Source organism: Thermobia domestica, chromosome 9 (assembly GCF_964235325.1).
Source record: "Thermobia domestica chromosome 9, izTheDome1.hap1.1, whole genome shotgun sequence".
NCBI classification, from domain to species: domain Eukaryota; kingdom Metazoa; phylum Arthropoda; class Insecta; order Zygentoma; family Lepismatidae; genus Thermobia; species Thermobia domestica.
The window spans coordinates 98197826-98319721 of NC_137462.1; the positions used below are offsets into that span (position 1 = coordinate 98197826).

General features: G+C 35.8%; 1 protein-coding gene across 1 annotated transcript; it reads right to left on the reverse strand.

The window, feature by feature from the left end:
• Positions 1-53969: 53969 nt before the first annotated feature.
• On the reverse strand, positions 53970-119280 carry LOC145694874 (multicopper oxidase 3-like). The gene is made up of 11 exons (XM_081771581.1): positions 119122-119280; positions 97155-97332; positions 93336-93456; positions 78908-79118; positions 78333-78553; positions 73939-74143; positions 69845-70029; positions 61406-61598; positions 57933-58148; positions 54971-55195; positions 53970-54316 (listed from the first exon to the last, which is right to left on the reverse strand). The coding sequence occupies exons 1-11, from the start codon at positions 119198-119200 to the stop codon at positions 54174-54176; spliced, it is 1977 nt and encodes a 658-aa protein (XP_081627707.1). The 5' UTR covers positions 119201-119280; the 3' UTR covers positions 53970-54173.
• Positions 119281-121896: the final 2616 nt, after the last annotated feature.

Consider the following 121896-nt stretch of genomic DNA (forward strand, 5'->3'; position numbering starts at 1 on the left):
AATAGACATAATATTGCACTTGATTAATATGAAATTAATTACAATGATAAATTATAGCCGCTTCCGTAGTAAATATTATTGTTTAATTTCTCTTAAACTATCAAAAGCTTATAGTCTTAAACTGACAGTTGCAATATAAACTCAAGGTTGTACATTTTGGCACAATTATTAAAACAAAAGATAATTAAGTCTTATTTTGTGTACACTTCCAAATTTTAATATCGTTAATTAAGCCGTTAGAAAATGTTTGCTTGATAAACAATTTAAGCTTTTAAATCATTACAACAAATCTAATTTCTTTTTTTAGCCATTTCAGAAGGTCAATTAAATACAATGTCCTTCAATTTAAAGTAAGTACCAGCCTTTGTTAATAGATGTAGTATTGCCTATTAAGAGAGTAGGAACAACAATCCAAAAGTGTACAGTAAAAAAAAAAAAAAAAAAAAAAAAAAAAAAAAAAAAAAAGTTAAAACAATTACAAAAATATAACGCGAATCGGTAAAGAAAGAATGCAAAACTATTTATTTCTATGATTCTGAGTAGTATGAGTGTCACTGTTTGGAGTACATTGGTCATTATGATATATCGATTGATTCGTCGCTGCGCTTCGAAGAACCGCTATGTGATATTTTTTGTCGAAAATGAGCTATGCCGTGCAATAAACCTAAAAGCTGCTAGACAGCGTCCCTTATAATGTTATAAGTGAATATTCAATTGTTTCACCACAACAATGAAAAAATAATAGAGAGTTTCAAGTTCTAATCACGTACGTATTGATTCTATATGTGCTTATAAAGGCGCAAAAGATAAACCGACCTGTGCTACGTAAACACAAAAATAGTAATATAGTATTGTGGAAGCATGCTACAACAATGTCCAGTGCATAATATACGCAGAACCAACTTTATTATATTTTCAAGTGTTCCTGTGCATATTTGGCAAAATTTTACGAGTGGAATGCTTTTTGCTTCTCCTGAAAAGTTGTGGTTTTAACGCATAGCGGTTCTTCGAGGCGCACCGACGATGTCTTGTTTTGGGGCAAAGATTTTGCTAATAAATGTAAAATTTAGTTCTAAACTCTGTATTCTATCTATTTTGATAAAACTTTCAGTAGCATTATATTGTAATGGTACAGTTTTTATTTCCCGACGTTTGATTGCCAGTCACCACATGCAATATACTAGGTACAGGGGTGTAAGAGATGCTCCCTTGTGAGTGCCCAAGTGTCGACCTCACTTGCTCGTAGTGTACCCTGAAAACTTCATTCATTTTAAGTGCATTTTAATGCAGGCTAACGAGGATCTGACGACTGGTGACACCAGGATAAACATGTTATAATGAGATGGGTCGTGGGCAGGGACGGATTTATGGAGGATGCAAAGGTGCACGTGCAACCTCCCTCCCTTGTTTTAAATATACACTACCTAAAGTGAGAAGCTAGCAGTGAAAACAGCAACACTTTCCGAAAATTTATGCTGTCAAGTTTCCGTTTGGGCTTAAAACAAAGGGAAGTTTTGCAAAATCAATAGTTTAAGTCAATTTTTTAAAAGTTGAAAGAAAAAGATTCACCGAGAGCATACACTTAGAATTTCCAGGACATTTCCTCAGATACCTAAAGGCATTTAAAAAAAAAAAAAAATCCAATTCAATTCAAATGGACTGGTAGTTATTGGTGCACCCACCCACCTCAGAAAATCCTGGATCCGACCCTGGTCGTGGTGCTGTTTCTTGGGTATGTTTTATGACACTCCGTGTTTGTGCAGTTGTGTTTCTCGTAGCGGGGATCACTGGTGTCGATGCTGACGTCCCTATTCAAACTTAATAAAAATGCAGCAAAAATAAATAACAGTAAAAGATTATTATTTTCTATTCTGACTTCTTGTTCTCAATATTAGTGGTATTTCTTGTTACCGTTATCTCTTTTTTGTTTATTGTTATTGCTCAATATTTATTGTTATTGTTCTTCACTTATATTTATTATTGTACCTTTTTTTTTATTTTGCAGCAGTTTCGTAACCTTTCGATGTATTTTATTTTTATTAACCATACGGTAATGAATCGTGATATACGATAATTTAAGAGGCCTCATCACTGCGAAATTAAAATACCACTAATTTTACAGTAATTATGTGATAGCTTCAAATAGAAAAAAGATAATCGAAAATTGGAACAAGACCTCCCTAGACAATATTATATTTCGTGAGATACCTTTATCAAGACTCGCTTATCTGCGTTCGATTTCCAGCCATTTAGAAAATCGGTATTTATTTTCGCGTTTCTAAATAACTGCAAACGCAAAGTTACTAGGTGACTAGTGATAACTCTACCTCATGCAAAATAACGTCGTCTAGGGATGTCTTGATTCACTTTTCGATTATCTTTTATCTATTTGAAGATATCACATAATTACTGTAGAATTAGCGGTATTTTAATTTCGTAGTGATAGGGACTCTTAAGCCTTAATACTACATACGATAATGCCCTTATGACAAAAGGTGAACGGTAATTTTAGAACCGACACTTTTTATTGTTGCTATTTTTGAATGTGCAAATAGATTGTAGATGAACATTAAATGATTATAAAACACACACACTGAAGGTTTTTAATAGTCATTCCCGCCAAAATAAATCAATAACAATTTGAGAATTGTGAAATGTCAACCCTGCATTCATCCTTTAAGAGGCCTCATCCTGGCGAAATTAAAATACCGCTAATTTTACAGTAATTTTGTGATATCTTCAAATAGATAAAAGATAATCGAAATGTGGAACAAGAGCGCCCTAGACAATATTATTTTACATGAGATACCGTTATCACGACTCACTTATCTGCTTTCGATTTCGAGCCATTTTGAAAATCGGCATTTATTTTCGCGTTTCTAGAGGGCTGAAAACGGAAAGGCACTAGGCGACTTGTGATAACGGTACCTCACGCAAAATACTATTGTCTAGGGCGCTCTTGTTCCACATTTCGATTATCTTTTATCTATTTGAAGATATCACAAAATTACTGTAAAATTAGCGGTATTTTAATTTCTCCGGGATGAGGGAAGTGGAAATATTGTTGTTGTTCAGAGTAGTGTTAATAAGGATTTAAAAACAAATGGAGAAGACAGTGACGCTTATTTGGAGTTCGAAACTGAAGATTAATAGATAAGTTTATTATATATGTATATTATTGCTATTATTAATAGTATTATACTTGTTTCTATCATGTGCATAACGAATATATGATAATTTTTGTAATATACGAAAATTTTAATGACAAAAATCGAAAAGTTTGTTCCTTGAGGTTGGCAACTTACAAGGGAACATTCCGATTTGGTGAATTTAATTGCTGAAAATGATTGCTAGCACTGGATTCAACACCAAAAGAAACAGAGACAAAGAGGTTGTGTAGTGGCAGACCGTATACAGGGTGGGAGATAAGTGAGGGCAAAGTGCGAAGATAGAAAATGTCTAGAAATGCCATGTTAATTTTGAAACGAGTAGAGGGATTGCGGTCAAATGGAATCCATGTAGAGTTCCCCTGAATAGACGTAATAATGTGAATCATGGGGTAGATCTGAAAAGCCGCCATGTTGAAATTAGCACAAGAAGAATATACAGGAAAGGAGTCATGTGACATATGGCTCTTGACTCACACCGTCTATTGTAATCAATAGTGGCCAATACAGTTTGCAACCGCTATGGAATTTAAGAATGGTTGTGTACTTGATACAAAAATGAGGACAACAATATGCACATCTGAAAAACGATAAAAATGGACAATCGGGCTCGTCACAGCTGTCGCCGGTATTGAAATTCAAATAGTAGTCGACAGGAGTCATGAATGCGCCAGATGCTGTTTTCAAATATCCAGTTTTGTAGAAAGCATATCTGATCATAACTTGGAACCTTAGTGTTGTAAACTGGAAGTGGGTGAACGATTGGAAGTTAATAAAATTGTCCCGTTGTCATATTTGGAAGTCAGATGACAGGAAAACGGTGTCTGTTATACAAGTATTTTACGAAATTCGTATACGTACGGAAGAACACATCCATCGGTTGTACGAGTGACGTGCAAACATCAGAGATAAGGAGTCGGTAAGTTCAACATTGTCCGGTTTCTACAACAACTCTTCATCTTTATTGGTTCTCCATGAATCAGCAAGGAGCAGCAGTTTTATCTGTGTATAGAAGGCCCGAAAGCTTCAGTCATGAACTCTTTCAAGTTGTCCTTGGTCATATTTGCACTTTTACCAGCATATGAACGAATATTGGGTGGATTGGAACGCTTGTTTACAGGAAAGTGATCTCATTCATGTTTGTGGTTGTTCCTAATTCACGTCACATTTACGACAGTCATAGCGTGGAACACCTCCTGTTGCAGAGGTCTCAGACTGTATTGGCCACTATTGATTTCAATAGACGGTGTGCGTCAAGAGCCGTGTGTCACATGATTTCTTTCCCGTATATTCTTGCGCTAATTCCAACATGGCGGCTTTTCAGATATCCCCCATGATTTACATTATGCCTATTCAGTGGAGTTCTACATGCATTTCTAGACATTTTCTACGTTTTATCTTCGCACTTCGCCCTCACTTATCTCCCACCCTGTATACGGTCTGTCATTAAACATCATCTTTTTCTCTGTTTCTTTTGCTGCTGAATCCAGTGCTAGCAATCATTTTCAGCAATTGATTTAACCAAATCGGAATATTCCGTTGTCAGTTTTTAACATGTATTTTCGGTAGTCTATGTTTCGAGTGGACGAATTGATCGAAACGGAGACAAGTTGCGCCGCTGCTGACATTCCTATTAAACCTTACCTAATCAAGCAATATAGGTACAGATATCACTGTGACGCACAGAATTCTTCAGTTTCGCTTTCTCATGGTTAATATAACATATTCTGCGTTCTCGTGCCCTTACCTTGGATTACTGTCAATAATAGTCATATTAAAAAAATATGTACTGTATATTGGTTTACGATTAAAAAAAGAATAAGTATACTATAAATAAATTAACACAAAGTGTTTTAGGGTACTCAAGGACAAAAGTTATTAATACTAATGGCCAATATAAAGTACTAGATAGTTCACGCATCGTTGCCGTCCATGCATGACATAATAGACAAGTGATCAATAAATGAAATTAAAAAAAAAACAATATAATAAAATACATGTGAAAAATCTTCATATAATTTTAACCTCCGCACAAATATACTAATTATTAGCAGAAATGCTTGTTCTTTGCACGGGAAGAAAAACATATATGGAAAATATTTGAAGAACAGGCCTATATATACTTTTTTGTGTGTGTTGTGGTTTCAAGATATCTGTTGCTGCAAGTTCAATATTACTGGATTCAAGTACGTGAATTTCTCAAGCTATGGACAATGTGTACCAAGGAATATGGTACCTACAGTTGTCTTAAATTTCCTAGTCATCTTTTCTTCCTTCCAGTGGAGTTACTTTTCCGAGAGTGATTTGCCTACTATGAAGTAATTGCGTATAGGGACGAAACACGTTAGCAAAAAGCAGTGGCGTATTTAGAATTTTGTTTCGGGGGGAGCTATGGCAACACGTGAATAAGTACTTATATTTTTTCCTTTTCACTCTTTAAAACCCAAACAGACAAGGGCACCATTCGGGAAGCAAGGGGAAAGGGGCAATTGTTCACTTGAGTTTGAGAATTAAATATGTTTTAATGGATTGTCTACTCATATACTAGGCAAAATTGTGAAACTTTATGTTGATAGAGGATCTTATCCCCCAGGCAAATCTTAAATGACGCTCCTGCAAACACGTGTTGAATATTTCTAATCTCATTTCAACTTAACTGATTTCATTTTAAATGGAAAAAAAATTTAAAAAATGGAAATATTAAGTTTTATTTGTGTACGTTTTTAAACAAAAGGAAATGTTGAGACAAGTTGAAGCTGAAATATACTGATTGCAGTTTTAATGGCAAGAATTGCAGACTGTTGAATCCTATGTGATATGATACACACAAAAATTTAGCAGTGAATCTAACCTTTTATTCTATTCATAGCAAAAAAAAAAAAAAAAAAGGAACTATCCTCTTGGCCTCCTAATTTCCCGGACTGCTTGTGCTCCCCCCTCCACTTGATTTTCCTTAATTCAAACATTTCCCTATCTTTATAACTAAACGGTGTAAATATTCCTTTGCTATAATAACTAAAGTCCCATTATGTTGATATCCGTGTAACTTCGTGTGGAACACCAGTTTCGCGTATCAACTCCTCTTAGTTTTGATGTTACTGACGACGGTCGACTTGAATCACAATTAACAATAGTCGAAAGGGGTGTTAGGAGAAACAAATGAAAGTAACAACTAAGGAAAAGAAACAGAAGCGTAGAATGGACGAAAGAAAGGGAAAAAAAGAACGCAGTACTTACATGGAATGAAATTTGACAAATACAGTATTGTTTCTGAACAAAGAACATAAGAAAATGGAAAATCAATGAAATTCTTAGAAATGATAAGAAGGATTATTGTTGCACGTTGAATGCAAAAAACTAACAAAGGACCCCGCACTTTTCTTATGGAAAGTGGCTTTCGGCTAATGTTGAAACTTCGCTGGTTGATAGTTCTTAACATGTGGATCAAAAGTCTCAATGGGCACAAAGACCGAAATCCACTCCTTCCCCCAAAAAACCGCCTCCAAGTAGCTGGGGGGGATTGAACTGATTTCAGCATGTAAAACAATTTGTTGTTTTAATCAACTCAACAAGGACCCCAAACAACCACATGTTAGACTATCAAACTACCCCACTTGACACCGCCCTTTTCCCCCTACATTCCCCCCCCCCGCGAATTACCTTACGGATGTTCCATATTACTGTAGTTTATAGTTGCGCGTATGTGTTGAAATACCTACAGTTTTGGTCTCACAGACGATATAACGGGTTTCACGTATCACTGATTACGAATCTGAGGTGAGAGTTCTAGAATTCAAGATGGATGATTAATATGGCGGATCAAAGACACGAAACTCCTGAATGTAGCCACAAATAGCTGTTTACTAGGGTATTTTGGGTCGTTGGTTACGAATCTGAGGTCAAAATTCTTGAATTCAAGATTGCAGATCCAATATGGTGGATAAAAACGTCGAAGCCACAAATCGTAGTAGACTAGAGTGTTTTTAGATCGCTGTTTAAGTACGCAACATTCCTTGATACTTCAGCCACCATGTAGAATTATTCTTCACCCTTGCCCTTTACCAAAACCCACCACAGATATCTTAATGCTGAACGGTGTTAAAAGAATTCATCAATTATCTGTTCATTATTTTCATCATTTCGGTTTGCAGCATCTAATGTGGTACTTAGCAATGAGTCATCGGGATATCTAATATTCTGTAAATGTCGTGCATGGCCTAAATACCACAAGACACTTGCAACGTGCGCACATGTACCTAATGTACGAGCACCGCTTTGACATGTACAGTAGTAACCTTGAATAACATTTTGATCATAATCCTGGTCATTGTGTTAGTAGACAGAGGATACCGCAATGCAATTCCTTTACTGGAATATTTAGGAATTGATCAGAGAATGCCCGCACTCCTACTACCACGTGGAAGACAACTATCAACAGAAGAAGCGAATACTTCTCGACTAGTTACTAAAAGTCGATGGATACTCGAGGCAAGAAACGGGCATCTAAGATCTGTTTTTAAGTTTCTAGCACAGACGTTGAATCTGCAACATGCAAAGAAACTGAATATTTTCTATCGCATAGCTGGAGCTATTTTGAACAGATACTATCCCGTTATTTTCATGCATGATGCAACCATTGAATTAGCTAGAGAAATGAGAAATAGGTCAATCATGCCGAACGTTGTTAAAGCAAGAGCGGAGGTAGATAATCTTATTAGAAGGAACGGTCAATGGGTACCGCTGAATGATCAAGGCCTAATTGATTTATCTGTATTTAACTTAAACTACTTACGAGATTTAAGTGTAGGCACATTTCAAGTAGGTCTCTCATTCTCTTACGTCCAAGATAAACTAATACGAGATAAGGATGAGCAATTCCAGCTTGACGAAAACGTAACTGAACCGGAATTCCTGCGCATACGTCTCTACTCAAGGTTCCGCAACGCAACTAAGCATCAAGTTTTCATAGCATATGTAGCCAATGATGAAGATGACCAGGATTATGATCAAAATGTTATTCAAGGTTACTACTGTACATGTCAAAGCGGTGCTCGTACATTAGGTACATGTGCGCACGTTGCAAGTGTCTTGTGGTATTTAGGCCATGCACGACATTTACAGAATATTAGATATCCCGATGACTCATTGCTAAGTACCACATTAGATGCTGCAAACCGAAATGATGAAAATAATGAACAGATAATTGATGAATACTTTTAACACCGTTCAGCATTAAGATATCTGTGGTGGGTTTTGGTAAAGGGCAAGGGTGCAGAATAATTCTACATGGTGGCTGAAGTATCAAGGAATGTTGCGTACTTAAACAGCGATCTAAAAACACTCTAGTCTACTACGATTTGTGGCTTCGACGTTTTTATCCACCATATTGGATCTGCAATCTTGAATTCAAGAATTTTGACCTCAGATTCGTAACCAACGACCCAAAATACCCTAGTAAACAGCTATTTGTGGCTACATTCAGGAGTTTCGTGTTTTTGATCCGCCATATTAATCATCCATCTTGAATTCTAGAACTCTCACCTCAGATTCGTAATCAGCGATACGTGAAACTCATTATATCGTCGGTGAGACCAAAACTGTAGGTATTTCAACACATACGCGCAACTATAAACTAAAGTAATATGGAACATCCGTAAGGTAATTCGCGGGGGGGGGGGGAATGTAGGGGCAAAGGGCGGTGTCAAGTGGGGTAGTTTGATAGTCTAACATGTGGTTGTTTGGGGTCCTTGTTGAGTTGATTAAAACAACAAATTGTTTTACATGCTGAAATCAGTTCAATCCCCCCCCCCAGCTACTTGGAGGCGGTTTTTTGGGGGGAAGGAGTGGATTTCGGTCTTTGTGCCCATTGAGACTTTTGATCCACGTGTTAAGAACTATCAACCAGCGAAGTTTCAACAACATTAACCGAAAACCACTTTCCATAAGAAAAGTGCGGGGTCCTTTATTTGGGATGGGGTGGGCTTGAGCCCGATATTCCCACTAAATACTTCACTGGTGAGAAGGAATTGTTTGTTTTTCGTATGTAATTCGGCGTAAGAACTACTTTTCATGCTGGATATAAGTACAAATGACCCGGAGAAGCTACAATATATTAAAGACGTCTGTCCACTGTTTCTGCAGTTAAATAATTTTGATTTATTATACAATATACAGTTCTTTTCTAGAATTAAGTTTTATTAATGAATAGAGCAATGGTTGTACCAACAGTTACTTTGAATGTAATCATTACTCTTTGTTGTAATGATGTTATAAATATATCACGTTCTGAAACATGTTTTGCTTAGTATCAAATTCATTGCATGTTCTTCCAGCAAATAATCTGATAAAACTGCTACCTATTATGTCCCTTGTTATTGTAGTTACTTTATGGAGCAAAAATTCCTATTCTAATGAGGAATCAGATAATGATTTCTCTATAGTACATTTTTTTGTTTCTTAACAAATCAATTAGTCGTTGCAAACAACTGGTTATCGTTAGATTTATTGTCCCTAGATATTTCCTAGTAAAGATTACCAAGGGACAAAATTGCTCTGGTACTTCTCATTAAAAATTGCTGCAATACCCTTGTAACTTTTACAATATGAAGCTGAAATATGTAATCAGCAGGATAGGATTTAGGGGGGGGGGGAGTGCGCCGGTGCACGTGCACCCACCTTCGTTTTAAATATACACTGTCTAAAATGAGAAGCTAACAGTGAATATAGCAAAACTTTCCGAAACTTTCTGCCAGAAAGCAGAGCTTTGCAAAAGCAATAGTTTAAGTCGATTTTCTGAAAGTTGAAGAAAAAGGATTTACCAAATAGCTTTTGGGAAGTACGGAAGGAAACAGAAGCCAGGAGGAGAGAAGAACATTTTTTTCCTACTCATCACTTGCGACCCTCTTTAAAATACTCCCCCTATCCGTTCTATGTATCAGCGTTCTCAGGGGTAAAGAATATAAAGTTTCAGTGAGATTGGTAGTTATTGATGCACCCCCATTCAAAAAAATCCTGGATCCGACCCTGGTAATCAGGATCATATTCATCTATCCTCGAACAATAATATATCCATTTCATTAAAGCAAAATATAAGAAGTGTTCTTGGGTTCAGCATCTTCCCTACGTACACTCACGTCCAAAATTATTGTCGCATGTCTATAAATGTGTTGTTGTAGGAATATAATTTGATAACGAATTCGTCCAGTATTTCTTATAATGTTAGTATATGTATAATCGGCAAAGACTTGTATGTGGCAAATTTCATGTCAAAAGAGCAGTAAATAAGAACAATAACTCGAAAATAAATATTTCTTGTCCTTTTAGCAACATTTTGTTTTACTCATTCTAATTCGATATTTATAATTTATTTGCTATGAAATTTACCACAAATATACATTTCCCGATCATACACATAGTATCAGTATTAAAAGAACCCTGCAAAATCATTATCAAATTATATTCTTACAAGAAGACAGATATGGATATGCAACAATCATTTTGGACATGAGTGTACGTCTTCACACAATTACTCCCCAAATAGCTTTTTCTGAATGCCTAGATCGAGTCAAATCGTTTCCATATAGTCTGGAAAGGCGGATTCACCCAACATATGTAAAGCTTATTTGATTATGATCACTCTAAAATAAATTATTCAGAGACGCTCATAAAGGCTTTTTCAAGGTTGAGATAAAGTAAAATCGCTTATTGAATAATTCGGATGATTTCCTTCAATGCATGGAAATGGTTACCCAAAATTCTTATTCCTCCCTAAACGAATTTTTGAAAAATTTTTCTTAAATGCTATATTTTTAAAGTTTCAAAACGTAGTCAAATCAACTTCTCTAATCGAGTATTCATATTATTCTTGTAATTCCGACTGGTAATTCATATGCATTTCCCATAGTTTGCTCAGCCGGATGTAGATTTACTGCAACTATTGGAACGAAATTCCTACTTGATTGACTAAGGAAGGTAGAATCTTGCCTTGTAATATTTTTCTGTAATGTATTTTCCTATTTCATATCTTGTTCTACTCTGCTTTTTTTTCTTCAATTGGAATGAACGTAAGTAAATTCCTATATTCTTCAAATATAAGTCAAATTGAGTTTTTTTTTTCGTTCTCTAGTCCCCCCCCATTTTTCAATTTTTGATTACTCTACACTTCTGGTAGCGAATATTGCTAATAATTCATTTTAGAAACTATTCACTGATCACTGATTGCCAGGGCGTCGTTTCAGATTTCGCTGAGGGGGGGGGGGGGCAAGAGCACAAACAACATAAGACTTTTACGTTTTATGCTAGCATATTAGTACACAATGGATTAAAGTATATATATATTCCTCAAACTCTTGGGGGGACAATTTCCCCCTCCTGTCTCCCCTAAATGACGCCCCTGTTGATTACATTCACTAATCAGTGACATAATGAACAAGAGTATTAGGTTTCTTGCAGCATCATTTTAATGAAAGTGAATCTGCCGACTGCAAAACAATTCAATTATATATGTTCATTTCCTTCATACAGGTAACAAGTTACTTTTCTTTTTTTTTTTCTTTTTTTTTTTTTTTATGAGGAAGTTGCAGTCTTAAATGTTTCCAAGTAGTAAGTGTTGATTCAGGCAATATGGTTGCATCTCGATTGACTAAAGGTGATTCCAAAGAATAACTCGAGCAGAAAAGAATTGATCTTCGAAAGTATAAAAGGTGTCTTAATTCAGCGTTAACATCTGTCCATTCTCTCCTCTTCTTTTAGAAAAAGAAAAAACACATTCAATACACTTTCACTTTAGCGCCAATGAAATCGTACTGAATACATCAATACGTGAAAATAGCTGGACGCTGGACACTTCACTAAACACGAGTATCTTGTTGCTAGTTTTTTTCCTTATTTATTTGATTTTTTTTTTTTTTTAAGTAGCTTTATTGGTGTAAAGTTGAAATTCTTCGTTGTTTGCTGAGCAAGTCACGCAAAAGTAGTGTCTGTTCTTGTATGGTGCTGCATGCTTTTGTAAAACAAAATTCCAGCGAGTAACATTTCAAATTGATTTTCACTTAGTTAGCAAATCTTTCGTTATGCATTCTACAAATAACTTAATTTCTGCACTCAGTGACAAACTGTCAGTCTGGGAATAAAGAACAAACTGCATATTCTTACAAGATGAAAAAGAGAAAAATGTTCACTTAAAAGTAAAAAATCTGAAATACTGTACGTTAGAAATGGATTAGGACTAGGAACCAGATTCCTGGGCTTTCGGCGTCTATGGGTATGTAAGCCCGTGATACATATGAGAGATTACGTCCCTCAGTAATTAAACTACCCGAGGAAAGGGGAGGAAGAGGCCTGGTGTGAGTGAGGAAAAAGCCAGGAAAACCTTACTCAGGATGGCTGCCCTGAAAAAGCTTTTTACACTTTGTAGACCAAGTGTCCCCACCAGTAATCGAACCTGGAACCATTCGCAGCAGTACGTTAGTAATGGGTTTTAAGTGTAGAAATAATTCATATGTCGATATTCCGCACAAACTTGCCCTATCGAACTGATTGGTTCCTGATTCTGTTGTAGTGCAGTAAGAATTTTGTCATCCCTTTTCAGCATCAAGGCTATGTGAGACATGGAATCAGAACCATTGCATGTGTGTTCAACGCTGTCCAACCAGTGGGACGTACTGCAAATGTTAGCAGGAAGGCTACCATACAGTTATTATTTATTTATGCAATCTGAACGAAATTGTTTCGGCTATTTTTGTGAACAAGTGTCGACACAAAACATACCTTTGTAACTAAACTAGCGTTTCTTGATCTTACAGAAATAAAATTATGTAGTATGTAGAATAAGTAAAGGCACGGTGGCTCAGTAGTAGAGCGCTGAGTATCTGGTTCAAAGAGTTTCTGGTTCTATACCAGGTCAAGTGGTTTCTGGTAGACAACATTGAATCCGTAAGTTTTCTTAGGTTTCTCTCGTGTTCTTCCATACTCTTATTTAAACAATTCTTTCACAATCATACACTTCAATCAATCATCCATTTCTTTCAGCCATACGTGAAATGTTCAAATACAGTAGAAATGTTATTTCGTTTTTCATTTTGTACAGTTACTATGGAACTCAAAATAAAATATGTGTAACTGGTTATATAATACATGAGTTAGATCTTTCTCATGTCTATTTGACTAGTGAATGCACTTTTAGTGTACGAGACCCGGTTCGATTCCCGGTGGGAGTTCATGTGGTTCCGATCTCACGTTAAACTGTAAATCCACGTCTCATATAGCCTCGGTGCTAAAAAGGAGCCTAACTTCAATTGAATCCAATCTATTACATGAGGTAGTCCGTAAGTTTAATCAGTTACAGCTCGCACTATGAGTATCTATGGAAATAATTTGTTATTCCTTTTCTTCGAAGTAAAGTTTCCTCCCAATGATTACATAGGTCTCAACGCCATAGGATGTTTAGGTTGGGAAATACTCGGAAAATGAATATTACATGCCTCCTTCAAAACAGGCATGCAATTTTTGTTGTCTCAACCATTGTGTTAACTGTAATTGTCGTAGAGACAAATTGTGCTCCTCATAAATGAAGATTCCATAATAAATGTCCATGTCCTCAGGCTTGTATACAGGTAGGTAGGAAATTTCCGGTTTAGATTGTAATTTGCTGGAAATTTGGAAATTCCCTCATGTTTCCCGGAATATGTGTCCTACGTCATTACTACTTAATGTAGCTTGTAAGTAGCAACACAACTAGGCTACTTGTCGCCAGGGGCAAGAAATCGCCTTAGTCCCCCCCCCCCCGCCAATCAACCAAACCAAAACGCTCGCCGACTACACACTATATTGACATCACACAGTAATTCTCCTATTCCATTTTTTCTTCAAGTGGTAAAGATTGATTTCAAAATTGGAGACATAATTTATTTTTTAGTACAAGATAAAACACCAAACTAATTAGTACTTGATTGCCAAATAATCTGAGAGTAGCATGGTTGACATATTCTTATAGTCTTATCATAAAAACTACAAATTACAATTTTTTTGGAATTATATCAGGATGTGCATATGTGTGGAATGAATTAACAGCCTGTTGCTTTAGAACAGAATATTTAATGATGACGAACAGTCAAGTTGTTGCCTCCAGTATTATAGGAGACATTTTGCAAGTCTTTTAAATCGATGTAAGTTAAATGAAAACACAAAAAAAGCTGGAACTAAAATTTAACTTTGCTGGCTCTTTTGGCTGCATTTTTTTTTTTTTTTTTTTTTTTTTTTTATATACAATGTCCTCAAAAGGTAGCTAACTTATGCTCTACGGATAAGATCCTAAGGTTTGTGAGTCGTTGTTGTCCTGTTAAGTTTCTGAGATTTTTTTTAAAAGGATCTTTAGTTTGCTAAAACTCCTTTCCTTGCGTTATAGTAAAAATAAATATTTGCTCAGTTTTGCGCGCACCCAATTTGGCGTCCAGGGCACAAGCCCTGTTTCCCCCTCCTTTCGTTACGTTACTGTTGAAAGTTTGCATTATTACTAATAGACTATAGTGAAATGCGATCCATGACCTTCCGATATAAAGACAGCACAATTGTAAAAACATGAATAAATAGAATTGTATTAGATTTTTTTTTTTATCAGTACATTTCAGATGGATTTCTTCTCTTCTCTTCTTCTTTTCTTTGTACAACTTTTGTGTTCTATCGTACTATCTATTTGCTCTGAAGCTTGAATAGTTAATTATCAGTATTGTATTGTTTGATTTTTTGAAAGAAAAATCCTTTAGGCAGAACAAACAAGGGTAAAGCTAATAAACCGCGACAAATTTGCAAAAGATCAGATTTTTGCAACCATCGTCCCATAATGCAGTAATCTGTTTTCAGTCAATGGACATGAATCCGTTTAGTCTTTTTTTAAAAATTTTTTGTATTAGTATATTTTATTTTAGTCTTTTTTTTATTATTTTTTTGACGTAATCCAAGGTTAATAGTAAGTGTAACATCGTGGGAAATCTCTCTGTTTATATCTAGGAAACTTCCATATGAGTTACTGTGATGTTGCCTTTGGTACTTGGTACTGAATAAATACTGTATATCGGCAGGTGACACTGTACACAAAATCTAAGACACTTATAATAATAATAATAATAATAATAATAATAATAATAATAATAATAATAATAATAATAATAATAATAATAATAATAATAATAATAATAATAATAATAATAATAATATTATTATTATTATTATTATTATTATTATTATTATTAGTAGTAGTAGTAGTAGTAGTAACAGTAGTAGTGGCATAAATTGTTTAATTGAACAAATCGTTTTAAAGATCAAGCACTTTTAATACCCATAATCACGTAAATTACAAATCTTGATACGCATGTATCAGATGATCATGAAAACATATTTTGTAATCACGTCTATTAAAATCTTTAGCAGTACAAACGCGTTAAAACTGAATGAAAGAAGGGAAAGAGGTAGTTTCGAAGGAATCATCCATCCAGGCACGTAGCCAAGAGGGGTGTCCAGGGAGTCCGGACCCCCTTCGAAACCAGAAATGTAAAAAATTAATTAAGGATGAAACAAAAAGAAACGATAAAAAGAAGAATAAGTGATAAAATAAAAAAAAGCTACAGCAAGCGTTTGGTTGCTCTTTCTTATGAGGAGTTTTGTATTACTTGTAATACATCGTGGCGAATGAGCGGGATATCCAGGAAACGTCAGAGGACTTGAAATTTATAGAAAAGTTACGGAATTCTCAGAATTTCTGCTACTAATCAGGGAAATTTTAAGCTTTCGAAATTATAGTGCCGTTCTGTAACAGTGTGGACATTTTTTATCATAATTTTTCGTCATCGCTTGTCTGCAGTATGAAACATGTTATTTCAGAAACAGTTTTCTACTGTTCCTTTAACCTATCATTTGGAACAAACAGTAGTTGACGGAATAATGAAACCAAAAAAGTTATGTGGAATGAAAGTTCTGCTAACATTTGATTCAGCAGAGAAAGAAACGCAGATATTGTAAAACATTTTACAAGACATTATTGAGTTGAGTTGATTTTGAGTTTAACGTCCCGTTCAGCAGCGAGGCTATATGAAACGTGGACCTACTGATTAACGTGGAATCCGAACCACATGAGCTCCCGCCGGGAATCGAACCCGGGTCTCCCACGCCAAAGGCGCGTACGCTAACCGCTTAGCCACGAAGGGGCTCAAGACATTATTGAATATGTACTTTTTATAATATTTGAGGACATAATGAAAGGAAAATTGTTATACAGTATTTGAATGAACAAAAGAAGGAACGTAAATATTGTAAAATCTTTTTCAATACTTTTTTCTTCTTTTCCTCGAGATTTCTCCATAGTTTGTAACTAAAGTACTTACTAACATGTCCTCATTTTATTATCCTAACAAAACAATATATCGTCGCTGCGCCTCGTAGAGCCGCTATGTGACATTTTTGTCGAAAATGAGTTATGCCGTGCAAATAACCCTGAAAGCTGTCAGGCAGCTTCCCTTATAATATGATAAGTGAATATTCAATTGTTTCGCCACAACAAGAAAAAATAATAGATTGAAATTAAGGGCTTTAGGTTCTCATCACGTACGTATTGATTAATGTATACAAATCCTCTATGTGCTTATAAAGGCGCAAAAGGTAAACCCGACATGTGCTACCTAAACACAAAAATAGTAACATAATATTGTTGAAGGAAGCTACAACAGTGTCCAGTGCATATGCGCAGAAACAATTTTATTATATTTTTCAAGTGTTTCCGTATATATTTGGCAAAATTTTTAGTTTGGAATGTTTTGTTCTTCTCCTGAAAAGTTGTGGTTTTAACACATAGCGGTTCTTCAAGGCGCAGTGACGGTATATTGCCAGTAAAATATTTTAGATTGATCGAGCTCCTGGTGTGATAACTACAGTGTTTCATGTCAAGCCCCCCCCCCGATTACAAAATCCTGGCTAAACGAACCAATATATGTTGGGAGTAAAATAGTTTAGATTGATCGAGTCCTAGTGTGATGACCACAGTTTGATGTCACGGATCCCCCCCCTTTACGAAATCCTGGCTACGTACCTGATCCATCTTGTTAGTGAACTCTTCTTTCCATGTTATTGAATATATCTTCTCGTACACTGGATTTATTGCACCATATACAGTTGCGCAAATCTATCTTCAACATGGGGGGGGGGAGATTTGAGACTTATTCTGGAGGGAACATCAATTTCATCTTATCTCGTTAAGAGAGTCAATTCGTTGACAACTTAATGGGTAACGGTGACTTTAAGGGTGGATATCTATATCCCATTCATGTAAAATAATTTTTGAACTATTGTTTTTTCAGAAGAATAAGGATTATCTTTTGACTTACAAAGATAGTGGAAAAGAAAGTCAAATCCATCGCATTTTGTACATTTTGAGAAGGGTAAAAGTGAGGGGGAACCCGTGGTATGCCGTACCCTCACCTTCAAAAATATACATGGCGTCCCAACACTTCTCAAAAATTTACAATGGGAAAAGATAGGCAGGGGGATGGCGTGACTTCATGCAGCTACCTACCATCCTATCTTTTTTAATTTCCTTGAGATCAGGGATAGAAATGGATCTGAAATTTTAAGGTAATAAATTGTGAAAGCGTAGCTCTACAGCATAGAATGGTGACCGTAGACTGACTAGACTAAAGTTGACCGTTCACTAGACTGAAAGTTCGTAGTAGGAGCCTGTTAAATGGAGAGGCGAAACTTAGATGGCGCACACTAATAGAGGAGAAAATAAGTGAATCATTCAAAGAAAGTATTGAAACATATTAGGAGTAAACCTGCAAGAAAATAATGTGCAAAAATGGAGCATAAACAATAAGACCACACTGATAGCTGCAGAGAAGACTTTGGGAAGAATTTAGGGAAAGAATCTCCCTACAGAAAAAGAGACGTGGTGGAGAAACCAGGAAGTGCTAGAAACTATTAACGCGAAGAAAGAAGCAAAGAAATAGTAAAATGTTTCTGAGACAGAAGAAAATAAATGTAGCTTCAAGGTGGCTAATAAGGCAGCAAAGAGGACAATGGGCTAGTAGCTAAAGCAAAAGCGCAATCCTGGCGTGAAATGTATAACGAACTTGAAACATCAGGTAGGGTGAAGAAACTATACTGGTTAGCAAATACGTAAGACAAGACAACAAAGGATATTACGTGTGTTATACAAATGAAAGACCACCAAGGATTAGTGCTTACCAATGAGGACACGATCAATGAGAGACGGGACAGTTACTTCGAAAAGCTTTTAAATGAAAAAAAAAAAAAAAAAAAACAAAGTAAGAAAGTTTTCATCGATGGAACTCCAAATCTAGGAGAAACACCAAAAACAAACCGGGAAGTAAATAGAACAATAAGGAAATGAAGAAAAGAAAAGCAATAGACCTAGATCGCATGCCAGTAGAAGTATGACAGAGTTTGAGGCCAGAAGGTATACATATCGTATATCTGATGCAGAATATTTATGAACAGGAAGAAAATGCCAAATCAATGGTGGAATAGTGTTGTACTCAATTTTAATGAGAAGGGATATGTACAGGACGGTTGAAACCACAGAAGAATCAAACCATCACATACGATTTGGGAGAAAGCTATAGATGGACGGGACGGAACATCAATAGGAGAGGAACAATTTGGTTTTATGCGGAGAAACAGTAAAAGTGGATACAATTTGAAGAAACACAAAGGATTGCATGTGATCTTAATTGATTTGGAAAAGATCTATGATAGAGTACCACGTCAGAAAGTATCGAGATGTCTAAAGAAGAAAGGAGTGCCGAAGAAATACGTAAATATAATACAAGATATGTGTGTGTGTGTGTGTGTGTGTGTCCAGAAGAAACGACCCATGTAAGAAGCAATGTGGTGTGTGGGATTAACACGCCAAATCCCTGTTTAGATTTGATCATATCAAGACAGCCTTAAGTCTACCTCTTCAACATTGCCGTGGATATTATAACCCAAGAAGTGAGGGATGAAGTATGATGTTTCTTCAGATGCAAGTATGCCTCTCTGATGTATGATGTTTGGCGACTACATTGCGCTATGCAATACAAACAGGGAAGAAGTTGAAACGAAAATAAAGAGTTGGGGAAAGTCTTTAGAAGATAGAGACCAAAAAAATATTAGAAAGGAAACTAAGTATTTCGAGTTTAACAGAGAAGGAAATGAGGGAGTGAGGCTACAAGAAGTAAGATTGACTGAAATGAAGAATTACAATCATTTAGGCTCACTTGTTGGCTAGAATGGGGATCTGCATAAGAAACTGACAAACAGAATGCACGAGAAACGACAACATTGAAACAAATTATATGGCGTTCTGTGTGACCGGAAAATCACGATAAAGGATGAAAGGATGATTTACAGAACAGTCATTAGGCCAGGAATGATTTACAGAGCAGACGTATGACAAGTAAAGAAAACACAGGAGGAAAAAAGATTGAATGTTACCAAAATGAGAATGCTGCTGTGGATGTGAGGGATAACAAGGAGAGACAGAGTGAGGAATGAGAGAATAAAAGGAACAACCAAAGTTGTAGAGATCTAAGAAAGATCTCAGAAGATCTAAAAAAGAAGACTGCAGTAATATGCCTGCATACTGAGAGGACAAACGACTATGTGTCAGAAGAGTGACGGCAGTGGCAGTGGATAGGAAGAGTGATAGAGGGCAACCTAGAAGGAAATGGATGGACATGGTTAGAAATGGCTTCAGGGAGAAAGATCTAACAAGAAAATTCAGGGACAGGACTATGGAGAAAACTAATCAGAAATATAGACCTCATAAGTGGCAAAGAACAGAGAGAACGAAGAAGGTTGTATAATGTTATATTCAGAGAAGTAGTATCAACTTTCAAAATCTGATTGACTACATTAAAACCTATGTTAATGGCTGCAGTTTACCATTATTTCTCTTATTTTTGTCGGTTAAGGCCTGTATTATCATTAAAACTTTTTAAAAGATAATAAGTTTTTTCTTTAATTGGCTAAAAACTTATCAATTTGCTTAAATTCTGGAAATCTTTTTTTTTTTTTTTTTTTTTTTTTTGCAAATAAATATGTATGATGAAATTTAAGGAGGTTCCAGATTTAAAAAAAAAATAACTCTTGGGTTCAATGAATTAGTGAAAGAAATTCATTAAAAAAATCACCTATGCATCCATTTCTATTGATACAATATCAGGAGACTTTTACAGAGCCTTAAAAACAGGCAAATATTGCTATTTCTGTTATCTTTTGTAATCATATGATATCTGCTTGCCAGTTTCATGTTGAAATGAAGTATCAAGTGAAAAGACAGATACTAAAATAAGAAAGTGTTCTGTACTTGTAATTTCATTCATTTACATGAGAAATATATTGATAATCATTTGTGCTTCACGGAAGTTCTACAAGTTTGAAGGACAGGGCTCAACACTTATTCATTATGAAGTATTTACCGTATTACAACAAACACTTTCTCATTATAGCCAAACGTATTTAATGTCATTTAATTATGATAAGTACAAATAAGTTTTTTTTTTTTTTTTTTTTTTTTTTTTTGTAGACTAACATCAAACGAGAGAAAAAAAACGTCAATAATGCAAGAACTAACCATGAATTATTATATTTGCTTTAGGTGTCATATCGATCGTCACACAAGGATCTGACATACTTTTCTTATAAAGTCTATTTCATACACCTTTCGCCAGCTTTTCTGGTCTAACATATGCTCCGCCTTGATGAAAGGGAGCTTGAAGGTTTGGTCACCTTAATACCCGTGACAAAAACAACGTATTCTCATGTGAAAGTTTTTAGTTTTTTCTTCTTCTTCTTCAAAAGTAGTGCGTGGGGGCGCCCATTCAAAATAAAGAGATTTCCGAGTGGTTTTCTGTTTGAAATTCTCTGGTCATTTCTTTCTCTTTCATCAAGAGCATAACCTTAATTTGTTAACCAAACGTAATAAAATATTATTTAAGTAAAATGATTGTGCTTCCGGTATTATTTAGTATGAGTCGTAAACAGTGTGCTAACTTGACATTATTTAATGCCAAGACATTATATTATGAATGGATTAAGAGTAAATTGTTAAATATGTAAATTTTAACTTTAGAAATGAGTTTATCCTAATTCGCTCTAGTAGGCGTTTTATATGCAAACTAATATTTTTTGCTCTTCACTGATGTGATTCCACAAGGGAAAGGAAGGAAGGGGTGATTTTGGCGTTTCTTTGTCTCATAGACTCGATGCTAACCAAAAGAGAACGGAAAATTTTTACAGGGTGTCAGGTTTTTTTTTCTAAGCAGCAATATGCAACGAGCACTGAAGTAAGACAAAATATTTCGCCATTAAAATATTTTCCCACATGAATCTCGAGAAGAACTTGTCCGCGGTGGTAGAGCGTTCACTTCTGGTGCGTAGGGTCCCTGGTTCGATCCCCGATGGACAAACACCGTGTGTGGGTTTTTTCGGGGTTCTTCCGTTTCCTTTCACTTCCTTCTTTCCATCATTTCACTCATCTTTCATCATCACCGTCTCCTTTAGCCCAACCGGCATAACAGTGGGACGTAAAATTCAAATATTTGAATTCATTTCGAGAAGGACTGTGCATGGGAGAAACAGTGGTGGGAAAATCAAAATAAGAGAGGTAGCTGAAGAAGATAAAAAGAGAGAAACTCTGGTACAGTAAAAATAATCACGCTCTAGAAGTTTTTTAATTTCCTCTGGTAGATATCAACCGCTGAAGAACGTTTGCTGCCACCTAACGGCGAGGTGTGTAACTTTTATTACATTTGCAAAACACAATTCTTAAATTTCCTTTCGTTCAAGAGTTATCGTTGGAGTAAACGACAGTCGTAAATCACTGTTACTCGCAAGATATTAACAGCTTGACACCGTTAACGAACTCCGCAAAAAATATTGCTCTGGTTATCTACTGCAAGAAAAAGAAAAAAAGAAGAAGAAATACTTCAAAAATTCGCTTTTATTCAAGAGTTATATGTGTACTAGCTGACAAACGTCAGATGCCGTTACCTGTTACGATGTTAACGATTTGACTCCGTTAACGAACTCCGCAAAAATAATTTCTCTGGTTATCTACTGAAACAAAAAGAAAGAGAAGAAAGACTTCAAAAATTCGCTTTTGTTCAAGAGTTATATGTTTTCATACCTGAAAAACGTCAGATGCCGTTACCCGTTAAGATATTAACAGCTTGACTCCGTTAACGAACTCCGCAAAAATTATTGCTCTGTTCATCTACTGCAAGAAAAGAAAAAAAAAGACTTCAAAAATTCAATTTTGTTCAAGAGTTATATGTGTACTAGCTGACAAACGTCAGATGCCGTTATCCGTTAAGATGTTAACGATTTGACTCCGTTAACGAACTCCGCAAAAATTATTGCTCTGTTCATCTACTGCGAGAAAAGAAAAAGAAGAAAAACTTCAAAAATTCGCTTTTGTTCAAGAGTTATATGTTTTCATACCTGACAAACGTCAGATGCCGTTACCCGTTAATATATTAACAGCTTGACTTCGTTAACGAACTCCGCAAAAATAATTTCTCTGGTTATCTACTGCAAGAAAAAGAAAAAAAGAAGAAAGAAGGATTTCAAAAATTTACTCTTGTTCAAGATATCGGATGCTTTATTCAAATAGTAAGAAAACTGTTCGTAAGGGAAATATTAGTAATTGAGGGCAAGCACCTGAAAGAGAAAATAATCTCTGACAAAAACAGTAGAGAGAAGCACCTCATATATTTCCAGTAACGAAATATGAATTGCTACCGTTAAAATAGCCATTACACATTAGACTAAGATGTTAACGGAATCACTCCAGTAACAAACTCGGCCGAGATAAGTGCTCTAGCTATCTATTGCAAAATAAGTGAGTCTCGTTTCAAAGTGTGAAACTACAGTAGACTTCAAATCCAAACTATGAGAATTCAATACTCAAACTTGAAGTAATACATTTATAACTACTGATTGCAATACATTAATAAGATTGAAGAAAGAACCTGTTCCTCGGACGTTGAATCCATATCAAAAACCATTGCTTGCTATGCCATACTGTTCCTGTTCTATGCCTATAAAGGTTGAAACCAGGAGTAGTTTAATTGGAACCACTTCCGGTTTAAATAGAGGGTTAACGAAAGAGATGGATCCTATTCTTGGAATGCTGAATCAATTAAAAAGAACCGCATCTCAATATCTCTTACCGCTTTTCCTCAATAGAAATCCATATTGAAACCCAAATTAGTAGTCAATTTCATCCACTTCCGGTTTTGAATGGGTATTGTGGGTTGTGACGATGTGCTCTCTTCAGACATTGAATCGATTGCGGAAAATCGCTTGCTTCTATCTATTATTAGTAGAGACGAAACTTTTTCGCAACAATTTTAATATTTTGTTTAATATTTCGCATTAATTATCACAATTTTCGCATTTATTTCGCATTTATTTTATATAAGTAGCACACGTTTTATTTAAATAAATATGGTACTTGTAAACAGTATATTTTAGGTAGTAAGGTGTATCTAATACAAAAATGAGTTGAGTTTAGTTTAGCGTTCCTTTCAGCAGCGAGGCTATATGAGACGTGGACCTACTGTTTAACGTGGAATCCGAACCACATGAGCTCCCGCCGGGAACCGAACCCGGGTCTCCCACGCTACAGGCGCGTACGCTAACCGCTTAGCCACGGAGGAGCTCTAATACAAAAATGAGGATATACCTCAATTAGGTGCAAATTCTAGCTAATGTATTCACTAAAATATAGAATTTAATGCAAAATTTAAACACTTCCTCTAACCTCATCCTTAGTTAAAGGATAACAAGCAGCAAGACATTTCTAATTCGTCTTTTAAGTTTGTTTTCGTGCCAGTAATAATCATATTATACTTGGAAAAGAATCTGTCGGTATCAACGCTGGAGACTGGCAACCATATTGAACGTAATGAGCTGACAGCAAAAGACCTGTGGTTAACCTTTAAAATATCAACTTCCTTACCCTCACTGTCAAGAACTTCAATAACCTTACTTTTAAATTCACGGTAAGCAACCAACAGATCATGAACATTTTCACCACAAAACACAGTCAAGGATTTAAACAACAGACCAGTTTTGTTACTCTAAACACAGAATTGTTGTTGCTTGCTTGCGAGTAATTTTGCAGCTTCGTCAATACTTTTGACACCCAGTTTTAAACTTCAATTTCAGCCTGGTGAGAAGCACTACCCTTTTAAATTAACTCTGCAGTAGCCAGGGGCGGATCCAGGACCGACTTCTGGGGGGCGGTGGGTTGTCATACTGCTACTTTTAAGGGCTCCAAACTTTGGGATGGGTTTTATTTATATATATAAAATAAGAAAGTTTCCTCTTCTGCGAGGGACAATTGTCCCGATTGCCCTCCCGTGGATCCACCCCTGGCAGTAGCAGATCCAAATTTTTCTGCTTGAGCTAACCCTAATTTATTTTGTGTTTTTCTTTTTCCCGACAATAAGCTGAGCATAAAGGACTCTGCTGGCCTTAGTGACGCACAACGAGGAGTTGAAAATCCGAGAAAGTGACATCAGGCCATGCAAGCTTACGAATTTTATGGAGAACTTAATTTAGTGCCGTGTACGTTTTCAGTAAAATGCAACGATTTTTAAGTTAAATAATATCGGAAATGCGTTTTTTAAGTTATTATTGGCAATAATTAGCAAGACTCCCACTTTTTCGCTTTTATTCGCATTTATCGCAAGTAATGCCGAATTTCGCAAAAAATCGCGATAATATAAAAGTGATTTCTCGCTGTGAAACGTGAAGTTTGAGGTTTCCTGAAACATATACGCGTTTTTTAAAAAAACGTTTCGCACATATCGCATTTGCAAAAAAGTTTCGTCTCTAATTATTAGTTTTATTCTAAGGCGATAGGTGTTGAAATCGGAAATGGCTAATTTTGAAAACCTTTCGATTTGAATAGAGGGTTAATGAAGAAGATGGAATCTATTCTTGGGACAATGAATAGATTGCGAAAAACCATATCTGGATACATCTTCCCATTTTTGCTTTGTGACAATTAGTATTGAAAGTAAAAGTAATATTAAATTTGGGCCACATTTGGTTTTTCTAGAGTGTTCGGGATAATCGTGGTTACGTTGCCTTGAGACGCTGAATCGTTTGCAAAAGACCGCTTCTCGCTATTAACGTTTTCGTTGAATACGCGACAAAACGTACTAGCGACAAAACGTACCACCGACAAAACGTACCACTTACCCTGAGGGCTGCTTGTGAAGGGTTTTCTAAAAACACTTTAAATAATGACAAGCGACAAAACGTACCACTTGACTGGAGGGCTAGTTGCGAAGAGTCTTCCAATCAGCCATCAAATAATGACAGGCGACAAAACGTACCACTTAATAGGACAGCATATAAGTATATATATATCGGCCAAAATAAGGTTAAAAGTTGAACAGATTGGTGGTGAGAAAAGTACCGATGCAAGACCAAGACTAAGACTAACGCTAAGACTAAGACCATGCCTGCAAGATTCTCGCCAGACCAAGACCAGCAAGAATTATGCATATGCAATATTTGAATATTTGCTGATTTCCATCACACTTTATCCAGGCTTTGGACCAGAGACGGATAGGCATTATTAGAGGGGCGCGGGCGCTTTCTCCCACAAGGGCCACAAACATCTCAATGTCACAAATCAAGTTGCACAGTTTTCTTTCTACAGCAAGTCAATAGTATTAACAATTGACAATTAAAACCTGATATTCTTTCATCAGTATATTATTCTGAATTGTTCAAAATATTATATGAAGTTCAAGGAGAACGTATACTATATTACAAAATTAGCAGATGTTTTAGTGTACTAGTTTTTGATGCTACTGTATCTATCACTTTTGCATTCGAAATATTTTTTAATAAATCTTTTTCAATAGACATCAACATAAATGTTTTCAAATGTTCCTGAGACATGGTTACTCGTTAGCCTATTTTTAATGTATTTCAGTTTATTTCAGTTTTGAAAAATTTCTTTCACATGTTACCTGAGTTACGGGCAAAGTCAATAAAAATTTGTATGCTGGAAACCTGGATAAGTATTACTGCAAAATTTACAATTCTGCAAAGTTAAAAAAACAGCACATTGGACAATTTTGCAACACGTTTTGCATTCACTTTCCTTGTAAACAAATGTATTTTCTCCTAATTCTGAATCACTTGCACCATCAGCACAGTCATTTTTTCTCGGTTGTGCTCGTCATCAAGACTGACTTTCGAGGATATCCACGTCCTTCAAAAGTCCAAGAGAATACAATTATAGTATCCTTGGAAACTTCTTAACTGAAGTTTTTCAGAAAATATATAAGTTTATCGAAAGGCACGTCTGGAAGTTCTATTACTTGGTTGAAGTGTCTAGGATCCAAATAATCTATAAAGTACATTGCTTCTTGAATCTTGAAGAAATACTCGAAACTACCATGTCCAATATTGTGTTGAATGCGTCGATGCAGTACCTGGTCATTGGATAGAAGCAGCTTCATCTTCATATTCACAGGAATATATTTGTCCATCTCTGAAGGTGAATTGTCGCCAGGTCAATAGAAAAAAAAAAAAAAAGAAAAAAGAAATCACGTTGTAAGTCTTCAAATTTCTTATTGGTCCACTCTGCAAAGCTTAATGCTGCATTCTTAATGGATTCAAAATCATCCCTCTACAGTTTCACTTGGAACAGAGTAGTCTGCACCATCCGATAGGACTAGACTAGCAGCACCCTCTATTTGGAGATAGTTTGACAGAGAGGTCGTCACTTGAAATATCTTAAGGAATATTTGTGCTGTCCGAGTTGTTTTGAACTTGAAAAGATCTTTTATATATCCTTTCGCTTTACACCTAGCTTTTGGTTTGATATTTTCTGTAGAAGCAATTTTCTTAATTATTATGGTCAACTCTATATAGAAAGCACTTTCTGGGTTCGAAAAATGATTAAGCTTTTTCTGAAAAACAGTGTGTTTTCTACCATCGCCTTTGTTAACATTTGGTCTTCCAAATGTCCATTCGTTGATAAGACTCACGCATAAATATCGCACTGTCATTCAGCAAAACAATGACACAGAATCAATGCAATTTTTTGTCAGATCACATATGACATGATTGAGTATATGAGCTTAACACCACACGTGTAACTGAGTTTCTTAGTGGTTAAGCAGTTAGCGTATACGTCTTTGTCGTGGGAGATCTGGGTTCGATTCCTAGCGGGATCTCATGTGCTTCGGATTTCCCGCAAATCAGTATGTCCCGTCTCATATAGCCTCGCTGCTAAAAGGGCCGTTAAACTCAAAATCAACTGAATCACACGTGTAACTGATCATAGGTGAATTGAAAAAATCCGAATATTGTCCTTGCATGTTACTTGAGCCATCGGTTGAATTTCCAATACACTTCTTAATATCAAGGTTCAACTTCTGCAGAATTTCCAGCAGTAAACCGCAAGGACACTGGCCTGTGGTAGATATGCATTTTACAATGACAACAATAGTTTGTTTAACAACCATTTTAACAACATACCGTAAAACAACAGAGCACTGGCCTGAAACTACTATATCTTGAGTAGTGTCTAATAGAACAGAAAATATTGAAGCTTGAGAGACTTCTTTCGAAATATCTTCTCTGATAAGTGTGTTGGTAGCATTCAAAACATAATTCACCGTGTTTAGTAAAAGTTATGCGACCACTATCCTGCTTACTTCCTCGTATATGACTCTTCTCGGTGACCTTATCTAAATTATTTTTAAACGGAAGATCAAATTTGCTTAAGAAAGGAATACTATCCAAAAAGTTTCCATGATCTATAGCTGTGTCTTTCAGTTTATAGGCTGCTACATTTCCTCTGCAATGAGTCTCTGCACTTTGACAACTCGATACATTACCTGTCTGTTCTTCTCAACCTTATACTGCCGTTGTTTTACCTGTTCATAAGGAAGTAGTTTCTTAACATTATGTTCTCTTTTGTTAGATATGTAAGCACCCACATTGGTCAAATGTATTTTGGAAGACTCGTGTTCTCTTACTGACTGATAAACGTGTTTAATGTTGCGTTTGTTACGTACAGAACCTTTAAGAGAAGTTTGTTCTATCTGCGAACACGCTGAAAAAAAATGCTTGAAGTGGTACGTTTTGTCGCGCATTAAATATCCAAAATGTTTTAATTAGTCCAAGACAGGTTGTAATTTATATAAGTGGTACGTTTTGTCGTGGAATAAATATCAGAAATGCTTTAATTAATCCATGACAGGTTGTCGTTTATGACAGGTCGTCAAAAGTGGTACGTTTTGTCGCGAAAATTCAAGTGGTACGTTTTGTCGCTGGTACGTTTTGTCGGGACACCGTTTTCGTTCTATGAAGATAAACTTTGAAACTGGAAATATCTAATTTTATCAGTTTGAATAAACTGGAAATGTCGGCTTGAATAGATAGTTAAATGAAGTAAATGGAACCTTTCTTTTCTTTCTTTTTCTTTCTTTTTCTTTCTTTCTTTCTTTCTTTTCTTTCTTTTTTTCTTTTTTTTTTTTGAGATGCTGAATCGATTTTAAAAAGTCACATCTCGATATCTCTTACCATTTTTGCTCTGATACCTGTCTACAGACAGGCGGACGAGCGGACAAAGCCGTTCTATAACACTTCTGATACTTATTTATTTTTTTAAATTAAAAATTGTCATTCATTCTCAAGAGTTATCATGTGTGGTAAAGGAGGGATGGAAGTACTAACAACTCAATCTTTCAAGTCTCACTGCGTGATGCTAATAATGAGAGAGGATTAACATGAGAGACCGGGTTCGATTCCCGGCGAAAAATGAAATGAAATCTTTAAGTTTTACGTCCCACGTTTATGCAGGTTAGTCTAAAGGAGACGGTGATGATGAGAGATGAGTGAAATGAAGAAAGTGGGAGGGAACGGGAGAACCCCGAGAAAACCCACGAGCACGGTGTTTGTCCACCACAAAGTTCACTTGGCGGAGGCTGGGATCGAACTCGGGACCACGAGCACCAGAGATGAACGCTCTACCACTGAGCTAAACAAACTGACATTAGTGAGTTTAATCTTCATCACGGTAAAATGAGGCGGAGCGCAGGAGAACGCCGTTCCCCACTTCCAAAAATATATGTGGCGTCCCCTCACTTTCTATAAATTACAATGGGCAAAGATAGGCGCGAGGGTAGGTGTGTCGTAATCCGTTCCCCTACCTTTTCAGATCCACTTTCACCCATGATCTTCATGCGTAAACTTCGAGAAAATCCAGATAAACGATTTTTTTTTGTGAATATTTAAAAAGAATGATATACGATAACCACATTATTTATTAAAATGAAACTCATTCTTAAGTGTTTTATTATGGCGCTAGAAAGCCATAGAACACGGTGTGGTTAAATGAGATATAGCCCAACGTTATTATAATTAACCCTAAAAGTTGAATATTGTGCGAAGATAAGTCAAATATCAGTAGATTGAATAATGTCGTTCAGCTGAACAAAATAATATATTTGAAGATAAATTCTCATGTTTAGTTTCCAAGAAAATTAAGAATAAACTGTTTTTACTGGCGCCTAAAATGTATGCCATACGTTGCTGATAGTAACGGATACTTTTTCTTTTGCTGCAACAGATTGTTTACTTAGACCCTACTTGTATATTCTACGTATGTACATGTAAAGTAAAATAAAATAACATGACAACATTTTTATGAACATGTTTTTCGTAAAACTTTTAAAAAATACTAAAAGGTAAAAAAATACAAATCGTAGTATTAAAAAAATGTCAAGAAAATTACTTTTACAAAATCTATTTATACATGAGTAAAAGGAAAAACATGGGGAACGGTCTCATATACAATCAATTTCTGATCTGATGTAATATAATATAATGTTATTTTTTATTAATACTTTATATGTACGCAATATTATAATATACTGTAACTCTGAATATAGCATTTCATAATATGAAATAACCTCCTGTGAGATATTTTATGTTTTTATTTACATATAATGTATAATTTATGAAATATTAAATACTAGCCGAATATACCCATTCTTCGCATGGGGGCTGTATTTAGAAGTCAATGCCTGTGGGAGTATCACCATTTATTTCAGCGACCGCGAAAACAATGGATTTGATAGTAATATCGGTCTTTTTGGGCTACTTTTACATGTCTCGGGATATATTCCCCCCCCCCCCGCTGACCTCCGCCCCCATTGAATGGTAGTTGAATTTGCAAGTCATCGCTAATGAAAGTGTCACCATTGATCTCAGCGACCGCGAAAACTATGAATTTGACACTAATATCGGACATTTTCTACTACTTTTACATGTCCCGATAAACGCCCTCCCTGAGATCCCTCTCTGGTACGAAATTTGAAAAAAAAGAAAAACGCTTTTTCTTAACTCAGTGGGAGCTCATGTAGTTCGGAGTCCACGTTAATCAGTAGGTCCCGTCTCATATAGCTTCGCTGCTGAAGGGGATGTTAAACTCAAAATCAACTCAACTCAACTGAGTTTCTTGATCTGCTGCCTGGACCAAGGTACCCCTGACCAAAATTTGGCAACTCTCGCTCTACTCGTCTGGTCCCTAGGCCTTACACAGACAGACATACAGGCAGGGAGGGTACAAACAAACACACAAACAAACAATTTTATTAATATTAGATTAGTATATTGTTATATAACGTATGTAGTATTATATTATTGATCTTTTTATTTTTAGTAATGGTTTATAGATACATACCGTAACATACCACATAATTCTATTATAACATTCCTTTTCATTATTGATATAGATTAAGATTCACTTACACGTAATGTTACATGATTCGAGTATTGAAAATTTTATAAGTTGATTGTACATGAGATTGCTCCTCATGTTTTACTTTTTGGACATGCATAAATAGATTTTTCCAAAAGGAATTTTCTTAACAATAGATTTTTTTTTTTTTATTACAGTTCCTGTTCTTTTTTTGTATCTTTTGATATTTTTATTTTTAAGGAAAACATGTTAAAAATTTTATTTTATACATTTTAGTCATAAGTAAATATATTTTTTATCATTGTAAAAATATTGTTTCTTTACTCTTCTACCAAGGGTGCCCATTAGGGTGGGGGTAAGGTGGGGTGCTCGCCCCCCCCCCTTGAAGAAATTGTACTACGGAATATCGAAAACTCAATTGAATTTTTAGAATAGTCACAGCAAAATTTGAAACTATATTTGAAATGTCGTTTATAATTGCCCCCCCTTGGAAACCACAACATGGGCGCCCTTGTCTTCTACATGTGCACTATAGTGTTGTCCACGAGACGAGAAAGTGAATTTTGAAATTCCAGACGACACGACAAATTTGAGTTTCGTGGGCAACAGTAGTTCACCTACGTCTTAAGACATTAAACAATGTTGTGGTAGTAAAAGAGACATAATTCAAATTAAAAGTGATTGTACGAACACAACAATAAGTATTTATCAACATTTAATTTCATGCAAGTCACTACACTCTATATTTCAATAATATATTTGGTTTAAATGTTATTTTGACATTCTTCGTGGACTTCTTATGACGAGGAATGATTCTCACAACTTCTAAAGTTCATTCAACGAACCTTCTGATCCTGATGTAAACATTACAGAATTGTATTACTCCGCCAGTCATCGGATGATTGGCTATCGGTCAGCGCTTCTTTCGAGAAGCACGTGCTTGTACCCTGTGGATGTTTTACTTATTCCCCGCATGTGACCATATTGTTAACTGTGATTCGCGCTAAGTTGGGTCAAAACCACTTTCAATGCACGCGTATTCTCTTTTATTGCATTAATTCAATTTAGTTCTTAGGTAAGGTATTGTTTCTGTTGTCTAATTCTAAGGAATTCTGGTAATGAGCCTTATAAGCAAGGACTATTTTCTTCCGCCGCATGGGTGTTCTAAGGCTCTCTAGCCAATAAAATCAAACAATCACCACGTGTATTTGTTTACATGAGGTACTGAACGTTCCTTGAATTAACTTTAGATGAAATTAAGAAGAAAATCAGAGTATAAATGCTGTACCTAAATTTAGGAAACTAGAGTAAAAAGTTTTCCTAAAATCAAGACGAGAAAATATTTCGACAAAAATTTATGAATCGAGACGAGAAAACATTAATTCTCGTCTCGTCTCGTCTCGTGGGAAGCATTACCAACATGCTTACCGAGACTCGATGTCTTGTCACTATAGTCTACCTAAAGAAGAAATTTAAAAATTACACAAGAAAGTTTTATTTATTTATTTGATGCTCTAAAATGAAGAAATGGGGATAAGATTTAAAAAGCCTATAACAATTCTATCAGGCCGCGTTCCTACATTGTCAAACTAAACACAACAATACTGAATAAGGCTATGTAATAAAAATAGAGCTATAAAAACACAATCAAGTAACAGTTTCAACACACTAGGTGTATCTTCATCACACTTCCTACTCCAGAGAAGAAGTGGCGCGCGAAAAACTGACTGCTCCACGACAACAATTCACCATGTCACTGTGCTCTTTACACATGTGAGTTTCTGGCCAGGTACAAGAAGATTGCACTTTTGACCCACCCTACTCGCCAGATGTGGCTTTTAAAGACTTCGTCATCTTCCCGAAGCTGAAGATCCAGTTCAAAGTTCGTCGTTTGGACACCATTGCGGAGATCCAGCTCGAATTGTAGAATTTGATTGACAAGGTTCGGAAAGAAGACTTTCAGATTACCTTCTAACAGTGGCAGAAACGCTGAGAGCACTGTAGTGCTGTTCAAGATGACTATTTTGAATGTGATACCGATAGTGAGTAAACATATATAAAGAAAATACTTTCTTGTAAACAGAACGTCTCGAAACTTTTTGATACCACCTCGTACAAATGCAACAATGGACCATTATATTATCTGATTTCCGTCGCTGTGCTAAATTTCATCATTGCATGTCTTCGAGAAACGAGTTAAATTAAGGTTATGAGACATGTTTCGTACTGTCCAAGTACAATTATTATTAGTTTTTTTTAAATAAAACATATAAATATAGAGAAATATATGAGAGTAACAATGGAATATTGTATTGTCACGTGACTTCCGTCTTTGTGAGAAATGTTATCATTGTGTGACGTCGGGAAGTGAGTTAAAAATCAAGGTTGCAAGATTCGATCTCTCGGTTGAACCATTGTGAGTTAAAGTAAAGCATATAAAACTGCACTGTTAATGGGCAGAAAGAAAAAAATGTTTCATGTAAGCCACATAAAACGAAAGGATTCCGCGAGGACCAACTACAGACCATTGCAAGGTAAACCATGCAACTTTTGTAATCAACATTCTGGCGCATGTACAAAACTTTATAAGCAACTAAGCCATGTTCATTATTAGAGTGAACGCTATCAAAAGAAACCTACGTGATTGAATGGTATTTGTTGGCCACAGCAAACAAAATGCAACGGATGCATCCACAAAAATAGATCCAATTTTTACAATCCACAGTAAACCATTAAATATTTTTTCACTTATTCCTAAATTTCAAGATTCAAATATGGAAATGTATTACACATTTACACATTGGCGTCTCTGGCATGTACAATTTGGGGGGGACATCAAAGGAAATGACCTAGTCTGCTAGTGAGTATGTAAATAAATTAAATTAAAATAAAATATTGAATATTTCGTATTTCAAAATATTGGGGGGGACGCGTCCCCCCCGTCCCCCCGCCAGAGACGCCCATGCATTTACATATTATTAGGAGATAAATTAACAAGAAATTTCAACAGTTGTGTATTATATTTTTATTAAGTTTTGTCACCAATCGCTTGTCTTTCATTTCATTATCAGTTGTTGGATCAGCACAATGACGAATAGTAGTGAAGTTATACGTTTTCCCATGTGAAATCAAGGCCGTAACTTGCGGGGGGCGAGGGGGGCAACTTCCCACAGGGAAGCTCCTCGCCGTTCGAGGGGGCCCACTTTAAGATAACATTTTCTTACTCCATATACTATACGAACATAAAATTAAAAATGAAGCATCAAACAGGTTCACTACATCACAGAGACAAAACAGACACAAAAAGTAAATAAAACAAAAATGAGTTGTGGGCCCTTTCAGTAAAAAATGTCTACTATTAGAGGCCCTAGAAATAATATTTATTCATATAGCTTTGAGATTTGTCAATATTATCCCCTTAATTAATTTGTCATGTATGGAATGGGCTTAGGGGTATGCGGGATGGCCCACAGGCTCCGGGGCCCCACAAAAAGTAAGAGAAAGATGGGAAGAAGGGACCTATTTTCGAATTTTGCGGGAGAGCCCTAGGGGGGGCAAATATTAATGCCAACATTTTCTAGGGGGGCAAATATTAATGCTTGCCCCTTCAGAAAAAAATCTAAGTTACGGCGCTGTGTGGTATTAAAATTTGACATTAAATTTGGTGGGAATAATGTAAGGATTGAATTGCATTTCGTTTACAAGTATCTATCAGTACAGGATCACTCTAACAGTAAAGACCGTTTTCACATCGCTGACGGAATAGAAACTTTTATTATGCAGTATGCAAAGATATGCACAAATCATCACTATAAAAATAATTGTTCACACAAAGCATTACTATAGATGATTCATCATAGGTATTAATTTACTGCAAAGAAGGCTCATTTACTATAGAAATAGATAGAAGGCATCACATTCGACTAGTGAAGTCGATAATCCAATTAGACATTGTTGCCAATCTAGTGATTAGGTGATTGATCTAGTAGCAGTTCTTCTTTCTGAAAAGACAAATTAAAGATAATAATAAAAAATCAAAGATACTTAGTAATGAAATGTATCACTTTCACTTTCTAATTGAATTTTTACTACATTTCTTGTTTAGGCCTACAAATTTGCTTTTCTGGTATTAGAGTGGAGTAGGTCCACCTCCTACAAGATTTCGCTTCGATTACGTATAATAGCTCAAAACATGTAAGTGCGTAAAACGTCTATTTTAGTTACGTTAGGTTAGGTTAGGCTAGATCATTATGGGAATTATTAGAATAAATTTTGTTGAATATTCTATAGCAATAATTTTATATTTGTTAACGAAGTAGACCCATGGTACACTATCTCCTTGATATTGTTGTACTAGATGGGTCTATGACTCACTAGTACCAATTTGTTTTTGTGGATGATTCACTTTCGTCTGCAAGAGGGATTTGAGAAAAAGCCATAATACATATAACTAATTTAGGAGAAACTTCCAATCCTCGCTTCTCCCAAATATGGTCACGGTGCTGAATACTGGTTAGCATGAAATTAGTAGTTATGAAAACGTTTTTTTTTTTTTTCTAGTCGCGTTTTAATATTACGCACATAGCACACGGACGTCCGAGACTGATCCGCAATGAACATCGGGACATCCCGGGATCATCCGAATTTGCATCTGGAACATCCATAGGACTTCCCTGGCATATCCAATGTCCGCTAATATCCCGGAAAACTGGATATTCAACGAAACCTCAAAGGGATGTTAACTGGTAAATCGTGGGATAATATTGCCCTAGGCATGTCCGGCGTGGGATTTCCCTGGGATCTGTCCCATCCGGGACGTCCCGTAGACATCCTAGTGGGAATCCTTTAGGACATCCGATGCAGGACGTCCATGGAATGTATACTCATTATCCCGATAATCCCAGGAACTGTATTTGATAATTGGGATCAAAATGGGACGTTCTAGGGACGTCGCGTGCTATATGGGTAGTCTTGTGAAACTGGGCCAAAGTACCATTTGTGTACAATGTAGTGGAATTGTACATTTGTGACAAACCTTAAAAATGGGGGGGGAGAAAAAAGGGCAAAGAGAAACGAAATCAAATTAACCTCAAATTGATTGAACAAAAGAAACTATGCTAAAAATGGTCACAAATAATAATTAGTAGACGGTGTGAAAATAGTCATTTGCAGTTCCTTCTCTTTTATTCATTCATTTACACATTTTCTTCTCCGACAAATTAATTAAGCACAAAACAAAGGACAAACAAAACCAACTGCAATTTCACAAAGAAAGAAAAAAGAATCACCTCCCTTTTGTTTGGTTAATTTTCTAGTCTTTCTCATTGTTTAACGCTGACCACCTTTGGGTTTTTAAAATTGATGAGAAATGCATTGCAGGCTCCTATCGTGTGAATTCACACTGCAATTTCTTTTCAGTCGGTAATCAAGCCACACGTCAGAATGTATTTTCGTAACAGTACGATTCCTTGCGTTCCTTTTCAACGCACTAATTTGCCAGTTACTTTCACAGATAGTTAAATTGGAATTTGTAACTTGATGACGGAATGGGATTTTTTTTCTTCCTATTCCCTATTAATGATCCTTTAATCAGTTTGATTTTCAGGATTGAAGTAATACATTGTCCTAAAACCAGTTTCAACTATTCAGTGAAGCGTGGATATCTAACATGCAAATGTTAGCTTTAAGTTCAAGCAGTATATCAAATATTAAAAAAAAAAAAAAAAAAAAAAAATCATATTATTTTTAAAAAGAAATAAATCGAAAAATTCCAATAACATGTTAAAATAACGATAATAATAAGTTGTCTGTGTCATTTCGCACACAAATTTAAACTTCGAAACTATGCTATGCTTAAATAAGGAAAGCCTAAAGAACGACTAGAGATAGGGAGAAGTGATTTCTTGGTATCGATTCAGCATTCTAAGTGTAGGTTTCGTCTCCTCTCTTAACCCTTTACTTAAACCGGAAGTGGTAGAAATCAACGACCAATTCTGGTTTCAATATTGATCTCTATTAGTGAAAACGAAAAGAGAGAATTAAAAATGTCTTTTGATACAGACTTCTTGTCTTAAGAAACATTTTCAAATCAACTTCCTCTATCCCTCTATTCAAATAGAGGTGTATATACAATTTCAGATTGTGTTCCCCACGAAGCGGAAACTTCCTTGAGTCTCATGATCAATCCTAGTTCCCTTAATTCTTAGATCTCAAATACTCACTTTCACTTATAGTATAAAAAATATAATTTAATAAAATGATTGCTAGTGCGTGGAGTTCTGATTCGAGCCCTGGCTAACTAAACTCGTGATCAAGGGCGTCGATCCTGGGGGTCCCCCAAAGCTCATGTGGGCCCTCATGTATTTTTATGAATATGTATTTTTATATGTATCTTTTATTGTTATATGTATTATTGTATGTATGTTTCTATGAATATGCCCCCACTCCAAAGTTACAGAGAAATCGGCGCCGTTGCTTTGATGGACGAAATCGTGTCTGTGAGCTTTTTCGGTGTACAGTACAACCCCTCAAATCCGAACTAACTGGGGCTGAAGCGTGTTCGGATTTCGGGGGGTTCGGATTACCCGGGAAATAATATTACGTACTTATTTTCTAATCTTAGACAGTTAAAGATAACTTACTTCAAGTGAAAAATAAGTGTTTGTTTAATCTTGTGTTGTAATTTTTCGTGTGAATCGTAATCCAGTTAACCTAAAATGATTTCATTGTTTTGGATTTTTTGAAATACGTAAGTAGGCGTAAACTATTTCCTATTTTATCTAAACTTAACTGTATTTTATAACGTTTTGAATAAGCATTAAGTCTAAAAATGTTAAAACCTTAATAAAACTAAATTTGTGTGATTAATTTTTTTTTCATTTTCCAGCTGTAATTTTTTTTCCTGAGAACGTGTTCGGATTTGCCGGGTTTTTCGGATTTCCGGGGTTCGGATTTGAGGGGTTGTACTGTATTCCCATTTCCTCCCACGCTCTCATTCCACCAATTCTTCCATCTTCATTCATTTGTCTTAATTATTCGTCTCTAGAGCATAATCGTGGAGCGTTAAACGGAAATATTTCAATTCATTTCCTGAGAATTACTTATTTATGTTATTTACTCTGTCTGACAAGGGAACTTTTTCTGGTGTCACACGAAATGTGGAACGAGGCTATCGTCAATCGATTTGTGTTAGTGAACAAGAAAATCCATAGGCGGGAAAAACCATCCATCGAAACTGTTCCGTATTTATGGGAGAAAAGAGTAGGGGCAGTGCCAACACAACACATTGTCGATAATGAGACGAAATATGGCGCAAGTTCGATTAAAATATGCATAGAAGAGCAGTTAAACATATACTACAATGTGACATTACATTCGACAATACTCTGACAAGTGAGGGCAGAGGCGTAGCGTAGGGAAAAAAGTTCTATAGAAGGTATGAACACATACGAGCCGGACTTCAGGGGAATAGCATAGTAATATATCATTGACATGGTCAAGTACCTTTGTGAACAAGGGCACCCATGTTGTGGTTTCCAAGGGGGGGGGGGCAAGTAAAAGCGACGTTTCAAAAATAGTTTCAAATTTTGCTGTAACTAATGTAAAAATTCTATTGAATTTTCGATATTCTGAAGTACAATTTCCTCTAGGGGGCGAACGCCCCACCTTGCCCCCCTGATGGGCGCCCTTGTTTGTGAAGAGTAGAAAGGCAAGGGGGCAACAGCCCCCACCTTCATGTACTGATCTTTCAATGTATAGTGGTGTATTGGACTTTGCAGTGCATTCACAAAGGGGCGTATATTGTTGTCTTACTTTTATGTCATTGTCATCATCATCATAAACATATGAAAACGAATGCCCATACAACAATCTATACACATTGGACGTTACGAGACGAGAGGTTTCGAAACCTACAGATAATCCCTGCATAGCTCTCTTTCTTCCATTTCTGCTGCACTGTGTCGTCTACAGGCTAGCTATAGTTGGTGCTTGATTACTTGACCATGTATTATTGTATCATTCCCCTGACGTCTTCCTTCTCGGTTTTCGTCAATTATATGACCATTTTTACTTGCGCTTACCCACCCCCTCCTCTGTCGTTATGTACTACGCCTCTGCCCCCACTTGTCAGAGTATTGTCGAATATAATGTCACATTGTAGTGTATGTTGTGCTTCTACACATATTTTACTAGATGAGATACTGGAACGAACTGCGGATCAAAAGTTAATTTGATGAAGTGTATACTACTGTCCACTCCAGTTATAGAAACTGTCAGGTGTCTCGATGCCTGTATCGCAGCTGACGGCCACCATTTTGAACATGTTAGCGCTTATTACACAGTGGTTCTGCCACATACTGTAATGGCCACTGCCACATACAGTAAATGGTGCTGACGATGTCTTCTCTACTTTTTCTTCCCTGTTATCACGCCCTTTCTTCATCTTGTCCGATTTGTTCTGACAGCTCATGCATAAGGTAATAGGCCCATATTTCTTCCCCGTTCCTAAATCCGTCCCCCACGCGTTCTAACCATGTATGGTAGATCTGGCAACGCCAGTGAGCAAGACGCATGCAGCACCATCTGATCAGTTGTTTGTCAGAGTGGATGTCGTCGAGGTTTGGCAGTTTACGAGGAGTTGGAATTTCTATTGTTTTTGCTGAGGTAAGTTCTTGTAGTGTCAAGTTTATAAAACTATAAAACTGAATCTATGAACAATGTGTGAGTGTACTGTGTTGTATTATAGTTGTGGCATAACGAAGTTGTAAGCCACGTATCGTTGTGGTGTTGTGGTTCCATCTGTTCGTGGAAACGTACCGCCATGTTGCATGTAGCAATGTTCCTAATTTCGTCCCCTGTCATGTTCCCTATTCCGTCGCGGGGACGAAATTGAGCACTCATTTTGTGCTTCTGTTTCTTCTCGTTTCAGATGGCGCCAAGGAAACAATGGGACAAAGAATCAATGAAGAGGGCAATTAATGCAGTGCGCAAGAGGGACATGGGTTATAAAGCTGCCAGTAAAGCCTTCAACGTTCCCCGTGCTACGTTAAAAGACTATTGCAAGAAAAGAGGACATTTAAGTGCAGATGAGCTAGTGGATACCAAAATAAGGCGTAAACCAGTATTAAGTGCAAGAATAGAAGAGGATCTAGTCTCATATTGTCGCACAATGGAAGAAAGTTTTTACTGTCTAACTATGAAGGATCTCCGCCGGATGGCATATCAGCTTGCCATACGAAAGAATATTGCAAATCCGTTTTCGAAAGTTGAAGGTGCTGCAGGCCGCAAATGGGTGCGGTTGTTCTTCAAGCGACATCCCCAGTTATCGTTAAGAAAACCACAGTCCCTTTCTCTTGCTAGAATTGCAGGATTTTCCCCTCAAAATGTTGAACATTTTTTCTCAATTTTAAGAGAGGAACTAGACAAAATAAATCATAACCCCATGCAATTGTACAATGTCGATGAGACAGGAATATCGATTGTACAGCATAAGTCACTGAAAATCGTTGCCCTAAAAGGTAAAAAAGCGGTGCAGAGAGTGTCCTCTGCAGAGAGAGGAGCTTTTGTTACTCTAGTCCTGTGTATGTCTGCTGGTGGCCACTATGTGCCACCCGTGATGATATTTCCAAGGAAATTAATGAAGGCTGAACTACTCGACGGTGCCCCCTGGAACCATAGGTGCTGTTCACGAGTCAGGTTGGATAACTGCTGCCTTGTTCGAAAATGGTTTCAGCACTTCATATCTATTGTAAAACCTACTAAACAAGATCCCGTGGTGCTTATCTTGGATGGGCACTATTCTCATACGCGCAATCTCAATATGATTGACACAGCAAGAGACAATGGAGTGTCCGTCGTATGTCTGCCACCCCATTCTACTTCAAAATTGCAACCACTAGATGTAGCCTTCATGTTCCCCTTCAAGATGTCTACGCACAGGCAATAGAGAAGTGGCTAAGCAGCCATCCTGGACGGGTAGTTACAAATCTGCAACTGGCAAGATTATTTAACGAAGCCTATATACGTGCAGCTACTGTGCAAACAGCAGTGAATGGTTTTCGCAGAACAGGCATCATGCCACTCAACCACGATATTTTTACAGAGCCAGACTTCGTTGCACACAGACGGAATCAGAGTAACAACGAAAATCAACCCTCAGCACCACAGGATGAGATCGCACCTAGCACGATGTCAGTCCACATCAAATCAGAGAAGTTCCCACAGCGAAGGCATCAGCGTCAGTTCGCAGAGGCTCTGCTGTTTTGGTGACCAGATCTCCACATAAAGCAAAAGTTCAAGACTCCATTGTCAGAAAGAATAGTAAACTTAAGTCTTCACAAAAGAAAATTGCCAAAGAACCCCCCATCCACAAAACAAAACAGAAAGACAAATATGTTGACGCGTCAAGTGAAAGTGATGACAGTGATGATTATTTCGACTTGTCCACAGACAACAAAGAAACTGATTATGGTGATGCAGTGTGCCCTATTTGTGGTAAGTTGTACTCGGAAGACAAACGTGGTCAGAAATGGATTCGCTGTTCAATGTGTTTCCGGTTCCACTGGTTCAATGCACTTTGCTGCACCTCACCTACTTCTAAAAATAACATTTGTGACTTTTGCTATGATGGATGAAGTTGTGCTTTCATTGCTAAATCTGAGTTTTTTCTATTTTTTTTATCTGTATTCATCATCATTACATTGTATGTATTATACACCAATCATTTCATGTCAATACAGTAGCATAACTTGTGTAATTACAGAGTGTTTATCTCTCTTCATTTACTAACATCCAGGGGACGAAATTAGGAACCACTTTAGATGTAACTGCTATTCTGTTTGTTATTAGAATTTATTTTTTCTCTCTCTAACCTTTTACTCTGCATATATATAATTATTATCAATATGTGCTAGAATGACGACATATTGTGTGTAATTTTTTTGCCATCCATGCTACTTCACAAAACTCCTCCAGAAGGCAAAATGCAACTGGGGGACGAAATTTGGGCCTATTACCTTACATGCCGTGGTACTATCGGTCAAGTGGGCCACTTTTGATTTTGTTTACACCTATTTACATGGCCATATCTTCGTTCCTATGTACAGTACACACATGGGACCAACGGTGTTGTGCTTCTCTGCGTGTGTTCTTTTATATTATGCATGTTAATGTATATCGTTCCATTTAACAAAATATAACTTTGCTCTAGATGCCCCATTTGTCGCTCTTTTTCGAACCACCCCATACTTCCATTTTACGAGCCCATACTGCTATTATTGTTTCTCTCAAACCTTACATCGCTAGTGTTTTTAGTTCTTTGCTATTTCAGGTGGTACTTTTAGCTGCCTCATGCTTATATATATGATATATGAAAAAAAAAATGAAATTAAATTTTTGAGTTTTACGTCCCACGCGTATGCCGGCTAGGCTAAAGGAGACGGTGATGATAAGAAAATGGTGGAATAAAGAAAGTGGGAGGAAATGGGAGAACCACGAGGAAACCCATGCACACGGTGTTTGTTTACCACAAAGTTCACTTGGCGGAAGTTCCCTTTAAATATCGTGGGCGTTCGACCAACCAAAGATAAAGATTTGTCTACATATTCTAGTTTTGGGCAATAACAAACAAGGATTTGGTTATACAACTCAGATGTGTCTACCACCTACCTTAGTAACTGTTCTTTTACTTTTCTATAAATGATCATTATGTATATTTGCATTTGCATCTTAGTTACTGTTCTTAGGTGCTGTAAGAAAGATTTGTGGACAATGATCTGCGCCAAGCATACATGGATCCACAATCTGAACTAGGTACTATTGATTATTAATTTAAAAATACTATGTAGGTTTTGTTATTGTTATAAATTAATATAGAACACGGTTGGAAAAAGGCTTATTCTCTTTGACTGAAGAATCTTAATTCATTCACCATTCTTAAAAGGGAACAAATAAACTACTGTTCTAATAATGTACAGAATGAATAAATTATAAAGCAAACAGTAGGTTCCATCAATTTCACTACTTTCTTTGTGCTTAATTATTACAAGGATTCAAGCTGCAGACCTGAAATGCTCTGTAAGTATATATTTTATTTTATAAATATTAAAATGCAATACAAATTACAATATATCACAATGGAATGGTGTTTAAACATTTTATTTAGGTGCAAAATTTCACACAATTTCCTGAATACTCCTGTTGGTAACGTCGAAACATTTTACATATTTTCCCCTTGACTGTTTCATTATACTTACTTTGACACCCAGGCACAATACATCTATCTGGCATTCTATTATCTAATGATCATAAGTGTGACACTTCACACAGAATCAAGATGTCAACATTCGTTCCTGACAGCGTGCAATTTTCCCATTTACTGAAAGGCAAATGTAACAGCCGATAGGACGTTAGCGCTTTTTTTTTTTTTTTTTTTTTTTAGCGCTGTGAAACATAGTTCGGCCCCACCGGCGCCACGCTCTTACGGAGGAAACCTTCCCTTTGCTTTGGAGAAAAAAGTGAATGACTTCGACTGTGTTGCGAATTTGTCATTCAGTCGTTTGGTCTTGGCAAGTGAAGATCGTACGCTACTTAGAATGGCTAACGAGACAGTGTTCAGCGTAGCCCGTGAATATGACAATCCTGTCTACACCCAACTATTGAAAGATCTTGACCAAAGCAACTCGTCCCTCCTCTTCCGTGGGAGGTACGGAAAAACACACATCGACAGCAGCGCCAGCAGGGCACACTTGAAACAGAAAGGCTGTAGTGCCTCAAGAATCGGACTCATTTTTTCCTAACGATACATCATCCATTCCAATATCTATCTATTCCGATTTTTTCCAGTGATATACTATATATATATTGTTTATGTCCTTCAGCAATACCAACCCTGGAGGACGAGATCTAATATTAAAGTGAGATCCACTTGGATTTTCATCTAAGAAGTACTCCTAGGAAGATTGCCTAACAGCACAAGATGTGCTAGGCATGTGCCATTTAGGTGTCCCAGCTACTTTTTAGGTACCCGACACTTAGCATATATGATATTCATGTGCTAAGTATGTACTTCAGCTACCTACAGTTTAAGGTACTTGTTACACCTAATTGATATTTGTAACTATGTACCACAAATATAGCATTTATATACGTGGCTGTTTCGCACTCTAACAGTCATTTGTTTTTATGTCGTCACTTGGGACATATATCTGTCATGTTCTAGGTACGTCCTTTAGGTACATATTGTTTCAGATACCCTAACAGCACAAGATGTGCTAGGCATTCGCCATTTATGTGTTCTAAATTCATCTCCCACAGCAAACTTAAGTGGCTAATTATAAGGTTACGAGTAGTCCCTTACAATGTATAGTCTAGGTTAGAAAAAAATTAAATCGCTTTAATAATATTTTTCGAGTTTGAATTAATGTAATAAATAAGGTTGTACGAAAAATCAGTATGCAAATTAAGCCATTATTTTGAGAACTTCTAGCACTGCTAATTTGTGACTTTCGTACACGTGGATAACCCTATCTGACCGTAACTTTCTTAAGTAACCACGTATTTACATAAACGTTGCGATTGCAGTACAATAAGAAACTAAACCGGACTCTCTAAATGTATGATTAGTCAGTTTCAACAGCAACTTACCCCTTCTCCCTTTTTTGCAAACATATACGTGATCCCGTTAGACGCCTAAGAACACACTAGTTTACACTATTGCGGAAGACCCCCTTTTTTGGTCATGTTTGAAGCTCAGTATGTTTTCTATCCAATTCTCAGTCAAAAAAATAAATTTCCATTTCTATTAGGGACAATACGAAGTGTGCTCAGATTAGCACAATTTAGCATATACCTCTTAGGTATCAACATTGCGGATTATTTACAGATAATTAGATATAGGTATACAAGTTACAGATCATTTAGGGAATGAGAAATGCTATGATATACAGGTAAACAAATTAAATAGAATAAGGTAAAAACAGTATTATAATTATGTTAAAACAGTATGTTAAGTATGCTAATATAATCCTCTTAAATCCATATACATACAGTATAATCTATAATATTCGGACTTGTTATGATTTAATCACACCTTTATTTAGAGCAAAGACTCCCACTCCTTCACAAATATTAATTATATCTACCGAGCTCTCTAGCTACAGACAGTCAAGATTATTCCGTTAACCACAATTTATAATCTTCTCTAAATCTATTCCATTCAAACTTTTTGCAGATTGTATAATTGGAGTTGCGGCCTTAAAGCCATGTCTAGAATTGCTCTTGTATTAAAATGTATTCCATAGTTACTTACTGTATGATGGAGGTCTGAACGGGCCGGAATTTTTAGCCCAAGCCCGGCCCGGCCCGTGCGTTTATAATATGAAGCACTACTCGAGTCCGTAATATGTTTTAGCCTTTAGGCCCGAACGCGGCCCGAGCCAATGTGACAATCAAATGAGCCCGAAATAAGCCCGAATTACACAACTTAATAATTAACTCAAAATTGTATTTTTTATTTACAGCAATTAGAGGTTTAATTTTGCAGTTGTGCTTTAAAAGTTCTCCAGAAAGAACGGTCCAATAAATATCGTTGCACAGTATATTTTCAAAATTAGGCCCGAAAAAGCCCGGAAAATATGGTTGTGTATTTAAAAATTTACCCGGCCGACCCGGTCCGAGGCCGTGCAGACCTCTACTATATGAGCTGTAACCAAAGTGACCCGACCATTAAACCAAATAGCCTGTTCTAAATTGCACTGTGTGTTTACAATAAAAAAATGTATCCTGCGTTACATATGCCATGTTTATGAGTGTGAGCAGCACATTCAAGGTTGCCAATCCTCTTAATCACGTTTATTCCCAACCCAATCAATAACTGAACTTGGAAATACGGTTGGACCATCTATAACTATAAGTAATAAATATATACCATGATAAAACACTTTTGATATTTTCTCAAAATACAAATACTTATAAAGCTCAACAAAAATAATGGTATTTGTATATTCGAAGAACAAATTTTACGAAATATTAAATTCATTGTGTATCTAAAGATAAACTTGGCTTTTTATTTTAATTTCATACTCTAAATTTATTTGCAGGGTATACAGATACGATATTAAGAATTACCGTACGTGAGTAAAAACCGAGCATGCATATTCGCTAATGGTGTTATCTTCCAGAGGCATGGGGTGATCAAAAGTTTTTTTTTGGGGGGGGAGGTACTATTTCTACAAAGGCTCATGACCCGTGCCAAATAAAACAATCACTTTAACTGATATTTGAAGAATATAATGTAGGAATTTACTTACTCTTATCAGGTCCGTATCCAGGGGGTCTGGGGGACCGGGTCCACCTAAATTTTTGCTGTCCCCACTGAAATTTCCAAGGTAGGCTTGCAAATGAACTATAATATGGTGATAAACTATAATATGGTTGGATCAGGTCCCCCGTACATTTTTGTGCTGGCTACCGGCCTGATTCTTACTACAATTTCAAACACGGGGCACTATGGTTCAGTGGTAGAACGCTTACCTCTAGTGTATGGGGTCCCTGGTTCGATTCTCGTCCAAGTAAGTTTATGGTGAACAACATCATGCCCGTGGGTTTTCTCGGGGTACTTCCGTTTCCTCCCCTTTCTCATTTCACCACTTCTTCCATCAACATTCACTTGCTTTAATTCATCGTCTCCCTTAGCCTAACAGACATAATCGTGAGACGTTAAACCCAAAGATTTCATTTCATTTTTCATTTTTTCAATTTCATACAAATTTGAAAATTCGAAAAAAAAAAATAAAACATTTAGAAACACAACATGCAATGTAGAACAAAATCTAAAAGTTACACTTCATGAAACAGGAAAATGGATTAGAGAATTTAATATTGGGAGAAAAAGTTGAATACTAGGAATTGAATTGAGTACTTAAGTTGAATTGAATATTGGGAGAAGATATTTCAGGAGAAAAGTTAAGAGTACGTTCTCCCCTGTGACCTCTGACGCTATGATCTTGTTGTCTTCTTTACTTATGGAAGACCATACCAAACAACGTCTTAAATATTCGATGTGAACTGAAATTAAATTAAATTTCTTGTGTAACGTCCCCCGAGGCTAAGGGAGATGGTGATTATAATAACGAATGAAATGGTCGGATGAAAAAAGTGGAAGGAAACGGAAGAACCCTAAGAAAACAGGTAGACTCGGTGTTTGCCCCCCACAAAGCCTAGGGCGCCGATCTTTGGGGGGCCGCTTGCTCCGTTCCCTCAAAAGCTCATGTGGGCCCCTGTATTGTATTTATGAATATACAATATTTGGCATAATTTGAATGCAATTTGTCTTAAAAACCTCATATATGCCTTCTGCATCTGAATGCCCCCGCCCCCAAATTTACAGAGAAATCGGCGCCCTTGCACGAAGCTTGGATAGAACCAGGGACTCTTCGCACCAGGGGGAAGCACTCTATTAACGAACCTCCACGGCCTCCTAAATATTCTTAGTAAGACCTGCTAACTATAATTCTTATTCCTTGAACACTCTTTTGTTGGTGTTTGTAGATAGAGATAGACCTTATTGAAGGATTAATCGTTGAACACAAAAATAAGTTCAGTCTTTCATAACTTCACTATTCCGTAAGATACACAAAATAAAATTGGATAAATCAGTCAGCAATAAGATGTATCTTTTCTCTTTTTTAGTTCTTAAAGTTCAAAATCGCTTCAATAGATGTCGCAAGCTTTAGTGGTGTTGCCAGCAGAGCCTCTTTCATGCCCTCTTGTGTGCGAATGCAAAACTATTTGACATAAGACGTATTTCACTCAAGAATAAGTTGTTCAGAATGGTTTCACTAGATATCACCCCGAGTATTACGTAGAAGTACAAATTACGAACTCGTTTTTAAGATTTCATAGATGTAATAAATTCATACAAATTTCAATGTTCATTTTAAAATCCTTTAAAAGAAAAAAAAAAAAAAAATCAAAACTTGCTAATCGAAGATGCACCTTTCTGAAGTCTGCTCTTTTTGTCTTTTTCTTTCTTACTTTTTAAGGGAAACATCATTTCAAGGAAACAAACCTAAAGCTAATGTTCTCAACTTCAACAGGCGTTGAGTTCACCCTGTGTGTCCAATAGCATACAAGCCTGATTAGGAAAAGAACTTAAACCTTCTAGGGACAGCCTAAATTTTTTAGAGAAATTTACATTCATTTGTAACGAAATAAACAGATACAATTTTTTCTCCATTCTTATCTAGGGTACACGATGGTTCAGTGTTAGCTTGTGGCAATAGCAATCCATGGTAATAACCGAGTGGAATCAGGCATTTTATTTGGCTTTGGACAGCAAACAGTGCAGCCAATCCAATCATTTCAAGGAAACAAACCTAAAGCTAATGTTCTCAACTTCAACAGGCGTTGAGTTCACCCTGTGTGTCCAATAGCATCCAGCCATTTTCTATTGTTGATTGCTTACGGGAAAAAATTGGTTTAGCTATTAGGTATAATTTGAACCATTTCTGCAATTATAACTGCCAATTCGTACCCATTTGTTCTTAGTAAAGTTGTATCTCTTTTCCCAATCAAAATTTAAATTAGAATAATATTAATTTGAAAGAAATCGCAGCTTGCTATTATTTTAACCTTTTTGCTTGCAGTAGGATTTATAGTATTACCACACCGGAATAAGTTTCCTACTTGTGTCACTTTCGCCCATCAAGGTAAATTGGAATTGGCCATAGTTAATTCCTACACGTACACTAGTTAATTTGTATGTGATTTGCTTCAAATATATTTTTGCTTGCGCTGTAAACAATACCATTAAAATATAGTAATATTACCGCAAGAGTGGGACACGAAGAAGGAATTCAAAAGATTATACTATTTTATCAATATGGCAGCAAAACATGCCGTAAATATTTTTAAATGTAGACGGCGAAGCTGTTAAAATTTGGGAATATCAGAAAGAACATTGCAATTTATTTTAAGTTTGTATACTACAGTTCGGCAATGTTTTGCTTACTTTATTATTAAATTCTCTTAGCTATAAATTTAGCTATTATTTTCAGGTAAATTTAGCCATTTTTTAAAGCTAGATTTTTTGCGTCAAGTAGCTACATTCTGAATACAGTTGTTGGCAATATAGACAACAAAACGCAATCCATTGTGCGTTCCAGTCTTACTCAATAGCATGGGTGTTGTCAACTGTCTTTTTTTTTCGTTCGTGTCCATGTCGGCTTGTAGTTTGTGGAATACGAAATGCAACAAGAGTCCCTTCGTGGTTAAAAAAACCTAAGCAGTTAGCGTACGTGCGTGTAGTATGGAAGATCCGGGTTCGATTCCCGACGGAAGCTCATGTGGTTCAGATTCCACATTAATCAGTAGGTTCCGTCTCATATAGCCTCGCTGCTGAAAGGGACGTTAAACTCAAAATCAACTCAATGAAATGTGGCAAAAATAAGAGACAATGCACAAGGTAAAACCCCTGTCGGAACCGTCTTCAAAAAAGGATAAAAATGGTAGAGCATTTACCTCTGGTTGATAGGATGCTCATATTCTCACTGCACCAAGTCTTTCACGAATATATGTTCATTATTCCTTCGTCTCCTTAAGCTCGAAGGTCATGATGGGTAAAACATAAAGGGCGTAACCACGGGAGATTAAATTAAGAATTTCATTTCCACTCTTGTCTAAAATTTATGCAATGGTCTCGCGGAGCGAAGTCGTTAATGCTCTCGCCTTTGATGCGAGCGGTCCTGGATTCGATTTCCGATGCAAGCGGTCCTGGATTCAATTTTTTCTCATTCACAGCAGGTAAATCCCAATGTAGTACCGATAATATTTAAATAATTAATTACATTGAAACAACCAACAACATAACAAGAATGTAATTTAAGTGGTAGGAACCGAGAAGAGCCTACCTGTTTAAAAGATATCCAATCGAAAAATTGAAGGACCTTAACCTTCTGATCCCGAGCCCTAACACATCAAGCGACGCAAGACCACCGCTTGATGCGTTAGAATATATATACTTTTTTTTTCTTCGATATAAATCGTTAACTTCAGTTACGTATTACTAAATATGGAGACTCTGCACAAGGCCCTGTATGTTTCAATGCGTTCCTCATATGGATTCTCCCTCTCCCTGTCTTTGTTAGCTCTCTGAGTAATCAGACACATCATAAAATAACTTTCAGATTCAGAACTAAAGACACATTGTCATGCTACATGAATCTTGTAACTGTCATTAAAAAGAAAAAAACTTGCAACCCGATCCTTCTATTTACTGTTTACACATTACAACTTCCTGAAAGCAAGAAAGATATCTCCACCCATTCAGCACTGCACTCTACTGGACAAACAGTGAACCTCCTCACTAAAAACGTGTATTTTGGCGCACTTCCCTCCCTGTCTAAAATAATCCGTTGATTCGGAAGCGGCGAAATTGGTTTTTCCTTTATGTCAGTGGTAGGGCGATAGTAGGTATCAAGCAAGACATCCCAGAAAGTTGCACATGGTTCAACTCCTTCCAAGATAAAAAAAAAAAATGTTGTATGTCCCTTTCAAGACTATGTTTACATGGAGAAATATAGTAGGGTTGCAAGATTTTTTTATGACGGCTACAAGATTCATGTAACGTGACAACCAGTAATAATATTTGAATATTTGTAGACTAGCTTGTATTCGAAGCAAGTGTCCTCTATGTGGATCCCAACCCTGGATCACATGAACAGAAAGCATATGTAATAGCCACTTAATTATAAAGTAGCATTATTTGTGTGAACCTCTAAAAGTTACCGAAATAGACGTAAACGATATTATTGTATGACCTAAATATAGACGAAACTCGAGATAGGAAAAAAATATAGTCTACAGGTTGTAGAGAAGTTTGATAATAATTATAAGATTCTAAAACACATAGGTCAGTATATTTATTAAATATATAAGTAAAATGTATATTTACAAAGAACATTTTAACTACCATAATGTTCAAATAATATGACAAAATGTGATATGATATATTTACTACATGACTTAGTAGTGAGATTTAAAGAAACTTATGCAAAAAAAAAAAAAAAAAAGGATTTTAACATTCCTATAAATCTGTATATTATAAAAAGAATTCAAAGGATACATTTTCCTGTAGCACGCCCAAAGAAATAGCCAAGATGTTTGTGTGTTTGTGAGAGACCCTTATAAATTGTTAACCCAATAACTAAATAATAATAATTGTAAGAATACACTACTACATATTCAGAACTTCATAGATATTAAATTAAGCATTTCACTTTGTTAACCGTAATCAATTTGACCGGTTTCACTAATAACATAGAAAATATTCGATTTTATTATGAAAAGTCACACATTGTTTAGCGATTTCTTGGAACTCTGTAACTACAGTAATGGAAATGAAAAATTCTTTGTAATATAAAATACCGAGCTTAACTTATTTAACATGTCACAGCCTGGGATGACTTGAAAAAAACTTAATGATTTCTTATTATAAAAACACTGAAGAATTATATGTAATAAAAGGGCAAGACACCTCCTTATTTAAAACCTACCGAGCTTGTGTAGTTATGATTTATCTCTGATGATAAAACTTTGGCAAGAATATCCTGAGGCATCGACAATTACAGCCATAGCTCCTACTGGTCTCCTTTGACAGAATAAACAACAGATCTCCGTATTTTATAAGCTGGTACATATAACTTAAGATTATAAAAGCACACGGAGACAATATTTGTATATAAATTGTTCCTTTTTGTACTAAATCATGTAAGAAGTAAGATACAGAATGGATGAATAAAATAACACAATGCAATTTCATACCATTCACTTTACTGCTCAGATCAGCTTGATCTCTCATCTACCAATGTACCCATCAAAGCTGTATACACTACAAAGTAGAAAAGAGATCAAGATTCCTGAGTTGATCAGGCCTCCTCTATAGTCCTGCCCAGGACCTCATACTGTTTATCTGGCAGTTTTTAGAAATGAAGAGTTGGTTTGGATAAGAGCCAGGGACTACAATCAATCTAAATGATCGAATATAATGTATAAAACATGACACTAAAATTGAAAAGGTAAACTTATCCTGTAAACTTTTAAACTTGCTATATGGTCCTTAATCTAAATCAACTTTTCACATGATTAACATAGAAAATTTTCTACATTTACTTGATCTAAGAGTTTTGGGTTCTTAATTTATAAAAATTGGCTTTTGGTGCTTCAGTAGTTTTGCTTGGTCCGGAACCTTCTCACTGCTGGCGGACCATAACTACAGCTCTTCATCTTTAAAGTATAAGACTTTGAAGAAAGTGGAGAAAAGAACCTTGGTATCATCTTCCTACGAAACTTCCGGTGGGCACAGGAAGATTTATCGTTACACCTTGAATATCAGAGAACTAACTCCAAAACAATCACCCAAAATACATAAAATTCACTAACATTTCCCATACCTTGGTAATATTCTGTAATTTTATTTTACATAGAGATTTCCAATCCTATTACAATACTTTTAACACTTATGTTTGTAAACGACAAAGTACAACTTGAATTTATTGCTGTTAAGGGTTGCAAATGCAAAACAAATTTGTAACCAACTTATAATAATTAGAAGAAAGAAAAAATAATGTAATGGTTGTGATTATGTTGGGAGTTGCAAGATTATTTATGGGAGTTCCGCGGTGATTGTGAAAGTGTGAACACCTCCGATAGTGAGCTGCTGAAGAGGAAGTGGTTAAAGTGAAAAATATTCATCATACATCACCTACACACATCTCATTTAAACACGAAAACATTTATACACATTTACAATTACTTTACACACATTCATTTCACCTATATTTCACTTTATCCAATATTTTCACCCCGATCATCTGGGTAACTGGCCCTCTTCTTCCCGCTGGAACTCCTTCCCGATTTAGACCATATTTATACCTAGCTAAGACATTACAATTATTACCTGGACTTGACTAATTGTTTCTTTATATACCATAACCTACATAATTAACAATTTACACTTAAAAATACAATTAATACTATATGTAACAGGTAAACGACTAGAAAGTCGACCAAAAAAATGCAAATGGCGGATTCCGTCATTTGTAAAATTAATTATAATTACAACAAAAACATTTCAAATTAATCACATTTGTAGCATACATGCCGTAAGCTGATGCTTTTTAATAAAAAAACCGATAACGGTGAAGAAGACAAGACAAGATTATTTGTGTCCACGAGTTTGTTTGAATATAGGATAAAGGCGATTTGGATCAATAGTCTAGCTATATGAAGAAAGATCCTCGCACGAAACTGAAATAAATGAACGAAGAAGGAATGAATTTGTCTGAATAATTTTTCAATCTTCAATGACATTAACTACATTAACTTCTTTTCTCGTCTAAATATTCTAAGCTAGTTTCAAATTTGGTGCACTTTCATCCCTCAACAATTTCTTTGCATTCAGTACCCTGATATTCTTCATTCAAACATAAATAATTGACATTCATTTATTCAATAAATGCATTAGGTATTTTTTAAGATTAACTAACAAATAAATAATTAATAATACAACAAAGTAGTTTCACCTTAAAATACTTATACGATGCCTCATTCCAATTTATTCAGTGAATTGTTTACAATTTTAACTGCATTTTCAGGCAATAAATTAAATTAGCTGTTGGTGGCAAGACACGTACAGCAACTATTACTCTCACTACTGTTTCTTCAACCAATATCAAAGTTCTCCGACAAAGTGAATATTGATAAGTAAATCTACAGACTTCTAACTATATATACATTTTTTTCTTAATTTGTAAGTAAATAAAGATCAATTGCTTCGTTTCAAAAACAAAATAAATTTAAAATTTAATGTTAAAGAGTTGGTTTGGTCTAAAACTATCAAATACTTTAATTTGTTTCTGAATTGTTTGTGAACATATTTTTTGGTTTTCTCTTCATATTTGGTTGTTTTCTTCTGAACATTTTAAGGCAGATACACAGTTGACTTAAAAAAAAACAACAGACACTTCTTCTCCTTATTTAAGGTGGAATTGTAGCAAAATGGCGTACACTTTTCATTCTTTCGCAGTCTTATTTTGTTATAAGAAAGTGTATCAAACATGCTACCTGCAGGTAAATGTAAAAACTTCGTAAATACCATGAGTGCTTAAGTTCTTTGATCATAATTAGTGGTTCCATATATCAATGCGTCAGTGTCACTTCACAGATGGTAACCAGTTACCACACTTCGGGAATCCATTTGGAATAGGCGGTAAGTCCTTATTTTTTCCTACGTGCAGCACAGCATTCATTCCAGTTTTCAGATGATATATGAAGTGACAGTGAAGAGTCCAATAGCCTATAAAATAATACAAATATATATTTTATTTAAAAGAAAGAATCTTACAAACAAGCTTTTTTAATAACAAAATGTTATTATCAAATTCAATAATCTTACTATGAAACCAAAATGTTGCATGATTCAAATTATTTTTAAAATTTGTTTGAAAATTCCTATCATATTTTCTATGAATATCAGAATATCATATTTTCTTGAAGACAATTGTTAGATTATTGATGCTAAATTGTAATTGTTTAAAATTACATTGTAGACGTAACTAGGACTTTATTTATAGTTATCCGATTGATCATGAACAAAACTAATAGACTGGCTTTCAGTGTTTAGAATGTTAACAAGAGTTTAAAAAGTGAAATTATATATATATATATATATATATATATATATATATATATATATATATATATATATATATATATATATATATATATATATATATATATATATATATATATATATAGTTAAGTATTTGGATTATGTACATAGATCATAATCAATCATGAACTGTGGACCAATTCGAGTTAGAACCAGCTAATCGTTCAACGTTTCTAACCATCCAGCTACTATAAAATGGTAATGGAATCATGTGCTTGAACGTTCTCATCTAGTATGATGTTTTTGTAACAGATTATATACACCGTTGCTTGTTCTTACCAGGATTATCAGCTTTAATTCTGAATATCAGATAACCATTCGTAGGAACTCCTGTTGTATCCTTTCTCACGGGATCGATTAAATTTCTTTCCATTTCTCCTAAGTTGTTCATGGTTCTTGCGATATCTCTAGTCATCAGAGTTCCGTTGGTAAGTCTCCCCATTCCAACAAGATAATAGTGGTAACCATGTAGATGAAAAGGGTGTTTTAAGGTGGTGCCTCTGACTGTAAAACAAAAGAAAATAGTAATTTGTATATCACATTGAAACGATATACGTACTGTTATTGAATTCTACATACTTATATACTTCGGTTTATATTGATCCGTTAAATTTGATAAAACTTTTCAAAGATAATTGCTTCATTCAGTCATTTTCTTTTTCAAATGATGGCTGTCATATTTGCAAAGATAAATGATCCATACACGTTAATGAACTGGAAAATTGAGTGCTGTGCAGAAAATGATTTTTTTTTTTTTTTTTAATTCTAGTATTATGAACCAATTTAGTCGATGCTTAAGATAGATGCCAAGGATGAATACTGCCGAACTTATAATATAAATGCAATGTATAAAAGTATATTTAATATGCATTTTAAAAGGAATGTGTCTTTTCGTATTAAGCACATATTATTGCATAGTTAAGCAAGTTTAAATATTATCAAGAAAAAATGCCCCTTTTGAAAATAATAATCAATCGTTAGTGCTACAAACACAACGTTAGTTCTTTACGTACAGAGAGTTATTAACAAATTAAAGTTTCGATCATGGCTTGGCATCAAGCCAGAATCGACACTAAAATTTAATAACTTTCCGTACGCAGGAGTAATCCGTACGTAGTAGCACCAATGTTGTGCATTGCACTATCCAGCGCTAGCTTAGAACTAATGTTTGATACCTTTTTCGTTTCCCACGCAAGCTTAATTCTAAAAGTGGCGATTTGGGTCTGACATCAAGACAGAATCGCCACTTTAATTTCTTAATAACTTTTCGTACCTCTAACCAGCACTAACGTAGCACTAACTATTGACACCTTTTTCGTTTCTCGCAAAGCTTATTTGTAAAAGTGGCTATTTTGACTTGACGTCAAACCAGAATCGTCACTTTAATTTAGTAATACTTTTCATATGTAAGAGCACTAATCAGTGGCGTCCGTGGAAAATCAACACCCAGGACGAGAGTATACGATGGCGCCCCCGTACATATGAGTGAGGTCGACAGACCAGTCACGAAGCTCCACTGTGGTTGGCGCGAAGCGTAAGAAAATTTTCAAAAATAAACTCTGCTTTTCCTTGATTTTGAGCACCTTTTAGTACTTTTTTCCTCCATTTTATATATGTGGACATGCATTTTCCTAACATGAGTAACAATATAGGACCACTTCCTAAAACAGGAAGAGGATTTAAGTACATATTAGTAATTTTTCCTCTCTCTTTTCTCTTTCCTTGTTTTTTTCTTTTTCCTCCCTTACTTTGGCGCCCGGGGCCGTCGCCTCGCTCGCTCCCCTTCACGGTATGACACTAGCACTAATATTGTATTTATCGCTCTAACCAGAACTAACATAGCACTAACGATTGACACCGTTTTACTTTCTCACAAAGTTCATTTGCAAGAATTGCTATTCTGGCTTGACCGCCAATAAGTTTTCATACGTAGGACCACTAAATGGTATGCTTGTAGTAGTAACCAGCACTAACGTAGCATCAATGAATTTTACCTTTTCTGTTCTTCCCAAAAATCATTTGTAAAAGTGGTGATATTGGATTGGCATCAAGCCAGAATCGTCACTTTAATTTGTCAGTAACTTTTAGTACTTACTAATGTTGTACTTGTAGTACTAACTAGCACGAACGATTGATACCTCTTTTGTCTTCACAAAGCTTATTTGTAGAAATGGCGATACTAACTTTGTGCTTGTAGCACTAACCAGTACTAACGTAACACTAACGATTGGTATAAGTTATATTATGGTTTTCAGATTTGGTGGTTTTGACTTGATGAACGTAGTTATTAGTTTATACTATTATTAGTTATTAGTTTAATACTGTAAACAAGTTATAGTATTCACTTACAACAATAAATATATAGATTTGAAAATGCATGAAAAGTGTCTATCCATATAACCTTTTAATATTATAATATTTTTCAAGAACAATACTTGTATTCTTCAACCATCAATGATCATATTGCTTAAATTTATCAACAGTTAAGAAGGACAGTAATACAATTATCAGTATATATATATATATATATATATATATATATATATATATATATATATATATATATATATATATATATATATATATGTTAACATATACAACCGCACAGTAAATCACGATTGCCGTGTTTCGATTTAACAATAGTTAAAAAGAACACGATATACATTGTCAATAAAATGTTACGGTGATATTGGCATTCGTCAGTAAATAATAATTAATATGATAAAATTTATTAACAGTTAGAAAATAACACTATAATCACATTGTCAATAAAAAATTATTGCAATAAATTCGTCAATAAATGGTCAAGATTTAACCAAAACTATGCATCTAGAATAATATTAGTTACGTTGTGAATAAAAGTTGTTATGTTTCATTTCATTTCAGCTCTTCATGAGGCGTAGACCATGTTGATAGTTTCTTCTCATCACTTGTCTTAGGGATCAAAAAGTGAATCCCGTTGTCATATCATTTCTCTGTAAGAAGATGTTTTCATGTTAAACTTATTCTTGGTATGAAGGTCTTTCCTTATTAATTTTAAACTCTTAGATTTACCTTTTAAATTTTTATATTTAAGCTCCTGTCATAACAGACTAGCTATAGAGTGACATTGTTTTCTTGTATAAAGTTGATTGTGATTATTACATTTATCAGTAAACAATAGGAACAATTTTAATATAAGTTAATATTAATAAAGATCATAAGTAATAAATTTATTTGCTAAACTAATGCTGATACTTACACTCGTCAACAAGGATAATTTCAACTATTGCGCCTCGTGGAATGTCAATGACATGGAAACAATTGCAGAAGCTGTTGGAACATTCTCTTGGCTTGTTGTCTCCATTGCAGAACAGTTCTTTTGGAATATTCTGTGGCTGACTGATTGGTGGAGAAGGCGGAAGAAGCATTGAGATATTATTGATTAAGCTGATTAGATGAGTGTCATTCGGACGTTCTGGAAATAGAAATTTGACTTATATATATATATATATATATATATATATATATATATATATATATATATATATATATATATATATATATATATATATGGGGTGCACCGGAGCACGTACACCCCCTTCACTGTAAATATATATTACCTAAAATGAGAACCTAGCAGTGAAAAAGCAACATCTTACGAAACTTTCTGTTGTCATGTGTCCGTTTGAGGCTTGAAAGAAAGCTTAGTTTTGTAAAAGCAATAGTTTAAGTCGATTTTTCTGAAGGTTGAAGGAAAAGGATTCACTAAACAAAGTAATGTTTCTCATTCACACCACAAATGCCTAAAGGCACTTATAAAAACTTAAAAATTTAAATCAAATGTAGTGGTAGTTATTGGTACAACCTCTTCAAGAAATTCTGGATCCGGCCCAATATATATAATAATATATATACACAGTGGCAGATCCAGGATATGATCAAGAGAGGGGCTAAACCATAGTTTGCAGCTTTATCCAGTGTTAAGCAGGATTAAAGCCCATTTTATCCAATGTATATCTAGCGTCAAGGGGTGGCTGGCTATAGGATATATAATCTTTACGTGTTTTCTTCAGTTTCTAGTCAGAGCTCATGTTGTTTTACGATTGCAATTGTTTGTCTCTAATCATAGAGTTTTTTTTTTAACAACATATGCAATTATGAAATACATAGATTTACTTTTTATAAAGGCGTTAAATACCTGAAGTAACTTCTTAAATATTTCTTTGAAAGAATTCTACATTCAAACTTTTCTTAAATTAGTTACAAACCTAATAAGGAAAATGTCAATCATATCATTACTACCGTCTACTTGATTCGATTTGACTTCGAGTTTCTCGTCCCTTTCAGCAACTAGGCTATATGAGACGTGGATTTACAGCATAATGTGGGATCAGAATCACGTGAGCTTCTGTCGAGAATCGAATACGGGTCTCCCACTTTAAGATGTGTATGTTAATCGCTTAGCCACAAGGAATCTCTAACAAATGAGTGTATGTTGCTAATCTACTAAATGTAGCCTAAGTAATGTAGGGTATGTGGATGATTAAAGGATAAAGGGTATGAAGATGATAAACGAAGAGGTTAAGAGTGGTTTATGAACAAATATTATGGCTGAAACCTCGCCAACCAAAATTCCGCTGTCCAAAATCTCACTACTAAAATCTCGCATGGCCAAACCACAGACAAAGGATATCTGTGGGTCAAACTCTCGCTTTCCACAACCTCGTCACCTCGTCATAGGGTATATGTGTGTGTGTTTCTGGGCTCAATATAATAATAATAATAATAATAATAATGATAATAATAATAATAATAATAATAATAATAATAATAATAATAATAATAATAATAATAATAATAATAATGTAAGGAGAAGAAGAAAAGAAGAAGAAGAAATAATTAACATGAGATCAGCAATGCTTAGTGTAAACTAGAAGCTTAAAAATTGACTGCGAATTTTAACGGAGGTTCAAAATTTATACTAAAGACCTAGTGTCTTACGAATTCTTAAGAAGACGAAAATCCGTATATAAATACCTCCTTAAAAAATAAGTGAACATGTATGTCAACGTTTTCGAGAATTCCGCCTTAAAGGGGAAAGAGGGCAGTTTGTATACTTTTCTCTCCACATTCAAATCGGTGTTGTCTATCACATCATCACGGGAAAACGGCTAGTCATTTGAAATGAGTTTTCTGCCCATTGAACTCATATTTATTTTCAAATCGCAGAAAATATTCTCTGCACTAAATACGTTTGAATTGAGAATAATTCCTGTCCGTTATGAAGAGGTTACAATATCGCTGCGGGGGAAAGAAGAGGATCTGTCCTGTAATAATATCTACATATATTTTTGACGGGAAAAAGTATGTCCGTATTATGGGAGTGTCCATTATTGGGAGGTGGCCTTTAATTGAGGTTTTACTACATATGCTATTCTTTTAATATGTGGCTATATACGTATAGTACATACAGCAATATTTTGAGTATTCAACACTGAGGAAATCACTATATCGAGATTTAGTTAGGCGAGATTTTTAACAGCTACGATTTGTTTTAGGTGAGATTTCGTCCCATGAGATTTTGGGCAGGCGAGACTTCGTTTCGGGAAGGTTTGGCCAGCCGAGATTTTAGCTAGGCGAGATTTTGCTCTGCGAGGTTTTGACCAGGAGAGATTGTGATCCGCGATGTTCTGGCTACAAGGTTTCAACAGCGAAGTTTGTTCCCAAACCGTTAAGGGTATCTGAATGATAAAAGTTTAAGGGTATATTGATTATAAACGAAGGGATGAAATGTACGTCATTGACAAAGGGATTACGGATATCTGAATTATAAAGGAAGAAGTTAAGAGAATGTATATGATAAACTAAGTGATGAAGGGTATGTGGATGATAAACTAAGTGATGAAGGATATGTAGATGATAAACCAAGGACATCGGGCATTTGAATGATAAAGTAAGGGTATATGGATAATAAACAAAGTGATGAAGAATATATGGATGAAAAACTAAGGAATTAAGGACATCGAGCATCTGAATAGTAAAGTAAGGACATGCAAATGATAAATTAAGAGCTGAAGAACATGTGGGTGATAAACTAAAGGGTTCAGGACATCTGAATAATAAAGTTAGCGTATGTGAATGACAAACTAAGTAATAAAATGTATGTGAATGAACTAAGGGATGAAGGGTATGTAGATGATAAACTAAGAGATTAACGGTATCCGAAGGATAGAGTAAGGGATTAAGGATATGTGAATGATAAACTTGAAGAATCATCATAATGACCTGAGGGTTCCAACGACCATTCTCATTCTGGACAGAAGAGTGGTCCGGGAGTCTTCTCCTATCATTTTTGTCAATATTACGAGCTAGTAAGGCTTCAAGATGGTGTGAACAAGGTACAAAATTTCATACGGAAAACTAATTGCTCTACGGAGCTTAATATAGAATTTAAGTTGGTGTCTGCTATGAAAATCGTTGCCAGCACCTATCCAAACTCATCTCATGGCTGCTCTAGAGGAAAGTCCGATAGGTAGAGTTTAAAAAGTTATTGCTAAGTGAATAAAAACTTACCTAATGTATACAACGTTTGGAACATGTTTTAGTTTCCTTCCCTTAGCTTGTAACAATAAGATTTTAATATTTTCCAGTGCAATTTCGATCTAAAGCCGCCACTGTTTCATCTACATTTCTGAACACACAAATTTCAAAACAGCTAATCACTATACTTACCTAAGTGGCTGTAGTAATTGTTGGAGTTATACATTTCATTGTAGGATAACACACGAAATCCAAACGGAAGGAAAAATGTTAAATCAGGCTTTTCCTTCATGATGTCCAATGGAGCTGGACGAATACTTTGTAGTTCTGAGACGCAAACTAAATCGTCGCCTAGCGTACAATCACCTCCCAATGCATTTAAGACCTGTAATTAAAAAAAAAATGAAATTAAATCTTTGAGTTTTACGTCCCACGGTTATGCCGGTTAGGCTAAAGGAGACGGTGATGATGAGTGATGAATGAAATGGTGGAATGAAGAAAGTGGGAGGAAACGGGAGAACACCGAGAAAACCCACGCACACGGTGCTCTAATAAAAGCACCAAAGCATATTCGTAAGACTAAATTTTCAATTGAGAAGTAGTTTAATAGCCCTGTTTTTGAAGTTTGCATAGGATATTAACTATAGCAAATATATTGTAATAAGAAATTTCATATAGGATAGTGAAGGCTGCCTGTGATGGTTTCGTATCAGGAGTATCATTGCAGGTTTTGCTTGCGAGGGTGGTGGCAAGGTAAGATAAGAGATAAGCATTTCACGTTTTTCATTAATATGTTAATATACAATGATTAAATATAAGTATTTCTCAAACTCAGGGAGGCATTTGCACACTCTGTCCTCCTCAAACGGCTCTCCCGTTTTGTATACTTATTGAAATTATTTCTGCCTCAAATGTTTATGTGAAATGTATGTGCCACAACAATTTATATTTCAAACATATTTTTTTGTCTGTAGTAAAATATATTTTAGGGTCTGTAATAAAATATATTTTAGGTTCTACTATATTCTGCATTTTAATAAGTATTTAAAATTAAAACAATGTTTTTAGAAAATGCACTAAAAAGGTTATATATATTATTATTTGCAGTGGTAAAATTAAGCAAAATGGAACTAAGACAAAAGCATGAAGCGTGAACAAACCATTTTCCTAATATTCCTAAAAATGTTACTCCTTAACCTTAAAAAGAGCGTTCAATGCTTTCAGTTCAATTTCTTCGTTTTACTAAAAGAAAAAAAACTCAATTTTAGGTTCAACATACTCAGTAAAACAGGAAAGGAAACCTTTGTTTCAAGCACTGTTCTGAAAATGCTCTATTTGCCTTTGCCTTTGAGAACTGACATCGAAAGTGTGAAGAAAATAGCTTTTGCTCAAAGAGCTAGTTTTAATGCCATTCTAAGGGTAGAGAAAAACAGTGTAGAAAAAGGTTTTAGACCAAAGTTTCTTATTTTCTACTATACATTCCGGATTTGATGTATTAACTTTTGAAAAATTGGACTTCTGGTCTGTTGATAAAGGTGAAATTTTGTAATCATTCAATGAATTATTAAGGGTTTACTTACTATAGTTACTGTAGTGTTTAATATTGTAACAAAATTGAGTTTCCTTAACTTTAGAAGTAATAGACAAGTAGTGTTTTATGTACTGATATGAAGCAAATTTGTACATCGTATTTTCAATATTATTTTAAGAAAGAAAAATATTTAAAAACACTGGTTTCTTCTCACATAATTCCTAATCTACTTTAAAAATCCGCAATTCACCATCTAGCTCACATCCAGTCTTTTTCAGAAGTTTAAGGTGCCACTATAAAATCTGACTACAGTATAAAATCTATTTGAAGTGTCATGTTTTTATTTTGAGACAATTAATGATCTTGCCAGTGACGTAACTACAATGGAGCGAGTGGAACAGTTGCTCCATGGTGCACAGCAAAAGGGTACAAGGGCGAAAAAAGGATTCAGAAAACTGTTCGTTATGCAAAAAACGTTTGAAAACATTTCGTAAGGTACGCTAGACTATTAGCAGTTAATTGGCAACAGCGATACCAGCGGCGGAACCAAGAATTTTTAAGGGGGTCACATGTCTGAAAAATAAACTTGAAACATTTCTCGATATTTGCTTCGCTAACTAAAAATGTGGACTGCAGTGCTTCATAATACGTATTTATCTTCGCCCTTCTGAAGGCGGCATTGAGGAAAGCCGTGTTGTTCAGGATTAGCATGAACTGAAAACGCATACATTATCTGCAATGAGTGGAGAGCGCACTCAGAATCTTCCTTTTGAAACTTTTTTCACCGCCTTTGAACAAGCACATTAGGAACTCATTTATATATTTTACTCCTCATGGAAGGGCGTGTAAGCCCCGCGCCCCCTTTCTGGATCCCCACTGTGCGATATCCGGACAATCGTCATTGCAATGTTTGTCTAGCTAGCTGCCTAGTGAAAGTTTTGCGTAATGAGTCATTGCAATCAGCGCGCCGCGCCCCCTGTCGGGTTCCTCCCCCATTCGAGAATAAAACGAAAGCTGGGTCTGTTTGAAACCTAGTTGACACTTATAAAGCTATCCTGTACTCCCTACTTATACTTGTAAGTAGGGTACGTTTAAAGAATAAAAGTAGCAGTTTGGATTAAGTACAGTAAACTATTTTTAATTTAATTTTCTATGAACATAACATTAAGTATGTAGTGATAAGGATAAGTAAAACAGATAAGTAAAAACTTTAGGATTCTTAATAAAAATAACTTTGTACACTGTTAGTATATATCGGCCATTCCATCGTAACGGGTGTTACATTTGGACGAATATAAATTGTTATAGAAATGTCCTTACTGGGTCAAGATATATCAAACTGCCTCGAAACATCACCGTTTGTCTGTGTATTTTAGTAAACACTTAATTTGTTACATATACATGATACCACAACTGAGTGAGAGTGAAAAATGTGGCGTAACAGGTGTTACAGCAATTGGACATGCACTTTCAGATGCATGCAAAGTTAAGCCAAACTCTGCGAATGTCCAGATCAGAATTTGTTTCCAATTATGTGTGCACTTTTCTGAAAGTATTATGTTGTGAATATTAGAATCAGAAATACCATAAGTGTAATGGCTTTTATTTTTAAAAATGTTCAATACCGTAACGGGTGTTACACAAATTGTAACGGGTGTTACACAGTGCGAATGAACTTAAACCAACTTCACTTTTAATGAACATATTATGTAAAGAACAAAATATTACAATGTTAATAGATAAAAAAAAATACACACGTAGTACAGTGCAGGAAATAAAAACACAAAATAATAAACATATAAATCAGAAGAATGTAGGAAGTTTCAGTATTAAATATGTAGGTCTGTTGATACACTGATCATCAACAAAAGTCTATTTTTCTTATGCTTCAGTGACATTAACTCTGGAACTAAATTGCTACACAACTTTGTTATTCTTTAATTTTCATAATCGGATTTGGCAGTTTACCAATCACGTCATGAAAATGAATTATATTGTGCCGTGCTGGGAAAATCAGCGCCCGGGGCGAGAGTATACGACGGCACCCCCGTACATATTAGTCAGGTCGACAGACCAGCCGCGAAGCGACACTATGGTTGGGGCAAATCATAAGAAACTTTTCCAAAATAAACCCTGCTTTTCTTTGATTTCGAGGATTTTTTATTACTTTTTTCCTTTCATTTTATATATGTGCACATGCATTTTCCTAACATGAGTAACATTATAGGACCAATTCTAAAACAGGAAGAGGATTTAAGTGCATAGAGTCATTGAGGGTGAAGTCGGTAGTCGGGTGAAGTCGGTAGTGTGTAAGGTATGACGAACTGACAACATAGTGTTGAGGCGAGTGAAGGAAGAAAGGTTTGTTTTCGAAACAGTTAGTCATGCTGTATGAGCGAGGGTGAGAAGAAGGAAATTGGATCGCAGAACGAGCATACCACGAGACTTCTTTGTGTCGAAGGTGAGTCACTCATGCCGTTTATTCTTGCTATTATAAGTTTCGTTCTGGAGAACCTAAGGTGTATAATGAGTTGCACGTGTAGTTTTGACTTGCGCGTTTTTTCGTGAGGTAAGATAAGGTTTCTGTGTAGAGAGTACATACCGGTAGTTGTTGTCTTGATGCTTTATGAACTAATAGTAATTTGGCAGAGAAACAACGAGGTAACCTATGTGGGGCGAAGTCGGTACTGTTGTGTGGGGTGAAGTCGGTACGTCTTTTCCATGCTTGTAAAATGAACATTCAGCATGAAAATAAATACAACTTTGTTGTAGCTGTGTTTGAACCTAACTTGGCCTTAAGATGCACTCGATAATCAAACACAGTGGCATAATCAGTACAAGGGGTCAGGGAGCACCAGACGTAGTCGTCGCTAGAAAAGGGCAACGTGATGTGTCGCTTACATCCAAGGAAAGGGGGGAAAACGTAACAGTGATTGCGTGCTGCTATGCTACGGACATGTTTCTCCCACTGTTTGTGATTTTCAAAGGGAAACGATTAAAGAACGAATATCGTGATGGCTTACCACCAGGCTCCCAAGTGCTAATGACGGATTCTGGTTACGTCAACGACGTTGCGTTTCTAGAGTGGCTAAAACACTTCGACAAACACAAGTCACAGGGTCCTTGTTTACTTCTCATGGATGGCCATGCAGCCCACACAAAGTCGTTGGAAGTACTAGAGTACTGCCTTGAACACAAAATCACAGCTCTGTGTCTTCCGAGTCACACGACTCATGCTTTACAACCATTAGACAAAGCTGTCTTTCGCCCTCTTAGTTTATTCTTTAAACAAGCTTGCAACCAGTGGGTATTCTCAAACCCAGGAAGATCACTAACAAAAGTGCAGTTCGGTCAGCTACTGAATCAGGCTTGGGGGAAAGCTGCCAGAGTGGGAAATGGTGTAGCAGGTTTTACAGCTACTGGCATATTTCCATTGAACAGACTGGAAATTAATGATGACAAAATTATCGACGTTTCTGTAACGAACGCGTCTCATGAAGAAAGAAGGCTAGACAATGAACAACCGACAAAACAGGAGCCACAGGTCACGCTTGGAGTGAGGGAGAGTCTGCCTTCTCCTCCAAAGAGAGCTTCACACAAGACAGGGAAAAGAGCCAGGCAGGGCACGGAAATACTTACTTCCCCCGATCATATTTTACAGCTGACAGGGCAACGAGGTAAGTTTGCACATAGTCTTACACCTAGGTCTCTTCAGTTGGCGGTGACAAGTATTCAAGGCAATGCGGCACGTACTGCCGATTTTGCTGACAATAGAAACATTTGTAGGTTTTGTGGACGACCATACAGCAACGAGACATGTACGAAATTCTTGGAGTGGATGCAGTGCCAAAGTTGCGACACCTGGTATCACGCATACTGTGCGGTATTTTTATAAAAACAGTTTGTTTGTGGAAAATGTTAAACTGAATGTTTGTAGTGGAACTTTGTGTACAGACAATGTTGAATTGAAAGTGTGCTTGAAGGTGGAAAATTTCTAGTGATGATGTAGTGAGATATAATGGTTTATGGCGAAGTAGTGGTACCTAGTAGAACATATGATTAGTAATAAACATGTACCCAGTTTACCCCATGCACCTACCGACTTCACCCCCACAAACGGGGTGAAGCGGGTAAGTCGCCGACTTTTCTTTTTCTCTCTTTCCTCACTTTATTGTTTCACACTTCTACGTCCATTTCCATTGAGTTTATAGTAAAAGGTTCACTGTATCTAGCATGAGTTTTAATTTTCAAATAACTATCTGCATAAGCACAGTGTAGTGCATTTTATCCTTAATACACCGACTTCACCCCCAATGACTATACTAATTTGTACTGATATCTGAAGTATTTTTTCTCTCTTTTTTTCTTTCCTTTTCTTCTCCTACCGAATTTTTTGCCCCCTTACTTCAGCGCCCGGGGCCGTCGCCCCGCTAAACCCCCCTTACGGCACGTCACTAGTATACTTTCTAAACTTCGGCGTAGTTCGAATTCCTTTTCGCCACAAAATTTCAAGAACATAACTCTAATATCACAATTTTCGTCCGAAAATCCTTGACGGATTCCAACTTGACGATAATCTTTGTTACTTATTTCATCTTTCATTGCCAGCAAGACAACATTCCAACACAAACATCTTTCCGCAAAGGGCTGGTTACAACTTCATTCGGAGTCTGCGTACACATCATTGTAGTGTAGAGTTTTTCTGGTTTCTTAATGAAAATATGTCGCGCTGCAGCCTTTAATGATTTGCTAAACGAAGACTTCCAAAGCAGTGTATTGGGCTTCTGATAAAGAAGTAGACTTCTGGTATGTAATGAGTACTCAATTAAAATACGGCACTTTTATGCTATTTAATCACTACCCTGAGTATGCGACTTAATGGGGGAATGAGAGGGAGTCCCCCATCTTACGATATCTCCTAGATATTATATTCTCTGGAGTGCATTTTATCACCTCCGGTATAATGTCCCTTAATTTCGCCCACTGCTCACCCTTACCATAATTTATGTCTTCAGAAGAGGACCCTCTATAACTTTACTAACTTCAAATTCCCTATTTAGAGCCTTAGAACTAGCCTAAGTGCACAAAATATCACTTTTAAACCAAGCTAACAATTCACGTGTAACACCCGTTCCATTGGCAACGTAACACCCGTTACGCAGTTTTTGCCTATTAAATTATAAATATAATGATATTCATGTTCTTGTTGTATTGCCCATGTGCTCATTTTTACTTTTGCAAAAGATAGACTACCTCTGACTTTTAGTACAAGTTGTATAGAAAAAAATATATCTTTTTTGTAACGGGCGTTACATAATTACATTGGTACCAAACGTAGTCAAATAGTAGACTACTTAATATACTAACAGCTTTAAAACTTCTGAGCTTCAGTTCCTAAGGTGTACGTGCTTGTCTACATCGCAGTGCAACTGAATCAAATGCTTATCATGTGTTGTTTAGGGGTGTCCAATATTGTTGGTAAATTCTCCCTTCGACTGGCTTCGTACAGCATAGAATTTCAATCGCTCAAAAAGACAAAAACTAAAACGTTTTAACAAGAAATCGATCTGCATAGTAAATTTTGAACCTTTCTGGTCATTTTTATATAAATAACGAGCAAAATATATTTAAAACAATTTTCTGTCCTTAGGCTCATATTTACGTGGAATGGCCGATATATATATATATATATATATATATATATATATATATATATATATATATATATATATATAGCCTATATAAAGCAGCGACTGAAATGCGTGGGGCAGGGGACGAGTATGAGTAAATCGATGATCGATGGATCCAGGCGCAGTAAAACTAGTTACGCCACTGGATCTCACTATACATACATAATATACATATCTATAGTACAGTTGCGCGAGTAACAATTAGGCAATAAATAATACTTACATGTCTCCTAATACTAATGCAATCATAATTAAAGTAATACATATAGACTATACGATGAAATCCTATTTAGTAATATTTGTAAAGTATAGGCATATAATTTATATACGTCACTAAATAGCATTATTAATCCTTATTTTTTCCAACGCGTGTATACAGGAATTAAGGATATTAAATCAGTTTTATTCCATTAGCTCGTGGCGAGGTTACTTGTCTCAAGAGCCACCACTGAAATTATGAAAATCAATGGTTGCTGAACCGGCAGTGACACACACAGTGGTGTATTTACGATTTTGTTTCGGAGGGCGCTTTGCTAACTTTCGGGGGGGGGGGGCTTTGCCTGAAAATGTGAAAATTCAGCAAGATATTTCATATACTTAACTATAGTAAGTAAGATTTCGGGGGGGCTTAAACCCGGAAGCCTCTCCCCCCTAAATACGCCACTGGTCACACATAAGGGAAAACATCCATATTCAATCTGGAAACAGTAATCTAATTTCACTGATTTTCAAATTTGTAAGTGCACAGTCTTATTTAATATATACTAATTGTATCTATAGTTAATTATATCTATTGATAAGAATATACGGTTTTCTAAGGAAAGATGGATAGTTAAATTTTGTCAACAAGACTCTCCAAATATTCCAATATGTCTACACAATGTTGAAAAATGTGATTGGTATGTCGAACTTATAAAACTCAAACGCTATACAGTGTGGCATTAACCCTCATATTCTACACGGTAAATTTTACCACTTATGTGAGTGAAGCTAGACAATGATTGGGTAGGATGTTCCACGTATTTCCTTCCTATAAATTTTGAGCGCGATAATTCTGTCCAAACTCAAACTTCGAACTTACTATAAAAATTTACATACTAAAACATATTCGTACATCAAAATGTATTTTTCAATATTTCAGTTTTTGTAGTTTTCTTGTTTTTCTAACAAATTTTCTTTCCAATTGTGAGTAGTAAATAACGAAAGAATAATAGAACAAATTTAGGAATGTAAAAGACAGAGGTCTTGATGGAAAAAGTAATCATTGAGTTGAAAGAAATGGATCCAACACAGTTATTCCAATCTTTTTAAATCAGTAATAACTGCTGATCATCGTATTTTGTCAGCGCTAGCTATTGAGAAAGCAAAGAAATATAGAATCTATTGCAATTTATATAATAGAAGTCTTACAGTTCCTGTCTTGAAGTCATCATATTCTGGAAGAGATGCAGACGGGGTTTCATTTTTCGATCCCACGTATGTAAGGATTGCCAATTGATGTATGCGTAACTCCTTGCACTCACCAAGACCTCGGACATGAATCCAATAAGACTTCGGTTTCTGATCGGCCTTCAGAATGACATCGTATCTTTCTCCTGAAAAATGTGAACAAGGTACATTTCATTAACAAATGTACTACTCTGGAATAGACAATTGTGACAACGCTTCAAAAAGTACGTGAAACACCACAATTTGCTGAATTTTCATAAATAGACATAATGTAGATATGAACTTGAATGATTGTGAAATGAAGAGCAGATTTATCAAATTGAGTTTCCATATCTTAACAATATTTTATATAACACGACCATATATGTATCCTACAGTAAAATTCGGTCCATATCCAACTCGACAGATCAGATTCTGATACCGAGACGCAAATTGCAATGCAGTGCCGCTAATAACATAGGTTTTCTGATACGAATAATACATAGACTTCGTTCTTTACATAACCTCCATAAAAGAAAGTCTTATAGGGAGCTAGTCTGGTAATCTTATTGGCCAGTGAACGAATGCCACAGTCACTCTGATTTGTTAAATGAAGTGTTGTCCAAATTGGACTACAAGACGGATTGGTAGTTTGTACCCCATACCTGTTGATACGCAAATTAAGTATTTGTAAGATATGGAACTGGAAGTATAGTTCGGTGAGTATATATATATATATATATATATATATATATATATATATATATATATATATATATATATATATATATATATATATATATATATATATATATATATATATATATTACTTTAAAATCATTAAACTCATGCCTGTATCTTTTGATGAGAAAACAATCATTTGTAAGGATTCAAGGACTTTGTGAACACAGTTTATTACATATACAGTAAACAAATCACATGTCATTAAATTTTATTCTAGAATTACATCATTTAAAGATGGAAAACATAATTCCCTTTCTCCTATCAAAAGTGAAAGGTAGAGTTCCCTCGTTCCTATATGGTTAGCGTATGCGCCTTTTGCGTGGGGGACTCAGGTTCAATTTCCGGTAGAAGCTAATGTGGTTCGGATCCCACACAAAAAATATGTAGGTCCGCACATCATATAGCTTGCTGCTGAAAGGATCGCTAAAATCAAACCCAAATCCAAAAGTGAAGAGCGACAGTTGTTCCATCACTTTAAAAAGAAGAGTACTCGACAAGCATTACGAGAGTTTTTTTTTTTTTTTTTTTGACAACCATCTTCATTTGTGACTCGAGAGGTAAATGGGATCTGGCAATACGAAGAGGACCTAAATACAATAGAGAATGTCAAATTAGCAAATACAAGAACAAAATTACGTACATTTCGTGACAACAAATAACTTAAACACTGTTAAACAGTCCTGCTATCTTCCTAAGTGTATAGAATGTTATAATAACCCAGAATCCTTTGCTTCCATTTCCAAGGGTACAAACTATTTGACTGTTGAAAATATTTCTACGGGATAAGCAATTTCTTCCTTTACTAGGTGTTTGACCTTATTTACTTATTTAATTGTATCTCTTTTTCAATATCTGTGAAATACTCGTTATGTTCCATTTTAATTAAAAATATTGTGCTAGTATAGAGTTCCAACACTTGTCGGTTTATCCGGCACAATCTCGGATATATATAATTGTGGGTTTATATTCAGAATTCCAAGTGGCCCGGTTTTTCTCCAAAATGTGAGTTAATATCAGTAGTATGATATTTTAAAAATACTACTTTAATTCATCGATACTGAACTAACTGGAATAATCTACTGTCACTCACCAGCGATACTGAGCTAACTGGAATTATCTACTGCAACTCACAATCGATCCTGAACTAACTGGAATAATCTATCACTCATCATCGATACTAAGCTAACTGGAATAATCTACTGTCACTTACCATCAATACTGAACTACCTTGGAATAATCTACTATCACTCATCATTGATGCTGAACTAACTCGAATAATTCACCATCGATACTGAACTAACTGGAATAATCTACTGTTGGTCACCATCAATACTGAGCTAACTGGAATAATCTATCACTCACCATCGATATTACACTAACTGGAATAGTCTACTGTTACTCACCATCGATATTGAACTAATTAGAATAACCTAATGTCACTCACCATCGATATTGAGCTAACTGGAATAATCTACTGTTACTCACCATCGATACTGAACTAATTGGAATAATGTACTGTTGCTCACCATCTATACTAAACTAACTGGAATAATCTACTATTGGTCACCATCGATACTGAGTTAACTGGAATAATCTACTATCACTCATCATCGATACTAAGATAACTGCAATAATCTACTGTCAGTTACCATCGATACTAAACTAACTTGGAATAATCAACTGTCACTCATCATTGGTACTGAACTAACTCGAATAATTCACCATCGATACTGAGTTAACTGGAATCACCTACTGCAGCTCACTATCGACCCAGAACTATCTGGAATAATCTACTATCACTCATCATCGATACTACACTAACTGCAATAGTCCCACCATCGATACTTAAATAATTAGAATCTACTGTTACCCACCATCGATACTGAAATAATTAGAATCTACTGTTACTCATCATCGATACTGAACTAATTGGAATAATCTACTGTCACTCACCATCAATACTGAGCTAACTGGAATAATCTACTGTTACTCACCATCAATACCGAACTAACTGGAATAATCTACTGTTACTCACCATCGATACTGAACTAATTGGAATAATCTACTGTTGCTCAGCTTCTATACTAAACTAACTGGAATAATCTACTGTTACTCACCATCGATACTGAGCTAACTGGAATAATCTACTGTTACTCACCATCGATACTGAACTAATTGGAATAATCTACTGTTGGTTACCATCGGTACTGAACTAATTGGAATAATCTACTGTTGCTCAGCATCTATACTAAACTAATTGGAATAATCTACTGTCACTCACCATCAATACTGAGCTAACTGGAATAATCTACTGTTACTCACCATCGATACTGAGCTAACTGGAATAATCTACTGTTACTCACCATCGATACTGAACTAATTGGAATAATCTACTGTTGGTTACCATCGGTACTGAACTAACTAGAAAAATCTATTTCATTCACCATCAATATTGAGCTAACTGGAATAATCTACTGTTCATCACCATCGATACTGAACTAATTAGAATAATCTATTGTTGCTCACCATCTATACTGAACTAACTAGAATAATTTACTGTGTCACCATCAATACTGAGCTAACTGGAATAATCTATATACTATCACTCATCATCGATACTACACTAACTGGAATAGTCTACTGTTACTCGCCATCGATACTAAACTAATTAGAATAATTACTGTCACTCACCATCGATATTGAGCTAACTGGTATAATCTAATGTTACTCGCCATCGATACTGAACTAACTAGAATAATCTACTGTTACTAACCATCGATACTGAACTAATTGGAATAATCTACTGTTGCTCACCATCTATGCTAAACTAACTGGAATAATCTACTGTTACTCATCATCTATACTGAACTAACTGGAATAATCTACTGTCACTCATCATTGATACTGAACTAACTCGAATAATTCCCCATCGATACTGAACTAAGTGGTATAGTGTCTGTTAGTCATTTTTAGTGAGTGATAAATATTATTTAATTAACCTTGTTTTAGCAAAAACTACGTGCATAACTATGGCTATACTGGACATTTTCATAGAGTGTCCCGTGTTTTAGTCTGAAAATCCGAGAGCTCTACGCTAGCATCAACTTATTGGAACCTATAACAACTATTGCTTAAAACGTTCTTTTGAAAATCGACAATTTAGTTACTAAATTATAAAAGCAGATGGAGTAAAGCTAGGTTTTCTACTCATATGACCTAGTTAGACTGAAAGAAAGAAAAATACAATTAGGACATTTTGTTTTTCATTTTTAAAATGCTTTATTACATAACAGTAGTTTTCAAGATATTGTTGGCAATAAACAAATCATTACCTGATAGTAAAACTATTGAATCTACAGTAACTGGTCGAAATGGTTCAGCGTCAGATGCAATAGCCAGAAGCCGATGGTCATGAAATCTTACTTCAACTGGACAAACGGTACAGCCGCCGTTGATAATCCGAAATCGATGTCGGCGTCCAGGGAATACTTTGAACTGAGCAAATGGAACGTTGCCTACAAATTTTCCTTCTGGTGACTGTAATATGCAATTTACAAGATTTTTACGGCATATATTAAAATACTTTTCAATGGTTTATATACATATATTTTATTTAACATGGTTACCACAACAATGAGTATAACCTATTAAATATTACTACTATATTTTCATACCTTGCAATAATGTAATATTGATTGTCATGAAATCTTAAATCTGAAATATCCGTAAGTGCACATTTCTACTGCAACGAGGCTAATCACAATGAGGATAAGTAACTAAGCACTGCTAAAACAAGGATTACCAGGTTCAAAAGTACACTGCTTGACAGTTGCTGGAGAATGAACACATATTGGTCCATAACAACCTTTGCATATTTACGGATCCGTGTTTGTGTATTGTTTTATAATGTACCAGTAAAGAACATTAGTGAGCCGTTATTTTCATCAGCAGAGGCAAGCATGCTCTGGGTACTTCGTTATCAGGAAGACTGCAACACTGACAAGTAAATGTCCAAATGGATGAATAGAGTTGCAGGATGAGACATAGTGCGCCTGGTAGAGGATGTGAAAATATGTGTATGTGCAAAGTTATAGCGACTGAGCGCCATAAGAAACGGAGGGAAAGGGGGTCAAAGTTGGTGGGAGAAGGGCTATGCTATGTTATAGAAATACATCAAATAAACTGTTGAGTCGTAAAAATAGTGAAAGATTGACAATGCAAACGGTGGTAGTTTCATATATTGGTAAAAGAAGAATGGGTAAAGTAGATCACGAAAATCAGCCGTCATTTTGTAATAGGCTGTGTGATATTTTTTGAAGTGGAGAGATATATCAATTAGGGTCAGTTGTTTTCAAAAATTCAATTATGAACTTTAGTGATCGTTACCTGTACTTATTCGGAAAATTTAGGATCATTTTTATAGTTATTTACGAAAATTTAGGAGACTGATACTCGTATGTTGAAAGTTTGAATTACCATGAAAACACATTCGTCTGCAACAATCCACTTTTTCATCCAGATAGCACATGCTACGCTTACGAAGGCGAACAAAGAAAGTTGAGTGAAAAATACAGCAAGTGATGAAAAAATAGTGGTCTACGTACAGTACGTAATAATTGCATTCCAATCTATCAGATTTTATTGGGCTATGATCTATATTAGTAAGTATATCAATTAACAAAAGATAGCTAGGCCTATATAAACTCCACATTGTTTTCGACCAGAAGCGGAAACGGTTCTTCCAGACCGGAACAGTTCTCTCCGGCATATATGGTGCAAATTCGAATTAATGTCATAAATAACAAGTACTAATATACAACTTGGATATAACATTTCACTGTTAGTTTTTTTGTTTGTTTGTTTGCTTGTAGATATGTTTAACATACATCTGTTTTCGTGATAATCTAAACTTTCAACATATGAGTATCAGTCTCTTAAATTTTCGTAAATAACTATAAAGATGATCTTAAATATTCCAAATAAGTACAGATAACGATCACTAAAGTTCATAATTGACTTTCTGAGAACACGTTGGCCCTAATTGACACATCACATGACTACCTTTCCATTTCAGAAAAATTTCACAGATTTCAAAATGGAGGATTTCAAGATGGTGGCTGAGGTTCGTGGTCTACTTTGCACATTCTTCTTTTACCTAAATATGAAATTACCACCGTTTGTATTGTCTATCTTTCACTATTTTTACGATTCAACAGTTTATTTGATGTATTTCTACAACATAGCATAGCCCTTCTCCTACCAACTTTGACCCCTTCCCCTCCGTTTCTTACGGCGTTCAGCCGCTATAACTTAGCACATACACATTTTCACATTCTCTATCAGGCGCACTATGTCTCATCCCGCAAATCGATTCATCCATTTGGACCCTTTACTTGTGAATAGGAAGGTAGTATGTACAAGATACAGTCAAATAAGGTACACTGAGAAAAAAAATTGTAGGTGGCATACTTAAAAAGATAGGTTACATGCGTAATTCCTGTAGTTTTTGGACTTAACGTACAGCAGACGTATAACTGAAAAACGCATGTTTTATAATACTTTCCGTATAAATGTTCCATCTATACGTACTTTCCGTATGAAACAATGTAGGCGGTCAGGATCTCACATACAAATGGACGTATATAACATATAGCTGAGGAATGTAACGTAAGTATATGCATGTGATATACGGAAAACTGTTAGATGTCAGACATCCTGTAACGGTATGATGTGACATCTAAGGGCAGTGCCCATGTAGCATACGCTTAAGGTATGCTCCGTACTCAATTCTGTAGTAAGCAAGAGGATACCGTATATTGTTACAATATACCGCTGTCCGGAGAACGCATTTTTCTCAGTGTAGAGGCCGTTGTCATTGCAATACTGTCGGGCAAGCTGAAGACGGTGGGATATGTTCAACTAAGGATCCAAATTATGGCAGAGCTTTTGATACTTATTGCACGTGTGATAATTGTGTGAAAAAGTGCAATTTCCCAATTCTAAAAATCAGTTGTTATAAGAACAGTTGTGCGTGTCCATGGTGAAAATTAGGATCGAAGGTTCGATAGTTGTACAACAGTTCGACAGAATCGATGCATAGGCATTGGCAAAAAGGAATCTACTTGCCACTCCAGCACAAATTGCTCCCATGTTCGCCGGTGTTTCTGATAATTTGCTCTCCCAGGACTTTCATAACTACTGATTAGTATTAGGTTGTATGCCTAGAAACCAGTGAAGGATGTCCTATCATCTCCTGTCTACCGCCGTGCCAGATTACAGTAGAGTGGGAAACATCGTGATCGTCATGGGACCAAGGGAGATTGTAGAATGTGATTTTCTCGTATGAATCACGATTTTATGCGACAAGTGATTCTGGACGTCACATAATGTGAAGAGACCAGAGCACGATATGATCCACAACACATTCGTGAATGTGACTAGTGTGGTGGTTCTGAAGTTAAGATATTTGCGAGGATAATGAGAAGTAGAACAACGTTGGACATCTTCGACGCAGGATCAGTTACTATCCTTCCGAGATCTTAGAAAGGATGTTTGTCTTTTCAGTGCCGTAGGGAAGTATTGGACAACATACTACAGACACTCCTGTTCACTCTTATTGGTACTAGCATGCCAAACATTTGCAAGATGTCCGAGGTGGTCATATGTTTTATTCATGTGACCAGAACTCTCGGCATTCATAGGATTTTATTGTTCTCTTTCCATATTGCTTTATTTGTTTTGGTTTATCATGTCCTGTTTCCTTTCATGTCGGGGAATTCTGGCCATCTTCCGACAATAAACCTGAACTAATATTCTGTACTCATACATTCGTCACTTGATGTACACACTCCATAAATATCCAATGAATAGTCCATACTTATATATGAAATAATTTTAGAAGTAATATTTCAGCTTCTGTATTATAAGAAATAACAACTGTAAGTAATGTTTCTTAAATAGATATTGAATAATATTCCAGCAAACATATATTAATATAGGAATGTCATATATTTTGTCTGGCAAAAGAATTAACTACACTGAAGTCTATTCTGGTAATTTTTCCTTAACCTCAATTAAAATTTTATATCTTCAGGTGCAGCTCTAGGTCCCAGTTAACTATATCACTGAATTTGTTGTTAATAATTGTTTTGCAATATGGTAATTTTAATGTAAAAATTGATGAAAATAATGGATTATGATTAAATATGATAGATGAATCGCGGTCCTCTATTCTGGTCGATAATATTCATAGATATTTTAATCATAGATGAGGCAATACTTATTTCTCGTGTATTCTGCAAAGATGTGTTCGCCCAATCAGAGTTTTCCTTCTCGTGTATTGGGTCTCAAAGAAAACTGTGGAGTGATATGCCGACAGTGCTAACTTGCAGCTTGCAAAACATGTTTTGTTGTCTCTAACGAAAACGTGCAATCTTCCTCAACATTGTGTGCTGTGTTACATTTATTAATATTGTATGATAGGACGAAGCAGCAATTATCGCGCCATTTTCCCTTTTAATCCCACCTATTCAAAACAATCAATATTACAATTCAATAAATCATTTCCTCTGCACCGCTCTGTATATTTTCTTGGATTTCAGTGTACTTAATGTATTGGTACTTCACGATAATGATTGTTGTGTGTAGGATGTTTTTTTTTAAAGTAGAGGCTCAAATAAAATTAGACATTATCTAATTGAGTAATTTATCGGCTACGATATCTTACCGTATACCTTCCCCTTCCGTTCACAAGAATACTTTCCGGAACTTGTCCTATATTCCTCGTTCTGAGCCCTGGAAATTTATCATTCGCCAACAGGTGCATCCAATCTTGGACCATCATTACATGAGATGGCAAATCATAGTCGTAAAGCTTACCGTGTGGATCACGTGATTTCGGTTGACGAACTACAAGACTTCCCACTAATCCATCCATCTTTTGAAGTCCTAAATTAAAAATCACAGTGCGTTAATAGTAAAGGAAGATATGAAATAATATTAGTATATATGTATATACTCATGTAATGACTATATCCGAATTTTAGTAATAGCTGTTGTCAGGAAGAAGGTATGAAAATCTTGATATGGCGACATTTGAGGTGATACTCTTTCTGCGAGATGGTAAAGCCATTCGACTGCAGTATGTTTTAAACAATCTATAATAATTCTGCAGGTGTTGTTGACAGCTACATCCACCTGTTTGCCATGAGTTGAATATCAAATAGGACTGTTAATATAATTCAATTCATAATAACAATAATAATATATGAATACTAATTGATGGATGAAACATGAACTTACCAGCATGTGAGTGCCAAAAATGGGTCCCATAATCTTCAGCTAAAAATCTGTATCTAAATGTGGATGCAGCTGGAATTGGGCATTGTGTTACCATAGGTACACCATCCATGTACTGTGAGTTTCTTTGAAGAATTCCGTGCCAGTGTATCGTTGTCTCAGAACCTTCCATTTTATTTTCTACATCCACCACTATCAAATCTCCTTGACAAACCTTTAAAAGTATGCGAGGAAAAGCTTTTAATCAGGAAAAAATAGAAGTAGAAATACTCAGAAGTAATAAATTAGACAAGAGAGTGAAATAAAGTGACTATAAAAGGTGTAACTAAGAATTGAATGGCAAATTTTCACTATTGAATTGGAAGGAGACCTGTAATTACAATGGGCACCTCAATTCAGTTTAAAGAATTTTGATATATTTTAAGAAGCAAAATGTTTTCAATTAACGTCTCATAAATGAAACACAATGCACTCTTCAATTGTTTACCAAAATAAAAGTGGTAGTTCTTAACTGACAAGAAATTAATAAAATATTAAAACAGCAAGAAATTCCTCCTGGTCGATGAACATTTTTATAATGTGTGATTTCTGAAGAAATCAAACATTAGGTATGCCGAGCCCGACCTGGAAGAAAACTCTATTTCTTAATAAAACAAAGGATCATAGAGAAAGTACGGTTCTGGATCATTTTATTTGGTGGTTGTTTATACAATCTTGTCACTGATGGAGTTCGTCTAGACTATATCCTTGGAAGTACTATTAGGAAGGGGACTTCGTCACCAGACAGCAAAAAATCCTAAATACGGTTTTTCAGTGAAAAGTTCTGCCTTAAATATTACCAGGAGAATTATAGCATAGGATTGATTCACTCAAGTTTAACTTCTGATTCTTGCTTCATGAGATATTCACTATCATTTCACAAATTATTACACGCCGCCAAGATCCATAATGAACGATAATTGTGAGCTTTCATTTTTATAGAACCCTAAACCTCTCTTAGTAATTACTTATACCCGTGGCTGAGATCTATGAGGGTACTGGCATCCTCTTGACTCTCTGATAAGTGAGTTGACACGTCTGAAGTAATGGTTATTATGCAACGTACTATTTTACAAGGAGTTTTGGAATGTTAGTTGTATGCTGTGAATACATAGGATCTTAGTCATCTTCGATGGTGGATTAACACAGTAATACTTGCTCAACTCCAAACATGTTGGAAAGAAACTTGGAAGAAAATTTAAGGAAGACAGTTTGTAAAAGTGACATACATGCGGATGAGGTTTCGGGTTAATGTTCTGTGCTTTTTCCTTTGATTATTAGAACAAGCCAGTATAAATAAAATAAATAATTACAAATTCTAATGAATAACTCTTTAACAGAACTTTAAACACTAGAGACCGAAAATTGTGAGAGGCAACTTCACACTGACATGCTTAATGTGGCAGAATCAATCCGAACCACCACTACCAATACTTAGGTCACAACTTGTTCCTATTTGTTCCTTATGTCTTATGACTTGTTCATGCTTATTTATTAAGGAGAAGGAGACCAAATGAAGGTGAGGGAGTCAACTTCACACTAGCATACTTCATGTTATAGAATCAATTCAAACCACTGTCAATAATTAGGTCACAATTTGTTCCAATTTGTTCACTATGTTCCATGATTTGTCCATGCTTGTTTAAGAGATGAGAGTTCAAAAGAAGGTGGGAGACACTTGTATATTCAATGTCAAAGAAATACTTCAAACCGCTACCAATAATTAGGTCACTATTTGTTCCAATGTATTCATTATTTTCCATAATTGGTCTATGCTTGTTTAAGGGGAGAGATTTCAAAACAATATGGGAGACCAACTTCACACTTGTATACTCGATGTCACAGAATCATTCGAAACCAACACAAATAATTAAGTTATAATTTGTCTCAATTTGTTCATGAGGTCCCACAATTTTGTTCAAGCTTATTTAAAGTTAGTGAGACTAAAGCAAGATGGGGGACAACTAAACACTTACTCATTCTTATTTAAGGAAACAGAGACCAACACTGGCCCTCCTCACAATCAAAATTTAAAAAATAAGTACTACCAATAATAAGGTAACATCTTGTTCACTAGGTCGCATAATTTATTAACACTTATTTAAGTAGGGAGAAAAGACCAAAACAAAATATATTGCATACTCAATCTCACAGAATCAATCCAAAGAACTACTAATAGTAATTACTAAATATCGCAGAATCAATCAAAACTCTGTCCTTGTCCCAAATTTATCCTTAATTGTTGGCTATGTCCCAGTATAAGGCTGAAGAAATTATGAGACATAGTGAAAAAATAGGAACAAGTCACTGCATTATCTAATTATTGAGAGCGGCTTAGATTGATTCTCTGACCTTGAGTATCAAACTTTATTGGTTCCTACTTTGTTTAGGTGTCCCTTTCCTTAAATAACTGTAAACAAATTATGGAACATGGTCAACAAATTAGGATCTAATTATTGGAGATTGTTTGAACTGATTCTATAGAACTAATTAAGCAAGTGTGTACTTGGCCCTCACTTTATTTTGGTTTCACTGACTTAAAATAAGCGTGAAAAAATTTGAATAGTCTTTTTTGTTAAAAGGGCTTATGTGCAATAAAAAAAGTTGTCGGAAAATGACAAAAACTGGTTTGTTAAAAGACGGTTTGGTTTAAGGAAAAATGAAAAATGCCTTATATTTATAACACCTTTCAAGAAACAGATGCCTTTTTTAACACAAATTGTTATATCTACCTCTAAAGTATTCATTTCTTTAAAAAAGTTAAAATTGTGAAAAGTGTTACCTACGCCCTGTTAACAGAAAGCGATTCAATTATAGGGCATCATGAACAAATTGAAACAAATTATAATTTGATTATTTGTGATGGTTTCGTATGATTCTGTGATATTGAGCATGCAAGTATGAAATTGCCCCTACTTTATTTTGAACTCTCTCATTATATAAGCGTGAACAAATAATGGAACATAGTGAGCAAATGGAAAATATAGTGACCTAGATATTGATAGAGGTTTGAATTGATCTTTAACATTGAATATGGAAGTGTAAAGTTTGCTCCTTGTTTTGAACTTGAGTAAGTATGTGTAAATTACAGTGGATCAGAGAATAAAAAAGAACAAATTGCGAACTATTATTGGTAGTAGTTTGAACTGCCAATAATAGTTCGCAATTTGTTCCTTTTTATTTTCTGGCCGACCCACTATAATCAAAAACAAGTAAAAAATCTTTGGTAGACATTCTGAATTCCTGACAGTTTTTCCTATGACGTCATCAATATAGCCGCTAACAAATTTCGACTTACCAAATTTAAAATTTTATAACTTCCTTACTATTCAAAATAAAAACTTTGATCTTCTTTTATTTATCGAAGAATATATTAAGCTTTTATTGTAATTATAAAAGTTTGCTTTCTATTGCCGCCATTTTTAAATATGGGCGCTCAAACTAAAGAAATGATAATTCTCACATTATTTTTTAAAACTTTTATGGTAAATAACTTTGAAACGGCTATATTTATGGAAAAACATGCTGAAACAAACGTTATGGGGCATTCTCAGGGTGCGAAATCGCGGGGGGGACGGGGGAATTTCCCTCCCACCAAAAATTTTATGCTTGCATTTCCCCCCCCACCAAAATCTGTATGTGGGGAAGGACAGATGGAAAGCAAATGTCATAAATTAATAAAAATTAAAAAACTTCATAGTCACACCTTCTAAATAGTGCTAAAATAAACCAGCAGCGTGTCTATAACTTCCTCATAGGCTATAAGGGGTTTCTATAAGGGAAAAATATTTAGTGCACTGCAGACAAGCGTCTGATACAGGTAGTAATGATAGGGAGTTTGATCAAATAAAGGGGCAGGTAATCCAGGATTTAGTAGACGAAGTGGAAAGAAGGTTTCATTCAAATGATGTGCTAAAATGCTTTTCAGTGTTTGAAAATAAAGATCGTAATAGCATGAGTGGTTTATACGGTAATATAGACGTAGGGTCTATATAATGCAGTTCAATTATTGGGATTGAATCCTGATACTGCAGTGTCAGAATGGAGAGAGTACAAGTCAAGTTCTTATAGGCTTAACGAGGAAAGTTAGCTCTGTGCCATTATCAACTGCTCGTGTGAACGTAGATTCAGTGTTGCTCATAGGTCTGAAAGAAACCGTATGTTGATGAGTACCTTGCAAGCTTTATTGACAATTCAATTCAATGAACTTAGGGGCGGATCCAGGACGGACTTCTGGGGAGGGGGTGTAATACTGCTACTTAGAGCTACTTTTAAGAACATCAAATTCTGGGATGGGTTTTATTTATATATAAAATAAGGAAGTTTTCTCTTCTGGGGAAGGCAGCGATCGTTCCCTGGATCCGCCCCTGAATGGGTCTCTTTTAAAATTATGTCATGCTGTTACTGCTGCTGATACGTGGATTTCGTCTGACCATCACATATCCAACTCTCGTTACACACGGAAAGAAAGTGAAGGGGAGAAGTCTGATTTGAAAATTTTTCTCTAATGTAATACGTTATTGGAAACTATATATTAGGCCTATAAATCATTCAATACTCGTATTATTGTGGCTCTCCCCACTGGTCTAGTGGCTAGTACTCGCGTACCATCTTTGGTGTACGGGGTCCCGGGTTCGATTCCTGGTGGGAGCGCCTCACAAAAATTTGAACGATTACGGTGGTTCGGATTCTACCTTAAACTGTAAGTCCACATTTCATAGCCTCGCTCCTGAAAAGGAATGCTAAACGTAAACTACCAAATCAATCGTATTATTGTGCTTGTGCTTTCATTTTTTAAAGTTTAGCGTCCTACGAATATCCATCAAGGCTAAGAAAGGCGATCATGATGAGATAGATGATAATGGTGGATTAAGAAAGTGGAACGAAACGGTAGGATCCGAGAAAACCCCCATACACAGTGTTTATATACCACAAGCAAAATTTTGCCGCGAGTTAGGATCCCATGCACCTGAGGTGAACGCTCTACCACTGAGATAACGCGGCTTTTCGTTGTGCCTTCAAGTATTTGTGTTGGAATCATATATGTTATTTATAATAATACATTCTTCCTAATAATACGATATAGGTACATAGTATTATTTAGACTTATATAAGTGGACGGATATATGAGCGACCAAACTGAAACACTAAATACAGTGAAGAAACATGAATTTCACAAATAATAATAAAAACTATACTCTGACTCTACAGTTCATGGGACTCTATGGCTGGTCAGGTCGAGTGCTTCAACTTCGTATGTCTAATGCTTGGTTAGCACATCGGTTCTCACGCGCTATTATTTCTGATTTCTAGATCTCACACCACTATTTTCGTGAATGTAGTCCTCCTTATGATGGTAAACACAAGGGGACTGTGCTCCCATGGAAGTCTAACCCTGGACCATACGCACCGAATTGTATATTAAATGCAGTAGATAAGTGTACTAATTTAGTTTAAATGAATAAATACCATTATTAAAGTATTAAATAACAACGACGACTAGTTTGAACATTATTATTATTATTATTATTATTATTATTATTATTATTATTATTATTATTAATAATAATAATAATAATAATAATAATAATAATAATAATAATAATAATAATAATAATACATGAATATTTCAACTTTTTGGAGCCCCCACTTCATGTGTGAAGCACAGTGAGGCATTAGTATGGACTGCTGAACTTCTTCCCCCCACCATTTTCAAATGATTTCGCACCCTGGGCATTCTAATTGCTTTCGAATGCTACCAGAATCATTAATGGATCTCAATTGATAACAGAGATGTTCAATTTTATATTAGGTTAAGTGTAAAATTTTCTTCAGTAAGTTCGCCGTATTAAAATTGTTTCCATAGATGTCGGCCGTGAACTTTCGGTGCCAGAGCTGAAAATACCGAGAAGTAAGGTTTACAGAAATGTTTAGAAATACAGTAGATTTGGCTTGAAAACAAGAAGTAAGGTTGGATAGGTTCGGTTGAGGGTAGCTTAAAACGACTAAGCCGCAAAACTCGAAAATCAAAGTTAGGTTGGCCCTCATCTTGTTTTGGACTCCGTCACATCTCCTTAAATAAACATGAACAAATTATGGGACTTAGTGAATAAGTCAGAACAAATTATAACCTAATTACTGGTAGTATCTAATTTTTAAATTTTGAATGTGGCTGCAGCATGAAACTGCCCCCCCCCACACACACACACACCTTGTTTTGGTCCCTTTCTCCTTACGAATATTTTAGCTTGAACAATTCTGAGACATAGTGAAGAAGTGGAAATAAATTTTGACCTAATTATTGCTAATATGTAATTTTTAAATGTTGAATGTGGCGATTCACAAAACTGTTTGGATTCTGGGACCAAAAAGTCAGAAGAGATATGATGAAACCTGCTGACAAACCGTGTCTTTTTTATATATTTATATTTATCTACTTTTGAGGCCTGTAAACAGTCTTGGGAAGTAACGTAACGCGTTACTTTTTAAGTAACGTTTCCTAGTAACGCGCTACATTTTTTCCAAAGTAACTGTAACGGTAACGCGTTACAAATTTTTAAGTAACGTACCTAGTTTGCGTTACTTTTTTCGCGTTACATTTCGGATGAGTAACTAAAATATACGTAATTTTTTCGGAAACAAATGTTTCTTTCCTGTAAGTGAATTTCTCAGAATGGAATAATGGAGCATGAACTATGTCAGTGACCGACAGTCACCGACACACAGAGAAACACAGATCATAGTGCCACTTGCTGTTTTTGGAAGATGACAACCTCAGGCATGGGCGTCTCTGGCATGTTAAAATTGGGTGTGTGTGTGACTAGAATGCTAGTAGATCCCAACTAAAGTTACATCAAAATTATGAGTAAACTGGAATCTACTTTACTAGTGGTATCGGCTCTTTGTACCTTTAGCAACACAATTCATCATAATTTTCTTCCATCACTGGTAAACTATTTGCCGAAAAAAATTAAGTTTATATATAATGTTTCTTAGGTAATTTCTTCATTTTGACATTCCTACCGGTGAATTCCTATTCAGTGTTCTTAGACGCATTTGCAGCATTGTAGTTTTATAGTCCTCATATATTTCGATTTTTTAGCTAACAAAATCTTAACTCTCTGAAAGAAGTTTTACGATGACACTTGATTTGATTGCGAATTTCGAATTTTTAATTTTCATTCTTCTTAATAAACTCTTAATGAACTCAAAAGGTATATTATCTACCTTCTTGTTCTCCACTTCTTGTATGTTTTTGAACTTGTCCAATGATCCATCTTTGTTTACTTCGTTTTCCGTTTTAATGTCTAAAATGTACAGTTTATTCTTGGTGTTATCCGGCTCCTCAATGTATTCTTTCCATCTTCCTCAAACTCAATCCGATCATTAAACACTCATTTCTATCTTTAGTTTCTATATTGTCATAGTAGTTATCCCTTGCTGCCCTTCTACAGTATTCGCATGAAATTTACTTTCATATATAATATTCAAATTTCTTTATCTTTTTAAATTCCTCTTGTCACCTTCGCTTTTTTTTTGTATATTTCCCTGTCTTATTTGTTTTTTGTATATTTCCCTGTTTTTTTTTGTATGTTCCCTGTTTTTTTGTATATTTCCCTTCTTAATCCGCAGATAAACTTTCTATACATCCTTCTCTTCCCTTCTCCAGCCTACCTTCGTCATGGAAACCAATTGTTGCTGGTTAAGCAATGAAAAAATAGTGTGCCTGCAGCCGAGACTACTTTGACTAACCAAGGAACGTAACTTTAAAAAAAAAGAAGAAGAAGAAGAAGAAGAAGAATCCTTCTTTGAAAGTGGCACACGTCAGGTGGACATTCTAATCACAATAACCTAATGTTTAAAAACATACATAACTTTAATTTGTTGTGCCTATGTGTTTACTTCTTCCATATAGATCTAAATACTTTCAGCATTGATCCATTTATCTCGTACCAGAAATATTTGGGGGGACACGTACCCCTGCCGCTCCTGCCAGAGACGCCCGTGATCTCAGGGATATCACGTATACTGATTGCAGGCACCTGGAAGATTTTGTCATAGATTTTGACAGCTCCAAATCAATACACTCAAGGAGTGAACTACGAGTGCAATGGCAGTCTATTTACTTTGATTGGTTTTGTTTTATAAGGATGAGAACGAAAATATTTTACCGTTCGAACATTTGAAAGATACTTTTTTTTAAAAAACAGAGGATGTTGGTGGACAGAATTTCAAAGTAGAGTCTCTGAAGTGCCCCGGCGGGAAGTATTTATCAACAAGTAGGGTGTCATACTTAACGATATACAGTAAGGGGTTAATATGAATAGATAAACTGTGTTCTGATGAGCAGGCTACTTCATTACTAGAAAATAGTTTGCTGTTGGTATGTAATATTAGAGTTCTTTCAAATCAGTTTCCGTATCTTAGAGTCCCGTTGATTATAGAGTTCGGAACAACTAGCTTTAAAAAGCATGTGTCGATTTTAGAGTTACTAGTAAGTTTTGATTGACTCCCAATTCATTTGTGCTCATTTTATTAGACGTAGTTCTCTATATTCTGTATTTTTAATTTTACATAACATTGTTATTATATAATTAGTTTAACTGAATAATGATAAGCAGCCATTTTTTCTAACGCATAGAGATGGACACGATTCGAGCTAAACTCAACTCAACTCGAATTCAAGTCGAGTTTCGACTAGAGTCAAATGTAGTTTCGAACCGAGTCCCGAGCCAATTCACTGTTTTTGACGTTGTGTTTCGAATCGAGTCGAGTTTGATAAATGGCTCGTTCGTTCAGGTCGCTTTGAAATCATAGCCTGATTACACTGGAAAGCGAAAGCCATGAGAATTGTAAGCAGTAATATGAAAAACTTTTAGTATTGCTCACGAGAGGGGGACACTGCTCGCATCTCGTCTCGTCTCTATAACGAGCTCTGTTCAAGAGATTTTTATAACGAGCTCTGTTCAGCTCGGCTCAACTGAGCCGATGGCTCAAGCCGGTTCCCTTGGGGTGGACCATCGGCTGGAGATGAGATATCTGCTCGGTTCGGCTCAACTGAGCCAAGGGCTCTAGCCGGCTCATTTGGGTGAGCTGTTGGATCGGCTCACTTCTCGGTCCGGCTCGATAGTGAATAAGCTGCGAGCCGAGATGTTCGGGTCGTTGACAATTCTAAGCCCGGGCCGAGCAATTTTGAACATATTTGGCCAGCGCCCTATAACTTTTAACAATGTTTAGCTCGAGTCCGAATACTCAACAACCTAGACTCTCAACCCAATTCAGAAGCTCGTGAACAATAGGGCGGAGCGAAAAATCACTTTTTTATATATCGAAAACGCAATAGTGTGGAAAAGTTGTCAATTGATGTTGATAAAATACTGTAAAAATTTCGACGCTGAAATCAAATATCTTCGGGTGGCGAATCGCCAAAAAAGATTTCGTGTCTTTATAGGGTATGCAAACCCGCCGAACACATCACTCTTTTGCGTTTCTACGATAAATGAACAAAAGTATAACCTACATTTCTTAAGTTAAGTAATATATAAAATTTAAGAAATGTTTTCTGAATGATTTAGGCGCATTTTGGATCATACACTATTGAATTTGATCAAAATAACAATCAACTCAATACAAAATACATATTTTTTTCTGCACCTCTCTGCTTGTTTCAGCGAAACGACCCAAGACCCACGACGAGGACGTGGGTGCCGGTCAGGTCCCTCCCATGCCCACCCTACCATCCATACACGTATGTTCAAAATTAGATCTTTGGTTATTTTCAGAGCATAGTTTGCCTTTGTTTCTACTTTTGTGTTTACAAATCGGTATTCTTAGTTTAAGTCTGATAAAACCGTCTCTGATACAAACTGCTGCAGATGCTTCTATTACAAGTTTCACGCAGCGTTCTGTACTCCTAATGTGACAGGAATATTTGAAAGCTCTTTTTATGACTGGATGTTCACGGTTATTATTGTAGATTTCAAGTTCTTTGTTGGAAAACAAGACAACGCTGGAGGATACTTCACTTCTACTGATTCCCAATTAATAAGGTCTGTGTAATCATTTGCATTGAAATTGAGCTTTGGTAGCATACTTTTTTTTTTTTTTACATGTGACTCATTGTCTTCTTTAGCTGGTCTTCCTCGTTTCGTCTTCCTACTGACACTACTGTCACAATATCTGCTCTTCTCATTCTTAGCTTTTCCCATTACGTTGACTATCTTTCTCTATGCCTCTGTTCTGACGTGAATCTTTCTTCAACCATAGAAAACAATATATTCTCCGGGTGTGTGAAATAACAGTTATTTTGGATTACACACTTCTTGATCCAATTGCCGCTACTTTTGTGGTATGTGCCTTGAAGAAATTCTCATTAACCACAAGTGTTTAGCTCCATCTCTACAAGTAGCGTATCTCTTTGCTGAAAACCAACGATCTCCAGTCTCTTTTTCCTGCATAGAGTTTGATCTTTCAGACCATCAAAATACAAGCCTCTAAGATCCTTTCCTTTGGCCATTAACACCTCCTTTTGTCCTATATTTTCCCTTTCTCGCTGGACTTTTGGGAAGTCTATCATCTAGCCAGCATTTTGTGGATCAATTATTCCAAAAGATTGCAATGTAGCTGTTGCTATCAAAGCAGTTGCACGATCAGATGTTCGAAATCGGTCTGCCAGCATACCGACAAGTCTAAGGATATGTCATTGCTGCTTGCTTCTTTTTTCTCTAACATTCAGTTGTTTTGCAAAGTAATCATCAGCACCTGACTCATCGCCATCATAAGATGATGTCTGGAGTTCATTAGAAGTACTCGTTTGTGGTGTGTAAGAAGACTGTTGGCGGGTGGTCTCTCGGGATTTACTTTTAGTGAGTATGATTAGTTTTAAAGTCTCCTCGTAGTCAACTCACTCTATTCTGGCTACTCGTGTTGTTCTCTGTTCTTGCAGAAATGTCCACTCCTTTCTAGGTATTTTCTTTCTTAATTCACATGAGCACATGGAAAGTTCATGACATTTACAGGAACATATATCAAAAGACTTCGTGAAATCTTCTTTAAATATATCCATTTTTTTCTGGAAACTAGCAGAAGCTTTCGTTTTCTTCTCAGATTTAACAAACTTATATACTTTCCGTGCAAAGCAAGTAGAAACTGAATTACACGTTCTAACGACAAAGTAGGGATGGAAGCTTTGCCCTAAACAGATTTCACACATGGAGCAACGTCTCTCGCCAACTTCTTTATAGATCGATCATACCCTTTCTCACACTTTTCCAGCTCTACCAATTGAAAATAATGCTTCATTACATCTAATTTTGTGGGCAACTACACACCTGAAAGTTCAGCTGAGTGTCCAAACACTGGGTGAGTTGTTCTTAATCCAGTTCTTATCTTCGGCATGGTTAGAGTTTCAATATTGATGTAAAATACAGATCTTACACACATCACATAAAGTTTAATTTACAGTACAAAAACAAACTATTTATACACGTACCAAATACGCGCAACGAAGTAAACACTAAAATGCAATGTTAACCACGCAAAATTACCTTGAAAAAATCATCTTCCACACTCGAACAAAGTTATCGAATACTAACGTTGTTTTTTTTTTTTTTTTTTTCAATACTGTTACTATCAATTGGACTAGTCCAAATTGAATTCTTATTCAAGGGAGAAAGTTAAACTCTATAAAGCAGTACGAGAATTTTTAAAAGGAAAAAGCGTGTTGAAGAAAAAAATTATAATGAACAATGAACACATTAATCGGCATATTAATTTAATGCTAGAACCTTATAAGAAACTACAAGTACAGTATATGATATGCAATACTTTGTTTTGCTAAAATGGGCTATTTTATGGTTCCAAATCAGCCTAAATCATCTAGAAATTATTTCTTCAATTTTATAGACTGCTTACATTAAGAAATATACGTAATAATTTGTTCATTTATTGTAGAAACCCAAAAAAGTGATGTGTACGGCGGGTTTGCATACCCTATAAAGACACGAAATCTTTTTTGGCGATTCGCCACCGGAAGATATTTGATTTCAGAAACGAAATTTTTGCAGTATTTTATCAATATCAATTGACAACTTTCCCGCACTATTGCGTCTTCGATATATAATAAAGTGATTTTTCGCTCCGCCCTAGTGAACAATGTTCTTGACTCCTAGACTTCGCGACTACTGAGGTTGACAATCAACTAATTTTAGTATTCAGATACAAACCGCCTATCTTTTATGTTTATACACAGTGTTGTTATAAATAATATTAATAAAAATAATAATAAAAATAAAAATTGTAATAGTAGTAGTATTATTGATAATAATTATATTGTCTATGTAGGATACTTGAAGAGATTACTTGGAACTACCCACAATATTTGGCTCAATTTAGCTCGACTCGACTCGAAACTCGAACCGAATTCGAGTTGAGTTGGAGGAAATGTTTCAAGCCGAGTTCTCTGGTCGAGCTCAAAGATGTCTGTTTCGAGTCGAATCGAGTTTCAAAGAAAACTCACTGGAACTCGCTCGTGTCCATCCCTACGAGTAACGTAATATGGCATTTTAGTCAGTGTTACATTATATGAAAATGTTCATATAGTTGTCAAGTAAGAATTTGTTCTTGTATCTACATAAAGCGATTCAAAACGTGCAATACTACTATTACTACTACTACTACTATAATAATAATAATAATAATAATAATAATAATAATAATAATAATAATAATAATAATAATAATAATAATAATAATAATAATAATAATAATAATAATAATAATAGTGGTAGTAATAGTAGTGCGGAAAATTGAAGCAAGATTTTTTCACGTTCAAAATTTCGAACCAAAAAGTAACGCGTTACTGTCGAAGTAGGGTAACAGTTACTTTTTTGAGGCAAGTAACGCGTTACATTTTAAGGGAAAGTAAAGTAACTTGTAACGCGTTACATTTTTACAAGTAACTTACCCAACACTGCCTATAAATTATAAAAATGAAATCGAAGTTGTTTCTCACCATCAAGGGAAAACAACTGAAATGTTTGAAATGAATTTCTTAACATAGTACTACTTTGAATTTGGTTCATATCATGTAAGTTTGATTCAAATGTATATCTTAAAAGGAGAAAGAGAATTTCTAAATTTGTGACAAAAATAAAATATCTCTGAAGCCCATCAAGTAGGGAGATGAAACTTAGTGTATAATAGAAACTCCTCGTCAACACGAGTCTCAGCGCTTTTAAAAACTTCACTTTTAAGAGATGTGTAGGAATCTTCTATAATTCCTTTCTCCGCATCCAAATCAACTTTTTCTGTTACATCACGATTAAATGAATGAACCATTTGAATTCAATTTGTGAACACAGTTTGCAATGTTGCCGTGCTGGGTTTTTTATCATGCCACTTTCGATAAAATGCATATCCTAAAGAGGAGGGAGGGGGAAAATCGTATGCCGAAAGTAAAGTATCTTACGAGTTGCACATCAGGGAGAATGAAACTTGGTATATAAATTCCTTACTAAAGACAAACGGAAATTGACCCAGAGTTTTAGAAAATTCCGGAACAATTTCTGTATATCTAAAGATGATACCAAGTGGTCTGTCTTATTATCACGGGAAAATAGCTGAATCGCTTTAAATGAATTTTAGATGTTAGTAACTGGTTCAGCCAGGGATTTTGCCATGTTACTTTCATTAAAATGCATACTCTAGAGATAAATATGTGGTCTTAAAAGTACGTAAAAAAATAGCATCTCGCGAACCTCTCATATTACGGAGACGAAACTCGCTACATGAACTCCCTATTCAAAATAAGTGTTCACCCTCCCCGGCGTTTTAGAATATTACACTTATAGACGCAATTACGCAAAATTACGTTAACAATCTATTTAAATTGCTCAGCAACCAACGTAGGAATTACACTGTGTTTCTTCCTAGCTTCGAATTGAACTTCACAAAATAGGTTTACTTTACCATGTAGAGACATTCTTTCGCACTACCGTTTCCTTCAAAATGTTGAATGTGGTATGATTTGTCATTCTTAGTGAACTATCTGCTTCGCAAATGATAAATTAGAATAAAATTCTATATACGGTATTATCTGTATTCTTGCAATGATAGTCAAAACATAAAGTCAATATTAATATATAAGACAATAAATTAGATGAGGAATATTTACTTGTTAAATCTCCTGTACAATATATACTTTACAAACTTTCAATTGAATATTTGAGTTTTACTCTTGTTTGCTTAATCTCAGAGTAATTAATCAAACTTACAATGAAGGGTGCACAAATACCATCTATAGAGTTATCAGTTACTACGTTTTCAGAATGAAATTAGTCAATAGACATAAAAATAATAACTAACACTAACAGACTCCAATAGCGCAGCTTACCTGAATTGATGGCCCTGGCATTTTTCTGTTGGTTGAGAGAATACCACGTTCATAGCCATCTGCAGTGACACACTGAGGCAAGTAGCAAGATGAGACATTTTTAGGACAGTCTCTGCAGGCACTGGAAAAGAAATTATTAAGCTCAGAAATTCAAATATTAAACTAGATTATTCTGTGATTGTACTACAGATGTTGCATTGTTTCTGTAGGTATTTTTTTTTAAAAAATAAACGACAAACGGCTCCACGTTAATTCATAATAGTGAATACACACGCTAGTAGATAGCGCTATTTGCGCTATTGCTTGACTCTGACACTAACAGATATCGCTACCAGCGCTATTCATGAGCTCTCTAGCGCTAATAGATGCCACTACCTGCGCTATTGCTTGACATGCTAATAGATATCGCTACCTGCGCTATTCATTGGTTCTCTGACGCTAATAGATGTCGCTATCTGTGCTATTGCTTGACTCTGACGCTACTAGATATCGCTATCTGTGCTATTGCTTGACTCTGACGCTACTAGATATCGCTATCTGTGCTACTCATTGGCTCTCTGACGCTAATAGATATCACTACCTACGCTATTGCTTGACTGACGCTAATTGATATCGCTACCTGCGATATTGCTTGACTGACGCTAATTGATATCGCTACCTGTGCTATTCATTGGCTCTCTCACGTTAATAGATATCGCTACCTGCGCTATTGCTTGACTGGCGCTAATAGATGTCGCTACCTGTGCTATTCATTGACTCTGACGCTAATAGATGTCGCTACCTGCGCTATTGCTTGACTGGCCCTAATAGATGTAGCTGCTTGCGCTATTGCTTGACTGACGCTAATAGATGTCGCTACCTGCGCTATTGCTTGACCGACGCTAATAGATATCGCTACCTGCGCTATTGCTTGGCTCGCTGACACTAATAGAAGTCGTGACGGCCGCGGTGGCTCAGTGGTAGAGAGTTTACCTCTGGTGCATGGGATCCCTGGATCAATCCCAGCTCGCGCCAAGTGAACTTTGTGGTGGACAAACATCGTATGCGTGGGTTTCCTCGGGGTTCTCCAGTTTCCTCCCCCCTTTTTTCATTCCACCATTTCATTCATTTCTCATCATCACGATCTCCTTTAGCCTACCCGGCATAACCATGGGACGTGAAACTCGAAGATTTCATTTCATTACTAATAGAAGTCACTACCTGCGCTATTGCTTGACTTCTTGTCGCAAATAGATGTCGCTACCTGGGCTATTTCTTGACTTCCTGACGCTAATAGGTGTCGCTATCTGGGCTGTTGCTTGGCTGATGTTAATAGAAGTCTCTAGCTTGCAGGCAATTTGCCGAATTTAAGCTATTGCGACGTTTTAATTCCAACTTAAAAACGGTATTATTTCAGTTTAATTATTTCGAAACAGGACAAGAGCGGTGTAACCGTATTTTGAATTGAGCATTAATAGCCTATTTGTGTAATGGAATGTTGGTTGTTGGCCACTGTCGGAAGAAAAACGTAAATTTGTTAAATGTAAAAACATAGAAGTTTTTCTTAAGCATGTTTTTAACTTCTGGCCTACAACGGACTGAAGGCTCAGGTGCAATAACTAGTTCCATTTACACATGTTTACTTTGAGTTACATATGTCAAGTTGCATTTTCATAATCGGATCAAACAATAGTAATAATGTTTCTGATATGCTTACTGATCTACATACAAACACTCCAGAAGACTTTTGAATTTACTCTAGGAAAATGGCCGTTTTGATAGCATCAACTATTATCGACAACAAAAATAAATCGAAAAGTGATTTTCACTTTTAGAAACATTTTTCAATTTCGGCAACGAATTTAGCGAGTAAATAGGAACTGCATTACTAATTCAATTTTAAGGATCTAACGTGATAAACAAGCACGGATTTCCCGATAGGCCTCAGAACACCAGGCCTCCAGCAGCACTTTGGTAGGGGTGGCACGATTGCTTGTTTTAAATTTATAAGGAAGATCTAAGTCTCGGATAATTTTTTTTTTCGGACCAAAAATGATTTAATGTATTTGTATTTTAAATATGGATTGTAATTCTATAAATTTGTGCTGCCCCAAAATTGAAATATACACTATCAAATACTTCAGCAATATTACATATTTAGTAATAATACCTTAATGTTCTTTCGCAAAGCAAGAGAGAATTCATGATGTGATATTTGATAAATATACAGTTCTTTATATATTTTATAGTTATCTTTAACACTCCTATGATTGTAATTTATTGAATAGTCCTTTGAATTCAGAGACTAGAGCAGTGCTTTAAAGAGACTTGAGTCAATAGTCGGAACACTTAAAACAAAAGAATAAACCCGAAATGTAATAATAATAATAATAATAATAATAATAATAATAATAATAATAATAATAATAATAATAATAATAATAATAATGCCTACAGAGCAGCCTTGGGCTTAGTGGTTGAGTGTTGAATTAGGATTCTGGGATAGATCTCAACCACGGACTATCCTGAAAGGACTTTATCCTGGTTTTCCCAGTCTAAACAGGTGAATACCGGGATGGTATTTTAAATATCCAGAACCTGGCCGCTATTTTGCTCGTCTATCAACCCTGCTCGCATATTTTTCATCCACGGCAAAGCGCCGTATAATATGAAAGGGTACACTTCTCACAAACTGCCGCGAACGGCGACGGCAAATCGCCGCATCAATGTGAAAGAAGACTTAAACTCAAAATCAACTCAACTCCTCGTTTGCACTTAAAAAAAAAAAAAAGTTTTAAGGAGGAGGAAAATGGCAGTTTCAATATTTTCTCGCCACATTGAAAGCGATGTTGTCTGTTGTTTTTGACAGTATCATGGAAAAATGGATGACCTGTTTGAAATGCATTTTGGGACATAGTTCCTATCTCAAGCTGTTTTATCATATACTTTGATTAAAGGGCGTATTCTAACGGGGATAGGGATTCAAAATTTGTCAAAAATAGAGTATCTCGTTTTCTTTAAAAAATGTTTTATAATTACACTTTTATTAAATTGTTTACCTAAGAAGTAAGGGTATTATTATTATTATTATTATTATTATTATTATTATTATTATTATTATTATTATTATTATTATTATTATTATTATTATTATTATTATTATTATTATTATTATTAATCATAAACGTGTTTTCTCTGTGCGAAGAACGAACTTTCAACTAGTTGAACATAAAATAAGCAACGTAGACTCGATATCAGAGAAAGAAATGTGACACCTAGTATCAAAATCCGCCACATCCATTTCTCTTAGTTTCGAGTAATCTCGCAAAACGTGCAGTGAAGCTCCATATACACACGTAAAAAGTCCCATATTTGAACTAGTCTTTTTAGTATTAAATATTAAGCTTTTAAACAAAATTCTGTTTTCATGGCATTCCTTTAGATCAAACATACAGCAAGCGATATTATAAATCAAGTTCGGTTAAAAAAAATGGTGGCTTTTGATACTAGACGCCTCAAATTAATTAAACAAAGACAAATTTGACAAATAGATCATATTTCTAAAACTGATAGCTACATTGGCCGCGAAACTTTTAATAATTTTAAATGTGTTCGTTAATTTTTGTTCAGGTCTGATCAACAATTTAGCTTCCATACGTTGTATTGTAGGCATAATTCCGTGTAATAACAATTTTCTGTTTTTAACGTGCAGTATTTATGAATCCTTAAATTACCATTCTTCACATGTGGAACGTTCGGCATGCCTCCCAAATCAATCAATCAATTTGTTTTCTGTATTATTTTCGTTTTCGACATGGGACTTTTCCATTGTTGACTTACCTTCCCATTGTGCTGTAGTGCTCCATTACAAATTTGTAGTAACAAGTTTTAGGTGGTTCATTGTTTCTACACTCTCTAGTGCAAATGTTTTCATTTTCCTCCCATTGTTTTCGTAATATTATACAGTCAGTGGGAAAATTAGGTTGCAAGTGAATCTCCAAATTATCAATGGCATTCTCTGAAAAAAGAAACATCAATGAATAAAAAAAAAAAAAAATCTGAAAAACTATATACATGTAATATAAATCTTATTATAATTGGAAAATATTTACTGTACTTACAGCAGTCATTTCCTACAGTCCGTTGCATGACGTAGAATCACAGTTGTACAATCCGAGGCAAAAAACCTGCAACATGAGCATATAAGTTTATTGTGAAATGACGAAGTCTTTTGCTCCAAAATAAGTGTGCACGGGAGGAGGTCGAGGTTTATCCTGGCGTGATTCGTTCCACTTAGACGTTATGTTCATTCCCTGTACTGTTAGGCATAGTTTCACAATAAACTTACATCCTCATGTTGCAGGTTTTTTGCCGCGGATTGTACAATCTGAGAAAAGCAAAGACAAACACGTTGGGGTAAGGAAGGGAGGGAGGACATAAGAGAGTGTTGCCAAGTGTACACACACTCATGGATCTTTCAAAACTATCGACTATGCTGTCGATATTCTTGCTTTTGCCTGTCACCACTGTATTTTTTTTAAAAATCAATGTGAGGTTACCTGCTAGCTCAAAAAAAAAAAAAAACATGACGTCATAAAGTAATCAGTTGAAAATGATTGACTTAAGTTTACTTTAAACAACTAAGAAACAGTAGAGTGGCACGCCAACTTCTATGCTTCCCGTCATGAAAATAGTACAAGCTGTGAGTAAAATGCATTTATAAAAATTGCTCCAACTTTGAGATCAGATCAGTGTTGCCACAGTCCTAGCCCTGGATTGGGCTGAAAAATAGTGCCAAATTGAAACAAAAAGGGCTGAATTCATTTCTTTATACCAATTGTAATACATGGCTCTAAAAGAGTAAAGTTCTAGAACACTCTTCCCCTCTTCCATGAGTCTAAATAAAGAAAGTGCTCTTTTTAAAAATTACTTTAATAAAAACATCCAAATAGGAGAATCCCGAACAACCATGGAAGTATATGAAGCTTTTCTCATACGTAGGAAGTATAAAAGAAGCCGCAAATTAAAAGGGAAAACAGTTATTGTCTTCGGTATGTATTGTAAGGAAACCAAATGCGCCTCTATTTCAAAGTGACCAATAAACCTAAAGGGTATTATGGTTATATATGAAAAAATACATAAAACGAGGAACAAATCAATCATCTCAGAGTTTGCGTGTAAACAGTACGTTACAATAAAATATTAAAATATAAATTATCAGGATGCGCCCATCTAGCGTCATTTGTTTCCCGGTATAGTTCGAATCACGAATTTTCCACACAAAGTTCATGGTGTTATGCGATGCAACGTCACAGAATAAATGTCCAACATAATCTTTTTAGAGTCCAACACACAGTAAGTAACGTTAGATGTAGGAAAAGTCTTACTGACACTTTTGAAAATGTGTATTTATATTTGTTAAATAGTGCTGAATTGGGCAGAATTGTACCAACTTTTTCACAAAAGGGGCTGAAAATGCCAGCGTGGTACCAACGGGCCGATAAATGACAAAAGAGCTGAATTTGGTACAATTATACCAAGTGTGGCAACAGTGGATCAGATGTTCAACTAACGAGCATAAAAACTCCGTCAAAAGCTTGTAAAGCGTTGCACACATTCGATGACGTGTGAGCTAGGCGAATGAAACAAAGGTTGTGATGCCACGTTGCCGTGTGAGTAAATGAGTGTAGCTAACTAGATACACAGATGACAAAAGATATGGCAACACCACAGCCGTCTCATTTGCTAACAGCGTTTACAAGAAACTCGCAGCGCCACTTTCACACGCGATAAATTGTGACTCTTAGCACCAGAGTTGCCAACCTGAGATCGGTTTTTGACTTTAAAATTATCGTATAGTACAAAAAATTATCGTATATTTGTTATACACGTGATAATTGTAGAAATGAGTATAATACTACTACTAATAGCAATAATATATAATAAACTTTTCTAGTAGTCTTCAGTTTCGAAGTCCAAATCGGTGTCACTGTCCTCACCACTTTTTAAAGTCTTTATTAATACTACTCTGAAGAACAATAATATTTACAGACCCTAGTAAAAGTAATTGAATTTAAACAATGGATATAGGTTTTCCATTTGTCAATTCTCAAATCGTTATTGATTTATTTTAACGATATTAACTTTAAACGCCAGTGTGTGTGTTTTATTATTATTTAATAAACTTCTACAATATATTTGCAGATTCGAAAACTACAAAAAGAGTGTGCGTTCTAAAATCATCGTATATTCACCTAATATCGCAAGGACATTATCGTATTGACTTAAATTATCGTAAATCACGATATATTATCGTATGGTTGGCAATCCTGCTTAGCACAGTCCTTGAGAACAATCAAGTCATTCAGCATGAAACAATGTTCAACAAACAATCATAAACAAAAGTGCGGATACGCATTGCTTTCCAGAAAGACAGAAACCTTCCCTCCTTTCGCTCTTACTCTATGACAAGCTAATAATACAAACGCAGTATCAAATTAAAATATGTGAACTCTCTCTTCTGTCCATTCCTGTCACCACGAAGAAATTAAATATCGACTGCAAGCAGGGAATTCGTGTTATTATTTAGTTCAAAATCTGTCGTCGCGAATTCTATAGAGGAATATGAAGCTTAAGACATATAAAACGATACATATGCCTGCTGTGCTGTATGGTTGCGAAACATGGTCGTTTACATCTAAACACTATTGATTCTAGTTTTGAAACTTCTTGTGTGAAGTAAAAGACAAATTCCGAGCAAACATATACTATTTAATAAATAATATAATCACAGTTTCGGCAAAGTATATTTGTCTTCATCAGATGTATTATCTAATAATATGTCTGATCAAGGCAAAGATACTTTGCCGTAACTGTGATTATATTATTTATTAAATAGTATATGTTTGCTCAGAATTTGTCTTTTACTTTACTCTGAGGGAAGAACGCAGACTGAAAGTATTTGAGAATAAAACCCTGAGACGAAAATTCGGACTCAAGAGGACAGGGAATGTGGAATCGCGGAAATTTCATAACGAGGAACTGCTTAATTTGTACCGTTTACCAAACATTGTTAGGGTCATCAAGGTGGGTAGGTCTTGTTACCAGAATGGAAGAAAGTAGGAACGCTTTCAAAATTTTAACTGGAAATCCAGTCGGAAAACGACCGTTAGGAAGACTTAGGCGCAGATGTGAGGATAATATATATTAAGAAAGATATTGCAGAAATAGGAATACAACGTAGAAACTGAACCTAGTTGTCTAAGAACAGAAGTCAATGGAGAGCTTTTGTGGCTGCGGCATTGAACCTCCGGGTTCCATAAGCCATACAGTTAGTTAGTTACACACACTCTCTCTTATGAATTGAGTTAATTTTAACGTCCCTTTCAGCAGCGAGGCTATATGAGACGGAACCTGCTGATTAACGTGGAATCCGAACCACATGAGCTCCCGCTGGAAATCGGACCCGAGTCTCCCACGCCAAAGGCGCGTATGCTAACTGCTTAGCCACGAAGGTGTGCATTCTCTCTCTCATATATATATGAGAGGGAGTGCGTGTAACTAATTAACTCTACATATAGGTATATATAAATCTTTAAAAGCACGTATCTTTAGATTGTGTTCAGTGGGACTAACTACAAGGGAGTAAAGTGAGCGAAATTCGGGTCTTATGGAGATAGAAACTCTGAGAAAACCCTGCGATATTTGTGTAGTGGTTGGTTGAAGTTACTGGTCTCATTTTTTAGCACCGAGCACACATGAGCAGAGTTTGAGTGGGTCAATGAGTTGCGTGGGGCAGTGGGTCAAGTGGGTCAAGATTCGTGAGTGGGTCGTGGGTCAACATGACGTGACCCACTGCGACCCAGCACCCACCGTGACCCACACAGAACCACTGACTCACTCTGCTTAGTGCTTTGTAGACAGCGGTGAACACTGGTGAATTTGTCTGTTTTACTTTCCAGGCCTTCATTTTTCTTCCTGTTTCATTTGTTTCTATCTACTTATCTAAGTGGAAAAAAAAAAAAGAACTTTAGACACTTTCGAATATTGATACTTGCAATTGTAATAATTGGCTTTCGAGACACAGCCTGTGAGTTTTTAGAGGAGCTAACTACTAAAATATATTTTAATCACCTGTAATATATGAATTATTATAAAATGTTGTATGTAAGTATGTGTACGTGATCATCACAGCCAAATTGCAAAGTCAAATGAAATGACTTTTCGTATATAGTCAGGCACCAATCCCAACTGGTATGTTACCATATCGTTTTCATAGGAAGCTGAAATTCAGTAAATTAACTTTATTAAAAATAAACAGAACGTGTTCGAGCATTTTTAAAAAAAATTCTTTTATGGGGTGGCGCTCTCCATATTTGTAAAAATAATCGAAAACGATCGATGTTAGTTGAGAAAGAAAATTTAGAAACAATTATTAATTGAGGCACAAAAGCTACAGTGCTTCGCATTTTATATCCACTGCTCTCTGTTACAGTAATTGGTGAAGCTTGTGTCTATTATATGGAGCGTTCAGAGCACAAGGCAATCAAATATTAAAGGCGTGAGACACATAGACATAAAATTTGTACTGTAAGCTTAAATTCATGAAAATTTTAAGTTTGTACAGTATGCTTAATTGTATGGAAAATTTTACACCATTTTCCCCTTTACATTGGTCTACTTCACCTTGATTTGAGACTTTCAAATTTCATCTTATTTTCCACTGTAAAGTATCTGTGATTCAACAAGGAAATAATTATATATGATAATGAAATTGAAATTCTTGTAATTTTGCCCATGACAAACACTTTACTATTTTATATCATAAAGGTCAAATTCACTAGTATTGCAACAGAGCTGTACTTGAGTGATTGACCGTAGCAACTCAAACTTTGATTAGTGATAATGGCTCAACCTTGCTTTATTACAAGTGTAATACCCTTCAGTCAGTGAAGACGAGGTCGTGGATCATGAGTCAGAGTTGATGACTATAAGTTTTGGTAAGTCTGAGTGGTTCACAGTTGATCAGACCTTGAGAAGCCAATTATTCCACGAATGCAAACCTGTAACCATAATGTTTGACCTCGAGAATACAATTCTTCAACGAATGCAAAGCTACAACCGTAACTTTGACCTTGAGAATCCAGTTCTTCAACGAATGCAAAGCTACAACCGTAACTTTGACCTTGAGAATCCAGTTCTTCAACGAATGCAAAGCTACAATCGTCACGTTTGACCTTGACAGTCCAATTATTCAACGAATGCAAAGCTGCAACCATAACGTTTAACCTTGGGAATCCAGTTCTTCAACAATTACAAAGCTACAATTGTAACTATGACCTTGAGAATCCAACACTTCAACGAATGTAAAGCTACAACATTAACTGTGACCTTGAGAATCCAATTCTTCAACGAATGCAAAACTTTAATCGTAACGTTTGACCTTGAGAATACAATTCTTCAACAAATACAAAGCTATAACCGTAACTTTGACTTTGAGAATCCAATTCTTCAATGAATGCAGATCAGCAACCATAACATTTGACCTTGAGAATCCAATTTTTCAACGAATGGAAAGTTGCAACCATAATGTTTGACCTTGAGCATCCAATTCTTCAACGAATGCAAAGCTGCAGCCATAACGTTTGACCTTGAGAATACAATTCTTCAACGAATGCAAAACTTCAATCCTAACATTTGACCGTGAGAAGACAATTCTTCAACGAATACAAAGCTAGAACTGTAACTTTTGACCTTGAGAATCCAATATTTCAACAAATACAAAGCTACAACAGTAACTTTGAACTTTAGAATCAAAATCTCCAACGAACGCAAAACTTCAATCGTAGCATTTGACCTTGAGAATACAATTCTTCAACGAATGTAAAACTTCAATCGTAACGTTTGACCTTGAAAATACATTACTGCAACGAATGGAAAGCTACAACCGTAACTTTGACCTTGAGAACCCAATTCTTCAACGAATGCAGAGCAGCAACCATAACATTTGACCTTGAGAATACAATTCTTCGACGAATACAAAACTTCAATCGTGGCGTTTGACCTTGAGAATACAATTCTTCAACGAATGCAAAACTTCAATCGTAACGTTTGACCTTGAGAATACAATTCGTCAACGAATGCAAAACTTCAATCCTAACATTTGACCTTGAGAAGACAATTCTTCAACGAATGCAAAACTTTAATCGTAACGTTTGACCTTGAGAACACAATTCTTCAACAAATACAAACCTATAAACGTAACTTTGACCTTGAGAATCCAATTCTTCAATGAATGCAGATCAGCAACCATAACATTTGACCTTGAGAATACAATACTGCAACGAATGGAAAGTTGCAACCATAATGTTTGACCTTGAGCATCCAATTCTTCAACGAATGCAAAGCTGCAGCCATAACGTTTGACCTTGAGAATACAATTCTTCAACGAATGCAAAACTTCAATCCTAACATTTGACCTTGAGAAGACAATTCTTCAACGAATACAAAGCTAGAACTGTAACTTTTGACCTTGAGAATCCAATATTTCAACAAATACAAAGTTACAACCGTAACTTTGAACTTTAGAATCAAATTCTCCAACGAACGCAAAACTTCAATCGTAGCATTTGACCTTGAGAATACAATTCTTCAACGAATGCAAAACTTCAATCGTAACGTTTGACCTTGAGAATACAATACTGCAACGAATGGAAAGCTACAACCGTAACTTTGACCTTGAGAACCCAATTCTTCAACGAATGCAGAGCAGCAACCATAACATTTGACCTTGAGAATACAATTCTTCAACGAATGCAAAACTTCAATCGTAACGTTTGACCTTGAAAATACAATTCTTCAACGAATGCAAACTTGTAACCATAATGTTTGACCTTGTGAAGACAATTCTTTAACAAATGCAAAGCTATAACCGTAAATTTGAACTTTAGAATCAAATTTTCCAACGAACGCAAAACTTCAATCGGGGCGTTTGACCTTGAGTATACAATTCTTCAACGAATGCATAACTTTAATCGTAACGTTTGACCTTGGGAATACAATACTGCAACGAATGGAAAGCTACAACCGTAACTTTGACCTTGAGAATCCAATTCTTCAACGAATGCAGAGGAGCAACCATAACATTTGACCTTGAGAACCCAATTTTTCAACGAATGCAAAACTTCAATCCTAACGTTTGATCTTCAGAATCAAATTCTTCAACGAATGCAAAACCTCAATCGTAGGTTTTGAGAATGCAGTCTTCAACAAATGCAAAGTGCAATTGTAACTTTTGACCTTGAGACGGCAATTCTTCAACGAATGCAAAGCTACTTTGATCTTGAGATACAATACTAAAGAATTTGCTTTTACCGCAGCTGATAGCGACATACTTACTCCTTAGTATTTTTAAATGGTAACTTTGTACCTGAAAAGAAAAGTATCAGGATTACTGAGGTCAGTATCAGAAATGGAGTGGGTCAGGAGTCAAGTGGGTGAAGAGTTGTGAGTGGGTCGTAGGTCAATAGCACATAACCTACTGCGACCCACCACTCACCGTGACCCACCAACCCACTCTGCTCAGTGTATTGTAGACAGTATCTTCTGAAAATGGTGAATTTCTCTACGTTTTCCATTATTCTTCTTTTTCCTTTTCTTTCTATTTACTTACCTGAGATGAGTAGCTATACCTAACCCAGAATGTACTTGAACCTGAATCCACAAAGTAGGACTGATATATACATATTTCCTGAAAGCTTGGGTCAAGGTAAGATCAAAACCGGTTACTAAAATTGGGGAGGTCTTATGCATTCCGCTTGGGGCAGCACTTTACTCATTTTATTAAAATCTTTAAGTGCGTCCATACAGTCCGTTGCAACCCCGAAAAATCTGAAACGGTGAGACAGATGTGAAAACAGAAAAACGTCTTTCATCATTTCAAAAGTACAATGTATCAAAGTAAAATGAATTGCCCCACAGTCCCCCACAGGGTCCCGGACGGGGCCCAATTCAATTTTTTTTAAAATGGAAAGGGCGGTCAATTTGCATACCGTATGAAAGTTGGTGTTGAATGAAAGAAGATAAATCAAGTCTCGACTCTTCGATAAGGCTGTGTAAAATGTCGTTGGGTCAAAATGTCAACACAAACGTGATGAACTTGAAACATTCTAGTCTTTTTTTTACCCCTGTCTCACAGTTTCAGATTAATAGTAGTGGGCATAAACTTTTCAATGATGTCTATGTTCACATTTTGACCCACCGCCATTTTGCACAGGCTTATCATCAAGAGTTGGGACGTGTTTCATCTTTCAATTAACATCAGCTTTCTTACGATACTCAACTTGAACCCCTTACCCATTTCAACATTTTGAGTTGGACTCCGTCTAGGACCTTGCGAGGGAACCTGAAACATTTTCTTATTTTGAATCATTATACTTTTGAAATAATAACATATCCATGTTTTTGGTTTTACACCTATCCCACCGTTTCAGATTCATAGGATTGGCCATAGACTTTGCAATGAAGATTGTATTGATATTTAGACCCACCGCTATCTTGCACAGGCTTATCGTAGAGAGTCGAGACTTGATTTATCTTCTTTCATTTAACACCAACTTTCATACGATATGCAAGTTGACCCCCTTTCCATTTAAAAAATTTAAGTTGGACCCCGTATGGGGCCCTGAGACAATTTATTTTACTTTGATATGTTGTACTTTTGAAATGATGAAAGGCATGTTTTTCTGTAAAATGAAATGAAATCTTTGAGTTTTACGTCCCACGGTGATGCCGGTTAGGCTAAAGGAGACGGTGATGATGAGTAATGAATGAAATGGTGGAATGAAGAAAGTGGGAGGAAACGGGAGAACCCCGAGAAAACCCACGCACACGGTGTTTGTCCACCACAAAGTTCACTTGGCGGGGGCTGGGATCGAACCCGGGACCCCTAGCACCAGAGGTGAACGCTCTACCACTGAGCCACCGCGGCCCCTATGTTTTTCTGTTTTAATATCTGTCTCATCGTTTCAGTTTTTTCATGGTTGCAACGGACTTTGTAGACAGACATAAAGATCTTAATAAAAATGGGTGAAGTGCTGCCCCCAAGCAAAATGCATGACACCTCCCCAATTTTGGTAACCGGTTTTGATCTTACCTTGATCCAGGCTTGTAGGAAATATATAAATCACCCCCATCTTCTGGGTTCAGGTTCAAGCACATTCCTAGTAAGTGAAAAAAGAACTTCAGGCACTTTTGGATATTGATATTTGTAATTGCAATAATATCAATAGGACTTACTTCTTGGCTTTCGAGACACAGCCTGTGAGATTTTAAGGGAGGTAACTCCTAGAAAAAAAGTAGTTTTGAATTACCTGTAATTGAATGTAACTGTGTGTGCGTGATCATCACGGCCAAATTGCAAAGTCAAATTAAATAACTTTTCTGTATAGTTAGGTCCCAATCGAAACAGGTATATTATCATATCGTTTTCATTATAATACATATCCTAAGGGAAGAGTGTGGGGTCCGAATTTTAGCAAAAAATTTAGTACCTCATGAGCCGTTCAATTAAGGTAGCTGAAATTCAGTATATTAATTCTTTATTAAAATCAAACAGAACGTATCCTATCATTTTTTTAAAATTCTCTTTTATGGAGGGGTCTTTCTATATATGGGAAATTGGTAGTGGGTTGATTTGTAAAAATAATCGAAAACGATCGATATTAGTTGAAAAATAAATTCAGAAACAATTGTTAATTGAGAAACAAAAACTACAGTGCTTCACATGTTAAATATCCACAGCTTTCTAGTATAGTAATTACTGAAGCTTGTGTTTCTTATATAGAGTGTTCAGAGCACAAGGCAACCGAGCCATAAAATTGTGAGAAAAATGAACATAAAATTTGTACTGTAAGCATAATTGGAGACTCAATGTAGAAAATAGTGGCCCCGCGTAGCGTAGTCGCTAACGCTCTCGCCTTCGGTGCGAGCGGTCCCGGGTTCGATTTCCAGTGGGGTCACTTGGTCGAAAAAGTGTAACAGCTTTTTCATGCCTACCCCTCATTCATACCAGGCAAATGCCGGGGTCCCAGGCCGCTTCCTTCCTTTCCTTTCCCCGGATAGTGTGCTCGCCGAGGGACATCATCCCTCAAATCGTGAAGGGACTTAGATGCCGAAAGCCCACAAATCTAAATCCTAAATCCTGTCGCTGTAGAAAACAATGTAAGTGCCACCCTGAAATTGTTTCACTTATTTTATTTTTTAAATACGTTTATGCCTTAGATTTTCATACTTGGTTATATGGTAGGTTGTATTTCTAAGCAATAGTATTTTTTGGGGGGGAGGAGGCGCTTGGACACCATTTACTATCTTTTATCTCTACTGTTACAGTAACTATTGTGCTTGGCACTTACATTGTTCTCTACAGCGAATCTTCAATTTCAGGAAATTTTAAGTTTGTACGGTATGCTTAATTATATCGAAAATTTTACACTTTTCTCTTTACGTTGGTCTACTTTACCTTGATTTGAGACTTTCAAATTTCAGGCTATTTTCCACTTAAAAGCATCTGTAATTTACGTATGATTAGCTGATATACCCATTCTTCGCATGAGTCAGATAAAATATCTATGTAAACAAACTGAATAACGAAAGAAAAAATATCAATCATTTGGATTATTTTTATATGACTCGTAACCCCTTCCCCCGCAGGTGACCTCCGCCCCCATACAATGGTAGCTGAATTTGAAAGTCATCACTAATAGAAGTGTCGCTAAAACAATCGATCTGATACTAATATAGGCCATTTTGGATTAATTTTACATGTCTCGGTATCCCTCCCCAGGTGACCCCCGGCCCGCAGTCGAATGTGATGAATTTGGAAGTTAATGAGATTGGAGTTTCACCATTGATCTACTCGACCGCGAAAACTTTGAATTCGACACTAATATCGGTCATTTTCTACTACTTTTACATGTCCCGATGAACGCCTCCCTGAGACCCCCCTGGTCCAAATTTGAAAAAAAAAAAAGCTTCATCATGGTCTGGGGCCTGGATCAAGGTACCCGTGACCGAAATTTGATAACTCTCGGTCCACTCGTCTGGTTCCCAGGCCGCACACAGACACACAAACAAACTCTTTATTTTATTTATATTACATAACAAAATCGAAATTCATCGTAATTTTGCCCATGACAAACACTTTACCATTTTATATTGTAAAGGTCAGATCCTCCGGTGTTGTAACAGAGTGGTATATGAGCGATTGACCGTAGAAATTCAAACTCCGATTAGTGATAATTTGACAGTCTTGTTTCATTACAAGTGTAAACTCTTTAGTCAGTGAACAGGAGGACGTGGATCATGGGTTAAAGTTGGTGACGATGGCTTTGGAATGCTACAAAGATGGGAGTGACAATCAGTAGACTAGCGGAGAGAGATGTCCCTAAAATATACTTATCCACATTTTTTAAAAAAACTTTTATTAAAGTAGATATTTGTCTTCTAAAGAAAGAATTACCTCTTTCCAAGTCTTTTCAATGCAGATGAAAACTTCTATAGTATTCATTTATTTAATAAGTCAGGCTTCATGTGCACTATACTGCAGGACAAAAAGAAAGGACTAAAATCATAATTCAATATTCATTATTGATATTGCGAAATAAATACTTCCGCTACAAATTGATTTCTTATCATAATTTTGTTGAGATGTTGAATGAATTAATGGGATCATCATTTTTTATGGAAAAATTCGATTCTGTATATGATTTTTTTGAAGATGCGAGTTAACTTCTGGAACAAATTAATATCTTATGTCGAATCGCCATCGTAATTACTATAAAAATTGTTATTATTATTTTATTTATTTGGTCTAGGAATTAATTCGTGCGGGTGGACAAGAGATGGCGCAACGAACGGAGCGTCCCACAGTTCCGTGTATCCACACATGTGTTGCAAACCCCTGTCATCGCGTATCGTTCGTAGTATAGGGCAGTGGATTAAAGCGTCAACAACACCAGTTTGTAGTTAAGTGAACATGGCGCAATTTGTGCCTGATAAAGTGTTTTTGCGGGGTGTCCTGCTGCATTACTTTAACATGCAGAAAAGTGCGACTGAAAGTCATCGTATTTTGGTGGAAGTGTATGGTGACCATGCTCTAGCTGAGCGAACGTGTCAGAAGTGGTTTGCACGGTTTAGAAGTGGTGATTTCGGCTTGGCAGACCAAGAGCGAGCTGGACAGCCAAAAAAATTTCAAGACGAAGAATTGACAGCATTGCTCGAGCAGGATTCGTGTCAAACGCAGGAACAACTTGCAGCAGCATTAGGCGTTGATCAAACAACAGTCTCCAAACGCTTGAAAGCCATGGGAATGATTCAAAAGATGTCACATTGGGTTCCACATGAATTGAAAGACAGAGACGTTGAAAGACGAAAAACCATTTGCGAATTGCTGCTTCAACGACAGAGCAGAAAGGGGTTTCTGCATCGAATTATTACGGGTGATGAGAAGTGGATCCATTACGAGAACCCTAAACGAAAAAAGGCCTGGGTGAAACCAGGTGAACCAGGTCCATCACAACCAAAACGAGATATTCACTGTGCAAAGGTTATGCTGTGCATATGGTGGGATATGAAAGGTGTGGTGTACTATGAGCTGCTGCAACCGGGTGAAACTATGAATGGAGAATGTTATCGACGACAATTAATGCGTTTGAAGCAAGCTCTGGCCAGAACACGACCAGAATGGGAGAACAGACATGATAAACTTATTGTTCAACATGATAACGCTCGCCCACATGTCGCAAAACCGGTCAAAACCTATTTAGAAAATGTCGGATGGGAAGTTTTACCCCACCCGCCGTATTCACCAGACGTTGCTCCTTCGGACTACTACTTGTTCGATTGCATGAACAACGATTTGATTGAACAGCGGTTTATTTCTTCAGAAGATATCGAAACATGGGTCTCTGACTGGATCGCTTCCAAGGATGAGGACTTCTTTCGCCACGGAATCCGTACATTGCCTGACAGATGGGCGAAAGTGGTGGCTAGCGATGGACAATATTTTTCTTAAGGTATTTATGTATTTTGTGTTTGTACTACAGCTTCAATGTGTGTGTACCAACCGCACGAATTAATTCCTAGACCAAATATTAAAGAACTGTTCAATTTAATTCTGCTCAAATACACACAAGTATAACTGCTATAATATGTCTTAATTTATTTTAAATACAGGAAAATTTAAAAAAAAAAAACTTTTTAATTAGAGCTACAATACCACGAAGCACATAGACACACTAGAAATTAAAAAAAAAAAGGAAAGAAGACAGAACTAGAAAAGACATATCCATTCTCTTGCATTTTGGAGCATCTGATTGAGTCTTACATGTGACAAAATAAATTAAACCAGACATATGGGGGCTATGGTGGCTCAGAGGAGGGAGCTCATCCTTATACTGTTTCTTGGTTCGATTTCAGTTCGCACCAAGTGGACTTTGTGATGAACAAACACCATGTGCGTGGGTTTTCTCGGAGTTCTCCCGTTTCCTTCCACATTCTTGATTCCATCATTTCGTTATCATCATCACTATTTCCCATGGCGTCGATCAATAACATGGGATGTTAAGCTAGAAATGTCATAAACGTATGATAAATGAATTAATATTGCATAATGCGTATTTTCGTTACTTATCCAAGCATATCGCCGCAGCATAGCGATTAAGGAGAGATTTGGAAGATAATTTGAGATGTGGTGGTATTGCAGCAGGATATTACGGTCGAGTTAAAGTAGTCGGTATCTGTGAGATATTTTTATACTTATTTTCCATGATGAAATGAAATATTTAGTTTAACACCTCGCAGTTAGTTTTCATAGTCAAAAGAGGGTGGATAATAAACGCAAGTGGGTGGTGATGAACGAGTTGATGGAATAAATAGACGAAAGAAGGGAGAAAAGTCAAAGACACGAGCTGCTCATCCTGAGATCACACAGCAATGTCATTTCAGATTTTCATGAGGCAAGGTCTTCCACAGATAAAAGAGTAGCCTATCACGATTTTTATTAATGCATTAGTATGGAGTTGATTAGAATATCCTGTGTGTAGTACTCAGAGGGAAAGCAACAGTTTTAACTCCCTGTCCTCCCGAAGTGACACTCCTAGTGTGGAGTTGAGATAAAAATTCTTATCGAGTAAGCAGAATGAGCTTCTTACGACTAAAGCTTAGCACTACCTTTTTCATTTTCAGGTTAAAGATTAAGTAACACTATTACAGAACATCATTACGCATTTATAGAACATCATTACATACCACAGATGTGCACTTTACTTCAAATTCAGATGCAAAAGAAAACCGCACGTCTATGACGTAATGAAGCTCTATAAATCGTAATGATGTTCTATATCTTCTAGCTAGATAAAACGCAAAAGCATCTCCAATGGTTTCGTTTATATTTCACTCATCAATATTTCATTAACAATCCAATAATATCAATAGTATGGTATGCTATTTCTCTGAGGGATAAAAATCCGGAAAGGATCCTTTAATCTCCTTAGTTTTTCCAATGGATTTTCTCAGAGGCAATTCAACTGATTTAGTTCATATTTCACAAATACAATTTCATTAATTAATCTATATTAGTATTATAGTATAACTTATTTGTCCCGAAACAGCCAGAAGAGATAGTTTATTCTCGGGAGGGTTGTCTTTTACGAACGATTTCTCAAAAACTACTCTAGCGATTTAGCTCATATTTCATAAAGAAACATTTTATTAACAACCTTTTGATATTTTGTTATTTCTCATTAAAAATCCACAATGAATAGTATACTCTTGGAGTCTGTTTACTTCGGATGATTTTTTTCTTCAAAAACGCCTTGTAATTTTGTTTAACACTTCATAAATAAATACTACAATAGTAATTTTAACATGGCATAATTGAATTTAACAAAGTGGAGCGAGAAAGTTTAGTGTGAAGGCTTGTACCGTTTATTTAAATTCTTATTATACGTAGGTACAAAATGAAGAGAAACTACAAAGTATGAATGGAAAGAACTAATGAACAACACATTATCTTATACAAAACGTGCTATCTATATGCTCACCACTATTTTCAAGACATTTCATCAAGCGTTCCATCATGTCTCTTTTAAAATCTCTTCAATCCATGAGGATCCCGAGTGGCCGCTCCAGAGATGATTTAGACGTCGGATTTTCCACAGCATGTATTATACCTTAAAGTTCATAAGTTCTCAGATGGTAAACTCTCTGGGGATTGAAGTTAAATGGTAGGGATGGTCATTCCATAAGCAAGGCACATTGAGATTCCTGAATAATCAAGTAGTCTAATGTGTGCCATTTATTTCTTCCAGATATCCTTTAATGATTGATTAACTGAATGAAGGTTTATTTTCACATACAGGATGTATGAAATGGAATCTACTATTCAAAGTGTGATCTGAACCATTACCTGGATTTACATTCGAGACAAGCACCCTCACCGAGAGTGAAACCTAGAACCTCAAAGACATACTAACCATTACGCCAGCGAGGAGGGCACCATATGCACAGAAAGCACGTGGCCACGTCGGGCACGAAGAGGCACAATTAAAAAAAAAAAAAATTAAAAACTTTGAGTTAATTTCACTCAAAATAATTGCGTTTTGGACTTAAAACCATATTAATTTTTACGTTTTCAACTATGTGAACAACTTATCTTGTTACGCTAATCTTTCATTTTAATGATTTTATCCATTTTTTAATCATAATTGAACGAACAATATTCAATTTCAATTGTTTTAAATAAAATGTGACAACACTATATGTCAATACTGTTTTAATTAAAAGTATAAAAAGAAAAATCAACCCCTAATATGATTACATATACGTACAGTTATCATTATCTCTTCTACCTATTCGAAAACAAATATCAACTTTATGTTTCAGAGTTTAAAGAAAACTAAAATTTAAAAACCTGCCTTTATGCTTTGACACTAGAAGTATACAGTCCATAATAATACGTATGTTCCTTTGGGCATCCGCCATACGTAAAAATTGTGTGTAGTTAGAAACAAAGGGGAAAACGCTCTGGAGCATAGGCGGTGCCACAGTAGATGCAGTGGTTGCAGTTGCACCCACATTAACTTCGATTTTCAGATTTCCTACAATAATCCTTTCTATTTTGTATATTTCTTGTTTCCTATGTTTCGATATATTTGAGTGACTTCTTCAGTCTCTCATAAGTTACTTGCTATCATATAGTGTTTTTCTAGTTTTTTTTTTTTTTTTTTTTTTTTTTTTGAGTAAAACGGATTATTTTTGAGATCTTAAGGCTCAATAGTGCAGAGCGTTCTGGCAACAATGCTAGGATGTGTTGTCCCATTCTAGCCTGCACCCACATTTACCAAATTCTGAGGTCGCCTATGCTCTGGAATATCGGTGGTTGATGTTTTACATGTTCTCGGTACCATCTTTATTCACGCTACCGCGTAAGCAATGAGGATAAGATGCTTCGAAAAAGCTACTCGACTACTGGCGTTGGAGCTATACAATTTTCATAAGACTGTGTTGTATTGAGTTCTGCAGCCAGTTGTGCTGCATTAGCTCTACACTATGGGAAGCTTCAATGCTTAGCAATGCCTCTCATCTAGGATGGGGTTCCATCCATTTTCTCTTTTCCCTGGTAATGCATTACCACACATTTTGTATGCTGTCACCACCTTAGACATTATTACTTTCGATACACCTAATACACTGGTAACTTGCTTCACCTAAACGCACATCCACAATAGCATACTTTGAAAATCGTAAAGCTTTCCCATTTTGTAACAGCCTATTGCATACATGAATTCGTAGTACAGCGCTGTACAACACCTATATAGGGTATTAATGAACTATACCGATTAATTGTAGGACGTAATTCCTCATATTAAAATGAGAAAAAAAAATCATATTTGTATGTGGGGAAAACTGCATAGTTTCGACGCTAGGACTATCCAAAAACATGAAAAAATACCTCGCAGCACGCGTTATTCCGAACAAAAGAAACCATGAAGCTGGCGTTTCTTAACACTTCCGCTTTCCGAAACTCCTTGTTCATTTTTGTCAAGGCTTGCTTTTTGCCTATTTTGGACACACCTATAAGCCCGCGTACATGTCGGAATTCTTACTAGCCTGTAGGGACTCCTTTGTGCATTCGTAGCACATTGCTGAAATATGCATGGTTGAATAAAGTATGTATGAGTTTCTTTACACCGCAACTTCACGAATACTCGTCTTCGAAATACTCATACGGGAATGTATTCTTTTCACGCCTTTGGATGGACCAGCTCCGAATTTATATAATTTTCCTCACAGGTTCACATGAACCTCTTTCCTTTCTCTTCTTTCTTTCTTTGTTTTATGTGAGAAGTCACCTCATACAATAGTTTATTAACATCCTTTGTATACATAAATGAAATCGACGTTGTCTCTCATTATCTCTGGAAAAAGTTTGAAATGAATATTTGGACTGCTAAATACCTTGAACTGGATTTTAATTGTGCTATTTTGATTAAAATGCGTACTTTAAAGGGCAAAGGGGTTCAAAACTTATTCCAAAAATACCTAAGGAGAATAACTTAAAAACTCGTTAAGTTAGGGAGATGAAGCACCGTATATCTATAAACTCCTCAAATAATAATGAGATAATAACTGGCTATTTTCATAGTGTTTCCGAAAATTCCCCATCTAAAAAGGAAAGGGAGAATTTCTATATTTGTTCACACTTAAATCAACGTTGTCTGTCTCATCATAATCTGAAACCGACTGAACCGTTTGAACTTTTATAATAGTTAATGTCTACATTGAATTATAATTTTATCATGTGACTGATTTAAATAAATATCTTGGTTGGATTGTAGTCCTCGAAGCAAGGTACCTACACCTGAACGAGAGTTCCAAACCATATGAGCTCCATATGGAAATCGAACCATACTCAAGGAGAATATATCAATCATAATACCTATAGATGCGAGAGATCTTAAAGGAGGAGAGAGTTCACAACTTATGCGAATATAGTTGTCTGGAAAGGGAATATTAACCGACTTCAACAAAAGCTTTAAAAAGCCTAAAATAATAAAGCGTTTTAAAGAAGAAAATAATAATAATAATAAAACGCTTAGAAGTAAAAAAAACAATAATAATTCCTTATCTATTGACAAGTTTTGAAGTTTGTGTCAAAAAATGAAATGAAATGACATTTTTGAGTTTTACGTCCCACAGTTATGCCGGTTAGGCTAAAGGAGACGGTGATGATGAGAGATGAATGAAATGATGAATGAAGAGTGGGAGGAAACGGGAGAACCCTGAGGAAACCCACGCACACGGTGTTTGAAGTTTGTGTCAAGTCAAACAAATTAATGCCTTATAAAATTACCGTTCAAGCTGATTTTACATTAGAAATTAATTTGTTTGGCTTGGCACAGACTTCAACATTTTTTATATTATAATAGTAATTAATTATTCTTTGCTTTTAGCGCTTTTATTATCTTCTGCTTTCTAGCACTTTTGTTGAAGTCGGCCAACATTTTTTTTTTGCAATTTTTATTTTCTGCTTTTTAGTACGTTTTTGAAATCAGTTATTTTTCTTTTTAGTTTGTTTAATTCTTCCACTCTTCGTTTAGTTTAGATAAAACATGGATTGATTTTATATATATATATATATATATATATATATATATATATATATATATATATATATATATATATATATATATATATATATATATATATATATATATATATATATATATATATAAAATCAATCCAAGTGTTTTCGGATTTATACGAGACGGTGTTAATACTGTCAGCTCTTAAGGAGTTTCATGGTCTTAGCTCCAAAGACTGTAATCATATTCTGATAAAATTTATATGAAACCTGCGAGAAAGTATACACACAAATAATCGAACTAATAGTAAACTACAAACGCATAATCAAAATCAGTACATCAACGTATGTTGAAATTGTGTGAAATATGATATTAACACTGTCAGCTGTTGAGAAGTTCCATGGTCCATCTCCAAAGACTACCATCAGGTCTTAATGAAATTTATAAAACCACCTTGAAAGCATCCTCTTTCAAACAAAAAGTTAATTAACAAAATTGTGTACCTATGTCGGTTATATAAATGTCGAATATATAATGAAGAAGCCCTAAGTAAGTGACTGATTAATGCCTAAGGGAAATCTTTAAGGTAGAAAATTAAAATTTTGACAGGAAAAGAGAGAAATGGGAGTGACACTTATTAAAGTAAAATCCTTTATCTTCGAATCTCTGAAAGGAAAAGACATGAAATCTTGTATATGAACTTTTCTATTTAAAATAATTAGATAGGCGTTTCCCTGTATTTTTATATTTACCCTAGCAGGTAAGAAAAAAGGCGGGAAAAGGGGTAAGATTAGAATTTCAATAACAGGACCATATCACGAAATCCTTTGAGGTTGAAAACATGAAATTTTATATTTAGACTTTTCTTTTAGGACAATTAAAGATTTCCTTTCAGCGTTTTTTTTATTTTCCCTGGAGCTCCCTCGCTATTAGCAGACTTGGATTCGATTCCCGGTGGAAGCTCATGTGGCTCGGATTCCACGTTAAGCTTTAGATCCACGTCTTATATAGCCTCGCTGCGAAGAAAAATGAATGGAAGTTACATTTGTTGTAATGAGATAGCCTTATCTCGAATCCCCTTAAGGTAAGAGACATGAAAATTGATATTTAGGCTTATCGTTTTCAATAATTAAATACTTGTTTCGGTGTTTCTTGATGTTCTCCTCAGAAGGGAGCAAAAAGTGGGGAAAATGGATGTAGGTTGCAATTGTTATAATAAGATGGCTATATTTCGAAATCCCTTAAATTAGTGATATATTAGAGATATGAAGCTTGGTATACGAAATCCTCATTCAAAATAAGTAGACATATGCCACAGCATTTCCAGAAATTCAGCTTTAGAGAGAGAAGGAATACAATTTCTACTTTTTATTTTTTTCAAGATATAATAATGACTTCAAGGTTATCAGTCTGAGGAAAACAAGTGAACTACTTGAAATGAATTTTTGTATATACAGTACTTGAGCCGACCTGGGTTTCTATCATTTCACTTTGATTGAAATGCGTATTCCAAGAAGGAAAGTAGCTTAATTTTTTTTTCTCAAAGAATAATGCCATAAACGTGTTCTTACCATGCAAAGAACGGAACAAAGACTGAAATCTGAGATGCGAGGCCATAGGTCGAGGAAAATGTGAGGGATCTCGGAAATGAAATCTTTCAGTTTTAGGTCGCACGTTTGTGCCGGCTAGGTTAAAGGAGACGATGAGAAACGAATGGAATTGTGGAAGGAAGAAAGTGGGAGGAAATGGGAGAACCCGGAGAACACCCACGCACACGGTGTTTGTCAACCACAAAGTTCACTTGGCGCGAGTTGGGATCGAACCAGGGACCCTACCCACCAGAGGTGAACACTCTACCACTGAGGTGAGGGCCTCGGGATGAAGTCCTCAGCTAGTATATAGTATATAGATAAACATTTTGAGCTGGGACTATTTTTTATTTTATTTCATTTTTTGAAATCGGTTAAAACTAGAATATCTCACGAAGCCTTAAGATAGAGGGATGATACTTGGTGCATAAAACTCCTTATTTGGAAATAAGGGAACATGCGCTCCAGCATTTTGCGAAAATTCTGCTTGTAAGGGGGGTAAGAGGAAATTTCTACAATACTTTAATTTTCTGTATTTTATTCATAAAAATGGTGAAAGTGAGAGTACGGTTGAATCATTTAAGATGAAGTTTTGAACAAGCTTAGCACTTGAGTCGAGTACATTTTTATTATTTCATTTCGATTCAAAGTACATGTATTAATGGGGTACAGGGAGCTCAGATTTACGTTTCGAACATATTTCATAAATGTGTTCTCCCAGTGCGATGAATGGTCATTTTAGTTAGTAAATAATAAAAAATCATTATTACCCTGTTTTGTAGCGTTTTCAAATCTTAAACTGAGGATTAACACAAACACTTCGTTAAGTATTTTAATTGAACTGACCTCATTAACATCCACCGTATCTTGGGAATAGTCGTGTTTCTAGCGTTTATTTTTTTATTCTACTTATTCTATCATCGTAATCTTTCACTTCCACTTGTATCACCTTTACTCTTAACAAAACCAAACTTCACGAGGAGTACAGTGAACTCAGGGCTATGCACATATTCATATAGCATTTAGGAGAGTGTTAAATGTCCAACACATTGACTTCTACCGTTCTGAAGCTTTCTACGCCAGCACCAAGGCTATATCAGACGAGGACCTACAACTTAACGTGGGATCCGAACCAAATGAGTTATCACTGGGATTCGAACCAGAGTTTCGCGCACTTAAGGCGCGCACGTGAATCTTATAGCCATAATTGTGTTTCTTTCTAGAGTAAAGTTCGCTATGTGTTGATTAAAGAAGTTTTCCAATTATCTTACGTTAAAAAAATGTTATTTTTTATTTTCTGCGAAATAAAGTGTGGACCAGCTACAGGACACAATTGTGTGACGCTGTTTGGTTTTATATTCTAGGTACTGGCATTATTAAGAAAATTTCAAATTCGCTACCGCTCAGACCGAAAGCACTCTGGGTACGATGGAATCCATTTCTAATAGACGTAGAAAAAGAGGAACTACTTCCATTTAATTTATCCTAAAAAAATATAGAAATGAACTGTAACATTTAAAATATACATACACATTTTTCACTAGAGATAATAGAGATGTTCCTGTATAATCTTACCTTGATAAATATTTTCAGGGCTGAATGCTAATACAATACAGAAATGAATAACTATCACAAACTGTTGCTGCAATGCCATATTCGCGGTAGTCTCATCACAATATAGGGAAACTTCTGATCTTCAGTTTTCTTCAGATGCATTGGCCCGTTATTTCAACCACTGTAAGAAGCTATAGATGTAACGGCAGATTGCTGGAACCAAACTTCCCTCAAAGGTCATTGAACTGCCTGATTTCTCTTTAATACGTACAGTAAGCACATTCTTAATTTCTTTATGCACATGTAGGCAATGACACTAAATATTCATACATCAAAAAATTAATACGTTAGATGGAACTAAGTATCACATTCCCTTAGTTAAACGCTTGGATAAAGTGTTGAGTTAATGGCTCCCACAGTACAAGAATTTCTGGTTAAAAAGGTAGTGTCTCAAATTAGAGTCATTTGTAGTGTCACTACACTATCAAACCATATTTAAAGAGAGATATTAGATAACAATCTTCATTCCGAAATTATCAAGCATTCACTGGAGACAGGGTCGCGGTGGCTCAGTGGTAGAGCGTTCACCTCTGGTTCTTGGGGTCCCGGGTTCAACCCCTGCTCCCGCCAAGTGAACTTTGTGGTGGACAAACACCGTGTGCGTGGGTTTTCTCGGGGTTCTTTCGTTCCCTCCCACTTTCTTCACTCCACCATTTCACTCATCTCTCATTATCACCGTCTCCTTTAGCCTAACCGGCATAACCGTGGGACGTAAAACTGAAAAATTTCATTTCACTGGAGACAATGCTATTTTCCAGTCTTTTCAATGTTGATTCTTTTCTCCTCATTTCTTTGTCTTTCTCTAAGGGAGACCTAGATTCAGGGTGCAAAATCATTTGGAAATGGTGGGGGGAAGAGGTTCAGCGATCCACACTAATGCTTCGTGGGGCTTCCAAAAAGTTGAAATTTTAATGGATTATTATTATTATTATTATTATTATTATTATTATTATTATTATTATTATTATTATTATTATTACTACTACTACTACTACTACTACTACTACTACTACTACTAATAATAATAATAATAATAATAATAATAATAATAATAAATGTTCAAACTAGTCGACATTGTTATTTAAAAATACTTTAATATTATTTATCCATTTAACCAAACTTGATAACTTATCTACTGCATTTAATATACACTTCGGTGCGTATGGTCCAGGGTTCGACTTCCGTAGGAGCACAGTACCCTTGTGTTTACCATCATATTGAAGATTGCATTCACGAAAATAGCTGTAGAGATCTATAAGTCAGAAATAATAGTCTCGAGAACCGATGTCCTAACCAAGCATTAGAACTACTAACTTGAAGCGCTTCACCTGGTCAGCCATAGATTCCCATGAGGAGTAGTGTTAGAGTCATAGCATAGTTTTTATTATTTATGAAATTCCCGATTCTTCACTAAGTATTTAGTATTTCAGTTTGGTCGCTCAGATATCCGGTCACTTATGTAAGTCTAAATAATACTATGTATTTATATTAGGGCCGCGGTGGCTCAGTGGCAGAGCGTTCACCTCTGGTGCTTGGGGTCACGGGTTCGATCCCAGCCCCGCCAAGTGAACTTTGTAGTGGACAAACACCGTGTGCGTGGGTTTTCTCGGGGTTCTCCCGTTTCCTCCCACTTTCTTCATTCCACTATTTCATTCATTACTAATCATCACCGTCTCCTTTAGCCTAATCGGCATAACCGTGGGACGTAAAACTTAAAGATTTCATTTTTTTTATGTATTTATATTGTATTATTAGCAAGAATATATTATTTTAAATAACAGATATGATTTCAATACAAATACTTGATAGGCAACAAAAAGCCGTGTTGCCTCAGTGGCAGAGCGCTCACCTCAGGTGCGTGGGATCCCTGGCGGGAACCTAGCTCGCGCCAAATTCTGCTTGTGGTATACAAACAATTGTGTGTGGGTTTTGTCGGGGTCCTCCCGCTTCCCTCCACTATCTTTATCCACATTATAATTCATCTCATCATGACCTCCTTCCTTAGCCTTACTGAATATTCGTAGGACGTTAAACCTTAGAAAATGAAAGCACAAATACAATAATACGATTGATTTGCTGATTTAACTTTAGTGTCCCTTTTCAGCAGCGAGGGTATGAGATGTGGACTTACAGTTTAAGGTGGAATCCGAATCACGGTAATCGTTCAAATTTTTGTAAGGCGCCCCCACCAGGAATCGAACCCGGGACCCCGTGCACCGAAGATGGTACGCGCGTGCTAGTCACTAGACCAGCGGGGAGAACCACAATAATACGAGTATTGAATGATTGTGTTACTGTATTTATAGACCTAAAATATAGTTTGCAATAACGTATCTTACCTTAGAGGAAAATTTTAAGATTAAACTTTACTTTCTTTTCGTGTGTAACAAGAGTTGGACATGTGATGGCCAGAAGAAACTTCCGTATGAGCAGCAGTAACAGTATCCCATAATTTTAAAGGAAATCCACTGAGTTTAATTATCAATAAAAATTGCAAGGTACTCGCTAATATACGGTTTCTTTCGGAACTTTTAATATGAACAACACTGAATCCACATTCACAGGCAGCATTTGATAATGGCACAGAACGAACTTTCCGCGTTACGGCTTTAAGAACTTGAAAATCATTTACCGACTTAGAACTTGACTTGTACTCTCTCCATTCTGATACTGTAGAACCCTCGTTTGGTCTAGTGGCTAGCATGCTTGACTTTGGTTAGCGTGGTCCCTGGTTCG

Excerpts from the sequence above, each read along its gene's own strand:
- LOC145694874 (XM_081771581.1), bottom strand. The coding sequence starts at position 119,200 with ATGGCATTGCAGCAACAGTTTGTGATAGTTATTCATTTCTGTATTGTA. Across the intron at positions 58,149-61,405 it reads CAATTACTACAGCCACTTAG|AACGTCCGAATGACACTCAT; the intron begins GTAAGTATAGTG and ends TTCTATTTCCAG. Across the intron at positions 55,196-57,932 it reads AATTATCCTTGTTGACGAGT|TCAGAGGCACCACCTTAAAA; the intron begins GTAAGTATCAGC and ends TTTGTTTTACAG.